At 42.4% G+C, this 144179-nt stretch overlaps 1 protein-coding gene across 2 annotated transcripts; it reads right to left on the bottom strand.

Moving 5' to 3' along the window:
* Nucleotides 1-35036: 35036 nt before the first annotated feature.
* PKDCC (protein kinase domain containing, cytoplasmic) lies at nt 35037-80298 on the bottom strand. 2 transcript variants are annotated; one of them, XM_073339045.2, is made up of 8 exons: nt 79390-80298; nt 61485-61607; nt 58232-58503; nt 53356-53435; nt 51894-52001; nt 39184-39357; nt 38632-38741; nt 35037-36208 (listed from the first exon to the last, which is right to left on the bottom strand). In XM_073339045.2, the coding sequence occupies exons 1-8, from the start codon at nt 80080-80082 to the stop codon at nt 36146-36148; spliced, it is 1623 nt and encodes a 540-aa protein (XP_073195146.1). In that variant the 5' UTR covers nt 80083-80298; the 3' UTR covers nt 35037-36145. The 2 variants fall into 2 exon arrangements, with proteins under 2 accessions (XP_073195146.1, XP_073195147.1); XM_073339046.2 differs by lacking the exon at nt 38632-38741 and having other exon boundaries at nt 79390-80292.
* Between the last annotated feature and the right edge of the window lie 63881 nt (nt 80299-144179).

Raw genomic sequence — 144179 nt, 5'->3', positions numbered from 1 at the left:
GACAACATTATCTTCTGCAGGTGTAAACAAATTTGTTTGTCTGAGCGATTGGCTGAACAAAAACTAGGACTGATTGGACTTGTAGCCTCTAAAGTTTTACATTGTTTTGTTTTTGAATGCAGGGGGATTTTTGTACATAATTCTACATTTATAAGTTCAACTTTCATGGTAAAGAGATTGCACTACAATACTTGTATTCGGTGCATTGAAAAATAAAAATATTTGTAATAAAAAATAAAGTGAGCACTGTAAACTTTGTATTCTGTGCCGTAATTGAAATAAATATATTTGAAAATGTAGGCAACATCCAAAAATATTTAAATAAACGGTATTCTATTATTCTTTAACAGCGCGACTAATTGCGATTAATTTTTTTAATCGCTTGACAGCCCTAAAATGAACATTGGAAGAGCTCCAGCAGATAGGGTATATTACAGCCATTTGCTGGTCACATGCTTCCCTCAGGGGATGAAGGCCTGATGCTGCAGAGCCACTTTGCACAGAAAACTCACATCGAGTTCAACAGTGTTGTGCAAGAAGCAGATGCAGAATCCAGCCCTTAGTGCTGAGTGTTTCCTACCAAGCAGATTTTAAAACCCGCTATACTTCCCTTGAAAGAGTCAAATATATTTTGTGTGGTGACTGATTATAATTACAGACATGTCAGTTTGTTGGGATGTTTGTATGGAATTATGGAGGTGTGGTAATGACGCGTAGTTAAAGGGTGATTCTATTGTGCACATAGGGTCTGGGACGCCTCCCACTGACGTCAGTGTCCAAACTCTCACAGAGTTGTATAGGGTAAGGTCACAGGGTGGGGCCCTTAAAGCTTATTTTGGTATGAAAAATAGTGGCGGGGGAGATTCTGTGCTCTGCCTCTGAGGCACAGCTCAGAACTTGCTGTCCGGGGGAGATGCAGTTAGCGGTGGCTTTAAATTACCTTTGTACCCTCCCAATCCTGGGCTGTTTCTCGGGGCAGTACTTTGACATTCCTGGGGGCCTGTCCAGAGTTCAGGCAGCCTCACCAGGCTGCCTGATGGGTCACAGCATTGCTTGGAATCTCTGCAGCACATGATGTGCTGATCCCAAACCCCCGGGAACATCGTCTGACAGGGTTTGCAATGTGATCCTTGGGAGGCAGCCTCCCATTTATCTTCCACAGTGCCTGTGCCAGGGGAATCCTGCCCTGCACTGATACATGGCATTTACCACCTCTTTACACCGCTTTGGCTCTTTCACATTATGTATATGAGCTGGTGAGGATCTTACCCGTGTATCGGCCCCAAATTTTGAGCACATGGTCCCTGATTAAAGCTTGGATTTAAGGATTTTCAAATAAATCTATTGACTTCTGAATCCAAGAAGTTAAAAATCAGCCTTAAAAATAGTCATATTTTGGATCTCATGATTTTCAGGCCTCTCGCATGCATTCCCCCTGCTCTTTATACTGGACGCAGTCTTGCAAAACTTATGCATGTGCGTAACTGTGCTCACTTGGGCAAGATTACTGACCTTGTATATGTTTGTATGCTCAGGTCCTTAGACCATAAGCTCTTCAGAATAGGGATTTATGTTAATATATGTGTTTAAGACATGTGGCACAGTTTGGGGAACTATAAATAAATATAAATATATTTATACAAAAATTTAGAAGTAAAATCAGTGGGTTAAACTATTTTGAAATTGGTTGGATTTCTAGCCAAATGCAACCCAGAGTTGCACTTATTCCATTCTGAAACTGTAATATAAATCACAAGTATGTAGCGTACACAGAATAATTGTTTTGCTAAGGTTAATGTTGTTTTGATAGTTTTACTGACACTTCTAAGATCACTTTTCTGTTGTGACATTAGACTAACATTTGGACATGCTTCCTTTCTATTATATGAACACTAAAAATAGATTGTTGCCCTTATTATATAAGATGCCAAAATAGTGGCTGTTTTGATTTTGCAGTTCAGATCAATTTGACAGTCTGTACCCAGATATCCGTTTTTGTTATTCTGGGATCGTTTATCAAACAAACTTCAGTTCAGAGTTTAGACCAAATTGTTCACCAGAGAGTTCTAAAAAATACATTTGGAGGGGCAAATAGAATTTGGAAATGGTCCCTTAGGAACCAACCATTGTACATTGAATACTCCCATTGGACTTTTGGCTTTTAGGCTCAAATCCAGAGCCCAACATCTCACGCAAATGGCTGGCTGTTGGAAAGATGTGTGGTGGGGTGGTCACCAGCATAGAAATGGCAGTTGAATCTTTGGGAACAGCTGAGATTACTGAGGGGTAAGGTGTAGAAGAAGAGTGGATAAAGGAAAGACCCCTATGGGACTCCCACCAACAGGGAGTGGTGAGGAGGAGGGAGATGTTGGGAAAGTGACAATTACTGCCAGTATCCAGATGCCTAAGTACAAGAGTATTAGATGGATTATGAACCAGGCTATTGGAAATGCTGAATGGGCAGTTGAAGAGTTAGGAGGAGGAGAACCAAGAGAGTGTAGGGACACAAAAGTCAAGTCAGAACATTGTGTCAAGGAGCAGGGGATAGTCAATTATACCAAAGGCTCCAAAAGGTGAGAGGATATGAGGGTGGAGTAGAGGTCCTGAGACCTAGGCCGGAAGAGGTTGTTGGAAACAGATGAGACCAGGGGTGCTGGAACTAGGGGTGCTGAGATGCGACAGCATCCCTTGGCTTGAAGTGTTTTCCGTCATATACAGGGTTTACAGTCTTGTTCAATGGCTTTCAGCACTCCACTATACAAATTGTTCCAATGCCACTGAGCGAGAGCAATTTCAGCAGAAGTAAAACCATCACATGAAGGGGCTCCAGGGCAGGAAGTCACTGTAATGGTTTTAAATAGCCTGTTCAATGAGTTTAGAAGTGAGAGAGAGACAATAGACCTGAATATTCATTTTTTTAATGAATGGGGAATACTAGAGTTTGCGTGTATGTTAAGGGGATGAAGCCAGAAGAGAGGAAAGAGGGAGACTGTGAATGAGAGAATAGATATAGTCAAGTTAGAAAATGGGGTGAAAGGGGATTTGGAAGTGGAGGAAACTCAGCACAAGTCTTTTTGTTAAGAACTACTACTATTCTATGGATGAGCACTTCAAAGCAGTGCAAAATAAAATGACTGCAAAGTTCTTAGTGTGTCATAGCAGATGGTATTATCTAGAAAAGGAGTAGCAGAAACTTTTCAACTGAATCATACATCATCCTGTTGCACACTCCCTACTGTACATATCAGTGTCACCTTATCTATCTGCCCTCTTATTTACCTCTTCTGCTTCCTATGTTTCTTCAGCCCCTTGGCTTGATACCATGTGGAGGATTACCACTTCAAAAAGCAAAAGCGCAACTATGGAATTAAGCTTTTTAAAATATTTTATTAGCATAAATTTGTTTTCCACCTTATACGTATCACTATAGAGAGACCAGGTATCGTGGTCATTATTTATTATTATTACAGTGGAACCCAAAGACCCTGTTCAGAAACAGGACTTCCTTGTTCTAGGTGCCACAAAACATATTTCACAAGACAATCTTTACCCCCAAAGAGTTTATAGTCTAAGGCTCCTGCAAGGAGCTTCGTATGGGTAGACCCCAAATTAATTCAGTGGGGAGCCACATAAGTGCAGAGATCTGCCCTTGCAGAGCTAATAACAGGATCAGTGCCTAACAAAGACTAGATGTGATGGGAAAGCATCACACCAAAGAGAGGATGGATGGTGGTTATTAATACTGGGTACAAGTGAGATTCTCTTTATAACAATACTGTGAATTCAGTTTTCTCTCACACTCAGGCTATACCCTATAGTGAGCAATAATGGGCTCGCTTGGGTGCAAATGGTAGCCAAATTTGGCGCTAAATCTCTGTCCCTTTTTCTCCATCCTGCTGCAGTCCCTCAGCCCATGCTGTAGTCCCTCAGCTGTTAGAATAAGTTACATTAATTCACAAATGTCTTGCAGAGGCACGGTGTGTTATATTAATATAAGTGAGATAATGTATTGTTGTTACTTCACAAAATCTAATACAAAGTTAATGAAAAAAACCCTCCTCGGCACTGCAGGAGCTGTGAAACTTTATATATTTAAAAGAAAATACGGTAATACAGAGCAGCTCTGAGCTGTTTAACATTTTTTAAAAATCCCCCAGCCATGTAAGGCCGCTGATGTTTTTCTGTCTACTGAAACACTCCAAAACATTATATATCACACACAAAACTAGGTTAAAATAACATAAGCCAAGAAGAACTGAGGCTGAAATTTTGCCCTTTGCTTATCCTGTTATGCCTAGGTTTTGTGTCTCCCATCTCACATTAGCTCACTCTTTGTACTCAGGCCTCCCTGATAGAGTCCTCTATCAGCAGCAAAATCTAGGTGCAAAGGGTGAAAGATGCTGTTTTCTCTCTGATTCTGAACTTTTTGGCTTTGGTCGGTCAAACCGAGACCCTCAGGGCCCGTGGCCAAAATTATTGCACCCTGGCCTACAGGATATAAAAACTTGCCATAATCCCATTTGGAGAGACTAAGATACTGGTACTGCATGCGGCAAACAGACAAAATTAAAAACAAGTCCTTGTGGCACCTTAGAGACTAACAAATGGGACCTAACCACATCAGCCACACCATCAGGGGCTTGTTCACCTGCACATCTACCAATGTGATATATGCCATCATGTGTCAGCAATGCCCCTCTGCCATGTACATTGGCCAAACCAGACAATCTCTACACAAAAGAATAAATGGACACAAATCTGACATCTAGAATTGTAACATTCAAAAACCAGTTGGAGAGTACTTCAATCTCCCTGAACACTCAATAACAAACTTTAAAATGGCTATTCTTCAGCAAAAAAAACCTTCAAAAACAGACTTCAGCTAGAAACTGCAGAACTGGAATTAATTTGCAAACTTGACACCATCAAATTAGGCCTGAATAAAGACTGGGAGTGGCTGAGTCACTACAAAAAGTAATTTTCCCTCTGATACTCACACTTTCTTGTCTTGGGAATGGGCCACATCCACCCTGATTGAATTGGCCTCGTTAGCATTGACACCCCCCCCCCCCCCGCACTTGGTAAGGCAACTCCCATCTTCCATGAGCTGTGTATTTATACCTGCCTACTGTATTTGTCATTCCATGCCTCTGATAAACTGGGTTATAGCCCATGAAAGCTTATGCCCAAATAAATTTGTTAGTCTCTAAGGTGCCATAAGGACTCCTTGTTGTTTTTGCTGCTACAGACTAAAACGGCTACCACTCTGAAACCTGTCATGGCAAAATTTAAGTATTTTACAAGAGTGCAAGGCACAAATATAGGCAGTCTCTAGCTTGCCGTAGGAGGCTGCAATATTGTGACTTCTGTTGCCCTTAGCGGGGTTATTATTATAATCAATACTTATCATTTGCATTTTAGTAGCACTCAGAAGCCTCAGCCAAGACTGGGGCTATGTTGTGCTGGTGTAACCCACTATTGTCTGTACAAATAAATATGACAGCCCCTGTTCTGAAAGGGCTTAGAATCTAAATGGACAAAAACAGATTAAGGATGTGAGAAAAGGGTCTCAATGTGTTAGCAAAATCTTCAGCGTGATGGGTGGCAAATGTCAAGTTGTTTGGGCATTTGTTCTTGGGGTAGTTCTGGTTTTGTGTATGTGTGTGAGAGATAGAAAGACAAAGGAGATAAGTTAATAGGAGCATGGAAATAGGTGAAGGAAGGGAAATTTGGAAGGTTGTGGGAGGAAAGAGGAGAAGAAAGAATGGGGAACAAGGGTAGTGAGGTGCCAGCAGAGGGATGAGGACTGGGAGGTAGAGGATTGGAGAGAAGGTGAGTCAGCAAGGAGGGGAAAATGTCCACAGTTGGCTGGCTAAGAATCCAGGGCTTGAATGGATTCTTTGCTTTGCTTCTCTGGGAGTGGAGAAAAAAAAGGTTCTGCTCTTATCCTGATTCAAGAACTAGATAACTCCCATGTGAAATAAAGCTGGACTTGCCAGAATCCAATTATTTAAAGCCTTTGGTTGACCTTTGAGACTTCATAAACTTTCTAACCCTCTTCTTCCCACTCCATAAACCATAAGGTTATTTTTTATTTTTAGAAGTTTTACAGTAATAAATTTTTAAATGGCTGGATCTCCCATACTCCTGCTTCTTGGTTGGCGCCCCTTTTGAGGAATGGATCATAAGGCTGACATTTCTCTGGTGATGGATTACTTGCTAGCATGGCACCGGCCAGGAAAAGCAGGTCAGAGAGAGTTTTAATTTAATCTTTTACAGCTATGGACGAGATGGCTTTAAAAAAATTAAAAGATTCAACAATATACCTGGTTCACGTGTGGGAGGGAGAGGATGTTGGGAGATGGAAGGCTTCTGGAGCCACTGACAACCATGTGTCAAGCCACCTATCTCATTTTGGTGCAGAGCCAATGGCAAAACAACAGTTCAGAGGGAAATGATGGAGAGATTCTATGGAATGACTGCTGGATTGTGCGCTGATTTAGAGATGCTGTGGCTTGCCTCCAACTGCCCTTTAGATTGCCCCACCCCAAAACACCTTTTAGCATTGAGGCACCAGTAGCAGTTCCATAATTAAAGCTGACCATAATGAACTTGTTTGCTTTCTGATATTTTGGTTAAGAGCATTTGAGAAAGCTATATTGTTTCTGTTGAGACATTATTCCTGGTAGTCCAGCTGCTAGATTTCTTAGGTCATTACAAAATAGCTACACTTTCAGTGTGTCCTTTGCATAGGTAGGCTTGATCCTTCACTTCTGTGCACCTAAAACTCATAATGATTTCACTGGGAGTTTGAGATCTGCAAGAAAGGCATGCCTAGGCACCAAAACAAGTTAGATCTTCAATGAGCTTATTTAGTTCACAAAGGGTAATGGGGAACTGGGTGCAAGCTTCTGCATTTCAGAGGAACCAAGTAGAACTTACAAAGATAGGTAAAGTTTGACATGTGTAATCTAATATATTAGCACATATAGGGCCAGATGTGTGGCATTGGAAGTCCCCTTTGGACTGCTCTGGTAGCACAGAGGGGTTACAAAGCTGACCTAGGCAGGCAACTGGGGAATTGCCAGCTAGTGTAGTCAGGAGACTGCCTACTTCTGTAAGGGGAGCCAGATTTGGCCCAGTATAGTATTACTGTTGTTGTTTGAGCCCCCCACTAGGTTTTCCTCCTTCAATTCTTTTCAGGGAGTCAGAGTTCTATAATCAGCTGCTTCATGGTAGTACAATACTAGATTCTCCCACTCTGATTCAGTATAGCCTATTCCAAACGTTCAAAAATCATGAGGTGGGCCAAAATCATAAGAGTGTCTTAAATTATTAATTTTAAAAAATAATAAATTTGGGGAAACTTTGGGGTTGACTTGCTTCACATTTCCAACAACCATGAGAGCTAGAAACCTACTTCGTTTTTAAATGAAAGCTGCGATTCTCATTAAATCCCCTTATTCCAGCAGCTGGGGCTCTAAGAAAGAAAACAAATATCACGAGATTTGTGATAAAATCACAAGAGTTGGCAACACTGTTTATCATGCTGAGTTATCTCCTTACTCCACAAGCAGCCCAAGTGAAATCAGGAGGATTACTTGCCCCGCTAAATACTACTCGGTTGGGTGGCAGAATCTGGTCCGATGTGATATCTTTTACATCTTCAAGTCCTTTTCCTCTTTACATAGGGTCAGAGGTGCCCACAATTCTTTGCAACTTTTTTGGGTCCATTGCACGGGTGTGTAGGTCTTGGAATTCCAGACCTTTTCTTGTCAAACTTCTCTTGACAAAGTCTTTCCATTGTATCCTTGGTCTTCCGTGTCCTTTCTTGCTGTCCTCTTCCTCCCATGCTTACTTTACTGGTGGTTCTTCTCCCATTCTTTTCACATATCCAGCCCACTTCAAACGTGAGCTCTCCTGCCTATCTATCTCTGAGAGCCCAAAGTTCATCTAACCCCTAATTTCTTTCATGCGCGCTCTGCTTGCCTGTCATTCTCCTCAGTATAGTATTTTCTACTACCTGTATCTTCTTTCCTTCGATCTCTGTAAGACCCTCCATTTCCAAGCCATAGGGCAGGCAGGGACAGACACATGCAGCATACGCTTTTCCTTTCAGTTGGTTATTTAATTGTTGGTCCCACTCTATGCCTGCAACCTTTTTCACTGCTGCCAGTGTACACTGTGTTCTTCTTTTCAACTCTCCAGAACTCTTGCCGAAGGTACTAAGTGCCATTCCAAAGCACAAAGATTGATTCAGCTTCTCTCCTGAAACTTCAATCAGCATCTCTTCTGCCACTCTTCCTACTTGCATAACTTCAGTTTTCTTTATTTACCTTCAACCACAGTCTTCAAACACAGATTCCCCCCCGACACACACACACCATAGTTACCAGTTTCTCTTTTCTGCCACTCTAAGGGACTAGATCACCAGCATACATTCATTTTCTCCATCTCCCCACAGGCTTGGTTCCCCCATTAAGTAACCCCATAAGTAGGATGAAGAGAAGTGGACTCGGCACACTGGCTTGTCTCAATCCCACTCTCTCAACTCTCACATTACCACATTAGCTTGATACAGCTAAGTATACAGTAAAGAAATAATGGGCTAAATTCGGAAGTCAAGGCAACTACTTGGATGTGTAAGGCAAGCAGGATTCAGCCCAGTATGTCTACATCTTGTAAAATATCAAGTGATTGCTATGGCTAATCTTGAACCAGGCAAACTGCATCTGTGCAAAAAGAAAGGAAAATGACCTAAGATTGCCTCTTGAGAGCATGATGCTCACCAAAAGTACAGAGTTGTTTCTTTACAACACAGACAAATCAACATATGAGTAACACTTTAGCTGGAGTAAATGACTCTTTGCATTTATCAGTCCTGTACTATGAGCAGGGGTGAAAGTAACTTAAAGGACTTACCCAGTTACGCGGGAGTCCTGAGCAGGGGGGCGGGTCTTTAAATCCCTAGGCTCTTTAAATTGAAATTTAAAGGGCCTGGGGCTCCAGCTGCAGTAATGGCGGCTGGGAGCCCCAGGGCCCTTTAAGTCACCGTCGGAGCTACCAGCTGCAGAGGCAGCTGGGAGCCCCTGGGGTCTGGGCGATTTAAAGGGCCCAGGGCTCCGGCAGCTGCTACCACAGCAGAGCCCCGGACCCTTTAAATCGTCAGCCTGGGGAAGCTGGTACGGTATGGCGTACTAGCCCCTACCGGCTTACTTTCACCTCTGACTATGAATGAAAAACATATCTGAGTAGAACATGGGTATATGTTACAAGGGGGGTGTGTGTGTTTTGAAAACAGATAAACAGCCAAGTAAGTAGAGAAATTTTAAGCAAGTAAGTAAGAAAAATTACACATACATATGCAGCTAATTGAAATAAGCCAGCACTATTTCTAGTATTGTAGCACAACCCTCACGAGAATCACTAGTTGGCATTTGTAAAATTACATCTGCTGCCTACGAACAGGTATAATCAATCTTCATGCTACTACAGCTATTTGCATAACATATAATCAGTGGCTGTGAGTGAATAGACTGAAATATGTACCATTTATTCCTGTCCATTTACAAGTACAAATACATAATCAGCAAGGCAGACAGGTAGTCATTAGCATCTTATTTCTGTGTCAAATCCAGTGTTTAATGAGGAGGTGCATTTTTTTCCTCATTAGCCGAGCCATCCCCTATACATCTTGAACCATTTTTGTTTTCAATTTCTCCCACGTCAGTCCTATGTTGAGACAACCAGCTCTGAACAAAGTACTTTTGGTCAAGATGTATCATAGTTTTCTATGAAATCGTTAATATCTGGGAAGTATTAATTATGTAAAATATTGAATGCATTCAAGTCATCTTTGCTTATTTGTTTTGGGCAGGCATTTTCATTGCGCTATCGTATCCAAAATGATCCTTATCTAGTGCCTGAGGGAACCATGCTAAATCAGAGTCCACTAGCACACAGAGAAGTTTATTATGTTTTCTAATGTGCAATTTTGCACAAGATTTGCTGTTAAGATGGATGGATGTAGATTTAGTTGGACCTTCATCTTTTTGGAGTGTGTAGCAATCATCCTTAACTTTTACTACATTTAAGCTTTGGCCAGTTTCATCATTACCATATTTGTTTCCAATTATTAATAAGTATGGATCCATACTACTTCCCATAGGTAACCCCATTACCAGTTCTTCTCTATACTAAAAATCAACTGTTTATTATGGATTACTTGTTTCCTATGGCTTTTGATTCACAACAGAACTTATTTATTTTCCTTCAAGATCTCTTATTAGGGGCCGTGTCAAAAGCCTTTTGAAAATCCCAGTAAATTGTGTCCACAAAGTTCACTCTATCCATTACTTCATTCACTCCTTCAAAGAATTCTTGCAGGTTACAGAGACACAATTTACCCTTACAGAAGCTGTCTTGGTTGGTCTTTATCATGTTATGCTAATGTGTAATCTAGTCTTGAAGTAGATTCCATTTGGAGCCTTATCTTTTTCCAACTAAAGACAGATTAAAGAGTAAAGCCTTTGTTCATTGAAGTGCTGTGATTCACGGGCTCTCAAATCCTTGGAATTCAGGAGTTCAATCAGGCAAGGTGCTGAGCATTCTGGCCCCAATCCAGCAAAGCATTTATCCACTTGCCTAACTTTAAGCACAGGGATCATCTCACTGAAGCCAATTGGACTACTTACGCTTAAAATTAAGCATGTGCTTAAATATTTTTGCTAGATCAAGTGTTCAGCAAATTGCAGAATTGAGCCCCAGCTGAGGAAAAACATCAGAATGCATCATCTTCTGGCAATTAGGACATTTTTTTTCTTTCTAGTGTATTTTCCATATAAAACATCCAGTACTCATGGCATTTGGCAAGGTTGTATTTAAATGCCCTACTTCACTGGCTCCAACTTCCTTACATTTATTTTCTGTCATACCTCAAGTGATGCTTAATGTTTCCAAAGAGGCACGATGAGAACATTTCTTGAACTGTTGAATTTTCTTGAAATGTTCTTGAAAAGAATTCACTGAAGAAAACATGAAAATAAAACGTGCCTGAATTTTCCTAAGCTTGTCATGCATGAGTCCTGCCTAAATTGCTACACTTTCTTCACATGGAGATTTTAAGAGAGATTCTACAGCTAAAGCCAAACTGACAAAATTAGCCGACTCCACATTTTCCAGTGACTGGTGGGAAAAACTCTCCCATCCACAGCCACTGTGTAGCTTGCTTGGTTTCATTGTGTTAGCACCAAGTACAACAGCAACCCTTGCTGCAGGATGGCTGTGTCTTTTAACTGTTATATCCCCTTTGAAGTTTTCCCTTCTACCAAGAGGTCACTGGAGTCTTTCATTTGCTCCTTCAAAAGGATCTTTCATTCACTTCTGTGTTTTGTCCTGTAACCATGGGTTCTGCCCTTGACTGGCATTATGACTCACCCCACACAAGCAGTCTCTGCTTTAGGTGCTGTTGTTTGCCCTTCTTACTGCTTCTTTCATTTATCTTCTCTGACACACCAAAGGGAAGAGGGAGTAGAAGGAGAGAGACTTTATTTGTAAGCTAAATTGATTGCATGTTACATTTTTGGAAGTCTGGCAGCACGTTGCATCTGAGAGGGACCGTTCTGCAATCTCAGTGTCAGGAATATTTTCATTTCTATTGTGAAAATCTGTCAAAGTAAAACTCAGCATGTCCTCCTTCCTTCCTCTCTGCTACCCATTAGTGAAGTTCCCCATACAGTCTCCACAATGATTTAGTTTCTAAATAGAACAAAAGTCTCCCAAGAAGACACCCTGTTCGCTTAATAGGGCCATGTTGTATCATCAGTTGGTTTTTTTTTTTTAAATAAAATTCCCATTGATTTTTAATGGGATGCCTGGATAGATGAATGGCAGGAAAAGAAATAAACTTAACCACAGAGAGGGTAAAATCAGAATGTCAGGCAATTCTTTAATATGTGGCAGTTGTCTTACTCTTCTGGTTGATATTAAACAGCACAGAGGCCTCTGGGATTGCTAGATATTTTTTTCAAATGAAAATATCTAACACTTCCTTATGAAAGATTCCCACCATCGTAGATTCTTTGTAGTAGGATTCTCTTAGGTGCATTTTTTCTATTAATGATTTTAACAAAGCCTTTTTGAGATTTATATTACGGCCCAGTTCTCCACAGCGCTAGTTCTGCTTTACCCACTCCTCTCTAGCACAAAGCAATCTTAAACCCAACAGATCCAGTCGCTTTAGAATGGGGATCCTCAGAGGGCATAGAGATGCAGTAGCAACCACTCTCCCCTTCCAGCTGCTGGCATAGGGGGCATGCCCATGGGAAAGTGGGTGGGACTCGGACATCCTTACAACACAGCAGTATCCTACAAGTGGAATAGCCCTTGATTGTCATTGGCAGCCCATACAGCTTAAAGCATCTTATGGCTTCTCTAAGTTATACCTTGACATTGGTCCAGTGCTTACCATACTCAGGATTGGGGAGTACAAAGATGCCTCAGAAGCCACTTTTGCTTCATCTCCTGCTGAGCTATGCCAAGAGCTCTTCAGGTACAGCCTGGTATCTGAGCTTATGTTAAGAACTAAATACAAGGTAAGGTTGTCAATGGCAAGGGAAGTACAGGGAGCTACTGGTTCTTCTGTCTTAGTGCTCTTTGTTCTACCTCGCCTAGGATGTTCAGACGGTTAGTTAATATTTGAAAAGGGCTATGATCATGTAAAGCACTATACAAGTGCTTATTACTAAGATTCAAGGAATGCTCTGAGATGTCTAGATTTTTAATAAAGCCTCAAAAATATAAAGGGAGGGGGTAGAGCGCTAGCCAGTAGGCAACACTGCCTCCCTTTACAATGTACTGTTCCCTGAAGCCAGTGCCCTGTTTTATGTTGACAGACTAAAGGAGACTATGACTGCTACTTTTTAAAAAGCACCCTTTCACTCTGGACACAATCTTTCTCTGGTTAAACCCAATTCACTGCAAAGGCCAAACTGGGCTAAACAGATGATGAGGTTCTTCCAAAGTTTGAGCCGTGGGGTACTGGCAGTTCTGCCAATCAGTCTCAGATAAGGAAGTGTTCACCTTTACCATTAGTCTTAGTTGTTTCCCAATTGCTTCTAACTTGCCCTGCTACTCTACTTCACTGACTCCAACTTCCTTAAACTTATTTTCTGTCATACCTCAAACATTGCTGAATATCTCCAAAGGGACACAATGAGAACACTTCTCGGTGAGAAAAGAATCCACTGAAGAAAAAGAAAACATGTGCCTGAATTTTCTTAAGCTTTGCAAGTCCTGCCTACACTTGTATACTTTCCTCCCAGGCAAACATTTGAAGAGAATTTTACACCTAACCCCAAACTGACAAAATTTAGCCCTTTCCACATTTTCCAGTGACAGGTGGGAAAAACTCTCTCATCTTAAATTTTGGTCTGCTATGTAACAGTTTCATTCCATCCCTGAATATAAAAAGCCAGAAATAATGACTTCGCCTAGGACCCTGCATCCACTAGGGAAGAATGCAATCTAAAGAATATAATGCTGTATGATGTGTCACCACTCAAAAATGTAGAAGGAATCCAAGGGGTTACTTTATACCTTTTCCTTCCCGTGTTATCTAACTTACTGCTGGCTTTGGGGATCTTTGGCGCGAGTGAGAACTGATGGAATGTTGAGTCTGAAGTCGTCACTCAGCTGACAGTGTAGTGCTTCCACATGATACATAGCCACTTGCTGTAGTTCCAGCACCTGATTTTGGATGTAAGCTAAAGTAGAAACAGAAAGTGTCTGAGAGAGTTGAGCAAAACCAGGGCTTCGAGAAGGTTTTAATTTTGCAAAATCTCCCCTGCCAGGTTTTAGTTTTGCAAAAGCAAAGCCAGGGGTTAGCTCAGCTTCAGGTCCCATTTATCTGAACCCACAAAGTTTGGGGGCTTGTCTAATGCTTCTGGTCTGGCCCATTTCTTGTGTATGATATAAAATATGCCATCCCTTTGGTATGATGTAGGAACAGTATATTTGTGGAGGGGGGGGGTTAGTTCCTTATTTTCTTGTTTTATGCATGTATAAATAACATGATTATGAGGGAAAGAATATGTTTGAAGAATACTATGGATGTAATTCTGTAAGTAACTGAAATATGAAGATCAGAAGAAAATTCACATGAATGAGATACATTTGAAGTATAGAAGAGGCAAGATCTGTTGTCAGGTTGTTTTGAAAGAAAGGAAGAAAGAAAGAAAGAAATTGTTCCTAATTAAATGTTCAGGGCAAAGTTTCCAAACTGGCTGCCTAAATCGTTGCACCAATCTTGCATCTGTGCACAAAACAAGCCGTTAGGGATGCACTTACCCATTCAGTATGCACAGACATGGGGCCTGTGTATAATGTAGCTAGCCAGTTCAGAGCCAGTCTCAGTTGTATAGCTTAAGCCTGGGATTTTTGAAGGGGCCTAGGGAAGTTTAGTGACTAACTCCCACCAAATATCAGTAGGAGCAGGGTGCCTAACTGCATTAGACCCAATTGAAAATTTCAGTCTAAGTGGCCAGGGGCTAGTCAGAAGTATAAGCATATGGCAGAAAGAAATGCATCTGAGTTGGACTCTTCAGAGGCAATTTGAATATCACAATTAGGAACTTTTCACCTAACCACTGTTTGGAAGTGACTATTTTGCTGAGATTGTGTTCCAAAACTTGACACACACGTGTATTGAATGCCCATTCTCAAACATAATCTTTGAACAGCATGCAGTGCAATATTATAATATCCACACTCCGAGAAAGTCATCAGATAGCCCCCTGTTTGAAGCTACCCAAATTACTTCCAAGGCCTGGCATATGTCTAAACAAAACAGACCTACCTGGCACATGTCTGCACTTAAGAATGACCCAGTTGGCTAAATGTTGTTCTTAACCGAAAGTAAATGATCTGCCTAAAACACACAGCTGTTTTCAAGATCTTGGATCAAAATCTATATGTGAAATAATTTTAATAATAAGCCTGGAGTCAATCGTTATTTCTGTTCTCTGCGTGTGCCATTGGTTATCAACTCAGACATTATTGGCTAGTAATGAATGATTTGTTATGTACTGTAGTATTGACTAAAGGGATATTTTGATAAAAAAAATGATTGATAAACTATTTAATAGAGTTTAGCATATAACATGACTCCCATTTGGGAATCTCAGTGGGAAAGATTCCCATTGACTTCAAAAGGGTTTGGATCAGGCTTTGTATTGGCTTCAATTTGATTAATTTAGCCTCTTTTCTCCTTGTGAAAGTAGATCCTGCAAGTAGATCCTGATTTGCTCCAGTTATTGTTATTCAAATTGATTTCAGAACTATCTTTTTGATTGATTTATTTTAATGTATGCACTGATCATCAGTATTCTGTGTTCAAGTTGTGCTGTTTAGATGTGATTGGCCAGAAAAGTTATATGATATTGACTCTGTGTCCTCATTGGATGAGTCATGAATGTTTAAATTTAAAATGTATTTCCTCAAACTTTGATCTTCACTTCCTGCAAACATTTGTGCCAGTAAAACTAGACCACATGAACAGTCATAGAAAGTGAACACTACAGTTTTGTGAGCTCAGGCAAAATAAATTCATGAAAAACTCTGAATATCTGCACTATTCACCCAGCTCTAGCTGCAGATCCTGATTCACAATTGGAGTAGGAGCCTAGGGTTCTATCCCTATTCTGTCACTAAGGATATGTTTATACAGCAGCTGGCAGGACTGGCTTTGCTTGAGCTAGCATATTTCAGGTATGTCTACACTCAGTGTAAACCCAGGCTTAAGCCTAACCCCCCTTGCATCTATACTGCAATTGCACTAACCCAGGGCTCAAACCCAGGGTCCAAGCCCTATTGCTTTGCAGTGTAGATGCAGCCCCGCTTGACTCTGGTCCCAGAAGCCATTCAGAAGTATTCTATGATTTCATGGGACCACTTCCTTAGTCCTCTCTGTCCCAACAATCTGTAATCCACTTGAAAACAGAAGCTGCCCTGGCCCCTTGGCGAATGGCAGTAGCTCAGGTCAGATCAGCATTCTCTTCTGATAACTGATCTGCAAGTGTAACGCTGACAGACCCCGGTCATTGGCGGGCGGGATCAAACTTGGGACCTCTGGAGCTTAGTGCCTGAGCCTCTACCTGATGAGCTAAAAGCCAAGTGACTGTTAGCTAAGGCTGTAGAGCAGACTCATTCTCTAAGTGGTCTCAGTGCCACTAGATGGGACAGAAGGTGTGTGGGTTATACAAGCTCTCTATCACAGTGGTTCTCAAAGCCGGTCCGCCGCTTGTTCTGGGAAAGCCCCTGGCTGGCCGGACCGGTTTGTTTACCTGCCACATCCGCAGGTTTGGCTGATCGCGGCTCCCACTGGCCGCGGTTCGCTGCTCCAGGCCAATGGGGGCTGCGGGAAGGGCAACCAGCATGTCCCTTGGCCTGCACCGCTTTCCGCAGTCCCCATTGGCCTGGAGCGGCGAACCGCGGCCAGTGGGAGCCACGATCGGCCGAACCTGCGGACACGGCAGGTAAACAAACCAGTCCGGCCCGCCAGGGGCTTTCCCTGAGCAAGAGGCGGACCAGCTTTGAGAACCACTGCTCTATCAGAGAGTCTCCTGTGTTTGCAATGAGTTTGGTGGTCTGTTCAAACTTCCTGTAACATACAGGGCAGGCAGTAAAATTTTCCTACAGTGTACCACGGTCCTAGGGCTAGAGGGGCCATATTTCATGGGGGTACTAGGGACTCTGGGATACAGTTACTTTGACTCAGGTCTTGCAGTGTGCATGCCAGAGCCCTAGGTTCGAGCATGGGTTAGAAAAGTCTTAATATGGGGTATAAATACAATGTAGATGCTCATGCCCAGGGTTCATTGGTCAGCTGATTCAAGTTCCACTTACCCTGTGCTTACATTGCAGTGTAGCCCTAAAAATAGCAGTGTGGCCATGGCAACATGGGTGGTGGCTGACTAAATGCCCAAGTACAATCCTGCCTAACCCCAGGATATGTACTAACTCAGCTAACCCAAGCCACCGTCTGTGCTGCCAGGGTGGCACTGTTGTTTTTAGCTTGCTAGCTTGAGCCAAGCTAGCATGTGTATACCTCCCAGCTGCTGTGTAGACATACCCCTTGTCACTTGGGCAAGCTACATGGGCCAACATTTTCAAACCTGGGTGCCTGAAGTGAGGCACCTAAATCCATAATAAGTCACCTCAATGAGTGGTTTGATTTAGGTTTGCAAATCAGATAAGGGGATTTAGCCGCACTGCTCCCATCAATTTCAGTCTTCTCTGTCTGCTTTGAAAAGCTCATCTTTTATTTTCAGAGGGGCTGAGCATCTGCAGCCACTACTGAAGTGAAAGAGCAGGTAGTGCTCAGCCCCTCTGAAAATCAGGCCACTTATTTACGGATTTAGGTGCCTAGTTTTGAGTACCCGTGTTTGAAAATTTTCCCCTAGAGCTCTTTGTACATCTGTAACGTGCATATGGACTATTTTCATCTCGCAAATCATTGCAAAGCACTTCACAATCTTTTAAGGATGTCACTATGACTCTGATCTAGCAAAGCACTTGATCACATGCTTCCTCACTTTAAGCACATGTGTAGTGCCATTGACTTCATTTAGACTACTAATGTGCTTAAAGTTAAGTATGTGGGTGGATCACTTGATGATTACCTGTTCTGTTCATTCCCTCTGGGGCACCTGGCATTGGCCACTGTCAGAAGACAGGAAACTGGGCTGGATGGACTTTGGTCTGACGCAGTATGGCCATTCTTATGTTCTTATGTGCTTGAGTGCTTTGCTGAATCAAGGCCTATATAAGTGCAAAGTGTTCTAGAATATTTTTAAATGTAGACACCTCACACCACTTCCCTCTGACTTTCATTGCTATTTTTTAACTTCGAAAAAATTGGTGGCCTTTTAACGACATTCTTGTTCAATTATTTTCCACCAGAATTCCTGCATGTAACCAGCTTGAAAAATTAGCCCACCAAACAGGAGTATTGTGAGGATTACAAGCCTGATGCAGCCCCTCCTGAGAGATTATGAATATCTTTGATACCCATTGATTTCACTGGGAGTTGATAGTGTTCAGTACCTCTTAAGAGGCACTCTGTACCCTATAGCAGTGGTCTCCAAACTTTTTGGATCGCACACCCCCAAGGCCAGCTCTAGGGAAGCAAAAAAAAAAAAAAGAAGAAGAAGAAGAAGAAGAAGAGCTGCCGCCCGCGTGCCGCCGAGGATGGGGCGGGGAGAGCCGAGCTGCCGTCCGCGTGCCAGCAGCACTCCTTTGGCAGTGCTGCTTCTGCTGCACACCCCCAGGGGTGGTCTTGCTCACCTCCTGGGGTGCGCGCACCCCACTTGGGAGACCACTGCCCTATGGGATTGGGCTCTAATAAACGAAAGTTGGTAGAACATCTTGAGATGCTTAGATTTAAAAGCAGTGGTTCTCAACCAGAGGTACATGTACCCCTGTGAGATTGCAGAGGTCTTCCATGGGTACATCAATTTATCTAGATATTTGCCTAGTTTTGCAACAGGGTACATTAAAAAAAACCTAGCAACATCAACATCAATAATAATAATAATAACATCAATACAATTTCATACAGACAATTATTTGTTTATAGTGCTCTATATACCGTACACTGAAATGTAAGTGCAATATTTCTATTCCAATTGATTTATTTTATAATTACATGGCTAAAATGAGAAAGTCAGCAATGTTTCAGTAATGGTGTGCTGTGACACTTGTATTTTCATGTCTGATTTGTAAGCAAGTAGTTTTTAAGTGAGGTGAAACTTGGGGTATGCAAGACATATCAACTCCTGAAAGGGGTACAGTAGTCTGGAAAGAGTCACTGGATTAAAGGTGACATATAAATAGAACATACTATTTTTGTGGATGACAATGATTGCAGGTAATTGGCTGTATTCTATTAGTCCAAGCAATTAATAGTCAACACTGGAGGCATATGTTATCCACACAAGTTTCATAGTTCATTCAAAATAAAGTCACTTCTGCAACTGCTTTAATTTAAAATATTTAGTTATCCGTTATTTTTTACAAAAACCCCAATCAGTACATTTACAGCAACATATTATTTGCAAATCATTGCACTGGGAAATTTGTTCAAAAGTGAGTTTGCCTATGTGTTCCTTATGAGCACTCCTCCAATGTTTATCCCTGATAAATAGCAGGAGATGCTGCCAAATAATGGACGAGCTGCCTGAAAAATTCATCACGGTGAAACACAACGTGGAAATACTTGAGCATGTTTTGTCCAATTAAAAGGAAACAAGCCCATCTTGCAGTGGGAGTAGGGGCATGAAAAGATGTTAATCGCATGAGCAGTAATCTCTTTGGCTGTTCAGTGTGCCACACTTGGGCTTTGTTTGCCTTGACTTATCTGGCTTATCCCAGTTTGTGTGATCATGTAGGTGGTAGAAAGTCCTTTTTGAGTGTGCACAAGTTCAGCTACTGGAAAAGTGCAATGAAACGTGAAGAAGGAGAGGTGGAATCATACAGAAGCAATCGCTGTGGCCACCTCTCTAGACAGAAGTGTTCAGTCAAGTAGGGGGACCAGACAGCAAATGTGAAAAATCAGGACGGGTGTGTGTGTGTGGCAGGGGGTAATAGGAGCCTATATAAGAAAGACTCAAATATCAGGACTGTCCCTATAAAATCAAGACATCTGGTCACCCTCCAGTCAAGTGATAAAAACAGAAATTAATTGAAATGATTTATTAAAATCCACAATTGAATGTAGAGGACGAATTTCCTCTTCTGTACTGCAGAAGTGCTAATTTGAAAAAGGAAGGTGGTGAATTTTCCCACTACCTTGAATTATCAAAAAGTGATCCTGGTTGATTAGGGGGGAAAAGTTGTATTGGGGTGACCATCTCAGAATCAAATTTAGATTGTGTTTTCTCAATGAACTCAAAACTGCTTGGTGTTAGTAGCTAAACTTCCAGGCTCTCAAATAATAATGGGAAATCATTAACGTTACAATAACCAATTCCAGGTACATTCATTTTTTAACTCAGATGTATTGCTTGTGGAATCTTGATTGCAGACAAAACATACCCAGCACATGACTCTAGTCACTGTTTACAAGGGACTGTGACTCGCATAAGAACAGAAAAGTATATTATGTGGTCTTAATAGTCTTTACAAAGAACCTTCTGTTTCTAACAAACGGTTTATGCAAATGTATTCTCTGACCTGCGTCAGCAGTGTACCTGTGAAATAGCAATTCACAATAGGGAAAAATGAACATTCAGTGCAATGTTTTGGTCCTCTCAGCAAGTGAGTTAATGGACAAAATGTGCCCTGTACCATTGTCATTTTCCACTTTTGAAATGTCAGTGAACAACTGGGGATGGCAAAGGCAAGCCATTGCCTTTCAGCTCTTCAGCCACAACTCCTGGGGTGGAATGTGGGATTTGAAATTGAAGACTAGACATAAATTTTCAGTTTCAGTGAGCCAGACTGAATGGCTGTTTTACAGAGGGGCAGTATAGAGGAAAAAAATGTGGCAATACCTTCTGAAGTCAGTTATATTGCTAGATGTTGGAAGGGAAAGGGGTTGAATGGTTTCATTCACAAAGCCTCCATTTATTCAAGGTGGTGATAATGCAGAGAAGAGGGTGGGCAGTTTGGTGTTTTGGGGCCTGATCCTGCAGGCTTCATTCAGACCAGCAGTCATGCTGAAATGAATGGGACTCCTTGTGTGGGTAAGAGAACGGTGAGTAAGAGATGCAGGATTGAGCTCTCATTTTACGGTCAAATTCAAAGTGATGGATAAAGTGGTGTAAGTTTGACCCCTTTCAGTTAACTTCAGTGCCTTTACATTCACCCAGGCTCCTCTCAATCTACTGAAACCTGCTCTACCAATGTGTAGGAGAATCGGAGTGTAACTTACCCAGCAAGGAATAGAAAGAAGGAGTAAGAAGGGTAAGTTGAAGTAGCCTTTAGGCCTTTCAGAGTCACTTTTTTGGCTGTCATGCACTGAGTACTGATAGCAAGACGACGTATGTGCTGAGTCCAATGAGTAGATGTAACAGTTCACGGATATTGCAAGCACTCGCTTTCTCTAGCAGGAAACATTCTGCACACCTGCATTTTGAGAGATTTCCCAAATGTTTTTCTTTGGGAATACACGAGTAGCTCTCAGTGGTAAGGGGAACGTTGGTCTTAGTCTTCGGCTTCTGTAAACTGGCTAATCCGCACTGTGCTGGGAAACTGGCTGACAGTACCTTTGACATTTGGAAAACTAAAGGATTGTGGATAAATCTTCATGTAGTTTGAAAAGAGGATCAAATCTCTTTTTGTGATGTGCCGAGGCATTCAGTATATACAGCACGATGATGCTTTTGTGGGGTTTTCAAGTAACGTTGTCACATTAAATGCACTTGGAACTATGGATCAATAACTTCATACATGCAAATGTCTACTGGTAAGTAACTTTGATTTCATTTATGACCTCGGGGATGTGCTGGTCACACTTTGAAATTTGCATCTCATCTGTCCCTTCCAAGGGACAGCTGGCTACGCACTCTACAGACTCCAGCTCTGGTCAGCCATAGGTAAGATACGCGACGGGTGATGTGCCGCCACGGGCTGGGATCTCACCACATTCTGCAGATTTAGGAGTCAGATTACAACAGGCACTAAAACAATTGCGCAGACCTGCAGTGTCTTGTGTGACCTGCAGAAGGAGCCACCACAATTTTGTACTCCCTGCACCGAGGGCAGAATGGTGCCTCAAGGGAGGCAGAGATAGGCATGGAGGAGATGAGGCTATGACCCTGTCCTGTCCCTCCCCTCTCCCCTGGCCCATAGCTCAGGCCAGCTGCTCCAGGGGAAGTGGGCTGCATGACTCCAAAGGACAGTGCAGTCTATGAAGTTGCCTGGCACACTTGGTTGCTCACGGGGAGGTTATGCCTCTTTGAGGCACTATTCCTCCATGAATTCCTAACGCAGCAGCACAGCTCGGCACCGATCCCGTATCTCAGCTAGTGGCTAAATGGCCCAATTTGGCCTAAGCAGGATTGGATCTGGTCTGTACTTGGATGGGAGACCTCCAAAGGAATTCTAGTTGCTAGGTGAAAATTAGGCAGTGTTGATGAGTGATCCCGTTTTGAACCAATGCCCCCAGCATAATGTGGAAGAAGGAACTGCACTGCTGTGGGTGCCACATTTCGAAAGAGAACTGAGGTCCTGGCCACTCACATTCCTGGTGATCAAATGATTCCCTGGCATATACCAGAATGAGAAAAGCGATAACACTTTACACTCATGTAGAGCCTTTCCTCTGAGGATGAGTAAGTGCTTTAAAATGCTGGGAACAGCAAGGGTGTTTGCCAGTATCCTGGCAAATTCCAGCTTGGTTAAGTACATTCCTGCCTATATAAAATTTCCCCTGCAGTCTCGGTTTCAAAAGTTTATAGCAAGTGAAAAATAACCTATTGTGTAGCGTTGCTGGTACAGAAGGACTGCTTAGCCCCACCAAAGAATTTCTATGGTGGACAAATGATCCTTGTATGCTGCGTACAAGCTATAAAGGGCCTTGGGAATCCTTGTAGGCGACAAATGCTGTGTACATGTAAGCTATTTGTATGTGTAGCTGTGGCAAAGGTGCGGATAGGGTTTTACAGGGATCCCCTGGGTCGGATGTACACCTAATAGCTTTACCAGGATCCAGGAGCCCACTAGTCGTCATAATCACTTCAAAAATGTATGGATGGATAATATTTAAGGAATTATATATCTATACTGAAAATTACATTCTTAATGTCTCGGAGTAAAGGAAGTTTTGAAAGTTTTTTTTTTTTTTTAAAGAGAGAACCTTCTTATAACCGTAAGGTACATACTTGTTCCACATAGCGCTGCAAACTTTACATGATACCTTATATTACAGAGCTGGAAAAATACATGAACAGGGATTAATCTTTCCCTCTCCCTTCCATGTATATTTCCATTGGCAAATGGTACAGGTTAGAATTTAAACATTGTATCATTGATTGTTCCTTACCATGTTCAGCCAACATAAACAATTGTCAGCAACTGACGCTTCATTATACCCTACAGAGCAAGAGCCATAAGACCAGTAGAAAAGAGAAACTTTTACTTCTCTACTTGCACTTTGTAGCCTACCTTAGATAATGTAGCCAGTGCTCTGTAGGGTCCTTCCCAGCTGTTTGATTGTGTAAGGCAAATGTGATCCAAAAAGCACTTACTGGTGGTTCCTGGAAAACTCCTCCTTATTTACATCAGTTAGTTCACATCAAAAGGTAGCTAAACAAACATTAAATACATTCCTAATTTAAATTTTTCATGAAAGCAATTGTTCTAATTGCCATATGAATACAATGCAATTGTGAATAAGAGGGGGAGGGTGGCCTGTGCTGTTGTGAATGAGAGGGGAGGTGATTCTCAAGGTGATCCTTACATTAATATATGGTAAACTTTCTGAAAAAGTTTGAAACCACTTGATTTGGAGCAAAGTCCCTTTCACCATTGGGATTATACACCTACACTAACCGCCTGTTTTGAAAACCTCTCCCATCTAAACTCCCTTGACTTTGGGGTTTCCTAGTTCAGAGGGAAGTGTGTTATGCACCAACATCTAAAGCACTCAACATTTGAATGGAACTGCAGCACAATTCATATTGTGAATGAAAAACCCAGCAGCAAGACCACCAGACTTGCTGCACCCCTCTAGAAGGTCCTCAGCGCCAGAGAGGCGTCTATGGTGGACACTCGGGAATGAGTACATTACCTTTTTGAGGTCACAGGGAATGGGGAAGGCAGTAGAGGAGTAGTCTCATCATTTAATCCATAATAAAGGTTTTACTCCTGTGTTTTATACAGCAAGTCAGACTAGAGGATCACAGTGGTCCTTCTGGCCTTGAAATCCATGAATCTAGGAGTATGAGAGGAAGGCTGATCCAGTGGTTAGAACTTTAACCTGAGACTTCTTGCTCTGTCCCTGACTTCCTATGCATCCTTGGGCAAGTGACTTAATATCTCTGAATCTCACTTCCTCATCTGTAAAGCAGGGATAACAGTACTGCCCTACCTCACATGGCTGTTGTGAGGATAAATATATTAAAGATTATGAGGTGCCTAGATACTACAGTAGTGGTGGGGGGCATACAAGTGCCTCAGATTTAGGGCAAGGGGCTGAAGTATGGGCCAAATTGAATTGTGGGGGCGGTGTTTACATGATAGAGATGGAGCGAGCCCCATGGAACTTGGAGGTTATTCACAAACCCGAGTACAAACGCTTGATTCCATATCTACATAATAAAAATGTATATGGAAATGAATGTACTACTCTTTTTTTTTCTGATTGGTGAGTATCGATTTAAATATTTACCTAAAGAAACTTGTCCAAATACAGATTTTCAAAGGAAGGGTGACAGACAATGCCAGCCTGCATCTATCAGTGCCAACCACTGAAAGAGGTTTGACTTATTCTCCAATGAAAAAGCCCATCTGTCCTAGAGATGCCGCTTTATTAAATGCATGTTTTTTTACCATCTTGTATTGGCTCCGTGTGCTAATATGAAAGAACTAAACTGAACAGTATTTCTAACTTCCCTTGGAATAGATTTCTGGCCAGCGAACAAACAAATATTGAAAGTACTTTGCAGGGGAAAAAAAATACTGGAAACACAAAAAGATGAGTTCCATTTGTAGATTTAATTAGGAGATCATGTCAATAGAGCATTGCACTGTCACTGGATAATGGTCTCCTGCTGCTATACAAATAGTGAGGCAAAGCTAAGGCGTTTATTTTCAAAGCAGGAGACACTGGTCCTGCGACCCCTTTCGAGTGAAGTGACTTTGATTCTCTTATACCTAGTGACTGATGTTGATTTAATAATTTCCCTGGTGCAGTAGAGCGACAAGTTCTCGCTGTGGGCATGATTCCGATACCCTTCCTTGTGTTACTCCACAAGTGGCCCCTCTAAAGCCAGGTGCTACTCAGTGGGAGAAGAGGAACCAGACTCTGGTCCTGTATCACTATTGAATAGATTCATTCTCACTGATTAGTAAAAGAGGCTTATTGTGTGCTGTAGCCAATCAGAGAACAGCTTATCTATAAACATCTGGGGGTGTGGGGTTTGAAAGTGAAATGAACAATTAACCTAGTGTCTGGCTAAAATATATTCTTTCAGATCTTATCAGAGCATAACAGTGATTCAGCTTTCTGACTGGTTGATGCATTTTTGATTGGACAAAATAAAACATACATGGAGCCAGATTCTCAACCTCTCTCCACTTCTTTTTGGGTCCCTGAGTAGCACCAAAGGACCTGAAGCTCCCTCAAGTGCCTTGCTGTGGATGCTCCCAGCATGAGGAAGTGCCCAGGAGGCCCAGCAATGGCAGAGCTGCCTGCCAGGCTCTGTGTCATAGTGGGATAGGGGTTGGGAGTCAAGGTGAGGAGAGGTGGCTGGAGCCTGATGCATTCTGGCATATGGTATGTAGGGAATCACAGAAAGCCAACACACTTCAGAGAATTCCCCTAGGCTGCTATACCCCATACCGTGGGCCAGGGTCAAGGAGAGAATCATGAGCTCCCTTTCCAGCTCTGCTGCTGCACTCAGCCTACGCTGGACACAGTGGAGGATACGACTGCATACGTTTATCTTTTAAAACAAATAAAGATTAGACCTTGGCTTAACATGCAAGAAGCTGTTTCCTTTTGAAAAAAAAGTAATATCAAAATGTTTATTAAACACCAAAAGGAAATCGCTGGCCTGGCCAAATTATAGCATGTGAATTTACCGTTTAAAGGGAGTATTTTCATTTCCTCACTGAGCTACTCTAATTATTTCAAGTAGAGCTAGATAACGCACAAACCAGAACACATTCTGGAGCAGTACCTTTCACAAAACATGCAACATTAGGTGTAAAACTTACAGTAAATCATCTTTCTGACAATGAGCATAATGTGAACAGAAAATGGGTTAAAACGCAACCAGAATCATGCAAAGGACATAACAAAAATGAGCATGCATTCAAATTCTTATTAGTACAACCTCAGAGTTCTTCTCAAGTTCCTTTTTGGATACTCTGGTTGCCCCACTTAAACAGAGACTTATATAACCGCCTAGGAGAAACATTACATTGGGACTAAACTACTAAATTGGCATTAATTACTTTACTCAAATGGTCTGCAAAATGAGATATTTTACTTCAGCCCTAATATTTAAGGTTCCATTGAATATTTTTGGCTAACATACTAGATGCTTTTGAAGTCTACTCTGGAGCATGAAGTGATAGTGTCTGCTGAATCCATCAGTTCTTATTGACAAGTCTGGTTAAATTATCAGGTTGTAGGTAATTTTATTTGAGTGTAGGAAAACGCATGTTACAGCCAGGAGCTTGGTGGGGTTTTTCTTTCCTGAGATGCTGATTTATTCCTTTTGGCTTCAATCGCTCTGGTGTCAGGCATATTTTATATTTCTCCAACTCTGACACTTCAAACATTTGATTTCCCTTTGCAACTTCCAACCTAAAACATGTTTCCCATTATAGATATTCAAGGGACTGCCATGCACATACTGAGTCATGAGGCTGTTTTTTATTTTCACAAAATATATAACCCTATTTGAATAAAATACAGATGGTGTCCAATACGTAAAAAAAAAGCAAATTTGCATTCCCTCCTCCATCCTTCCCCCCATCTTACATCCCCCAAATTTTCTGCTCTACAGTGATATGAAATCTTATCACTCTGAGTCTGAATAGATCAGAGATGTAATGGCAACAGAACTTTTTATAACGTGTTCATATTTTGTCCATTTCACTAAATATTAAGCAGAAAAAAAAATGTAAGGACCCAGTTAGGCCAGTGCATGGTCTCTGAAGCTTTGTGAGGATGATCATAAATGTTAATGTAACCAATCTTGACCATCAGTGGAGTTTGAACCAGAAATATACAGTGCAAAAAGCATGAGTTTCTACCGCTGAGCTAAACACTAAGCTTAGTGGCACACTAAGTGACCTCTTATATTGACCAGCCACCAGAGGGGGGACAAAGACTTATATTGCTCTAATAGGCTGTGATCTATTCAGAAGAAAGTTAGCTTTGCTCAGAAGGCAGTGGACCCATACTGTAATAAGAAAAGGAGGACTTGTGGCACCTTAGAGACTAACCAATTTATTTGAGCATAAGCTTTCGTGAGCTACAACTCACTTCATCGGATGCATACTGTGGAAAATACAGAAGATGTTTTTATACACACAAAGCATGAAAAAATACCTCCTCCCACCCCACTACCCAGCTGGCAATTGCCCATCTAAAGTGATCACTCTCCTTACAATGTGTATGATAATCAAGTTGGGCCTTCTCCCCCCCCCCCACCACCACAAACCCACTCTCCTGTTGGTAATAGCTTATCTAAAGTGACCACTCTCCTTACAATGTGTATGATAATCAAGGTGGGCCATTTCCGGCACAAATCCAGGGTTTAACAAGAACATCAGGGGGTGGGGGTAGGAAAAAACAAGGGGAAATAGGTTACCTTGCATAATGACTTAGCCACTCCCAGTCTGTATTCAAGCCTAAGTTAATTGTATCCAATTTGCAAATGAATTCCAATTCAGCAGTCTCTCACTGGACCCTACCAACCCTACCAAAAGAAGGATTCTAGGTGGACTCCTCCTGAAGGTCAAGACAGCAGACTGGACTTCTACATAGAGTGCTTCTGCCGACGTGCACGGGCTGAAATTGTGGAAAAGCAGTATCACTTGCTCCATAACCTCAGCCGTGCGGAACAGAATGCCATCCACAGCCTCAGAAACAACTCTGACATCATAATCAAACAGGCTGACAAAGGAGGTGCTGTTGTCGTCATGAATAGGTCGGAATATGAACAAGAGGCTGCTCGGCAGCTCTCCAACACCACTTTCTACAAGCCATTACCCTCTGATCCCACTGAGAGTTACCAAAAGAAACTACAGCATTTGCTCAAGAAACTCCCTGAAAAAGCACAAGATCAAATCCGCACAGATACACCCCTGGAATCCAACCTGGAATATTCTATCTACTACCCAAGATCCATAAACCTGGAAATCCACACAACAGAACCACTAACCCAGGAACCTATCCTTGCAACAAAGCCCGTTGGCAACTGTGCCCACATATCTATTCAGGGGACACCATCACAGGGCCTAATAACATCAGCCACACTATCAGAGGCTCGTTCATCTGCACATCCACCAACGTGATATATGCCATCATGTGCCAGCAATGCCCCTCTGCCATGTACATTGGTCAAACTGGACAGTCTCTACGTAAAAGAATAAATGGACACAAATCAGATGTCAAGAATTATAACATTCATAAACCAGTTGGAGAACACTTCAATCTCTCTGGTCACGCGATTACAGACATGAAAGTTGCGATATTACAACAAAAAAACTTCAAATCCAGACTCCAGAGAGAGACTGCTGAATTGGAATTCATTTGCAAATTGGATACAATTAACTTAGGCTTGAATAGAGACTGGAAGTGGCTAAGTCATTATGCAAGGTAACCTATTTCCCCTTGTTTTTTCCTACCCCCCCCCCCGCCCCAGACATTTTTGTTAAATCCTGGATTTGTGCTGGAAATGGCCCACCTTGATTATCATACACATTGCTTTTTTTCATAAACAGATTTGGCAAAGTCCAACTTAAAATTAAAACAAAAAGCTATCTTCATTAATGTTTTTTGTCAGTCAGTTGTTGGAATCCCACAGAATCACCAAGAACTATGATGGGGAGCGGGAGGCAGGGAGGTGAGACAATGCATTTTTTTCTCACTTACGTGGTCAAAACATTTGCAGCCAAGAAAAAGATTTTATTTGGATCTTAAAATATAGCCACTCTGAACTCTAAGAGCATGATTCTGATCTGTTACACAGGTATAAATCAGGAATCAACGGAGTTATACCAATAAACCCAGATAGATAAAATCAGATTCAGGCTCTAATATGTCAAGTGGTGAATTGAAATTTTCTTCTTCCCTGGTAGCCTCACAGTCACTTGCTGAGCAAGTCTATTTGTTTACAGGATGCAGCTTCCATTAAAGAAGTTATTTTCCCTGTGGCTTTAAATCAAGGGCAATTTCAAATTGAGGGTGACTACTTTTTAATGTAGTTACTTTCCCCTTTGGTAAAGGTGCAGCTACTGACCCAGGGCAACTGCTAACACAATGAAGGGACAATGGGTTTTTTTTCCAAAACTTTCACATGCATCTCCTAAAAGACTGAAAATCAATTAGATGAAAATAAAAATACAGGACTTGAAAATCTACAAAAGGTAGACCTGAAAATGTAGAGATTTCAAGTTCTAGGTCTGTCTGAGGGAGGGCAGAGCATATGACCACACAGTGAGAGCTGTAAGTGGCACTGGACTTATGCTGCAATTACAAAAAAGGAAATTGGCTCATGCCTACCTAATCACTATTGTTGTACCTTAGAAGATGTGGAAATCCAAAAATAATTACATTCTTGATAAATTCCAATTACCAAAAAGAGTCCACTAAATTTGAGTATACATTGGTTTTAACAGTATTTCATAATTTTCTGTTTTTTTTTTAATTAAGCCAGGGTTCTCTGGCTTTTCCATTCTGTGGGACACTTTGTAAGAGAGAGACCCTTTCATGGATCCCTCTCCCCTTCCCAATCCCCCTCTGCTTGTTTCCACAGATGTTTGACACTGGATAAAGTATTTTATCAAACTTTTATTTTAGAAAATCCTCAGTTTTTTCATTAAAATTTCAAATTTTAGCCAAAAAAAATTAGGACCATTTTCTAAGAAAATATTCATGAAGATTTTTCCCAATTTTTGACTGGCTTTACTTATTTCTTTATTGTACAAGACACAAGAAAGGGTTCTCTGGACTAAAGTTTGAGTACCTCTGTATCTATTTCCGGTTCTTGTGCTTTGTACTGCAATTTTCATTATATTTGGTGTTTTTTCTTAGTCAGCTGACTCAAGGAGCTGTGGATTTTATGTGAGAACTTCAGTGTTCATTTTTAGAAAAGCTAAGTTTCTATCCCTTCTGGTAGTGGAGAAAAGCTTGGAAATATGATCCAAGGGGTCCCTCAAAAACCAGACAGCAAAGAAAAATTAGAATTCTTTTTAATCTCATGATTTTTGTAGGATTGACTAGCGATTTTCAAATGCTTCAGGTTGGCAATACCAATCTCTGTCTCATGGCTCCCTCTAGTCTTTTTGTCACTGGATTCCGCTAGTGTATCCCCTTTGCTTTTCCTCCCTGGGTAGTAGCAGTATTCTACCACATTTTACCAACTGCTTATTCAGGTTCATTCAAATAGGCTTCTACTCCATCCCTTCTGATGGCTGTCTGCTGATCAATCAGTGTCTGGCAGGGGTAGGACTAGCTGTTAAGTAATCACTCCTAGCCTGTAGTTTCCTGTATTAACTCCTGTAGGAAAGGGACTGCAGATCTAAACAGACCCCTAAACTTTCAAGCCTTTCCAAGAGTCATCAGGCCTTCCTTACGCTTTGTCAGATTTATACAAATGATCAGAAAGAGCCTTTTGTGAACAATGCTCACTATTTTATAGATCTCACTTCCCCCAGTCTCATTCAGTACATTGTTGGCAGTTCATTTCATATGCAGTCTGTTGGTTTTGCACTGAGTAAATCTCTATTCAGCTCTCAGGATTTATTTCTTTTTTTAATACCAAGAATCAACCACGTAGAGCCTAGTTGGTGTCGTCTTTCCTTTTTCCACTTCGGAGCTGCAGGAAGCTGTTTGAAGATGCCAAGGAAATGTAAGAAACAGTCCAAGCCTTCAAGAAAAGATAAAAATACCTTTTTCCAGAAAGAAATTTATATATGATTGCTGCTCCAAGTCTAGAAAGGTCTCAGGGTTTTCCATGCCACAGGTATGCACTACATAGTAGTCTGCCCTCACGTTGCCCATTGTGGATAAGTTTAACAGGTGAGGGATTTAAGGTCGGGGACGCTTGGTAAGCTTCATGGTCCGCAGAGAAAGTAACACAATTATCTTGTCTCAGACCCTACCCAACGTCTAGCTGGGTTTGATTTACAGCAAAGCAGTCTTCTGAACCAGTTTTGTACTGGACATGAATTTGTGCTGCAGCAGAATTTTGGTGGCATTTTAGAGACAGTCAATGTCAATATGGGCAGCCACAAACCATGACACAGGGTTGAGGACTGCAAAATGACTCCACTTCCTGGAGGTCTTCATGCCTTGAACATCGTGGCTTGGCTTGACCGTATTGCATATACCAAATAAATAAATGCCACAAGAACCAGTCCGAGCATTTGCTGAATCAGATCTTAAGCTGCCAAAGACACATTGCCCTAGATAGTAAATATACTTCTGTTACCAGTGGTTATTCCAGCTTAGAACTACTAAAGTGCTTCTCTTGTTAAGATTCTATCAGCATTTCCATAGGAAACCCCTATTTTCAAAGGGTTATCAAATGGTCCATATAAAATTGATCACCACTGAAATTTGTCATCCAGTCTTTTGGCTCAAAGCTATAGGTCTTTCTTTTTGCAAATTTTGGTGAGAATTGTTTTGACAGTTTTTCAGTTTCCATGGGGCAGCATGTTTTTTGGTTTCAGATGTTTTTAGGAAAACTTGAAAGGGTAGAATGAAATTATCGTGATCATTAGCCTTTGGATCAATTTTTTTTCCTTGAAATTTAAAAACCCTGTTGGATACTTTTTATTTAGAAAATGACTAATTAGACAACCATTTATAAAATACTTTGCATTTTAAAAAAAATTAATGTATTTTATGTAATGTTTAATATGAAGGCACACAACCAGGGTTAAAGGCTTTCAAAGTATGTACTGACACCTCAATGCCAATAAGGTGGATCATGTCAGTGGTCTGTACATCTAAGTACAGTATGTGTTGGTGTAATGAATTTTAAAGGACTCCTTACTGTGTGTTTATCACCATTAAATGAATGATGGACTCCTAATTATACAATCAGTTATTGCAGCAGCTAAAATGCTAATCTGTGAATTACAGCATGTCATTTTAGTGATTTGTGAGACATTATTACAGTATAAGTGATCTCTGAGAAACTGCAATCACTAACAGGGAGTTTCGAGAGGGAGTTCTCCAGGTGAAGGAGGAGCAAATACAGGACCCTTGGGGTAAGTGGCTGTCTGTAGTGTGTGTTTGTGGGTTACTTGCTGTGTGCTGAGCTTGTTTGTCTGAAAGACTGTGTGCCGTGGCCGGCAGTTGGAAGCTGTGAGCTTCTAAACAAGGTTTGAAATCTAGAAGCCTCTGTTCATTGGCTGAGCCTTAGTCGGGGGCGGGGCTATCAAGAAGGCCAGGGCTTTATAAAGCAGTGAGCAAGCGACCAGGGACCGCTAACAGGGAGTTTCAAGAGGGAGTTTGGAAAGGGGGTGAGGTATACTTGCCATTCTTTAAAACCTTTAAACTAAACTATAATCAAAACTTCTTGATTTAAACAAAAACCCTATCATTAACCTAGGTAGCTGTAGAAGAGAATGCCCAGCAGCAGAGTGGGGGCTATCCTGTTTATTGCACTCGGTGTAGCATGTATAATTACCTGCCCTGTGGGCGGGTGGCCTTGTGTGCATTTGGTGCGAGGGGCTCCTGGCCCTCAGAGACCGTGTACGGGCTTTGGAGGCCAGGGTGGCGGAACTGAAGGAGCTAAGGGAGGCAGAGAGGTATGTTGATGAGGCTTTCCGGGACACTGTAGATTTGTCCCACCTCCGATCAGACAGCCCCTGCGCTGTTAAGGAGGATGAAAGGCCCAGAGAAGGAGAGCAGTCAACGGGATCAGAGGGAAACCTTCCCATAGTTGGGACCCTCCTTCCAGATGATGTTGGGGTATCCGCTCGCACTGAGGTTACCTCTCCGGGGGAGGGAAACTCCAGTGATTAGGAAAAGGCAGGTGTTAGTAATGGGAGATTTGATCATTAGAAACATAGATAGCTGCGTTTGTGATGACCAGGAGAACCGTATGGTGACTTGCCTCTCTGGTGCGAAGGTTGCGGATCTCCCGAGGCATCTAGATAGACTTACGTGTAGTGCTGGGGAGGAGCCGGTGGTCATGGTACATGTAGGTACCAATGACATAGGGAAGAGTAGGAGAGACATCCTGGAGGCCAAATTTAGGCTGCTAGGAAAGAGACTGAAATCCAGGACCTCAAGGGTGGCATTCTCAGAAATGTTTCCAGTTCCACGTGCAGGGCCTGGTAGGCAGGCAGAGCTTCAGAGTCGCAATGCGTGAATGAGGCAATGATATAGAGAGGAGGGGTTTATTTATTAGGAACTGGGGAAACTTTTGGGATAGGGGGAGCCTATACAGGAAGGATGGGCTCCACCTAAACCAAAGTGGATTCAGACGGCTGGCACTTAACATTAAAAAGGTTGCAGAGTAGTTTTTAAACTGAGAGATGGGGGAAAGCCGATTGCTGCAGAGGTGCATGTGGATCAGACAGACTTCTCTTAGAGGAGAGTCTATTGATAGAGATTCTTGAGTTTGTAGTCAGGAGGAGGGGATGGAAGAGGATAAAGTATGGGCCTGATCAGACGAGAAACATACACGAAAAGAATCTGACACATCAGAAAAGGACAGACAAATAAACAGTGACAAGTATTTAAAGTGCTTGTACACAAATGCTAGAAGTCTAAATAATAAGATGGGTGAACTAGAGTGCCTCGTGTTAAAGGAGGATATTGATATAATAGGCATCACAGAACCCTGGTGGAGTGAGGACAATCAATGGGACACAATCATTCTGGGATACAAAATATATCGGAAGAACAGAACAGGTCGTGGGGGAGGAAAGAAAGAAATGTGTGAAAGAAAATGTAGAATCAAATGAAATAAAAATCTTAAATGAATCCACATGTTCCATAGAATCTCTATGGATAGTAATTCCATGTTCTAATAAGCATATAACAGCAGGGATCTATTATCGACCACCTGACCAGGACAGGGATAGTGACGATGAAATGCTAAGGGAGATTAGAGAGGCTATCAAAATAAAGAAAACAAATAAAAGGAAGTTCTTCTTCACTCAGCACACAGTCAACCTGTGGAACTCCTTGCCTGAGGAGGTTGTGAAGGCTAGGACTATAACAGTGTTTAAAAGAAAACTGGATAAATTCATGGAGGTTAAGTCCATTAATGGCTATTAGCCAGGATGGGTAAGGAATGACAGCCTCTGTTTGTCAGAGGGTGGAGCTGGATGGCAGGAGAGAGATCACTAGATCATTACCTGTTAGGTTCAATCCCTCTGGGACACCTGGCATTGGCCGCGGTCGGTAGACAGGATCCTGGGCTGGATGGACCTTTGGTCTGACCCAGTATGGCCATTCTTATGCTCTTATGTTCTTATATGCAGTGAGGTAAAGACTTTTGCTGAATGTGCTGCCCCAAGAACATCCTCTCTGGCATAGTCAGAAAGCTGAGAGAACTTCTGCTTCGCAGCTGTAGCTCCCTTCCTCCCTGTCCCTCACTGCCCTGAACAGAGCCCAGAGAAGACAAACAGAATTTAGTCCTATGATTAATTACTTCAGATTCTATTCTAATCCACTGTTAATTCAAAATGTTTGAACACCAGCGAGCTATATTTACATGACTGAAGTCACAAAGAAAGAGAAGCTACTGAAACATGGTCTCTTGACCTAAAGGTCACTTATTTCAGCATAGACAAACACACATACAGGGCCAAACTTTGCTCTTGGCTATGCGCACCAGATTCCCACTGAAGTCAGTAGGGAGTCGTGTATATCCTAAGGCAGAACTGGGTTCTCTTAGATCCCAATTCTGCAAAGATTTGTGCACATGACTCACACTATTCTACGTTAAGAACTTACATACATCTTCACAGGGTTCAGGCTTTAGTCTGCAGCACAGAAAAAAAATGACAAATTTAAAATTTTATTTTTTTTTTTTACAAAAATAAACAATTTAAGGAACAAAAGTACAAAAATTTCTGAATGTACAAACTACAAAATAGTATGACATTGGTCACTTTTAGCTTTTAATTTATTGCTTTCACTGAAAGCAAATCCTCTAGACACACTATGCCTATAAAATGCATCTATTTATATAGAATTTCAGGCTAGTTTTTTCATTTTTCATTTCATTTGTTCTAAGAATTAGTAAGAAGCACCTTAGAAAACCAAGGATTTGAGGATAATACAAATGGAAAGTCTTCCATGGCAAGATTTTCATCAAAAATTGTGTTGTTCAAACTGCTAGATTGCTTTGCTGATCTGTCAGTGAAATATTTTAGGGAATATTTTGGACAGCGATTAAGGCCTTAATTCAGCAAAACACTTAAATATATACTTAAAGCTATCCCTATTCAGCAAAGCACTTAAGCATGGGCTTACATCCCCATGGCTTCAGTGGGACTACTCATGCTTAAAGTTGGCATATGCTTAAGTGCTTTGCTGGATCAGGGCCTAAACAACTGAAAATATGGCTTTATTAAATTAAAAATAAATGTTTTCATAAACTTTTAAAACAAAATGAAAATTGGCTACATTTTTGAAATTATAAATATGGCTGAGATCCATTGATGACAGGCCCATGGTATTTCTACAAATGTTTTTGGTCTTGCATATCTGATAACATTGACATAAATGTTGATTGTCTTCTATAACATTTGATATTTAAAGCTTTGTAACTGATAAGCTTCATTAACTCTGTAGTGATTGTACTTGTCTAAATAAATATCATGGCAGAGGACCCAGACTTCCTATGGAACTTATGAACTTCCAGGTCTGTGCAAATATGTACAGACCTAATTAACCTTGGTTAGAAAGGCTTGGGTTACCTACTGCTTTATAACCCAACTTATATTCCAACAGTGTATCACATTTTGTATTTTGTTCTGTTTTAAAAAAATCACATTTTGAAAATGTTGTTGTATTGCACATTCATCCTGGTCATGCAGGTCATTTCTTTAAAGTTTTGCTTAGCACTCTAGATTAGAATGAGTAATAGTGCAATTATCTCTCCCTCCCGCAGACATCTTGTACATAACAGCTGTCTATATTTATACACAAACAGCTCCTGTCATTTACAAGTCAGACTAAGCCACTTAAGCTGTCAGCCTGTCACTTTCACATATGTTATCTTGTCAGGATCAGGCACGATATGATTTGAGCCCATCTTGAAGAAGACAAGCTGCCGACCTAAACAGAACATGAAAGAAGAAAATAATTAGAAGTGATTACCAACATTTTGGTCTATTCCAAACATTGAAATCTCATATCCTGATTCTGTCTCTGCATTCTTTAAACTACACAGGAGGCCAAATTCTTCTCTCTCTTAAGCTGGTATAAATCTAGAGTCTTTCTGCTGAAGTCACAAGGGCCAAAGTGCTCTCTGTTACACCAACACTACATTGATTTCCATAGGTTTATTATGGATTCAAACCAGTATCACTCAGAGCAGAATCTGGCCTAATATAGCTACTCCAGGTAGATGCTAGGATAAGTGTGGTCAAGATTTGGCTCTGTGGGGTTGCCTAGGTGTAACTAAGGGAAGCATTTCAAGATTAAAATTGTATTAATCTGATTTATTTATGGAGTTGAAGGAGCTGCTGTAAGTCATCCCATTGACTTTAATGGGCTCTGGATAACAGCTTAAATGAAGAGCATTCACTAGATCATGCAAGAATATCTTCTTGGACTGCTTGAACCTACACAAAAAATGTATATATGCACCAAATTTGGCCTACTCTGAAACACAGATGCTAAATAAGTCATCTCCTGTTGTTCTGCAGCTCAGATTTTTAAGTCAACTGTAGCAGATTTTCCACTCTTACCAACAAACTAGTACAACAAAAACCACTGAGTGATGGGCAGCCTGTACCATTTCCATTACGTAATCAATCCTTTCATAAGCCAGAGTTCATTTAAGGCTGTCCTTCAGTAAGGTGTTGGTATTTGCTGCTGCCTCGCTAGCCCTTTCTGCTCTCATCATGCTTGTCAAACTAGGATCTTTCTTACATCCCCTCTATCTGGATATGGTCCCAGCATACTGAAATCCCTAAGGCACCCGCTGTAATTGATAAAGGAGAGTCACTGGAATGTACACTACTATGTCCTTATGCAGTTATTCAACCTTCCCCTACCTTCTGTCTCAAGGTAATACTGCCAAACGTTATTCCCACAAATCCTGCCTCTTAAGATGGATTACAACATTTCCCTAAAAATCATATCACATTCTCATTTGTATGTCAACAACTATGGTTTTAAATAATAACTCGTCAGAATGCCTGAGAATAAAGTGATAATGTAGCAGCAATTAAAGTACTATTTTAAATAATTATTTTGATGGTGATATGCAATTAAGGGAGTTGTTCCTTTCTTCCCACAAATCTCACCAGAGCTCAAGAAGGTGTTTTTAGTGGCATCTTTGATAAATCTGATGGTCATGTAATGGACAGTGTGGTATGATAAGCTAGAAAGTGTTGGCTCCTCAGGATAAGACTTGCATAAGCCTGTGATATATTCTTGGTTCCAGGTAGGCCTCTGTTCACGTCTTTGGGGTACACAATGGCTGTGACGACCCACAGCTGCATACCACACCTTACAGTGAATATCATCCTATGGACAACTTTATATATATATATAAGTGTCTATTGTGGGTGCCTCCAGTTTTGGGGTACTTGAGTGAGATAAAGAGCCAGATTCTGGCCTGGTCTAAATTAACATAGCTCCACTGAAGTCAGAGCTCCATTGATTTACACTAACTGAGAATCAGCTTTAGGGGGTCTCTAGCTGGACACCAGAAACCAAGCTACCAAACTAAGTGGCCACTTCTAGATATGTAGGCCTGCATCTTTGCTATCTACCCACAATGAGGCACAATGCACGAGCAGGTAAAGTAGCCCAATGTTATGCCCAGGTAGTGTCGTCATTTCTACATTTCTGCCTTAACTGTTTACTCCCTTTTTGTGTCACTGTTGTAGCATCATTTACATATAGATCTTAGTACACAATGACTTTTAAGATTAGAACGGACTTTCCCAGAGCAGAACACTACTGTGCGGAGAAGCTGAAGGAGATTTTTCTTGTGCAGTCATATCGTTTCTTTAAACTAGGGTTTTACAGCCTCAAGTATTTGTATGGCTCCTATTACCACAGTATCTGAGCCCTTCACAAATCACAAAACCCCTCTGAGGTAGGGAAGGGCTATCGTCCCCTTAGACGGGAACGGAGACAGGGAGGGTATAGCTAGACTGCTTTTTAAAACCTGCAGCAAATTTCAGTTACCAGGGCTACCGACAGGCTCACACCAAAAACAGCTGTGTACCCGGTGCAGCTCAGGCTCCAAAACTCACCGCACACTGAGCTTCAGAGCCCAAACTCCTGCCCAAGCCCAGACGTCTCCACAGCGGATTTTAGTGCTGTGGCACAAATCTAAAATTCACCGCAACAGGTGTTCACACACAGTGTAGACATTTCTCTGGACGTGAAGTGACTTACCCAAGCTCACCCAGGAAGTCTATGGCAGAGCAGAGATTTAACCCCAGCTCTCCCAAATCCTAGGACGGTGCCCTCGCAACTGAACCATCCTTTGTCTAGAAAGTTGTGCCAACTCTCCTTACCAACAAACTGCATCTAAACCAGAACACCGACTGCTTATTTATTACAGCTGACAACAGCACAGCATTCCCGTCAAGATCAGGACGCTCTTCTGTCTGCCAGAGGGTCACTGCTGAGTGATAGAAGGAGGGATGAGAGAACGTGTTTGGCCTAATTTCAAACCAGATCACATGCACTTGAATGTTTCTTTCAAATTCAAATGTTGGACCAAATTTTGCCTATCTTACTCATGTGAAAACTCCCAGGGAGGTCAAGTCCCTGTGATCCCTGTCCAGCTGCCCCCAACTGATCCCCTCATGCAGGGCTATTCTTAGTCAGTGCATAGACCCCCCCTATGGAGCACAAATAAAGTACAGCCTAGCCCACCTCCTCTGCTCAGCTCCAACTGAGGGTTAAGAGACATCCTCCCATCTCTAGCAACTATGCTCCCATGAGCCTACTTCAGTGTAACTCATTCACCAGATGGTTTCAAAACCATACATATTTATATGGGCCAGTAGCTTGTTTTGGATTATTAGCACCAGCTGCTGCATTTATTCAATGGCACCCGTTACCTGTCCACGTTGTCTGGTTGGTCAGGACAAAAGCTTTGCACTGGGAGTGATTCTCACAGACCTCGATGGCTTCGCCAACATCGAACACAGAGAGGAGGCAGCCCTTGTGATGGTAAGAAGGCCAGCACCTGTAGTTCTCATCAGGAATAGCAGCTTCAGGTATCGGTTGGTACTCTGCAAAAAACAGAGCTAAGTAATCAGTTGGAATCTCTTCTGAAAGAGTTTGTTAAATGCCGTGAGGGGTGGGGAAAGAAGGCGTACGAAGGGAGGTGTCTCATAATCTATCACATAAGATTTTCATCACCTCCATTCGCTAAAACCTCTTTGGTACTCTCATTTATTTATTTATAGAAAAGGGTCTGTCCATAAAACTGTCCGTACACAAGATGTTTTTGCCTCCTTCCTGAGCAGGCATGATAGATTTTATGTGGGGTTTTACTGAGAGAATGTCCCATTCAATAAACAGCATCCACTTGAATGAACTGATTCCCTGTCCTCGTTCTTAACACTGAATGGGACTGTCAGGGTGAGACCTGATCGGGCACTCCTGCCCCTCCCTCTCAGTCAGGAGAGCATGTTATTTTACTCTAGCTTCTTTAGAACATGAAGAAAAGACAGGCTTTTAATTAAGCAAACTTTTTTCCTTGCTCACATTAACACAAAAGGGGAGTTGCTTGATGGGCCTCAGGGGTGGGGGGGAAGAGGAGAGACAAAAAGAGCCCATGAAGCATGTCAGCTTTGGTTCTTGCCCAGCTCCTCTGCATTGCCCTGTGGATTACTTGGCTCCCTTGGCTGCCGTTCAGTCTCTCTCTTGCCTTTATGAGCTCCCTCTTGTTCTCTGTTCACAGCTCCTCTCAGTCTCCCGGCTGCTTTTGGGCTTCTCTGATGAATGCATCAGCAAAATTAAACTAATCATTTATAAATATTTCTACTTAGCTCCCAGGACACAGAAATAAAAAATAAGTTATTCTAATTGCATCCATTAAGGAAATTGTAGCTGTGTGCCCTACTTCTTTAGTCACTTTAGTTCAAGGATCTTTTGCTTGCAGCTGCAAAGTTCCAGCCTGCTAATATTTCCAGAGAGAGCTTTGTAAGGATGCTCCCAGTCCAACAGACAGTGTTTACTATAGACTTAACAGCCAACAGTTTGATTCATAAAACAATTATTCACCATCTACGGTACATTCCATACTATTTACATAGAAAGTGTGTGAAATATTCAATATGCTCTTATAAGGCTGGTCAAAACAAAAATAAGACATACACCAACACAGTAGGAGTCCAGTCATGTCCCATTTAAGCCAATGGCAAAACGCCCATTAACTACAGTAGATGCAGGATCAGACCCCAAAATGGATTTTAAAAAATGGGGAAAAATTACCAAAAAATGTCTCCTTAAAAAGCTGCTGCATGAATAAGAACAGTCACCGATCAGACATATGTCATTCAGTATTACATGTAATGGAATTATTTGGCCAGAGCTACAGCAGAGAGACTGATTTATGCCTTCACGCTAAGGTCAATGAGACTATCCATGTAAGACAAACAACGGGTCCAGTCTACAGCTGCCCTGCTTCTTATTTAGTCAATTATATCAGTGCCAACCGAATGCAAAGTGGAGATGAAATGCTCACCTTGCAGTGGTGTGACTACAAAAGGTGCAAGGCAAAGGTGAATCAGTACACCTAAATGGACACCTGCAAGCTGGACATAATTTTCCTCTGTTACTTAAAAGGTAACATCTACTACAGTGCTGGAATGCCGGTAGGGATCAAGCCCTGGGCCCTTACAGGGAATTCTCAGAGCTTGCCAAGCTCCTGACAACAGTGTCGAAGGCCAAGCTCTAGCAGGCTTCGGCAGGAAGTCTGAGTAGTTAGCATAGCAACCCCAACATCATGTGATAGACCTTCACTATACAAACAGAAATCTGTCTCCCAGTAACCCACCTGTCAAACTGCAATTTACTTTTCAAAAAACTCTTTCACAGGCAAATATATTTTAAAAGTCTCTCTACTACATATTACATTGTTTCATTTCTAATGTGTTACTATATATTCAATGTTTCTCTCAAGTTTTCCTCAACTCCCAACCCTACCTACCATTACAATTCTTTAACCACAGTGGGCCAGAGCCTCAGGTGGCACAACCTGAGCAGCTGAAGCCCTATTTCCTTCATACAGCTATAAAGAAAAGCAGTTCTCAATAACTTTCAGAGACCGACGGCTTGCTTTGATTGAGGGGTGTGAATTATAGAGTGAGCTAATGTGTTGTGATCTAACCGTCCCGTGTAGACCCTGCTGGCACAAATTCAAAAAGGTACCTCGTTCGTGTTCATGTAAACATTAGAGTGAAGTTAGTCTTCCTACTTGGAGTAGCTCTGAGGTGTGCAGCAGTGACCTCTTTGTCCAGTTCCTAGAGCAGGGAAGCCACAATGGTCTGCAAAAGTCTCTGAGCTCTGTACTAATGTAAATAGTGTTGCACTGTATTTAGTAAATGATCATCCAAACCACAAAAATATACACAGAGGAAGACTAATACATTCCCTGGCTGGGATGTTACTAAGCTTCCTTGCACAGTCCAGGAAGAGGTAGAAACATAGGAGGCCAATGGGGAGTGTGGACGAACAGGACCTCCCTGTGGATAGCTCTGGCAGAACCCCAAGAGTGGCACATTTTGCAGAATACTCACAAATTCTGGGGTTTTCCAGCAGGGGTGCTGGAACAATTTGTATAGTGGAGGTGCCGAGAGCCATTGAACAAAACTGTAAACCCTGGATATAAAGGACACCACTTCAAGCCAGGGGGTGCAGCAGCACCCCTAGTTCCAGCACCTATGTTTTCCAGTATGGGGAGAGTGTAGGGAGGAGGGGAAACGAGAGGGGATTGTCATGGGGTTTCCTTTCCATTGTGTGGGTTTTCCTGTGGAAAGGCTGATGTCCTGAGCATGATGCATTTCAGCAAGCACAATGTGAAGAGATGCACAGTTTACTTTTTAAAAGCATTAAAGTTTTCCCACAAAAAGCCTGATCCAATATTTACAACTGGACTTTGCATGAAATGTAGCTCATTATGGATCCTCTCCTGCTTCCCCTGAAGTCAACAGAAAATCTCCCATTGGCTTCAGGGACAGCACGCTCGGGTCCTTAACATACGAGTAACTGCCAAAGTGAGGACCATATGGCAACCCTGACAGCCACATCAAGACACTCTTCAGCTTCCTTCTCCATACATCACTTTTCCCCTTACCACTAACGTAATAACTCTTACTACATTTTCCCTTTAATCATTTTTTTATGTCTATTTTTAAAATAGATGTGAGGGGGTGAGCTGCTCCCTAAAGGCCAGCTGTGCCTCTGCCATAAGTGGCCCTGCAGGGCAGGAACAGGAAAGGAGGCTTTGCCCCTACTTGTGTGGCCTACAACAGGAAAGCCTAAATCATAGCCCTGAATGTAGGGGCTGCTGTCAAGAGGCTTTGGTCCCCTGGCAGCATCTCACCTGAAAGAGGGCACCAAGGATGACAAGTAGGCTGAAATGTAGCTCCTCTCTCTCTCTCTCTCTCTCTCTCTCTCTCTCTCTCTCCAGCCAGCAGAGCTTTCCAGCCTTGCAGTAGAACAAGTTTGCTATACCCCTTTAAACCGGTGCCACAAATTATTCCTCCTCCTCAATTAGGGAGCTCCAGGAGACATCCTTCCCCCCCAAGGGCGGTCAGGCCCATGTGGTTTTTTGGGTTATAGAAAATATCTTCGAATTGCTTGTAACCTAGAAAAAACTCTAACTCAGAACAACCACCACTGAATACTGGTCTGAAAAAGTGAATCCTTTTCCAAAGATTCACCTTGTCTCATAACATGGTGATCTAGTATCTTTGTAATTTGCACAAAGAAGAAAAAATCATGTGAATCTCACGTGTATACACTTCAAAGCAAGGGTCTGATCCATAGCCTTTACTTGTGTGAGTAATCCCATTGTGCTGTGAGTATTTGAAACCAAGACACTTTACTCACTTAAGCAGGGCTATCAGGATAAGGAGCCCTTACTTGAAGGCAACTGGACAGTTACTTAATTAACAGGAGTTCTGACAACACTAATTGGTATGCCCAATTAAAAGGAAAGCTATGTATTTTAGATATGCCCAAATGTAAACATTCAAATACATAATGAATCAAAATACTGATAAACTTGGTACTAATGCAATGGTTCAGAGACCATTCCTCTCCTATTCAAAACTTGCTCAATCTGAGATAAACCATCAAGATGAAAAATAAACCCACTAAGTGATAACTTTCCAGTCACTCACTTTCTATCCATTTGTTTTTATGTTCATGTCACTCACCTACCTCTTTGTGGTTCACTATGTAGTATATAGCAAGATAAAAATGTTACATAGCTCACTTGTACTTTGTTGTATGTATCAAAGAGAGGTTTGAATGAGATTTGTAAAAGCCACATCAGGACTCTTTACCTGCTGTGTGAAACGGCTTAAAAAAAAACTAAGTTGCATTTCTTACACAACAAATTTAAATGTTCATCCTGGTCACAATGGTTCAATGTACTTGTTCTATTTAGAAAAACCCAACTGATTTAAAGACAGCTTTAGCTCAGGTTTTTGTCTTCCCAAACCTGAAACTTACTTAAATGGAGTTCTTGGAATTTGAAGGCTCACAGCAGTAAATCACATCATAAAAAAGGTCAAAGTTCTGGTCGATTTCCAGACTAATGGTGTTTAAAACCAATAAATACTTGCCTAATACTATAAATGCAGCAATAAATTTACACTTTCACATACATATACACAATTTGACATAGCATACTTAAAGTCTATCGCTGTAAAGTCAAGGAATAGATCAAAGAATTACACTGTGTTCATAAATAACTCCTTACCAATGCCCTAACCAAAAGTATTCCTTTTCACTTGTACATATTTTTGTAAAGGTTGAAGCAAATAAACTTTTACTACACTAGGCCTGATTCTGTTATCACTTATGCCATTTTTCATACCAGTTTAATCTCTGGGACCAGATTCTCCATTCACACTAATTTAATCAGAGTCGGGCAGGAAACAATTTCCCATCCTGCAAAAATTTGAGATTTCAAAACATTTTCCCAGTCCAAATCATGATTAAGTTGAAATCTAAAAATTGTTCATGAACCAAAACTCCAAGATGTTTTCTTAAATCACTCATATTTCATTTAGGTTTTTTTAATTATCTATAAATTAACCTGAATTCTGAAGTAAAAAGTCATTTTAAATAAAAAAAAATTTCCTTTTCTTTCTTTCTAAATGGGAAATTAGTTGAAACTGACCCATTCCCATGAAGTTTGCTTTGTTTAACTGGCATTTTCCAACAAAAAATGTTTAGCTGAAAAATTCCCAGGCAGCTCTAGATGTAAGGTAAGTAGCTCCAGCAAAACTGGGGCAGTTACACTGGGAAAAAGTCAATGTAAACCAAGATCAGATTCAAGCCCATTCATTTATGTTACTTGTCAATTTACGGCAGTGTAACTTAGATCAGGCCCAAAATGTCCTAAAGGCTCTGGCCCACCCCTATATTGCAGAAAAGACATCTTGACAATGTACCATTTCACAGGATAAAGTGATACATTTAAAAACTGAAATCAGTTCATGGCAAACTAACAAATCACTGACCAAACACTATCATTACAAACAAAATAGCAAAGCTTAAAAGGTTCTAACATCCCAAAATTACCTTAGCAAAAAAATCACCTGTGTTGTCCCAGTGCTGACTCTAATATATAAACATGCCCATTTTCACAGTACCAGAGTCAATCATATAAATAACTCAGGACTACATTATAAACAGGCTGTGGTTTCCCCTTTTTAAGTTGCTTAAATCACCCTAAATCTGACTTTAATCAATCCTAATGACCATTTATTTCAGCCACAGTAGCTAGATTGCATTTTTACTACCAGCTACAGCTACCAGTTGGAAAATTGCCCAGTCGTCTTTTCCAGTTATCACCTGCCAATACACCATGGGTCAATGACACAACTGCATCCTTGACAAAGTAATCCTGTTACTCCCTATTTCACCTGCACTTCCATTGTAATGATAAAATAATGAAACCTGCTTCTGGATTTCTTTCCCCCCAACTGCCCTTGCTTGTGGTTAAACATAAAGGGCCTGATTCTATCAATCTCAGTAATACCTTGCTATACAAATAGTCCCACTGATTTCCCAATGAGTACAAACAGCAGAATCAGACTCTGACTAACAGAAGAATATACTTATTGCTTCACATCATACGTTCAGAGTAAGAAACAAAGTGTAAACTTTGATATTACTAACGTTTGCCCTCCTGATGTTATATTGGTTTGCTTGACTTTCAGCAGATCTCATTTACATTTGTCCATGTTTTCATATACTATATTAAATTCGTTCCAAAAGAATGCCCCATAAATATGGCTCTTAGGCAAAAGTTAATGTGAATCTGCATTATACAAAAGCTGTTTTGGGAGGGGGCGGGGGCGCTACATGCCCATGCCAGCAATAAAACAGTAGTATAGCAGGAAAAATTACTCATCAAGTTTATTCCATTTATCTCCACTTCCAAGCACACCTGCCCTCCTCCACTAAATCACTGCAGCCATTTGGAGAGTGCTGTAGTCAAGTGAAAAAGGCACCTGGATAGGACACTGACCTGCTTCATGATCTTGAGTAAGTAGCTTCTCTGTTTCCACTCCATCTTTTGTCTGTCCTGTCTATGTAGACTGTCTGCTCTTTGGAGCAGTGACTGTCTCTTTTTATGTACCTGTACAGTGCCTAAGCACAATGAAGCCCTTGTCTTGATTGGAGCCTATCAGGGCTGCTGCAGTACAAATATTTACATTTTGTCCTCCTGTCAACATTGCACCATGAGAGGAGAAAAAGTTGGATTTTTTTCCTGGCTCATGCATTGACTGTTAACCAGGGTCCAACTACAGGGGCAGCTTCTACCTGCAGTTACGCCTCTGCAGTGCAACCTCATTGAAGGTAGCTGTATCGGAGACTGGGGTTGCACAGATGTGACTGAGGCAGAATTTGGCCAGCAAAATCTTTATTGGTGTATGAAAAACTGTATTAAAATTGTAGAGCTATCACATTAAATGCTCAGGGGATTCCCAGGTTCTACTTGCAGGCAGTGAGCTTTGGAGGGAAGTGTGTGAGCAATACTCTCGCAGCAGACAGGCAGTCTAAAATAAAGTGAGACGACCTGTGCCTCTCTGTCTTAGGGAGCAGCCTGCTTTGTCTCTCTATTTTTGGGTTCTTCTGTATTATTCTAAATTCTAAAAAAAATCAAGTATTGTTACAATACTTTTGCTGGAAGGTAGCACTGTATTGTTTTATCTAACTTCTCTGTTCCTATGCTGAAAACGTACCAAATGGGCGTGATACCACACAAGCCAGAAAATGTATAGGGTCAGATTTTTAAATATATTTAAGCTGCTAAAGATGCAGCTGGACACCTAGTGGAATTTTCAGAAGCTCCTAGGTGCATAGCTCCCAACTGGAGTTCGGCATCTCGTAGTGAGATTTTCAACAGGACTTAACTGCCATTGGAGTTAGGTACCTCAGCACTTTTGAAAATTCCACTAGGTGCCTATCCGCATCTTTAGCGGTGTAAATAAAATCTGGCCCCTAACACATCTGAAGGTCCAGCCCAGCAATTAGAAAAAAACATTTTTACTACTAAATGTGTGTGATCAAATTTGACCTAGAGCAATGGAAAGTTAATAAATATGAAACTCCATGATGCCATTTTTAGAGCCACTTTTCAGAGCAGAAAGGAAAGGAGTACCTTGGCTGCACAAGGGTAGAGATGTATATCTTACTGTCTACACATGGGGGAAAGGTATTTTCTCAGGGCCATGTCATTATATTTATGCTACAGGCCTGTGAAAGTGAGTCAGACCTACACCCTATGGAAGACAGCTACTGTCTCTCTGGGGCTGCTGCATGCTGATGGTAGAGGTGAGCACTCTGTTCCATAACTACACACTCCCAGTGGATTGGCCCCACTCCATGGGCCAGTAAAGATGGGGGTCAGACCATGCCTCTTCCCTTCTCATTTTCAGGCTCCTGCCCCACATGTGGCTGCCAAAACAATCCTTGTGCTCCCTAAAGTGGAGAGAGCACACAGACTGCTAGCAGGGGAGGCCCTTGCATGACCAATGGGAGGCTTCCTCCATGCTCCTCTATCCCTACGTGACTCAGTAAGAAGCCTCATTCAATCTGGACCTATATGGTTGTGGAAAAGGACACCACAGGGGCACAATCCTGGCCAAAACGAATTCATTTAGAATCTGTGAGACTATTTGTAGGGAACTGTTTATAATGTAGTCCCAGCTGTAGCATATATGTCTTTAAGTATCTTCAAGAAAGTGCATATTGTCTTTTGTAGCTCAACCTAATATGGGGTATAAAAACTGCCTGAATATAATCTGTTCCCACCCTCCAATGTTTCTCTCTCTCTCTCTCACACACACACACCCCATTAAATTTTCTCGAGCATGTTGCTACAGTATTTTTTAAGAAATATTATTTCACTGTAAATATTTACATACAGCACAACCCTGTCAAAATGTCAAAGGACAAAGAAAAACAGGGAATGTCTTTTTACCTTACTCCTTGGCATTCTGTGTCTAGAGTCCTGTAAATGTACTTGGTTCAACAACTTCTTTTATTTCTGCTAATTATGCCTTTCTTTTGGCTAACCCACGCCTCAAGAATTAATAATGGGTCACCTATTTTCTTTAATGAATAACAAATCTACACGATTTACTAGCTGTAGTGCACCTCATACATTTTTGTGTAACTCCTGAATTCAATGACAGGTTGGGCTGAGGAGGTTAGACTAAAACTCCAGAGCCAGACCCTCAGCTGGTTTAAATCAGCATCACTCTTGAAGTCAATGAGAGTTTTGCTGTAGACTTCAACGAAGAAGGAATTTCACCCATAAAATCCAATGGGTTTGTACAGTATAGTATTCTTGTAGTTATAGCAATATTACTGTCATTTTAGAAATTTTTTTTACAAGGAAATAAATATATGATCCACATTGTTCAATGTTTTCAGAAGAAGAGACTAATTACAGAAAACGTACATGGCTATTGAAGGACTTCTTCCCCAACCCCTTCTCTACTTAGCTTCAGTAATTTAGAAGCAAAGCCTAGAGTATAATATAAATTTACAACACTGTAAAATGTTTTACAGCTGAAACCCAGTGAAAGCTTAAAGACCCAAGTCCTTCTGTGACATGACCGTGGTTCATGTTGTTAAATTTAATTTATGGACAGGCTCAGATTGACAAGAACTTTCCTAGTGTTGCTTTCCTACTGATGGTCAATATCACCTTTCTCACTTGAAAAGGGTTTCCTTGCAAAAACATAGGTCATATAAAGAAATCTGTTTCATGAAAGGTCAGATTTCAGCTTTTTCCTTACGTCCCTTTTCAGAGATCACCATTACTTCTTGTAAGGATTTACAACTCTCTATTAAAGACAATGGATAACTCAGTTTCTAGATCTAAATCAAATTATGAAGCACCATGAGTTGAACCTTCTAATGTTCCTTTTTTAAAAAGAGATATCACTTGCAGTTCCTGGATCTGAACCCACTATTGTGGCTTTAGTTTCAGTATAGATTCTATACCAGAATGAGCTCATTTTCTAGGTCTCTTTCAGATGCAGCAGGAATCTGTTGGTAACAGTTATTTGGTGAGATTTCAGCCCAAAATGGAGGCAACCTCACATGAGCTGTTAATTTCTTGAGATTTCCATTATTCGAGATGGTGGAAATCTTGTGAGATCTGGTCACCTGATGAGATTTCCACCATTTAGACCGAAATCTAATGAGAACAACCTTGTAAGATTTTGCCTCATTTTAACCTGAAACCAAATCATCTTTGGATTGAGAGTTTTGGTTTAACCAGAAACCAAAGCCTGGCTCCAATTCAGCCTCGAACCCAAACCACAATCCCTAGCCCAACCCTAAATCAGCTCAGCATCTGACAAACAGCCTCCTCCCCCCTCACTATATTATAGAACAAGACAGAAAAAGAACAAACAAGCCACCACTTAAAAGAATATTTTTCCCTTGCCTTGGGAGAGAGTTATACAGCGTCCTGTGACGTGCTACTGGTTTCACTGTCTTTCCACAGACAACATTTTGAGTGGTGTTTTAAGGTGAAATTTGTCTCACCCACATAAAGTGCAAGGGATTAGGGAGTTGAAATCCTCCTCTCCCCCGCCCAGGCAGGGTCAGAACCTGAGTGTGTAACTGCCTTTGTGGCTGCTTTTGCCTCTGTGGCTGCTGAACTGATGGGTTGGAACAGTATTCATGACCCCTCCCCACCACTTGCAGTTGTTACATGGCCCAGTGGCCTAAACTACTTATTCTGTGGTCCCAGCATGGCTTGGGAGTAGTGTTGCCTTGTGTGCTGGACCAGCATTCGGCTGTTCTCCTGAGCACCCAATCCTCCCCTACTACCACACCCTGCCTTGCAGCTCCACTGCACCATCAGGAGAATTTCACCGTTGGGAAAATCATCTTTGGATTGAGAGTTTTAAAAAAGTGAGTCGTCATGCTAAAAGTGAAATCTTGAAAGAGAGGAGCCTGTGTGGAGAAGGAAGGATGCGAGTGGACACATGGGGCCTCATTACACTCATTTGCCCTGAGGCCTTTTTAGACTCCTCTGGGAGGATAAAGTAGGGTGACCCAACGTCCCAATATTAGGGGCTTTGTCTTGTATATGCAACTGTACTCCCCCTACCCCCAAAAAGGTATTCCGATTTTTCATGCTTGCTATCTGATCACTATAGGATAAAGGGGCCTTAAAATATGAATACATTATATATTTACACTATAGTGGTGTACATTTACATTATATATTTACACTATAGTGGTGTAAAATGGCCTTAGTGCAAATGAGAAATAGGCCCATGCATTCTGAAGACATGGTATCGAAGTATGAAAATTTACCCATAAGTCAACAAGGTCTTGTTTCAGTGTAATTTCTGCGAGGATATTTGATTTCTCTTGATTACCATTGGCTGAATCCTCACATAAAATAATTTAAAGAACCTAAATGTTGTGTTAAATCAGAATTTTATTAGAATTGCATAAAACTGTGCTCACATACTCTATGTGCTGTTACACAGAGCAATTTCTATACCCTTTACTCATGTTGAGTAGCACTTTGCTCCCTGAGCAGTTCCTGGGACTACTTGCAAACAAAGGCACTAGCCAACATGAGTAAGGGTAGCAGAATCTGAGCCACAGTTATTCAGGATTATACATAACTAAACCACATATGAAATACAGAAACCTAATCTGAGTGCAGGTCTGCTCCATATCAGTGAAACCTTGCACTGTTACATCTAGCATTGCTGTCTTGGGTTTTCTCCTGGCAATTCTTTATAAGCAGGACAGCCTTTAAAATTCAAAACCTCATATTGTCCTGACACGGCAGCTATATCTGGAATCAGCCAGCATCATAGAAAAACCTCAACCTTCCTGGCACTTCCTCAACAAAGGATGTGTTTGTACTGTTGATTGTGCTGCTGAGAATGATTTGACTGTGTTGACAGGTATCACTCAGCAAAGACTGTGATGAAAATCTGAACATTAGAAAGTTAAATGAACACCTGAAACAATTTTCTTGCCAATTTTACAACTAAATAAATATCGAATTATTTGTGATTAGTGAGCCAAATTCATCCCTGGGGTCAGAGTCCACTAAAGTCAGCAGAGTTACACCAGGAATAAATTTGACTCATGAGTCGGTCACAAGGGAAATGCTTCACTGAACTTTTCTAATCCTTTACCCTAAATCCATCTTCATTTACCACCCATCTCTTTCTCTCTGCTATGCATATGCAGGAAAACCATCATATTTTCCTATCACCCTCCAGCAGCTCAAAGTATGACATGGATATTGCACCTACAAAAAGATAAATTCTGCACAGCATCTTTTTTAAGTGGTTTGTCTAAACAAGAACATTTACCTATTCCCCTCTTTCAAATGTTACATTCTGTAATGTGGTCCTCAAGGTAGAATACTGATCTATTCTTATGTCTGAAAAGCACTGTTTTCATTTATGGTGCTATACAAGAGATTTTTGTTAAGATGTGAAAGAAAAACCTTAGCATGTAAACTTTATGCAATTTCTTTGTCAATTTATGCAGTTTTGTTACCTTATCACTTCTGCAAGCTGAAGGCTGCAGGGATTTTCCCCTGCAGAGTAGGTAGGAGGCTTAATGCTTCTAACCTGCAGCAGCTGCAAGATCTGCAAGGAAATCCCATGAATCTTAAGATATCCATGCAGAGCTAGGGTATTATCATGGAGATAAATTGGCTCTCTCTTCATGGGCTCCCTGCTCTGGCCTGCCCCAAACTCCCACCTCAAGGAGGTTCCAAAATGCAGGTTGAGAGATAAGTGTTTTGACATGATTTACCTTTCAGCAGGAGTTTATACTGAAGATTTCCCACAGGTTTGACGTGGTTGATAGCTACTCTCCATGGCATCAGCAACCCACCTTAGTACTTTCCTTGGTACCCGTGGAAGTCTGACTATCTGGAAGCCCTGCTGTGGACTTCAATTTCCATGACTTCAGGGACCTTTTTGGTCTCTTCTCCTTATTTCTGCTTCCCTCTACACCTCACAGTCTAGATTGAACCAATAGCTTTACATTTGTCAAAGGAATACTTTACCAGCTTTCGGCATCCGTGTAGCGTTCTGTAGGTATGTGCCACTCTTGTATAAATGCAAAACTCTTTCTAGCTGAGCCACTGTTTCATCTATTCCCCAGTGGAGTTCTCCTTTAATAGTACAGAAAAACAGTGATTTAGACAAAGAATTTGGAATTAATAGGGATTATATCTGAGTAAGGTTCCAAAGGATCAAGATTCAGCTGTGCCAAACTGCGTGATGTTTTTGTAATGTGGACTTAAAGTCCATTAGGCATTACAAAGTGACTGCCAAATTGATTTTCATATGTGCGATGAGTCAAGCCCTAAACCTGTGTCTCCAAAGCTGTGCAGCTAGTGTACTGAGACAACCAGCTTCCTGTCTGAATAGGATAGGATGGGTTACCCACAAGAGATGGAAACTCCTTTCCAGTGAATTCCCTTTGAAATTATTTATAGCCTGGCACATTATACCCCCCCATAAAAATGTACTGAATACAAGGCAGGGAAAAAAAACCTCTGGCATGAAATCAAAAGTACAGTTAAGACATACTCAAGCTACTCTTGTCTGAATGTCATTTTATGGTAAAGATAATGTTATGGTCTACTCTGGATTCTGAAGCATAAAATCATCTCTAATGTCATCCAGGCGATGTATGCAATAAATTGTCTCCAAGGTTCAAATTCCTCTCAGTAGAGATGGCCCATTCAAGGCCCTCCATATCAATGAATCCCTTAACATGGGACTAACATTTTGCAGAGGGCTGTGCATGGGCCCTTTGATCAGGATGAATTTCATTCTGTGGCCTGGCTTGTTCCTCCTGAGAGCTGCATACAGAGAAGACCAAATTTGGAGTCAAATACTGCTCCGGTCAAACTGCCATCGACTCGCAGTGGGAACTGTACCTATGTAAGGGTGAAATTCACCCCTGTGCTGGGGTCCAGGACAAGGCACATACCACTTAAATACTACTTAAGACCTCAAAATAGAGAGTTAAATGGTATATAGGCCTCATCTTGGCTCCTCTGAACAGGAGTGAATTTAATTCTAAAGGCACATCTACACTGCATCTGGAGGTGTAATTCCCAGCTCAGACAGATATTCATGGGCTAGCTCTGCCCAAACTAGCACCTAAAAATAGCAGTGTAGCCAAAGTGGCATGAGCAGCGACTCAGGCTAGCCACCCAAGTACAATCCCATCGGAGATACTAGGTAGATACTCCAGTGACTAGCCCATCCACCACAGTTACACTGCAATTTTCAGCATGCTTGCTCAAAGCTAGCCTGGGTACATCTCCTCAGGCTGGAACTTACACCTCCGGCTGCAGTGTAGACGTACCCTAAGTGAGAGCAGAATCTGGCCCTAAAGCAATACATGTAAATGTAGCGCCCTTCCCACCCTCCGCCCCCAAACAAACACTCAAGTTTACAGTAATATGAAAAAGAGAGACATTTGGCAGTATCACATATTTACAGTGGGATTACCTGTAGCATTGACTATCATATCCAATAATGGTCTTAAGGAGGATGGAGCACTGTGTGGCAGAAGATATGTAAAAAAAAACCTGCAATGGAAAAGTAACCCATATTTTAAAATAAAGTTTGCATGGGTCTAGTAACCACTGAACAACATAAACTATTAGAATTTTATTTCTTAAGTCCTTGACCTATTCAGGAAATATAATCATATTCTATAATCAAATAAATATACAGCTGAGACTAGTCACACAGCTGTCTGGCATACCCAGCCTAAGCTGCGATATACAAGGCTGCCTTGTAACTACCTGTAAATGTTCCATTAACACAGAAATTTGCTGTGAAGCCCTATGGATTGTGACTATTTGCCAAGCTGTCTGTACTTGGACAAACTTTATTAAAGGGACACTGTCAAACTCTAAAGTCTTGTTTTTTCCCCAAAAATCCTTAAAAATACAGGTCAGATTTTTGCTTATTTCATTTCAACGATTATTTCCTTTGCAGTTCTGCATTATTTTTAGGCTTTAAGATGAATGCGGGGGGGCAGGGGGGATCATTCTACACCACCGAAATTCAGGACATCTTCAATATTCCCAAGAATATTGGTGTGGTCATCATTAACATGCATTCATGATGTTCCCGAATGGACTCCATGTTTGAATGCACATTCTCTGCTGAAGAAAAAAAAACAAACCAACAACAAAACCTGCTAGGGATTCAGGTAGTTTGTATTGCTTTTCCTAGGAAACAAAAAGTAAAGCAGGTTCTACAATTTCTGGCTTAATTTCTCACAAGCTTGAAACAAGCATCTGGTTATGAAGGCTCTTGCCCTGTGCTCAGTGCCTGGTGATACCGAAATGCAAACATTTAACTGGTAATGCAAGTTAAATGGTGATGACTTCACAAAAACACATCTAGGGTTTGGAAATGCAGGCACAGCAATAATTTCTTGGAATTAAAGGTATGCTGATTTCACTTCTCTGTTATTATTTAAAGGTAGAAGTAATTTCACAGTGCCCCTTTAAATTTCTATTGCTAAGCCAATATTACTAACCTCTACAAACCCTGTTTCAGAGGGAACATTAGATAAAGATGGACAGTTCAGGATCTGGTAATATAAACAAAAGTACCAGACATAAATATTAGGTAATAACCAGAATGGTAACACAAATAGGAAATTTTACTGAGAAAGTTGCCTTGTCTATCCTGTAAAGTACAGCTTCCCCATCCCCCACACGGCCATAGAAACTGCAGTGAATCATACTCACTGGAGAAAATAAAGCAGGTTTCACATAAGCATAATTTTTTTAAAGTTAAAGTTATTGATTGGAAAATGTCAGCTACAGGAGCCAGTATTGTGGCCTATTCAGCTGACATACTTCCACTTTATACAATTAATATTTTCTGAAAATGTTAACTTTTTTTATACAAGAGTAAAATTCATCCCTTCTAAAAAGGATATTTACAAAATCCCCACGTTAGATTATTATAAAAGATTTCTTAGTGTTTTATATAAAAAGCAGCACTCTAAATACATAGTGTTTTAAAGGTAAGCAGATCATTACCAATGAAGAATTCATCTGGTAAATGTTTTGTACCTGTAAAATCCATAAATGGATTGCGACTGATCACCAGAAGCATTCTGAAAGTATTTGAAGGTCACAGTTTGCTTTTCAGACTGGGTTGGATATTACAATTGGACAGAAAAGTCACATAGTATTGTTTCTGATCCTCAATTGAATGAGCGTGCAAACATTTTGATATGAACACTCACACGTGTGACTTTGAAATGCATCGACTTCAGTGCCAGTGAAACTCAAACTGGCACTGATGCATCTGATGAAGTGGGTTTTAGCCCACGAAAGCTTATGCCCAAATAAATCGGTTAGTCTCCAAGGTGCCACAAGGACTCCTCGTTGTTTTTTCAAACTGGAACATTCATGCAGAGGCACCTTGTGGCAGGGAGGGGATGCGGAGTCACGTGCGCCGACACCCCCTCCTGCCCCCCAAGATTTCTGCCAGGGTTTATATGCCCTGCCCTGAGTCCCACTGCTACCACCAGAAGAACCTTCACATTGTGCCCTCCCTCCCCCCACTACCGATAGTTACGTTACATCTCTGCATTTATGATTTGTAGATTATAAAGCCAGAAGGGACCACTGTGAGCTTCTAGTAGTCTGACCTCCTGCATTACACAGGCCAGATAACTTCTTTGAATACGATTCCTTTTTGAACTAGACCATCTCACCTACAAAAAGATCCCATATTGTTTTAAAAATGTTCAGTTATGAAGAATTCACCAAACCTATTGGTAAATTGTTCCAATGGTTCATTACCCTCACTGTTAAAAATGTGCACCTTGAGGGCACAAAAGGATGCATATGTGACTGAAGGAAATAATTTAAACATCCAAGCCAATACTTGCACAACAATTTTTTGTAATATTTTCTCAGCTCTAATAATCCACCCTGAGAAGGAACCAGGAGACTGGCCTAGTGATGTTTCTCATGGGTGACTCTAATAAATTCAGATACTACTGAAAATGTATACCATTGGTTAATGTGCTGCAGGTTTGGACTATCAAGTAGCACCAGATATGGACAAGAAACCTTTTTTCCAAGCTTCAGAAAGTAGTACTGCCATTCACCTGCCATCACAGTGTCCCAATACATGGGAATCTGGGAACTGGAAGACCTAGTCTCTACCAAGTAGATTGTAGTTTTGTCCTTGCTGAGTGAGCATATAGAGATTGTTGCAGATGCATTCATAAGGGCAGCTGCAGCCTACCATGGTGTAGGTCTGCTTTCATACCAAGACCTATTGTGTGAGCATAATAATAAGCAATAGGGGGTGCTAAAAGCATTAGGATTTTCAAAGTGTAAAAACAGATCTTTAGAAACTGATGACCAGATGGAATAGTTCAGGAGTTCTCAACCTTCATTGCACCGCGATCCCCTTCTGACAACAAAAATTGCTACACGACTCCAGGATGGGGGACTGAACTTTGAGCCTGCCCGAGCCCTGCCGCCCTGGGTGGGGAGCCAAAGCCAGAGCCCCACTGCTCTTGGGATGTGGGGGGGGGGGCAAAGCCAAATCCCAAGGGCTTTGGCCCCAGGCAGGGGGCCTGTTCCCTGAGCCCACACACACTCAGGGCTCAAGCCCTTGGGCTTCAGCCCTGGGCAATGGAGCTCGGGCTTCAGTCCTAGGCCCCAGCAAGGCAAATGCCAGCCCTTGGCAACCCCATTAAAACGGGGTTTTAGAACCTCTGGAATTGTTCAATAGCACTCTCACAAATGTTAACCACTGTGATAGAAAAAGACAGCTTTCTTCAGTGAGACCAGCAACCATTCCATGAAATCACTGTGTCATGGGCATATCCCCATTTATGATAGTGTAATGGCTGAAAAGCACACTTAAACATTAAACGTTTTTTTCTGGCCAGTCCAGCAAAATGGCCCTAATGAAAAACTAATTCACTAAGGAGGATCTTTAACCCAAGCAAATGGAAAATTTTGCAGAATACACTAAAAATTGCACTGTGCAAATGCACATGACAGTCATGTAGTGGAATGCATTTCAGTGTGGTCAGATAATGTTACACATATGCTGGTAAGTGCATTGGGACAAAAGCAGAAGACTCTCCCTGGAGAAGTCTCTTCTAGCTGTGGTCTGGCAGGGAATGAGTGGTGTGATACTTGAAAGAGAAGCCTAAAAAAGGAGCACACCTAATTATGGCATTGCCTTGAGACCTTCTACCGTCCCATCTGGATCAGTCCACAGCACTCTGTCTCTCCAGCGCACTTGCACATCAAGCCACAACACAATTAGAAGCAGTGCATTAAGAATGAATTCTTGATCCTATGAAAGCCAATAGTAAAGTTTCATTGGGATCAGTGTTTGGCCCAAAGAGTGAGTTGAGTGATCAGCGTTAGTGAAGAGCCAAGACCACAAACATAAAACCCTCACGTAAAATTCCTCAGTTGTAAATCTGAAGAAACCTTAAGAAACGAAATTCTAAGAAACACATTTGAGCTTGACACTTTCTTCAGAGTTCTGACTGGCCAGACATAATATCACCTGATTACCTATCTGCCATGTGCAGACCTCAATGAGGGGCACTGGAGGATGGGCAGTAATGCAAGAAGCAAGCAAATCATTGCCTATTCAAAGAACAGCAATTGGTTTGTTGGCGTACAGAAGCCTGGGGTCAATTGTCAGGAGAGAACTATATCACTATATTCATTATAACCCCTGGGAGATTGGTCTACACTAAAGTAGTAAAATGACGTTACAGGTTTTTGACTATCAAACAATTGAACCAGCAAGTTTTATAATCAGCAGAAAAGAGGCATGGTCTAATGAGAGAGGCATATGGTTTAGTGGTCAGAGCACAGAACTAGAAGACAGAAACGTTTGAATTCGAATCCCAGCTCTGAAGTCATTTCACTTCTCAGCCTCAGTTGACTCATACTTAAAAGGGGATGATAACACTTATTAATCGACAGCATTGATGCATTGTGTGAATCATTTCATTAATAATGCAGTAACTGTGCCCAAATCATCCTAAGATTACCCCAGTTTTTCATGGCTATAAATCTTTACTGTGTAACTGACTTTGGTGGAGTTATACCAAAATAGACTTTAGTAGTGAATCAGACCCAATGGTTGCAAAGTACTTCCAAGATATTAATGTTATGTATTATTATTAATGAAACAAATATTTACAACACAAATTATTCATTGTTATAGTTATTATAACTAATTATAAATTATAATTATAAAGGCCCGATCCAACATTTCCATTGACCTCAATGGCTATAAATGACTATACAGAATTCTTGTCAAATTTTATTCACTTTATCTACTTAGATAACTGGTCAGCTACCTGTACGCATTATAAAGATTCCTCTTCTCATTCATATTTCGACATCGGCCCTCCACAGAGCAGGGAAGAGTGAAATTTCTGGCTGGAAACTCTATAAAACAGTCCCGGTTACTGGTGCAAGAGCTTTCTTCTATGCTGGCATCATCCAAATCTGTCACTTTCAGTTCTCCATCTACAATCACAAACTGTCGAGGGCGAAAATCCAACAGAGTCACAGAGCCAAGAGGCGAGTGAGCCAAATAATGCAAAAGCCGAACTAAACTGAGACATATCTGAAAGGTAAAAGCACAGTCTGGGTTACTTGTCTAGTATGGAGCACGTAAAAATAATAATAATAATAATGCATCTGCTTTAATTAAGTTACACACATAATAATGAACCAAGATTGGCATAAATTTATCATCAGAATCAGAGAGTGAGTACATTCCAGGCATTCTTCATAAAATTTAACATTATTCCTTCAATGTAACCTTTAGAAGCTTGATACTAAAACGTGCTTCTTTACCAATTTTTCCCCTATGCAATTTTATTATTGTAGAGTTGCTCATGAGTTCTGAGCTGCTGAGGCTTTTTTGTTTTGTTTTTATTATTTTAATAGAAATAAAAGCATTTTTTTTAATAAAACATCATACGTAGACCCCGATCCTGCAATCTAAGTCTCTTATCCTCTAAAAATGGACACGTTCTTAACTTGTCACACTGAGAGTAGTTTGACTTCAGTGGAACTAGTCTCAGTGCATAAAGCTAAGTCTTTGTAGAAACAGGGCCTATCCATGTAGACAGACCCTTCTGTCCACACAGAATCCCATTCAAGTTAATGGATCTCCACACATGTGCAGATTGGGGCCATAGAGGGAAGACTTATCTGGGCTTTGCAAATAGATAGAAGAGAATAATATTTGGAACCTTCAAATTTGGACCCAACCCTATAGTTTTTATTACTGTTGGCAGTTCATTTATGTGAAGACTTGACAATATTTCTTTGTATGTATTGTATAACACACTAATCAAAAACAATATTAATATGCACGCAGCTAAATATTTGCATGCTCATTCACTGTATTCAATTAATGACATGTCTTATGCAGGCTAGAAAGCTTTTTATTGTTTAACATGTTAGCTTTGGTTTTTTGTTAAAACTGTTGTTAAGGCCATATGTATTAAAGTAGTCAAATCACAATTCAGTCTCAGGACATAAATGATATACTCAGGGAAATACTTAAATGCATACTTCAGACGAAAATAGAGGTTGAATGTGGCTTACATTATACTTCACAGACTTTACGTCTGTGAGATATTAGGACTATCCAATACTTCTGTAATCATTTCCCCTGCCTTACCAACCTGAAACATTTTTGTTCCACTTAAGCAATATCAAAAGTTTATGGAGAGATACTTGTAGGTATAAATGAATACAAGCATGGTTATGGGATGTCTGCACTGACTGCTTTTGTTCCTCTTGAAATTTATAGAAATCTTCTATACAGAGTCCCAGAGGATGCTATATATAAAAGGCGTATCGTGTTGCTGAGGAAATGAAAGTAGACCAAATTGAAGCATTTAACATTCAGAATATCAATGTGATTTTTTCCTTGGGTCAGGAGCACTGCACAGAACCTCATTATAGGAGCTGAACACTGTGCTAAAATCGTTACCATAAGCTTGAACAAAATTATAATTAACATCTAACTGCTCAAAGGTAAATATAGAAAAAAAATCACTTTTCACAGATTTCTTAAACTACTACGGAAAACTCTGCATAAAAGTATACAAATGTTGCCAAAAACTAAAGAGGGATTTTTGTTTGCAATCTGAAATCATTCCTCCTTCCTCAAACACTACCAAGGCCCTGATCCTGCAGATGGATCCACTGACACAGACCCTTGTGCCTGTACTGAGCCCTGTTGAAGTCCTTTATCTATGTACCTGCCCTCAGTGTTGATATGGGCTGTGTGTGTGTATATCCCCCACAACAAGATTAAAATACACATTTTAGGACTCAGTTCTGCACCATTGCTTTCCACTGATTTCAATAGGTTTGGGGAGATTTGGTCCCTGTCCTGTAAGCACAAAGGTACTACCTCAGTGTATAAAGTTAAACAACCATGTTAATGTTTGCTTGACTGGGGCAGATACATAAACAATTCTCATGTATTCAGCTGAGAACTTGCATCCTTCTTCCTCTCCTCTATGACAGCTGCACACTAGATAAGGTAATAGTTATGACATTGCCTAAGGCTTCATTACAGTAGTTCCAAGAATATTCTATTTATAATTACATCTCTGTGATTCAGACCAGCATTGCCAAGGTATTTCTCCTTCATCTCCCTCTAACTGCCCTGTAAGGGATACCCATTCTAAAGAGAATTTCCACCCACATCCTATGTGATATGGTCAAGCCAGTAATCTACTGCATCTTTTGCAATTTACATCACTGTGCCATAATTTGCAGTTGCATGGGTGAGGTGTGGGGGAGACAGAAGTACACTTCATTGGCCATTGCAAACTAAAAACTCAGATTGAGTCATCATTAGGAATTTATTTCTTTCAGAACAACATAATGGAAGTTTAACTCATGGGCCAAATGCAGTTCACAGAGCTCTAAAAGAAGCCTGTAACTGCCCTAATCGTTAATGGTAAGGTACATCCCACCGAGACTACAGCTCAGCATACCCTGTCATGATGAAAGTACCTCTACAATCTGGGCTCCATTCCATACAAATTAAATGTGACCTCCATGTTTCTGTTAAATTGCCAAAGTGGGCTTCACTGGGCAAACTCTGTTTTAGGATCTGTGTACATTTATAAACTTGCTTTACCCTTTACTCTCCCCTAGTAAAAGGCAACATAACAGGAAACAGTAGGAAATAATTATAAAATCAGCTTATGATAATGATCAAGATAGAGATGTCACATCCTTCTATTGTCTGAATTCCAGTTGCAGAGCACAATGTTCAAGCCAAAAATGCCAAGCTCTGAGTTTTTAACAAGTATGAAACCTTTGAAGATATAACATGAATAGCACAGTACCATCAACAGACATAATAGCGCAGTGTCTTAAAAACTGAAAAATGGGAGTGTTATGTCTTATAGACAAACCAAGACTTAACATTCCCAAGCAAAGCAGTTGTTTAATAAATGCGAACAAAGCTGTAAATTATGTAACCTCTCTTTCCCCCCCACCCACATGCTTGGAGTTGTGTGTTCACATCCTACTTAAAAGTCCTTTAGATACCATGGTTGTTGCACTTACTCGAAATCTGTCCTCCCAAGAGGTCTGTAAAAGCTGAATCATCTCCAGTGGTGAGCCTAGCTCAGTGATGGTAGTCAGCGTGTCTGGGATGTCATTGCTATCCTGATAACAGTAACCATAGAGCTGAAAAAAGTACACAAAGGGAGAGAGATTAGTGTAATACTTCTTGGCATGCTCTTCTTTTCTCCATGGATGCAGGAAACAGTCTCCTGTATCCTCCTTGGACCTTTGGATCCTATATGTTTTAGGACGCTGCCCTTAAGGCCCCATGTCGCAGTCATGTATCCTTCCATCTGAGAAGTCCTGTCGAAGCCCATCATTGAAACTCTTAAGTTGCCCAGTGCAGGCTCTGCAGGCCACACATGGGTGGCTGGGTATGCAGTATTTGCATATCCTTCTGGCTAGGCTTTTATAATCAAGGCCCTTATCAAGAAACTTATATGGAAAAATATATATATGTGTAGATATGGGAATTCATTTTAGCATATGCACTATCTGGCATAATCATAATAATTCTGTACTTAAAAATAGGCATTAGAAAATCTCATGTAAAGATCAAGGTTTTTTGCAGTACTATTGCTAGTGCACTGAGTGTCTATTTGTATTTAAATATGACAGAGGGTTCAACTATATCTTTATAATGAACTTTAAAGAGCCGTTGCAAATGTCAAGGCATATCCTTTTCAACACAGAAAATGCTTCTAATAGTACTTGTTGAAGTTACATGTGCAATTATGTTAGAGGGGTGAATACTGCAAAATATTTTAAAATGAATGCACTTCAGTCATGCTCTAGCTCCTTTTATGTTTGCTTTCCAAAAGTCACATGAGTGATCAATTTTTACTTGCACAGACACTTCCACAGTAACAACATTTGAAGCCTGTGCTTGAAGTGACTTATTTCAGATGGGATGGGGACTGTTTTACACAGCCAGGAGACAGGCTTTTAGAAACTCCTTGCCAAAGCCTTGGCAGAGAGGCAGTTAAATGAGCTGAACAAAGATCTGATTACAGACTTTGCAGCAGGGACAATTTTACACTCTACTCCCAGCCAAATAAGTCTTATGGTAGAAGAGCTGCCATGATTTAAAAGGTTAAAAATCCCCTGATCCTACTCATCTCCTCCCCATACCTAAGAGGCTCAAAAACACCACGGCTTCTTCAAACCCATTCGTCTCCTGATTATGGACATCATCCAAAGCTCATTGAAGTCAATGGGAGTCTGTATTGACATCAGTGTGCTTTGAATCAGATCCTATAAGAACTATGCTCAGCCAATGTAGTTTCAGAAACAATACCTTGTGTGTTACGTGATCAATCACAACTAAGCAACATTTGAATAGCCAGAGCAATTAAATGTTCTCAATCAACTAACAATGAAAAAAAAAAAACATTGCAAACAAATTCACTCACTACTCTGAATAGCAAGCAAATTTGTGCAATACGCTCACAAACATTTAACAAGCAGAAAAAGAGGTTAAATTCAGTAAGCAAATTATTTGTTATGAATCATCCCCTTAGCTCTATCGTTGTCCATGTTTAAAGGAAAAAAAATATTCCAAAAACATAAGTGAAGTAAGCAATTATTCCTTGCAGTGAAAGAATAGCATTGTACTTCAAAACAACTGGTAAAACATGTACATCAAACAAAATGAAAATGAAAAGCTAGAATAGTTTATTTTAAAAACATACAACAGAAATTTTGGCACGGGAGATGTACTTGTAGCAGGTATTACTACACTAGAGACACATGGAATTGAAATAGGGATACACCATAGTTTTAATAATACACATTAACCTAGGACTTCTTGGACCAGATACAGGGATTGTCCCTTAATATCTGTGACACAATTTTTTATGGAAGCATGTTTCTGATATAGGTACAGTAGTCAAAACTTAGCATGACACAAACTATCTTAGAAGAACACATCAGCACAATTACCACCATTACAAACCAAAAAGAATACAAATATAAAGAGAATATTTTATAGAATATGCATCTTTGCTAGAATGCTACTGGACTTGCCTGTGAATTTTTTTATGTTATATATAAAATATGCCTGATCACACAGTCCTCACAGTTTAGCCTTTGTATGGATGGGGACTAGCAGTGTAAGATTGAGCCCATTATATTTAAAGGTTAATTTCTGGTGTCAGAGCCTAATAAGTTCTCTATCCTTCTGAAGTCTAGTTCTACAGAATCACAGAGGGGATTTATAAAATTGTATTGTCTGGTGGAAAAAAACTAATAAAACAGAAGAAGTAAGATTTAGAAGGCAAATTTAATGAAAAATGTCAATTCTACAGTAAATGTCAATTCAGAGCAATAATGAATGACAAGAAGAAAAGGAGGACTTGTGGCACCTTAGAGACTAACCAATTTATTTGAGCATGAGCTTTCGTGAGCTACTGTAGCTCACGAAAGCTTATGCTCAAATAAATTGGTTAGTCTCTAAGGTGCCACAAGTCCTCCTTTTCTTTCTGCGAATACAGACTAACACGGCTGTTACTCTGAAATGAATGACAAGGACATCAGTCTTCATGAGCCATTCAAGCCCTCTGAAAGAGTGCAATAAAAACAAGGTAATTTTAATTACGACAAAGTATCTTTATAGCAAATGTATATGCATATTAAAAGATTATGAATTTATCTTAATTAAAATATATATTTAATAAGAATAAATTCAGAATACTTTTGTAAGTGTTAAATCTCAAAATACGGGTTCCAATTGTCATAATAATATAATAGGTTTGTTCTCGGGGGTTGGGTAGCACTGCATTTAATTATCTCAGTTTAGAATACAATTGCACTCCTGCAAAAATCATTGCTGACTGATATTTATGTTTAGTACAGATTCTGCTGCTTTGAATTGCTGTGAAAGCTTAAAGGGCCCAATCCAATTTTCCTTCCACAAGAAACTCTCTCTTCAAATCACAATGGTAAATTTTCTTGCTAAGTCCATTTAATTTAATTAAGTCCAGAGTTAAATACATTAAAAATTATTTGATATTTTTCTTCATCACACGTAATTCTAACTAAAGAAATAGATCTGGCTCTTCTTTATCACTATTATTTATGTAAAAGATTTCTAGCTATAGAATTGCTGTTTTGTTATATAGAATCATTGACGCATGGAAGTCATAGATGGAAAGGAGATATTGGGCTACATTTCAATATATTTTAAATGAAGGCTGGAGGCCTAAAGTAAAACTGCAAATGCAATACACTGCAACATTTGTAAGTACAATTGTGGTGACTGAAAATTTTAAAAGAAGCTACGTCCCGATGCAAACAAATAATTAGGTATCCACAATGGCCATTTATATGTGCACAGCCACACAGCATACAGATGTATGTGTATTTTCCTTTAAAAATTTAGCTCATTAGATCATCTAGCCCTTCTTCCTGTCAATGCAAGGTTGTTTCCCAAAGTATACTTTCTTGATTTTTGTCCAATCTAGTTTGTAAAGGTTCCAAATAGAACAATGTCATTTTCACTACCAATAATAAAGTAACTAATTTGTATACATACATATTTGGATCAACCACCTGCAATTGGAAAAATAACCACACAGACAATTTGAATGAAACTGGAGTCAAAAGATTATCCAAATGGGAAAGATATAAAAGCAGAGCAAGCAGAGTGAATCAGGAACTTCCACAAATGAAATTCTCTTTGTAGGGACAGCATTTTTTCTATCATCTAGTTACATATTATACTTTCCAAATATGTTATTATTTCATACCCCAGTATGGCATGGCTTCAGTTAAATGTATCAAAAGAAATATTATCCAATGAATATAGTTGGATATGTCAAGCCATTACACTGAAATACTACAAATACATAATTTTGTATAGAATCTGTATACAGTTACTAGCTGGGGATACTTTTCTTTTTCCTTAGGAAAATATAAGACGGATATAAAATTTTGAACTGTTGTCATATTGTGCACAATAATCCCTGTAAAGCAGGTGTATTTACTGAGTTCTTCACTAACTGTTTAGATTTTCTCAATCAAAGACTGTATTCCTTATGCACCTAAAGCTCCCACTGACTTCAGCAGGAGTTTTAGATGCCTAAAGAACACAGGGTTAGCCCCTGAGAAAGTTATATTCTTTTGTAAGATTTCACGTCTGTACTGCCAGTCAGTCCACCTCCCTTTAGAACTGCCTTTTATTACAAATTATAGAGACAGAGGTGCCCCTTTCAGACAAGAAAGGGGGTGGTGGGGAGCAGAGGTCAGACTGCACACAAAAGCCGACAAGCTTACTGAATAAAAACACAAAATAAAGGAGCTTATTAAGCTGTCATCAGAGGGTAAGTATATGCAAACAACAGGCCCTCATGCATTAGTGTAGTCACCAAAGCTGGATTTAAAAAAAAAAAAAAAAAAGGTCAAGAGAAAGCCTTAGCAAAAGTTTTACTTTTTATTTATACAGTTTGCTCAGACAGGAGTGGTACAATTGAAAATCTTACAAAATAAAGCCAGATTATGTTCTCACACTGGTGTAAATCTAAAGCAGGATTGCCAGCCTGAAACATCCAAAGATCAGGAGTCTGGCCCCCAAAAACAGAATACTGGCCTAAAAATCATGAGATGTTAAAAAAAAATGATAAAATGTATTTGCATTCTAGTTTTTGAGCCCTGAGGATTCCCCCCTTTAGCTTTCCTCTGTAACCAGGAGGGCTAGAAATTTACTTGTTTTTGTAATGAAAACTGAGATTGTTCATATAATCACATGACTCCAAGAACTCGAGCTTTCAGGGAAAAAAGGAATAATCGCCTTTGATAGAATTGTGAGAGTTGGTAACACTGCTAAAGTAACAGCATTAGTTCTGATTCTCTTCTCACTCACACCTCAGTGATTTCACTGGAGTTACTGCAGATTTAGTCCAGTGTAAGAGCAGAGTTTGGCCCTGAACTGATAAAAATTTTCTTGTTCATGTGCGCACTGGAGCTCGTGGGCACAGTGCACACAGGATGGTGTTTATTTTCAAAGATACATGTACACACCTAGCCAAACTGAAAATTAGTCCAGAATTGGACATGGCAAGGCCAGTCTAGTAGTAAGCTAGGGCCTGAATCAACGCCCATTGCACTCAGTAGAAAGACACCCATTGACATCGCTGAACACTGGATCAAGCGCCAGGTGGCTAAATTAGAGGAATCAATTTTAGAGCGCTTTGACATTCCTATGGCATCAGACCAAATGACGACAAATTGGGGATAAACTTTGGCCATGCCCTCTGTTGCCAGGGCAATGGGCCAGTCCCTCCAAAGAGGGATATACAAGAACAGCCATGATGCATAGCTGTTACTTAGCAATAAATACTCTAGGATTTTCATGTTGGCCTAAAAGCTGTTTTTTCCCCTCACATTTTAAACATGTTCTAACTTTACGGAGTATATTATAAATATTTCTGCCACCCCTCCTCAATCCAAAAGCATCTGTAAACTGTAAAACTGTAAAAGCATCTGGTGAGCACTTTTACATGGCAAATGACTAGATTATTTCATTAATTTTAATCTTCCTAGGTAAATGTAACATACAGAGGAGTCGCAGGGAGCAGAGGTCCCTCAGCACCATTCAGGATGCATTCAGCATCTTGTAGGATTGGGACCAAAGCTGGATGTCAAAGCCAAGAGGCAAAATGTCTTCCTGTTGCCTGAGGCTAGAGATGGAAATTGTAAGCAAGCAGTGGAAAATTTAAATATTAAACTAACTGCTCACAACTATCTTTAGGAGGTTTTTTATTAATAACTTTGCTATTATTAATAGTGCTGCATGCTAGAAGAGCTAAAGGTTACACAAATGTCATCAGAGCTGCCATCCATATTAATAGCTTCAAAAGAAAGCAGAACAAAAATGAAATTCACGTGTATATGTATATATTATACTCACACAAAACCTGTAAGGCACATATTTTGGCAGTAAACTTGAGGCTTACAAAAGTTCTCTCCCCTTTTCTCCCCTCATTTTATTATAAAAAATTCTTTATAGCACTGTAAATTTACACTGTATTGCACAACCCCTGGGTCCAGCCCAAGAAAACACTTATTCCTGCAAGCTCTTGCCAATAGCTCAATTAAGGTCAATGGGACTACTAATTTAACCATGATTTCAATGGGACTGGACAGGTATAACTGAGGGCAGAATTTGAAGCCAGACCTTAAATAATCGGGAACAAAATCTACCCTGACTTCCACCAGCGATGACTGCATCCCCTTCAGTGGAGTTGTGTGGAAGATTGACTCTAAATCAGTGCCGGGTTTACAATGATGCCAGTGGCACCATGGAGCCGGGCTCATGCTCAGAAGGATCCCCGGCCTGCTCTGCTTGCACTGTGCCCTGAGACCCAGCCAGCCCACTGGCTCCCCCCCATCCCGCCACCACCACTTGCTCCTCTCAGCCAGCCGATGGCTTATCTCTGCCCCCTGGCCAGACCCCAGTGCACCTCTGGCTCCAGACAGTCTCTGCTTCCCACCACCTGTCTCCCCGGAGCTGAGCTACCTGGGACTGGTGCAGAAGCCTGGCCAGTCTCAGCCAGTTGCAGGGGGAAATGGTGGGGGAGGGTGGCTTGGCTGGACCCCTCCAGTCAAGTGGGTCCCGAGGGAGCACAGCTGAGGCAGGCCCTGGCCTGGCTGTTCTCACCACTCCCGAGGGGCCAGAGCGATTCGCCATCCCAGGACCAGCCCTGGCGGCTCAGCCCGGCAGACAAAGTGGCCTCCCAGCAGGGCCATGGAGTGCAGTGGGGAGGTGCTGCTGGGATGCGAGGAAGATCTCGGCGTGTTGGGGCACAAGGGATTGGGGGTTCTGTGTGGAGGGCTTGGCAGTTGTGATGGGGCTATGGGCAGGGGGGCACTGGGCAGGGGTGGTGTTGTGCAGGGCACTGTGTGGTGCAGCATGGACCATTGTGCGTCTGGCAACTGCCGGTTTGTAAATAGTATCCTCGCACTGGGCTGGGCGGACCATGTCATGCCTCTGGCCGGCCCCTCACTCTGGGGACCAACAGCCCCCGCACCACACCATGCTCCATTGCCCCAGTCGGGGCCCACAAGTATGTTTGGTGCCGGGCTGACAAAAGGTTACTCTGGCCCTGCTCTAAATTATGCAACTATTTAAATGATTAATCTCTGTCTGTTTTCTGTTCTGAAGCAGCAAGCAAGCAGTGCTGTTGAAATGTTCATGAGATCTGGCCATATTAAAACTGACCCCTTCAGTATAGTTCTATTAAGTTAAGTGTCTCAGTCTTCTTCACTGCTGGGCTTACTTCCCTCAAGTGAGCTTTGTTTAACTCAGAGTCGGTCTGCAGTTGCAAAGTCCCAGAATAAGTAGCTCTTCCTATCATAGATCACTCTGAGTTTAGCCAGAAACAATATATGGCCGTCAAGGCCTAGGTCCACAAATACTCCACTGTCAGTTCTTTTTGCCTAGCTTGAGTGGCCAGGCTGAGACTGGGGGAAAAAAAACAAAACAAAAACAGTTTGCTCCTTTGTTATTATTGATAAATTGTATTGCCATAGTGCGTAGGACTGCCAGTCATGGAGCAGGACTCCATTGTGCTAGGCACTGTACACAGTCCTTGCCCCAAAAGCTTACAATCTCAGTAAGTAAGAGACAACAGATGGATACAGATGGACAGCTGGAGGCTGTGGTCTCAGCAGCCTAACCCCTGTATCGTTTTTTATGTTTGTTTGTTTTTTGAAGGCACCATGGAAGAGGAGAATTCCAATGAGAACTAGGCACTGAGACACTTTGCTAGAGGCCTATTTGCATCTTTAGGTACAAAAATGCCTTTAGCAATCTGGACCTAAGTGAAAAAGTATTAAAAACATCACTGGTTGGTATATATGATGTATGAACACCACCTTGTCTCCTCAAATGCTTTACATGTGTATGTCACAAGACTGGAGAATGTGGTCTTTAACTCAAGTCTGAGTGAATCAGTGCACCTTACAACAGTTTCTCCCCATTGTGGACAAGGTTGCCACATGGGTGACAGCATACTGGTTTGGCTAATCCCCATGCCCTCCCACAATGTAGTAATGCAGAAATTATTCTAAAGCCACCCTCTCCTCTCAGCAGCAGTGGGTATTATGGGCTAGGTCCTACAGGCATCTTAGAACTACAGCTGTTACAACTACAGTGTGTATGGTGTGCGTGGACACACCAAAACCATTCTGTCAAAATAGCGTTTGTGGGTGGGTTAAACCATTGCAAGGATGGTGATGCTAGAAACCATTCTGTGCAGTCAAGTGCCATTGAAGCTAGGGAACTGAATTGTTTGTTTACAACAGCTGTCAGGAAGTGATCCTTCTGAACAGGTGCAGAAGGATTTTAATAATTGCTAGTGTAGGAGGTCCAAACCCTTTACAGAACCATAACAGGAAGTATGAACGAGACAAGTTTTCCTCAGCTTAATGTAGACATACTCATTGATCAAGGGCAGGATGCAGATCTAAAGAGACAACATGGGTACATGGGACCTTGGAAGCCACGAAATCCTGTGTCTAACCCCAGCTGTGGCAGACTTGATGGGTAGCCTTGGACTAGTTATGTAACCTCGCTCAGTCTTTGCTATCTAATAAAAGAAGTAGGACAATAGTACTTACCTACCTTACAAATTAGTCCAATTGGTAAGTGATAAAGCAGGTTTGCCCTTGGAATCCTCATTATACAAAATGTTATATTTTATTGAAACATAGTGTCCTGGGCAGGATACCCACCAACTTGAACAGCTTTATATGTGCAGTGTGTCTCTGAAAAATTCAAGTAGCAAGGGTGATTTTTGCAAAAGGTGAAATGGTGCTATTGGTCTCTGTTCAGTTCTGCACAGAGAGGAGACTGCCAGGATCCTAGGCAAGGAAAGCTGATGAGATTGCAAATCATCAGCTCTCATAAAGGAGCCAGAAATTCAAAACAGAGTCTTTTGGGGTAATTTACATGGCACATAACACAGAGGAACAATCAGAGAAATCATTCGACAAATTAATGGGATTAGTTTTATGAACGATTTATTTGAAAGTGAGTAATGAGGGTGTAGCTCTTTAACTAATTCTATGGTTTTTGCCTCGTGGAAATCCCTTCCTGCCAACAGCTCTGTAAGTTAAATCCCCATCTACAATCTCATGCAATTCAATGGGAGAAAATATTATTTGGCCACTTCAGAGTTGAGGCATATGGCTTGTCTAATAATGACATGAATAGTTATGGCTGGTTTGCAATTGTATCAGCTCTGTGCTTCCAACAGCCCTGGAGTTCCTGTTAACAGATCCTTTCTTCACTCTTAAAAGTGCAGGATAACATCTGGGCCTGTTGGGAAGCACTCTTGCAATAAAGAAGTACTTTGTGTAATTCATCTTTCCTCGCCAAGCCACATCTGTCTGCTCTCCCTGGCCTTCTCCATTCCCACCCCGAGCTCCTCAGGGCTGTGGAGGCATACTGGAGCTGCAGCAAGCTGTCTCCATCAACAGGTGGCACTGTTCGCTTTTTTCCTCCTCACCCTACAAAGCGATCCAGTGCTGCCACCCCACATTACATCTATGGTTAACATTTTCAAAAGTGCTTACATCACTAAATCTCCCTGTGGATCTAGTGCTAACTCCCACTTCAGGGTCTTAAATATAAAATATAGGCACCAATGATAGCCTCAAAACCCCCACTCAGATGCCACCTCACCCTATCAGTGCCTAAATTCCCTAGACACCTCAATTTCTGCTGGTGAGCAGGTGTAAAACCACCTAGTCTAACACCACCAAGCTGCTCAGTGCCCTAGTTCATGCTTTACCCCTGGTGGGATTCTCCAACTTGGCATTCCTCCATCTATTTTGCCTGCAGGGACAAATCTGGTAGGTATTGTCAGAGCATGCCTTGCCTGCACAAAAGACAACCGGATCTAGACTTTTTTGATGCGGGTATGTTTGTCTCAGAATATCTGACAACCAAGTGGGCAGAGCTCTCATGCAGAATATTGGAGACCCCGTTTTCAAATCCCCACTCTGCCTGATTTGGAGCAGGGACTTAAACCCAGCTTTCCCAGAGACATGCCTTAACCATGAGGCTACTGGGTATTCTAGGGTGGGAGTGCTCTCAACTTGTCCTGCTGAAGCTGTTCCCCTGTGTATTAGATAAATAAATATTAACTGGGCTCAAGAGAGACTGACTTCATGGCCCAGTGGTTAGGGCATTTGCCTGTGATGTAGGTCCCTGCTCCAATAAATATTTCATTTGTTATACGAAATGGAACAGCTTGAGAGATTGAGAGAGTCCCACCTCAGCACGCCCAATAGCCTGGTGGTCAAGGCAGTGATAGGGAAGACCTGCTCCAAATCAGGCAGAGTAGGGGTTTGGAAACAGGTCTCCCAGAGCCCAGGTGAGCACCCCCTAACCACCTGGCTATAATGTAATCGGTCGGTCTCTCTCTCTCTCTCTCTTTGAGAAAGAGCTGAGGTATCTTAGGAACCTCGCTCCAGGAGAGGGTTCACAGCTTTCAATCCTGAGTAGAAATAGATAACAGGCTCAGACCCCACCCCTCTCCTCAGTGTTTCCTACTGGCTAGCATAGACAGAAGCCAGCAAACCAGAAGCCAAGTTTCCCATGCATCTAACTCCTCCCACCCTTTGCATAGGGGAACCTGGGTTCCTAACTCGGGGCTGTGAATTCCACTAGGCAGCTGGGCGCCTAGAAGTTAGGTGTTGCCATGCCTATGTCCCTTTGTAGACTAATCCTTAGGAGCCAACCTTACACAGAAAGTCACTGGGACTTAGGCTTCTATGTTCCTGCATCACTTTGGGGATTTAGGCTCCTAAGTCACTTAGATGCTTTTGAAAATGTTACCCCAAGGACCTGCCTACCCTGGGAAAAATTTCTGAGCAGTTTAAAAACTTGTTCAGCTAAACTCATTTTAAAACCATCAAAGTCCTGGTGTGCACTCGGTTTCAGGCAGTTTAAAAATGCTCCAATAAAAACAGCTTAACAGTTAGAAAATTTCACAGTGTAGATAGGTCCTTGGAGCTATATTGTGCCCTTTATCTATGGATGCAGATCAAGCACATAATAAGATCCCAAGCTCTCATTCTAGCAGATTAATTCTCTCTAATTAGGGGCTCTGTTTTGAAGGTTCAATTACAAGGGAAATTTCTACACTCCTCTCCCAATCCAAATTTCATAATGACAGTTTCCCCAAGTGATCAGCTACCGTCTTGCCTGGGCTCTTTGTTGAGGACACCTCACCACAGTCTACTCAGAAGGTTGCTCAAATTTTCAATGAAAACAAAAAGCTCTTCGGGTTCACCACCAAGTATTCTCCACCACTACCAGCACAAAAGTGTTTCATGATTTGAGCTCCTGATTCCACTGGACCCCACTTTCTTGAAACAACAAAGGATTTCCTGAGCATCTGACCCTTCCCCATAACTAGAGCTCACCCCATTCCCATGTTGTAAGCAAGTTTTGTTGATTAAAGATTAGTGTGGACTCTGAATGAAGCAACATGATATAATATGACCTGATTCACGTCAACTCATTTAAGCTAGAAATGCATTTTAATTAATTTACCCCTTGGAGAAATTATTTTCTTCTATACAGAATTACCAGATTTTAATATTAAGACTTCAACATTTTAATTCTCAAACTAAAAATAAGGGTCCTGCTTTTGACCTCACTAACTGGATTTGTCTATGCTGAGGAAAAGCACCATGTTAGAAAACATGTTAACTAACACAATGGTAACATGACTTTACATCCTATTTAAAAGAGGAACAAGTGATGTTCAAAATGTGTTAGCTGGTTGTAATAGCCCATGCCAGGACCACCTAAAACGTTTTCAAATACCACTGGATTTGTCCACGCCAAAGGCAAAAATCTTTTAATACCATGTTTTTTAACATGATACATTTTCAGAGTGTAATCAAGGCCACTTACACAAATGTAAATCCAAAATAATTCCCCTAAAGACAACAGAATTACTCCAGATTTAAAATGGGATAAAATCATAATCTGGACTGTGATTTTTAAAGTGTATTTGCTTTAACAAACCAAAAAAAGGGGGTTGGTCTTAGTCAATAAGCCTCTGGTCTGCCATCAGCTGCTGTTCAAGGCTGTTCCTCCCCACCCCACCGCCACTGTTCTGAAATGAACTCATCGCTTATTTTTTTAAATAAAATAAAGATTTATTTTAGTTGACGTGGAGACTCTTTTTCAGAGAAACACACTGAATTACGCTATAAGTGATTATAAAGATACCTAAAAACCTACAAAGATAATCTTGAGGTTTCATAAAACGTATGTCAGTTTCAAACCTACACTCCCTTTCATTCATCTTCAGCAGTGTAATAGGAGAACCAATCAAAAGATTGTTTATACCCATGAATGGCAGCACCCTTAATTCAGATCTACAGGGCTGTAATTATATTATTACAGGAAATCAAACATTGCCAGTGTCTTTCCAATCGTATTCATTGTCTGAAATTAACAGCAAATGGTGGTTGATTTTCTTTTCTTTCCGGATACAGACAGACTGGAGGGAGGAATTAGAGCAAACTCAATCACTGCACGGAAAAGCTGGATTCAAAAATAAATATTTTAACTTTCTAAGAAAAGAAACCACGGCGGAGAGGGAAAGGAAGAGGAGACCCGCCACAGCACTTGATAGAGAGCAAGTGCAAAGCAATTAGTGGGCTGCTGAATCCTGTGTTACAATAAATCAGTGACCCAAATCCCCCTCTTCCCCAATGCCCCTCATTATTAAATCAACTTTAATGAACTAGCCCCTTCTCTCTCTCCCTCCAAACCAAACACGGTTCCATTTTCATCTGCACCTGCCTATCACAATGGCTGGTGTGCGGCGGGAATGTTTATAGGAAGCGATCTAGGGCAGTGTGTGATTGACAAGTTCCCAGCCTTGCCCTTTGAATCAACGCCTCTGCCCAGATCACGATGCAATGCCCCATCAGACAAACCAAGCCTGACTCAGAGACGGTAAATACACTTTAAAGCGAAAAGCACCTCATGTTTTCTTTGCATTAACACCAGCTGACCCCTGTATCTAACACTAACCCACACTCCCTTTTCCAGGTTCTCAGCATTTCGTGTGATAGCCTGATGTGCCACATCTGGCACCTAGCCCGAACAGGCTCCATGCATGACCAACGTGTCAATATGGGATGCGAGGACAGGGCTACGAGCTGAGAAGGGTTGGGGTTTTTTTTTAATTTCAACGTATATTGTGCCCTAATCAGGTATTCTAAAAGGATGCCTGGGGGGGGTCGCAGCAAAGCTGGTTTTGACAAGAGACAGGCCAGAATGGGAACTATAGAGACAGTCAAGAGCAAGTTTGTTATCTTACAAAGTACACTTCAGGCTGTCAGCTGCGAGAGATTTACAGGAAAATCCCCTTTCCTGGGACTGAACCTCCAGGAAAGAAACGCTGGACTTCCCCCGAGCAAGACTCAAACGTATTTCACCCTAGATAGCCCCTCATAACAGGCCTGAGTGGGGACATGCGCTGCAGCGCCAGAAGGCTAAGAGTACAGTGCGGGGACAGCCACTTGGCAACAATAACACTGCACACCGCGTTGAGCCTCTCTGTGTGTGTGATCTGTGGGTGGGGGGCTATTTAACTGTCCATGTTTGACTCTATGGGAGACGGGGAGATCTCTCTTCTCCTTCTACAAACCCCACTTCCCTCCAGCACCAGCTGCAGTTAGCGGGAAGGTGGCTCCCGTTTTCATGCTCAAGTACAACTCTTTGGGAAGGCGGTTTTAGAGGGCTGCTGAGCGAGTCAACACTGAGCAGCTCCAGCCCCGAGCCGTGCTGCTAATTGGTCGCAGCTGGCTGAGGGGTGTTAAGTGTTCACTGTGGGTTGGGGAGGGGGGAGATAATTGGAAGGGGAAGTTTGAGAAACAAAAGTGCAATATTTTATGGCTGGTTTACAGTGATGTCAAACTCCGTAGTAAACACATTGCTATTGAAAACCCACTCTGTGAGACTGACTATCTGAGCTGTCAGGAGCAGCTAACCCCTGGTAGCTAACAGAATCGCCGGGCTAAGCCGTGGCTTGGCGTATTTGAATTTTTTTTTTCCAGCACATTTGATTTTTTTCCCATGTCCGAGATCGCTAAGAAGGTCCTTACCTGAGAGGGGCGGTAAACTGCTGCTGGCGGGGGTGGCTGGATAGTCATTTCAGCTGGTCTCCTTAACTCTTTCGACTCAGGGAGAGCGATGATGAAGCTGGAAATTCTTTTTAAAACTAAGCCCAGCAGTAGGCAGAAGTCTTGTATTTTGCTAAATTAAGATCCAATAAAGTAGCACTGCCCACGCAGTCATTAACTGTATGTAGCCATGTTGTTTTAGCCCTGTAGCTCCCGGGATATGAGAGAGACAAGGTGGGTGTCAGAGCGTCTCTCTCTCTCTCTCTCTCCCCAACAAAAGCTGGTCCACTAAAAGATATCGCCGCACCCACCTTGCCTCTTTAACGCAGAAACGGACTGTCCCTTTTGCTAGGGAAGTAACTCGGTGGTTGATGGATACACTGCATGCAGGGAGAAAGTGAAAAGCGTTTGAGGCCAAACTGAGTACTCTCAATGGTGTTTCTACAGTGCTGGATGAAGAAACCGGATGAAAATGAGCTAAGAAAAAGCGTTTTCTTATGAGGACATATACAGTTGTGCTGTAGTGAATTTGACATCAGTTAAACGGTTTGGGTCCTTTACACTCTTTTCCTCTACTTAAAATGGATGCTCATGTCAAAACCCAGAATAGACTGGGGAAAGTATGTTGGCTTTTGAGTTTCTTCCCTCTGTCTCCGGCAGAAATGTATCATTTCTAAAACCAGATACGCCTTAGAGGCCTAAGCCTGCGTTAATGTTGTCACTGACCTCAGCAGATGCAGGACCATGGCCCTGTGGGGGATTTTACAATAGACACAACAAAAAGGAGCAGGCTGATTTGGAAGACGCTCCCTGTTCCCCGTTGCACGCGCCCCGATGACCCCCCCCCCCCCCCCCCCAGGCCAGTATGACATTACAGGTCTACTCCTGGACCATAAGTCTGCCCAGCTGTGACCAGATAAGGCCCGCCAGGTTTTTATAGTCGCCTGGCAAGGTAAGGTCTTAACATTGGTGTTCGCCCGCGGCGGTCACCTCGCCCCGCGCTCTACGCAAGGAACGGAACGTGGTAGACAAGAAGGCAGCGATGTAGGCGGCTTCGCAGCTCTCTTTACTAGCGCATTTGCAATCTGATCAGAGCAGCCAAGTCGAAAGGAAATTCTGCTCGTGTCTGAGGAGACCAGGAGCGGCCAAAATAATAATAAAGAAAGAATCTGAGCCAAATGGAAAACATGTTTCTGATTTAAGTTTAAGCTATTTTGTAAGTAGATGGCATGTAATTTGTGAAATCATAATTAACACAAGGGATTTTTGCTCATTAGAACGTTCTCCCAGCGCAGCGGGCTGGGCGTGTATTTTCTAATTGGCGTTTTTAAAAGCGTCTATTCAGGTGTTTGTTCTAGTTCAGTTTCCACGTGACGTGACTGCTCACAAGGCAAATGTGACATGAAGAAGAGTGACTTCATTTACCTATTATAGGGTCCACCAGCCTTCAGCAAACAGGGGAATTAACTGACAGCGCTTCCTCTAGTCTTTGGTACAAAAAATAATCACTGATCGTGAGCAGCTTTTTCGATACGATGTTCCATAATGCACACCCCAGTTTAAAGGAACCCTAGTGTCTACACATGTGTAAACACTGAAGTTTGTTGTTGTTGCTCGTTGCATAGATAATGCAGGACAGAATGTTGGTTTCCATTTTGTGAAGATGACTATTTCCAAATTATTCTCTGCATACGATGAAAGTATCTATTTGAATAGCTTGTGAAAGGAATACAGCACGATCACTATAACCCACCGAGGAAGCCAGAGAAACTGCAATTCTAAAATGTTTAAATCATCATTTTTGCCAAATTGTAGAGACACTGGGTTGCTTTCTACGGAATAAGAGAAAAATCTTGAAAACCAATATTTAAAAATTGAGTTTATTTCCTGCTGTCAAGCTAGTATCGATATCCTTGTTTGCATTACAGTGATAGTAGGAATTTCTTCCTATGAGGATATATGACATCATATATAATAACTGAAAACCTCTTCACAGTGGTTGTAGCGCAGCATGCGAGATGTTGTTTTCATTATGTCTCATACCTGGCAGCATATAGGCAATAATTAGCAAACGCTGTATTTAGTTGTCGATTTTTTATTCTAAAGCTACAAAAAATGTTTTCTCCAGTTTTATCCCAAGAAAGCAAGCAAACTGACTTCCATTCCCAATTTTTGCATGTACTCATGGGGAAGAGGAGATATTAAACTTGCATCTGGCCCTTCCTAGACTTCCAGTGTATGAAAATTGACTGTTTTGTTCATTTCGACCTTTAGTTCTTATGGGGGAATTGGTAGCTTTTGCTACAGAAAAAAATCAAAAGCTGCCTATTTGATTTCTTTTTAAAAATAGCTACGGGGAATGCACGTTCTAACGTTGTTTTCTTTTTCATCAACGTTCACACACTGTGCGAAATGCAACAGGAATTTCAATCCAAATGGGCACGTTGAAATTAATGTGAAGGTGTAATAGTCGCACAATGCAACATTTCTGTCAAGTGGAGTAATGTCAGTGTACCTTAAGAATAACACTGCGCCCTGTTACAGTTAGTACTCCTTCTAATCTTCCATTTGCCAGGATTCTGTGTAATTAAGATTCACACGACAAAATACACAATAAACCTAAATAACGACTACAGTGCCAGGTGAGGAACAATCACATTTCCATTCCCACAATATTCCGGGGAAGGGGAGTTGTCGTTTGTATTGATTAGGGTTAACATTTTATTGTACGTATTCTGAGAGAGTTTATATCTTCTTACGCTTCCTTCGCTTTTCAACATCACAATTTTATTTTTTTATTTATTTTTTTCTTAGGTAAATGAACAACCAGAAAAGGCTGTTAGGCCTTCTCCCATAATGACATTACTTCTGCACCAGTTATCAGAATGACAATGTATAATATTCCTAATCTTTCCCCAGTGCTTTCCTATACAGGCCAGGGTAAATCTGGCAGAATTAATCACTTCAGAGAGGATGTCAATATCTTTAGTTGTGCATGTATGTCTACTGAGCGTTTTTGTGTATAAAGGTTTCCTATCTTCTCCGTATTATAAGTAAAGAGCTGTTAGAAGAGAGCAGAAACTATAGATCTGTATAGATGATAGATCAGAAGAGATTTTGCGTATATTACATGTAAATGGTGAACTAATAACTACAAATCTTTAGAGAACATTAACTGAAGTAACTTATTTGACTCCATAAACATTAGTCTAAAAGGATGTTAGAACTATACTTGTCCAAAGAATGTTACATCTGTATTTAAAGGGAGGCTTGTTATCACAAGATGGCATTTTTCGACCCATTGGGTTGACATTAGTGATAGTCAAATACTATTTATTCGATGTACTATAATCACTCGGTATGGAAGGCCAGGAACGGCAATGTTATAGGTATATCAAGATCAAAGCTTTCTAGTTCTTTCATACAGATCACAAATGCAATCAACTCCACCGTATATACACCCCTTTCTGCGGTTACTACATACTTTTATTCCCTTGGTATGAAGGGCGCCAACAGGTTGCCTGTGGTGAGAAATAAACCCTTGACACATTTTTCCACATCCTATCTGTACACGGCGGCTGGTTTTCACTCACTGTCTGGTACAAGCCCTGGCAATTTTTAAAGAAACCCGAAAGAAATGACCATTGCCTACCGTGTCGCGATCTGCAAAAGCTTTACCTGTAATTCCTTTCGAAGAGCCCAAACGTCCCACACGGCACCAGCGCCAGAGCGCCCCACCCCCTGGCCTTACCTGGAGGATGTTGGAGTGCTGTAGCCTTTGCAGGAGGATCATCTCCTTGACGATTTTGTAGGAGGCTAGCCGGTAGCAATCTTCTAACGCCGCGTATTGCTTCACGCAGTTCTCGATGTCGTGCCCCCCAAAATCGACCGATTTCAGCGCCACGGCCAGCGTGCGGTTCAGGACGACCTTGTAGACAGCTTTGGTGTAGCCGGAGCCCAAGTAATGCAGGCTGGTGACATTGTGGATGTCTCGGCACCCCAGCAGAGGGGGGTTCAGAGCCAGGTCTACTTTGGCTTCGGGATAGGAGCCCCCTCGGCTGCCAGCCTGCGGCGCTTTCCCCTTCTCCAGCCGAAGCGTCTGCTCCGAGGAGGTCCGCTGCTGGGCGAGGTCCATCAGCCGCCGCTCCAGGGGTCTCACCAGCCGCCGGGCAGCAGCCGCGGGCGGCTGGTGCTTCTGGTAGCGGAGCACCTCCTCGTAGCGCTCCCTGATCTGCCGGGCTAGCTCCCAGCGCCGGCTCCCGCGGTCCTCCCCTCGCCGGTACCAAGGCGAGCCCGCAAGCGCCGGGGTGACCCCGCGCCGCGGCGGCGGCGGCGGCGGCTGCTGGTGCGGATCAAAGCCCGGGATGAACAGCACGTTCAGCAAAGTGCCCAGGAAGAAGGAGAGGCAGCAGCCGGCGGCCACCGCGATCTTCCTGCGCCTCATCGCAGCGCCCCAGCCTCTCCCCCCAGGACGCGGGTTTGGGCGGAAAAAGGCTCCCCGGGACCGCAGCCCCTTCACGTGGCCCCGCCGGCCCTCGCCCCGCGCAGGCACATCAGCGTGACACTTGCCTCCCTGCTCATGAGCTTCTGGAGCGCGGATTATTAGCCAGACCCGGAGGCGAGCGGGGGCGGGGGGGGGGTGGATAATCACCCTGAGCCCTCTCCGCTCGCTGACGTCCCCTGATTGACAGCCCGGCCCGGCCCGGCCCGCGGACCGGCGGAGCAGCAGGGGGCCCTGGGAAACGTAGTCTCTTTAACGACTCTCCCCGCCGCCGTTTGATAGCCGGGAAGTCAGGACTACAACTCCCAGGCGCAGGCGCAGCTCCCGTGCGCGGCCGGGCCGTAGGCGGGACCGAAATGATAACGGTGTGCTCTGCAGAGCGGGGAGCGGGCTCCGGCTGGCCAGCCGCGCTAAACACGAGATCATACCCCCGGGGGGCCGGGGCCGGGGCCGGGATCAGTGAAGCCACTTTTCTCGCAGGAGCCTCTGAGCTAGACGCAGAGCTGCCGGCTGCGACTTGGAGGCGCCTTCATTGGGGGATTCATTTGTAAAAATCTCCCCCTCTAGTGATGAAGGCTTGTCTCTCCCCCCACGGTGCGTGTTTCTGTTTGCGCGGGACGTTTAAAACCTCACCCGTAGTTATTTGTTCAAGCGCGCTCGTTCCCCCTCTCCCCGTTTGACAGCGCGGGTTGCACGGGCATCACGCCCGTCACACCTTGGAAAGCGTTTTGCGGCTGAAAAGCCACGGCTCCGAAAGCAGCACGCACACGCCGACAGAGGTGAGGATAAGCACACCAAGGGAAGGTTTTGCCGATGAATTTTCCACATATTTTCTTGCAGTTGGTTAACTTACCAATAAAACAATCCGACTAAGATAAATAACAGCTAATTCATGATGTCTGCGTGAGGTGGTGTATATATTTTCTCTCTCAACGCAATAAGCTGGTACATTAACCAGGAAGGAGTTATGGCCTTGTGTCCTCTGGCAGGGCTAAACTGTGATTTATCATAAATTTACTGATAATATAAGAACCGAGAGCTGTGATTTCGAGATGAAAAATGAAAGCCACGGAGGAGATAGGTTAGCTGTGTCTCTCTAGACTAGATCTACAAATCATGGTCTCAACATGGGGTAGCCCCTGCCCTGCGGGAGATGTGAATTGCAGGGGTGAGTGCTAATGACATGGTTATCCATCAAGCCCACATTACGATGCTGTTAGCAACTAATTAACAAATACAATCGGCCCAAGAAACGTCACAAAGAAAAGCACATCAACAAAAGAAAAGCCATAAAGAGTCTAGGGGGGACTGCGAGCTAAAGTTCACCGGGACGCAAAAAGAGAAGCATTTCCAATAAAGGAAGGGGATCATTTAAAGCACGAGTCATTTAGGTAATACACATCGGCTACAAAAATTCCGTTTACCCTCCCAGGCGCGTGTGACCGATGCTGGAAAGCATTTATTTTTGGTGAGAGTAGACAGTAAAGCAATCTACTTTGGATGGCTCACAAAAGCTGATGCTCAAATAATTTGGTTAGTCGCTAAGGTGCCACAAGTACTCCTTTTCTTTTTGCGAATACAGACTAACACGGCTGTTACTCTGAAACCTTTGTATGGCTTGTAATTAATCAAAATCCAAAGCCTACTGTTTGTCCATTTTTGCTGCATATGTTACACGTGAAACTCTAGGACTGCATGCTGACTCATAAGGAATACTGTTTTCAAGAGACAAGATACATTAATAAGAGGCCTATATGGTCAAGATAATCGGGAGAGTTTAAAAGATTCAGTTTACTTTTACAACGTAATCTCTTCAATCACGGGTTTAACTAAGAACCGTCAGTCACTTGTAATAAAACTGTCCGGAGGGCGAATTACAAGTTTATGAGAAGCGGACAGCAGATCAAACGGTTTTTAATGAGGCCTAATTTTGACATATTTTAATAGTGGCTGTACAGTCAGGCTTGAAACATAATACCAAGAGCAAATGGAAGCGTTAAGGTCAAACATGATGAGAGCCCCCGAATGAGGACAGTAAATTACCAGTGAAGAGACCGTGTCTGAAATAGGTGTGGGGCTAACAAGCCATTAAGTAGCCTGCAGCACATTTCCCGAACGCCTCGCGGGGTTCTCATGCCATACTGTCCCGTTAGCTTTGTGGCCATTGCAGCCTTTGTATGTGAGCAGAACTGAGCTGTGTAAGGAGGCTGGGAGGAGATCGCATTCAAAAGCCAGGTAAATACTGTATCAGCTAAGCGCCACCTACTGTTCCTTGCAACTGAATGCTCAACCAGCCGCACCCCCTCAGTCCCCCGCAAGCTTATTGCAGGACACAGTAACCGGGTGAAGCTTTGCGTGGTTGGATGGCAAGTAACAATGCATAAAACACCCCAACGGTGCCTGCTGCTGCATCTCATAGTTTTTTATTCTTTCCATTCTTATCTAATTGTCACCACGGACAACATTCTCTCCTCGCTGATACCAGGGCAACCCAGCGGCAGTTATCCTGGGCCACAGCCTGCTCCCAGTCATGTAAATGAGGGCAGAATTTGGCCAGTGATATGTCTCCCAATATAAACTCTGATCATAACGACTGGCCTTATTTTCAAAGGCGCTGAACGCCTGCCGCTCCCGTTGATTTCAATGGGATGTGCGGGAGACCAGCACCTTTGAATCCACTCCTTTTTATTACATTACAATACTAGGCCTCTGAAACTCGCATACAACTAAGTAGATTGTACTTGGGTTAATGCAGGGCCTTCCCACTCTGATTTGTCAGCCACACCTGTCTCCAGTGCTCGAGCTGGAGCAATGAATAATATAAATGAGAATCGTGCGTATACCTGGACCCATGTACATTCCAGATCAGGTAACCATTAAGCGATCACCAATCAAAGATCTCCAATCACAATGTCAAGTCTCTGCCCCACTCCGCAGCAGAAATAAAAGACTCTCCCAGAGCTATATGGGGGAATAATTCCCATCCCTCCAGAAATATTTTAAATATCTATTTTTACGCGGTTTTATGATTTGTTTGATTTTAACCAATGTTTCCCATTTATTCCAAAGATGTAAGTACACGAATTAAGTTGGAGCGTTTATGAAACGGGAGAAAGGAAGAGCAGAAGGAAACCCTGTATATAGTAATGGTACCATCTCAGTTTTATTTGGGTTTATAATTTGCGCAGTAACATCCAAGGGCCTAGACAGACTCCGTCTGGTGAAAACAGTGAGGTTTAGGAGAGCAGGGCTAAATTCTTATTTTGTTTTCCCGTGGGTTTAACGTTACAGATTAATCTCTTTTAGAGAAGAAAACACTGAACTACTAAGGCAAACTTGTTGGAGCAGATCTTCCTCCCACTGAAGTGCATAGCTATTTCGACTTCAGTATAGAAAGGATCCAGCCCCATTGCTTGCTACAACTGAGGTGGTACTTTCCCCTAGGGTGGAAATGCTCTCAGACTCGGGGGACCGATTTTCGGTTGATCTTTTTTTTTAGCTCCTGTCAAGAATCACTGCTACAGTCTTAATTCACCCCCAAATGCTTGGGAATGGATTGAAGTGCTGTGATCTGAGGGAGAGAAACACCGACCCTGCCTGTTCAGTCCAATGCCTTTCCCAGGCAGTTCGCTTTGATTACAGCACATCGGCCAATCTCTTCAACGTGCACTACGGAATCAGTGGGCCAGGTTACTTCACGGTTCTCCGCCTCCCCGTTCCCCCAGCCAGCAGCCCCGAGGGTGACACCCGCGGAGCGTCTTATCAGCCCTGTCTTCTCCAGGGTTCTAATTTAGAGCTTCCCCCTGATCGCTCGCGTTCTTTGCAGACACCTAACAGCTATTTACCATCCTCACCTTTGAATCGCACAAACCATTTAGCGCGGGATTATCGAACTTCACACACAAGCAACGGAAAGCCCCTGAGAGCTCACAATCCAGCCCCCTCCCTCTGGAAGATTTCTATCAGATAATAGGCCAAACACTGCCTCATTGAAAGGGAGGGAAGGGAAGCTTGTTTAGCCAGGTACTTTGCATTACAATTTTACCTGTGGGTGGTTTGGGGGGAGGGATGTAAATCTGCCTGTATGGGAGAAAGGTTGGTCCTGCCTGGTGTTCTGCAAGGGCTTCCTGCTGGGAGCAAAAATGAACTTTTAACTGCTTTTCATTATTAAGGCTGATTTAAACAATTTCACAGGAGGATGGGGAGTATCCAGATTCTCTTCCTTCTTTGCCCCCTAAACACACACACATTTTAGACTTTGTCTCAGCACCCCACCGCTGAGTCATTTTCTCACCCCGCAGTGCTTTTGCTTTCCTCATTGTGAATTACTAGTTTGTTTCAGACCTTGTGATCAATCCTTTAAGTGGACATGACCGCTCATATTCTGCCTCAAAGGTTTAGTTATGGTGGGAGAACTTGTTTAAAGCAGGAAACATTAATACCTTTGAATAGTAAGCATAGTGAAACACTAATAACAGTGCCCCTGCAAAATGAGTTTATTGCCTTGCTTTCCTGGGTGCATCGTCGCAGACAACTTTGCAAGCACATAATTTGTTTGGATCTGACGCTAGGTTGTTGGTGCATGCATGCTAAGTGTAATATCTGACATTAGCTTGTGCCTTGTTTATGAAGTTTACAGGAAAAAATACAACTGCAAACAGATGCTTCCAAACTCATTCAAGTGGGCCAGCTGTTTTTTAAATCAGGCCTCTCTCAAAGCCGGTTTTCTTCATTATATCATTCCCGACAGACACCATGAAATACATCACTCATTTAGATATGGAAGCAGACTTTGGAAGAGGACTTGTGTGGAACACTTTGATGTTAAAAGACAGATTTCAAAAGGCAGAAAACTTATTCGATGTTTCTAATTACAACCCATTCTGGGCCTGTCACTGATTATTGCACTGGTACCTATGCCACATAAACTGGGAGTGCTGTTAAAAACACAATCTAGAAATCAAGAGTATGGTGAGCCCAGCTGTCTGTAGTCTACCTAATTAAACTATGCAGGGAGAAAAATCAACAAGGATTTATAAACAAAGCTACTGACTAAAGTCAACAATGAGCTGCAGGGGACAGCAAACATACTTCTTAACACTTCATAGCTCAATATAAGCCAAGGGGGAAGGGTTTGATTTAGGTGAAACAGAAATTCATAAATCTGCATTAAAACTAGGCAGACAAAACATTTTTTATGTTCTGAAACAGATTTTTTTCCCCACCAAGAAAATTCTGAATAGATTTTATCTGTTCTCTATAACCAAAACTTTTGCAATAGTGAATGCAGAAGGCATCACAGGCTTGGGTATTTGCTAACAGTTCTGCTCACATGCTAGCCTTTTATCTCAACAGCACAGTTGGGAAAGATTGAACATTGCAGAAAGGCTAAAAGCTGCAGTTAATTTTTTTATTTACAAAAGGCAGCTCTTTATTTGATCTTACCAGTTCCTATTTCTATCAATATTCCTAAGGCTGTGGGATCAAACACAGAAAAATTAAAACCATGCTACCATGCTAAATAAGATTAAGATTGTGGCAATGTATTGACTGCTCCTGGGGGAAATCACTTCGCTGCTCCAGGAACCCTAACAGTCTTGGAGGGCTGAGCCTAAGAAAAAAATTGTGTTCCAGTGACTGGGGATGGGAAATAAAGGTTTAGAAGCCTTCTGATCTGCTGGACCCAAATGTTTGCATAAACATTTTCTGTCCTACACTTGTGCTAACTTTTGGGCTGTGTTCACAACATAAGCTTCATAACGGACTGTATAGTGAATTAAGAATTCCTTTGCAAAGCTAACATTTCTCAGTAGCTAGCTGTTTTTAACAAAGTTTAACACGCACATACAAACACACTCACAAAAAGACATTTAGCCTCCAAAGGAACCTTTGCCATTGGACTTTAAATGAAGCTCCAGAAGACCAAATTCCAGATTTTCAAAAAAGTTCAGGGCCTGATTTTCAAGAACCCCATCAGCACCCACAAATGGGGATAGATTTTCAAAAGCGCTCAGCCCCCACTGAGGTACTTGAGTAAGAGCAGGATTTTAAAAGCCCTCAGCACCCAACAGCTCCCAAGGTGACACTTTCAGGTGTATCATTTGAATATCTAGACACATATTCCGGTGTCTGAATGGGAGTTGAAAATCCATCCTCAGTTGTGGGGGCTGCACACTTTTGAAAATCTGGTTCCGAGAGCCTGCAACCTTCTCTGTGAGAGTTCCTCAGTGTTGGAATGCTCTCCCATTCCTTTGTTTGCCAGAGCCCAGATTTGACAGCCTTCAGGCATGCAACGTCTCTTCCTTTTCTCAGGCTATTTGGAGGGAGTAAGCATAAGGTTGAGGTGGTTATATTCAGACACATTTTATATTGTCTTTCTGCATGATTTTCTGGGCTTTAAGCTATGGGACAGTCTGAAGTAAATTATACAGTGCCTTACACAGTCACTTTAGACATGATTTCATTTGGCCACTTTCTCAGTAAACCTGCTCTCATGTATATTTGAAACAAGCTCAGAAGAAGCCAATTTTATTAGTTCTGGCTAGAGTAAAAAATGCATCATGAAAGGCTGGAAATGTGCTGGTCACTAGCCGAGCCAGCAGAATCCCTCCGGCATAGAAAGTTGCAAAAAGGGAAAGCTTGGATTCTGCCTGTACTGGAGGTACCCATCAGGACTTTTCCAACAGAAAATTTAATTTTACATCAGAAGGGTTTGGAGGAAAGAGATTTGGGAGCAGTCCCTTATCATGTTAACTTTAGGAATCGTGATGATTCTTCTGTTGCTGTGCACACAGTTCTTATCTGGGAAGTGGGTTAAGTGAATGGTGGCTTACAGCATATCCATATTTCCATACAGTTCTAAGGGGAAATTCTCTGTATCTGGGTTCCCCATTTGTAAAATGGGGTAAATGCTTCCCTATCTCACAGAGCTGCTGTGAGGATAAATGCATTAGTGTTTGTGAGAGACTCAGGTATTATAGTGATAGAGGTCATATAAGTACCTAGACAGAGAAAGAATGCCTAGGTCCTCCTGGGAATTATAGATTAATAAACTTTACTTCATTACAAGAAGGTAGTTGAGAAAGTCACTAATATATTACATGAACTGTTGTTATTAGTTAAACATTGACAGTATACTTGGTATGGGTCCAAGATACAAAATACAGACAGTTGGTGCTGTGAGGTGTTTACAATCTAGAGAGAAATATAAAACGCCCAGAAAAGTAACTGATCAGGACAAAGCAACATAGTTGCTATAAGAATAAATCTCGCCTGTCTAACCTTTTACAATTCTAAGAGTTAATAAAATAGTGGGTAAAGGAGAACCAAAGGATATAATTTATTTAGACATTCAAAAGCCTTTTGATAAATTCTCTTACAAGAGGCTATTAAGGAAACTTGGTAACCACAGAGTGAGAGGTAAAGTTCTGTCATGGATTAAAATCTAGTTATAAATGGCCATGGAATAAATGGCCAATTCTAAACCTGGAAAGAGATTAATGGTGTGGTGCCCTAGAGATCAGAACTAGGACCAATATTGTTTAATACTTTATTAATAACATGGAAGACAGGGTGAACAGTGAAGTGGCAAAATTTGATGTCAATAAAAAAATTATGTGAGTCAGGTCAAGAGCAGGTTTCTGAGGTACTTCAATAGAATTTTAATAAAATGATGGGACCATATGCAAAAATATGCAGGGAGCAAAAAATGCAACGTGTCTTTGAAGAGCTGCTGTAGCACTGTATTGTTCCCCTGGCACTAGAGGATTGGCAGAGGAACACAAGAAGCAGGGCCCCAGAGAGATTTTTGGAGGTTTGGGGCAAAATCTGAAATGGGCGACTCATGTGAGGGACACAAGGGGGCACCAGCTAGAGGGAGGCACGTGACCTCCCCGCGTGACCCCCCCCCCTCACGTGTCTCCTCCTCACCCGGCCCCCAGTGCTCTCCCCGTCCCATCCCCACCCCACATTACCTGGGGGGGGCCCTATGTCCTCCCGCCGTACCCGACACTTGTCAGGTGAGAGGAGGGCGGCCCCGTGCCGGCATTTCCTCCGGCGCAGCTGTACTGCCCCCAGCCCTTCCACGAAGCCGCGTCCCCTGGGGTCTGTACAGCCCCGCCGGAGGACAGGGCTGGGGGCGCTGGCGGTACAGCCGGGCCGGAGGGGCGGCCGGTGTGGGGCTCTGGCTCCCGGGAGCGGCAGCCCCATGTTCTGCCCCTTTCGCCACTGCGGCTGAACGTGCCCCCCGCGTCTGGGGAGGGGCATGGGACCCTACGTGACCCCCGCCCCGGCACTGCCGCGGTGGTGTCTTCTGTCCCACAGAGGGAGCCCGGCTCCCCACGCCAGGCATTGCGCGATCTGGAGGACGGGATCACTACCCCACTCACTCAAATGTGGCCCAGCTGCCTCTCCGTCACGACGGGGGAGTGGCTGGGCCAAATTTGAGTGGCCCTGAGGCCCCATGCGCCAGGTCGCAACGCCACTCAGTTTGAGGGCTCTCTCAAATGCGGGGGGGGGGGTCCAGGGCAAACTTCCCTTCCCCGCCCCCCAACCTGAGCAGCCCTGATAAGAGGTACTGGGCATGTCCTGACCTATGCACAGAACTGAGGGATCTGCCAGATCCCATGGATCTCAAGCAGGCTCTCCAGACATACCTTCGCTGCCTCTAAATCATTCTTCCCAGCCCCTGCCTGCCCAGATGCAGCAGTGTTTCCTGTGCCATGTGAATAGGGCTGGACACCTACCTGGCATGCTCCTCCGACAGTTTGTGGAAACAGTCATCATTAAAAAGAAAAGGAGGACTTGTGGCACCTTAGAGACTAACCAATTTATTTGAGCGTGAGCTTTCGTGAGCTACAGCTCGCTTCATGTAGCTCACGAAAGCTTATGCTCAAATAAATTGGTTAGTCTCCAAGGTGCCACAAGTACTCCTTTTCTTTTTGCGAATACAGACTAACACGGATGTTACTCTGAAACCAGTCATCATTAAATTTCCCAGCAGTTTTCTTTATAAGCAGCAGTGTGTTTCCATGGGAGCTTCTCCCTCTCTGCCATGCCAAAGAGGAGAGGGGATAGCTCAGTGGTTTGAGCATTGGCCTGCTAAACCCACGGTTGTGAGTTCAATCCTTGAGGGGGCTGTTTAGGGATCTGGGGCAAAAAAAAAAAAAAATTGGGGATTGTGCCTGCTTTGAGCAGGGGGTTGGACTAGATGATCTCCTGAGGTCCCTTCCAACTCTGATATTCTATGATTCCCTAAGGCCCCTAAAGCATATGAATATAAGAATGGCCATACTGGGTCAGACCAATCATTCATCTAGCACAGTAGCCTGTCTTCCGATAGTGGGAGGTGCCAGATGCTTTAGGGGGAATGAACAGAACTGGGCAATTATTGAGTCATCATCTCCTGCCATCCAGTCCCATGTTTCATGAGTATCTCAAAATGCATGTATTCGGACTTTTGGGAATGACTTGGGAGCAGTCTGCAATACTGCTTAAACTAGGCTGTAAGCTCTTTGGGGCAGGGACCTTTACTCTATGGTTGTATGGCACCTGGCACAACAGAGCCCACCTGGCTGGGGCCTCCAGACGCAGCTGTATCACAAATAGTAAATACATACATCATAGTTGTAACTTATAGAAAAGAAAATATTCAACTAAATACATAGACTGCGGAGGGCTGGACTCACTGCTATTGAGATTTTGGGTTAGTTCTTTGAATATGACCTGTTTTTCCAGTGGTGATTTCTGTGGTATTTGTGTCACTGTGTGACATGGCTCTGTCTTGCTCACCCTTATAGCTGTGAGTGGTATAGTCAGAAACTTTCATATGCACTAATGCTCTTTGCATACTGTAGACTTGTGCGTGTTACAGAGAAATTGAAGTATTATTGGTTTATTGGTTTTTGGCTTGACAATCTAGGACAATAGCTTTTAAAGGAGCTGTTTAACCCAGTAATCTTATTACTGCTGGTGCTCTCCTTCCCCCACTTTCCCTCCCCCCCCACCCCCCACTCAAATGGACAAATGAAGGCAACAATATCCCTGGCCATTTGAACTGTTGTTTTCCACAGAGATTTATGATACGTTTTTAACCAATGGATCATTTCCAAGGATACTATTCTTGAAAACAAAAGCAACTCAGAAAGACAGAGGAAAAGCTGTCTTGACATGGCCTGTAAATTATTCTAAAACAACAAAAATCACTTGAAAAATTGTCCTCTTTCATCTCTATTATTATTTTTATTACTCTACATGAGCAACCAGAGGCCCCAGCCAAGATCAGGGCCCCATTGTACTGGATGCTGTGCAAACACAGTGTCTGCGACAGTCCCTGCCCCGAAGGGCTCACAGTTTAAGTAAACAAGACAGACAAGGACTGAGTGGGAAACAGAGGCAAGGTGGTGAAATGACTTGTCTCAGGTCACACAGCAGAGTCAGGAAAACAACCTAGGTCTCCTGTCTGCTATGTCACTGGTCTAGCCATTGGACCATGCTGACTCTCCTTATTCCCTCCTGTAAGCATTTGACTTTTCACCTGCTCTATGATAGATTTGTAGCTATTTCACTAGCACCTATTTTTTCACAATTTGAAATAAAAATATTCTAGGAAGTCCATGCAGACTAATAACCAGAGGTGTACTTTCAAGGCAGTGGGCCAGATCCAGCTGGTGTAAATTGACTTCATTTATGGAGCTGTGCAATTTACACCTCCTGAGGATCTGGCCCAGTATTAAAAGCCCTTTAATAGGTTTTAAACTAATGTGCCTTTGTTTTATCACATGGGCCCTGATATGCAACTATTTTTGCCTCTGACGTTCAATAAGGAAGGAACCATTGAGAAGGCGATTGAGCATCTACAGAATGTTCATGGGAGTAGCACATAGTTATTTACCACAGGCCACTGAGCCCTACTGTCAAGATATAATGGGAAATTATACAATTCAGACTACCTCAGGCCTTGTCTACACTATGAAATTAGGTCGAATTTATAGAAGTCGGTTTTGTAGAAAGCGTTTTTATACAGTCGATTGTGTGTGTCTCCACACAAATGCTCTAAGTGCATGTAGTCGGCGGAGTGTGTCCACAGTACCGAGGCAACCGTCGACTTCCGGAGCGTTGCACTGTGGGTAGCTATCCCACAGTTCCTGCAGTCTCTGCCGCCCATTTGAATTCTGGGTAGAAATCCCAATGCCTGATGGGGCTAAAACATTGTCACGGGTGGTTCTGGGTACATATCGTCAGGCCCCTCTTCCCTCCCTCCCTCTGTGAAAGCAAGGGCAGACAATCGTTTTGCACCTTTTTTCCTGAGTTACTTGTGCAGACACCATACCACGGCAAGCACGGAGCCTGCTCAGCTAACCGTCATCGTATGTCTCCTGGGTGCTGGCAGACGTGGTACTGCATTGCTACACAGCAGCAGTTTATTGCCTTTTGGCAGCAGACAGTGCAGTATGACTGGTAGCCGTCATCGACATAGTCCTGGGTGCTCTTTTAACCGACCTCTATGAGGTCAGGGGCGCCTGGGCAAACATGGGAGTGACTCAGCCAGGTCATTTCCCTTTTAAGTTTTGTCTCATGGCGATTGAGTCCTACCGGCAGTGCACTGTCTTTTAATCTGCAGCCAGCAGAAGACGAAGGCCAGCAGTCATACTGCACCATCTTCTGCCGAGCACCCAGGAGATGACGATGGCTAGCAGTCATACTGCACAGTCTGCTGCCAGCAAGATGTACAAAGATAGATGAAGTGGATCAAAACAAGAAATAGACCAGATTTGTTTTGTATTCATTTTCTCCTCCCTCCCTCCATGAAATCAACGGCCTGCTAAACCCAGTTTTGAGTTCTGTCCTTGAGGTTTTAAGCTCTATCCTTGAGGGGGCCATTCTGTTTCTCGCAAAGCCAACCTCTTTGTTGATTTTAATGCCCTGTAAGCCAACCCTGTAAGCCATGTTGTCAGTCGCCCCTCCCTCCGTCAGAGCAACGGCAAACAATCGTTTCACGCCCTTTTCCCTGGATTGCCCGAGCAGGAGCAGATACCATAGCACAGCAAGCATGGAGCCCGTTCAGCTCACCGCAGCAGTTATGACCATTGTAAACACCTCACGCATTATCGTGCAGTGTATGCAGAACCAGCACCTGAAAAACCAGGCGAGGAGGCAACGGCAGCGCAGTGATGAGGACATGAACACACTTTTCTCTAAAACCACATCCCCCCACAATTTGGAGATCATGGTGGCAATGGGGCAGGCTTATGCCGTGGAACGCCAATTCTGTGCCTGGGGAAACAAGCACAGAGTGGTGGACCGCATAGTGTTGCAGGTCTGGGATGATTCCCAGTGGCTCCGAAACTTTCGCATGCGTAAGGGCACTTTCATGGAACTTTGTGACTTGCTTTCCCCTGCCCTGAAGCACAAGAATACCAAGATGAGAGCAGCCCTCACAGTTCACAAGCGAGTGGCAATAGCTCTGTGGAAGCTTGCAACGCCAGACAGCTACCGGTCAGTCGGGAATCAATTTGGAGTGGGCAAATCTACTGTGGGGGTTGCTGTGATGCAAGTAGCCAAAGCAATCACTGAGCTGCTGCTATCAAAGGTAGTGACTCTGGGAAATATGCAGGTCATAGTGGATGGCTTTGCTACAATGGGATTCCCTACCTGTGGTGGGGCTATAGACGGAACCCATATCCCTATCTTGGGACTGGACCACCGGGGCAGCCAGTACATAAACCGAAAGGGGTACTTTTCAATGGTGCTGCAAGCACTGGTGGATCACAAGGGACGTTTCACCAACATCAGTGTGGGATGGCTGGGAAAGGTTCATGATGCTCGCATCTTCAGGAACTCTGGTCTGTTTAAATGGCTGCAGGAAGGGATTTACTTCCCAGACCAGAAAATAACTGTTGGGGATCTTGAAATGCCTATAGTTATCCTTGGGGACCCAGCCTACCCCTTAATGCCCCGGGGGTGAGAGAGCCTGGATTTGTGCTGGACATGGCCCACCTTGATTACCATGCACATTGTAGGGAGAGTGGTCACTTTGGATGAGCTATTACCAGCAGGAGAGTGAGTTTGTGTGTGTATGGGGGTGGGGGGGGGTGAGAAAACCTGGATTTGTGTTGGAAATGGCCCACCTTGATTATCATGCACATTGTAGGGAGAGTGGTCACTTTGGATGAGCTATTACCAGCAGGAGAGTGAGTTTGTGTGTGTGGTTTTTGGAGGGGGGTGAGGGGGTGAGAGAACCTGGATTTGTGCAGGAAATGGCCCACCTTGATTATCATGGACATTGTGAAGAGAGTTGTCACTTTGGATGGGCTATTACCAGCAGGAGAGTGAGTTTGTGTGTGAGGGGGTGGAGGGTGAGAAAACCTGGATTTGTGCTGGAAATGGCCCAACTTGATGATCACTTTAGATAAGCTATTACCAGCAGGACAGTGGGGTGGGAGGAGGTATTGTTTCATGATCTCTGTGTGTATATAATGTCTGCTGCAGTTTCCACAGTATGCATCCGATGAAGTGAGCTGTAGCTCACGAAAGCTCATGCTCAAATAAATTGGTTAGTCTCTAAGGTGCCACAAATACTCCTTTTCTTTTTGCGAATACAGACTAACACGGCTGTTACTGTGAAAACTATCATTTAAAAAACATGTATTCTTTATTAATTGATTATAACAATAAGGAGATAATTCACAAGGTAGCCTGGGTGGGGTGTGAGAGGAGGGTAGGAGGGAAGGAAAAGGCCACTTTAAAACTTGTTGAATGACAGCCTTCTGTTGCTTGGGCTGTCCACTCGGGTGGAGTGGTTGGGTGCCCGGAGCCTCCCACCCCGCATTCTTGGGCGTCTGGGTGAGGATGCTGTGGAACTTGGGGAGAACCCGAGGGCAGTTAAGCAGGGGCTGCAGCAGCAGTCTGTGATCCCGCTGCCGTTCATGAACCTCCACCAGATGCCGGAGCAGGTCCGTTTGATCCCGCAGTAGCCCCAGCGTTTCCTCATGCCTCCTCTGATCTTTCTGCCGCCACCTCTCCTCACGTTCATCGGCCACCGTCCTGTACTCTGCTATTGTGTCCCTTCACACAGCTCTGTCAGTGCCGGACGACTGCATGAGCTCAGAGAACATGTTATCGTGTATGTATTTTTTTCATCGCCTTATCTGAGATAGCCTTTGGGATGGAGGAGGGAGGCTTGAAACATTTGCAGCTTCTGGAGGAAAAAAGGGAGTGAAGTATTTAAAAAGATACATTTTACAGAACAATGGCTATACTCTTTCACGGTGAACAATGCTATTCACATTACATAGCACATGTGATTTTGGTACAAGGTCGCATTTTGCATCTTATATTGAGTGCCTACGGCTTTGGTGTTAGAGATCACACATGCAGGGCCAAGCAACAGAATTCAGCTTGCAGGCGGCCATGGTAAGCCTTAGTCTTTCGGCTTCTGCACCCTTCATAACAGCAGTCCCCTCCTTTCCCATACCAAGCAGAGCCCGTTGACTTGGCCATTTAGTGCTGCAGTTTTCCTGTTAACATGCAGCAGCAGACATCAAACTAACTCCCTCCCCCCATCCAATTCTTTGGGATGATCGCTTTTCCCCTCCCCCACCACCTGGCTGGTACCAGGGAAGATCCCTGCTAGCCAAACGAGAACAGCTCAGCGCCAATGGCCCTGCCCTCCCACCGCATGGCTAACTGCAGGGAGGATTTCTTTTCAGCCACAGGCAAACAGCCCAGTAGGAATGGGCACCTCTGAATGTCCCCTTAATCAAAATCCCCTATTTCAACCTGGTTACCATGAATGATATCACTCTCCTGAGGATAACACAGAGAGATAAAGAACGGATGTTGCTTGAATGCCAGCAAACACCGGGACCATACGCTGTCAGGCTTTGTCATGCAATGATACCAGATTACTTGCTACTAGCATGGCATGGTAAAGTGTCCTACCATGGAGGATGGAATAAGGCTGCTCTCCCCAGAAACTTTCTGCAAAGGCTTTTAGAGTACCTCCAGGAGAGCTTCATGGAGATGTCCCTGGAGGATTTCCACTCCATCCCCAGACACGTTAACATACTTTTCTAGTAGCAGTACTGGCCACGAATGCATCCCAAGTCCTCAGGGCTACTTAATCATTAAAAAACGCTTTTATAACATGTATTATATTAAAAAAGGTACACTAACCAGAGGTCCCTTCTCCAGCTTCGTTGGGTTGGGAGGGTATTTCAGTCAGGGTGATAAAAAGATTCTGGCTGTCGGGGAGAACGGTGTGCTGTGTGCTGTCCCCAAGCTCCTCCTCCTCATCTTCCCCATCTGCAAAATCCTCAGCCATGGCGGAGAGTACCCCATCATCGGAGTCCACGGACAGGGGTGGGGTAGTGGGGTGGCCCCCCCCTAGAATTGCATGCAGCTCAGCGTAGAAGCGGCATGTCTGGGGCTCTGTCCCGAAGCGTCTGTTTGATGCTTTGGTTTTCTGGTACGCTTGTCTGAGCTCCTTAAGCTTAATGCTGCACTGTGTTGCGTCCCTGATGTAGCCTCTGTCCCTCATGGCCTCTGAGATTTTTTGAAATATTTTGGCATTTCGTCTTTTGGAATGTAGTTCTGATAGCACGGATTCCTCTCCCCATACAGTGATCAGATCCAGTACCTCCCATTCGGTCCATACTGGAGCTGTTTTTCGATTCTGGGACTGCATGGTCACCTGTGCTGATGAGCTCTGCATGGTCACCTGTGCTGATAAGCTCGCCTGGCCAAACAGGAAATGAGATTCAAAAGTTCCTGGGGCTTTTCCTGTACACCTCTCCAGTGCATCCGAGTTCAGAGTGCTGTCCAGAGCAGTCACAATGGTGCACCGGGGGGTAGCTCCCGGAGGCCAATACCTTTGAATTGCATCCACACTAACCCTAATTCGAAATGGCGATGTCGATTTCAGCGCTAATTCCCTCGTTGTGGAGGAGTACAGAAATTGGTTTTAAGAGCCCTTCATGTCGAAAAAATGGCTTCGTTGTGTGGACGGGTGCAGGGTTAATTTGGATTTAACACTGCTAAATCCGACATAAACTCGTAGTGTAGACCAGGCCTCAGACTCATTTCCGCTTCCAAGCTGTGATGATCTAGTGCAGGGTTTCTCAAACTTTTTGGGCTCAGGAGCCATTTGTAAATGATTATGGCCTGTCACGACCCAGTAAATAGTCTGGGCGTGGAGGCCCTGGGGTGGTTTTGGTTGGGTCCTGCCCAGCACTCACCCCACAGTGGCAGTTCCTGCAGCTCCAGTGCTGTGGGGCTGGCTGGGCTTGGCTCTCTGCTCCAGGCTTTGCAACCTCTGGGATTGCAGTGTCACTCAGGGCTGGCCCTGCCTGCTCTGACTGGACCAAATTTGTGTGAGTGGAATTGAGACCTGGCTTATGGGGTTGCAGTGCCACTCACTCAAATTTGGCCTTCTCAGACTCCCGTCATCATGATGCTTGGGCCAAACCTGAGTGATGCTGGGACCCCAGAGGTTGCAGTGGCTGGAGCAGGGAGGTGAGCCCAGCTAGCCCATAGGACAGGAGCTGCCACGTGACCCTTCGAAACATTCTGATGACCCAATTTTGGGTCCCGACCCACAGATTGAGAAACCCTTGTCTAGTGTAAGCATAATGAGCACTGATGATGTGAAACACAGAGACACCAGCCAGCTTAAGATTGATGCTTTTAAATGGGTATTCTTCTACACTGTCCTAGTTTCTATTTCTGAGACACTTTCCTCTTTAGGTGCCATCAAAAGACAAACCTTTGCAAGTGGCCAGGAGGTATCAAAAGAAGGTGGTGGGTAGGGCATGTGCTGGCGTAGGGAAAATTGCAGTGTTTAGGTAAGACAGAACAAACCACTATATCTGATGGTTTATACTACAACCTCATATTCAGGTTTCATGGACACAGAGGCAGCAACTTGGCTCTTCCCTGGAAGTGGCTCCGCTTTGCCTCCCTCATCCCCCCAGTGCACCAGGAAGCAATGCTGCCTCCTCTCACGACTTGATCACTCTAGATGCCTTATTGCCCTGAACTAACACCACTAAGTGATTGTCTTTTTGTTAATTGTCACCCAGTGCTGCTTGCCTCCTCACAGCCCATGAAACCCCTCAGGTCTCCTTCTCACTTCCTGTCAGCTCTGTTCCAGGTCCCACTTTCCCTCTGACTGCAAGTTCCCTCCTAGTGCTAGCAACCTCTCATCTCCCACCCATCTGGTTCCAGACATCTTGCTTCCTGCCTGCCAAGTTTTAGGGCTACATATCCCCCGTTCTCACAGTTCGCTCTGTTCCTTGGACCTTCCTTCTCCCCAGTTCATCTGACTTTCCTTCCCCAGGGAGCCTTCCCTTATTTGGTAACACCTATCCTTCCCCCCGCCCTCCTCCCCCCCACTAGTGCCTTCTCTCCCCCAGATACGGAACTGCTCCAATCCCTTCTGCCTTAGAGGAAAAGTGCAGATCCCCATGACTTTTCTTCCCTGGCCCTAGTAGGTAGGCAACCAGATGCTCCTTCTGCTCTGCGCTACTTTCAGGGGAGGAGAATGAACATTTCTGCACCACTGGTCTGGCACTCCTTTCCCGTGTTTTGGGAGTGTGGTAACAAATTTCCTGGTTCAGCCCCAGTCAGATAATCTTAATTGACTTTCCTCCCATACCATCCAACACAATTACAAAGACTAGCAGCATGTCATCACAGAGATAGTTAATCAAGCCAAATACCAACATTTTGTTTTTCATTTTTGCATTTCTGAGCTTTTACATGTGATTTTAAAAAAATACTGAGGCTGGATTTTTCCATGCCATAAAATCTATTAAAACAATAGCAATTTTTTTTTAAAAGGACAAGATGATTTAAGGTTAAAATCAGGACAAAAATCTGAGTGTCAGATTGAAGAGATGCAAAGAGAGTAGAAACTGGCTGCTTCTCCACTGCTGAGGATTCCCAGTGGCGTAGACCATGGGGAGGGAGTGTGGCAGGAGCATTGTGCACTGGGTGGACTGCAAACTGCTACCAGCTGGCAGAGACTGGGCACAGCAGAAGACTGGGGACTTCCTGCCTTTTTGCTATCTAATTCATAGGGATGTTGTGAGGATAATTTCATTAATTGTTGTGAAGCACTCCATTGTCATGGTAATGGAAGCTATAGAAGTATCTTAGATAGACAGATACCTTCAAATACAATATAAGCTGTTTCATGGCTCCTCTCTTCTGAATAGACAATACATTTGATTTATTTCCTGGAGCCAATAAAAAAAAGCCTGTGAAAAATGTAAAAAAACCCAAACTCACATATACAAAATCAAACAAAAGCAAACACTTCTGTTACAAATGTATTAGACGACCCCCCCCCCCCAGTCTCCCAGTATGCATGCATTTCCCAGATGAATGGGTTAGAACAGTTGCTCTCAACCAGGGGTCCAAGGCCCCTTGGGGGGGGCCGTAAGCAGGTTTCAGGGGGTCCTTCAAGCAGGGCTGGCATTAGACTCATTGGGGCCCAGGGCAGAAAGCCAAAGCCATGCCACCTGGGGCTAAAGCTGAAGCCTGAGCAGCTTAGCTTTGCGGGGCCCCCTGTGGTGTGGGGCGCCGTGCACTTGCCCTGCTTGCTACCCCCTAATGCAGGCCCTGGCTTTTATATGCAGAAAAACAATTGTTGTGGCACAGGTGGGCAGTGAAGTTTTTATAGCATGTTGAGGGGGGGCTCAGAGGAAAAAGGTTGAGAACCTCTGGGTTAGAACTCACCCTACAAGAGCTTCAAAATCAGCTCCAAAATACCGACTGAATGTGCCACCCAGTCAGTAACTCTAGCAACCAACGACAATACTCAGAGAAAAACAGCGGCTTTTCATTCGCTTTGCTCCTCCAGTGTAGCACTATTGGTTCCTGGAGCTATTTCTGTCTCCCACAACCCAGTAGTGCTCCTAATTTGACCATTTTAAAGCCTGCTAGAGCGTAGACATAAATGCCCAGGATAGCTATAAAAAAATCCACATAATAACTCCCTTTGGCTTATTAAACAATAAGAACTGTTCTAATGTTGTAAGAAACCTGAAGTGGTAAAGTACACTCATGATGAGAAAATGTGGCAAGCATGGTAGAAAGTATATAAACAAACGACTGCCCTTTATAGCCAGTTATTTTTAGAAAGACTCAAGATCTGCACAGAAAAATACATTTGCATTTTCATGCCTACATTTGGATGCACACTCACCAAAATTGCACTCACAAAGCAGGTATCTGTGTGTACAAATGGCTGTTTGATGTTTAAATATTCACGTGCGTACACAGATGCCCAACTTGCACACTCCACTATAATAAATGCATGTGAAAATGTATACAGATCATACCTCAGGCCTGAGAAATAGGAAGAGTTGTTGTTATTTAATTTGGGCTTTAAAGTCTCTGGGACTGATTCTGATTTCACTTACAATGATTTTACTTGGGTATAAATCCATTGGCGTCAGTGGAGTTACTCTTGAGTCATGCCAATGTAAAGGAGGCTAGAATTAGGCCCTTTCTTTCATTCCCCTTCTCAAATTAGTTCTATTAGCCCTTTTGGATGCAGTTCAGATTACCCTTAAACTCTTGGCATTATGGCAGTACCCATATGTCATTGTCTTTTTTACTACAATTTATCTCTTATCAGCCAATATACACAACAGCAAGCATTAAGATAAAAGAGCCGACTGTCTTAACTATTGTTTAATAAAGCGCTTTATTATTCACCAAATATATTTTAATAGCTTGGCCTGATTTAGTCTGAGAGTTTAAAAAAACAACTTGGTGGAATTGAGGAAATTCTTTTTACTTCCAAAGTTCTTCAGTTCCAAAATTAGTCTCACTCTAACAGCAGTCATATTTAAATTTAGAAAAATCATGTAGGTTTCAACCAATTTTCCACAAGTGCTTGAAATTTTCTGTTCTTTGAGCACCCTGCTGAGCTGAAAACATTCCCATGAGGTTAGTAGACTGAGCTACTGCTCCAATTCATAGAAATTAAACCTTCCATCATCTGTTTTCTATATTTGGAAAATGTCAACTATACTTCCTATCAAGTATATTGTTGCTTCAACACACTGAGCCGTCTGTGAATTTCTAAATACATAACTCCACTCTCGAGCATTTCTTTTGTAAATATTGATAATGGTTTCAAGTTCTTTATTAAATAACTTTTTAATGAGGTTGAGGACAAAGAAATATTTTTTCATGGTCTCACGCAGATAAGAATCATAACATATCTTTCTGTACCACGGAACACATGGTTCTCAGTACACCACACTGTGTAGCATAGGTTTTTTCCCATTTATTAAAAGTTTACTTTGAAAAAAAATCCAGAAACAAAAACAAAACCACTGATGAGAAGAAGCAAAATCAAACCAGCTCATAGCAAAATTTCTGAAATTGCACGTAAATTCCACCTCACAGTTGTGCCCATCAGTGTGTTAGCTTAGGAGCAGCATCCGAAAAGTCTCCTTCACCACATTGATCAGCTTCAACAACAACAACAAAACCCTATGCGATCCCTTCTTAATAAAGTCCGATATGCAGGCCTGTCCTCTGTGCTATGTTATAAAAACATTATTTATTGTCTAGTCTTCACCAGAGAGCATCCCTGTATGCACTCAGGACCAGAGACAATAAAATACAGTGTATTATGGACGAATTCACCAGAGGAAGTTTCTGAGGAGAATTTTTTATCATCAGTCTAGAGGCATGGAACAGGAGCTCCTTTTCTGAGCAGGCTGTAAACAATTTACACTGGGTAGGCAATAGGAAGTCTTTAGTGTGGCTTGGAAAATATTAACTTGTAAAAATTCTGACCTCTGTGTCCTTGATCAGGCCCAGAGGGCTGATGTTTACTAAAAGGCATTTGACTCTCTAGGAAACTGCATCATGTCAATGGAAGTTATTTTCTTTTGATGCATTTCAGTTACAAGTCAGAATATGTGGCTGTACACAAAACAAATTGGCTGTGCAACTAATTTGCTCTATTAAAAATAAATGTTTGTCTTTGAACTTGAAAATGTGGCCCCCCCGGTATTAACTGTTCCAGCCAGCTGTAGTTTACAAATATGCTGCGGGTTCTATAGCTTGCTTTTTCATTCAGCACTTACAGATCATTCATATTTGCTAAACTGAATTAAAAGCCAACTGGGAGCATATTACTGATCTCCTGGTATGAGCCATTCTGCTCACACATTCACAGAAGCCTTTCAATGCTAATAATAAAGTTTCCCTAGGCTGGGCTCATTGACAGCTTGAAGCCTTAATAATGATCCATTTGAAATGAAAACAGTCAGTCTTATTTGCACATTTATTCATGGGACCATACATGGAACCAATTTACCAGTGACAGTAAAGGGAATTTAAGAAGCAAACAAGAAGTATTCTTCTAGGGCTAGATTTAGTTCCAGCCCTGAGCTAGGGATGGTGTGTAAGCTGCACTTCCCCCGGAGTAGCCCCCAGGAGACATTGTGATTGAGAGACACTTCTGAAGCACAGTTCCTCCTCCTTGCTTCAGAATAGCAGTGGGGGGGGGAGGGAGAGAAATGGGTCACTGGACTATACCTACTCAGCTGCACTTGCTAGGTATAGAAGTGCCAAGGCTTTATCCATTCCCCACCAACCTGCTTAGGATGGAGCAAAATAAACCAGCATGAAGTACCTGCGTACTCCTGTGTGCTTGAACCAAGACAACAGCCCATGGAGGTGTAAGGGGAGCTCATACTTTCTATCACTCCCTTACTCATGTGATTAGTCTTATTTAAGTGACTGGGGCTGTTTGCGTAAGTGTTGCCTTTGGGATCCAAAGTCCTCATGTAAAATTTGCCCCGAGGAGGTTTCCATTTGGAGAATTACATTTTGTAAAATGAAATTACAACAAAATACACTGGCGTTACCTTGTTTCTGCAGCCAGGAGGGCAACAAATCCAAAGGACCCATCTGTTAACCAAATGTAGAAAACGACCCCTTATTACACTGAAGGATTGGGAAGGAGTTGGGTAGCTGGGTTCCTGTTGGATTGATTATTTTGAAGCTGCTGAGATCTGACTGTAGTATTAACAGTATGTTTGGGTACCTAGAGCCATGAATAGACACCTTTTGGGGGTTTAGTTAAATCCAGTTAAATAAATATTACTTGATTGTGTGTTACAAGAAACACACATCTTCATCACTGTGTCAACATAGGGGATCCTAAAAAGTGCTGAGCACCTGCAAATCTCATTAAAGTCTCTCTAATGTTACCCACCCACTGCTTGGCAGACTTCTAAATGGCCGTGTTATGATCTACTTGCTTCCAATTTCCTAAAGATTTTTCACCACAGAACATAGATTATTGTCCTTGCTATCAGGAATTTCCTTTCTTTTAAATAGAAACATGAAAACACCAAGTATAAACTCAAATTCTGTGAAAATATTGTGTTTGACTCAAACCTATACATTTGGGTTTACGGCTAAATTTCTCACCTGAACTTGTACTTGAAGTGTGATGCTGAAGTATAGGGGCTATTAAGAGGTTAACGGAGTGACTCAGAGTATTATGGACTGGAGTCATGTTTCACCCTTTGACTTTACTGACTTCTTATTAGACGGTGGGGTTTGCAAAACTTGCCCCACCATTTTGAGTATGTAGTTCCACCAATAAAGCAACATGTTCTTTAGCCCGCAGTAACTGTAAGCAAACAGTGTGTTATCATATCATCTGGAGTTCCCTATACAAAACTGGCAATGAGGAGAAAACAGAATGGCAGCGATAGGAAAATTGATTTGTTTGTGGTATCAATGATGAAAAAATTCAAAGGCAGAAGGGAACTTGACCCGGCCCAAAGAAGTAGAATTGGCAATCACTATGAAAGTAGCAGTGAAAAATTTACAAGATTTGCATTTAGAATACAAGCACAATCAAACTGATTCTGTGTACAAAATGCAAAGCCAACAAAAACAGCTTCTGCTATGGAGGAGCTCATTTGGCCTCCATTTGTAAATATAAAATGGCCCAGTGTTATAAATGTCTTAAGGCTGGACACGTAGCCAGGAAATGCAGAGGGAACTAACAACCAGCACATCAAATCCAAGCAGTTAAACTTCATAATTACAGAGAAAAAAGAGGGAAGCAGAGGGACTTTTTCCTGAAGAGGAAGGAAGGAAGGATAGACACAGAGGAGGAGGTACACAGTATTTATTGTATTCCAGGGAAGAAAGTGGAACCTTACAAAATAACAGTAGAGTTAAACAATTAGTTTGTACACATGGAAGTAGATATAGGGGCTTCATCTACTTGGCCTAGGGGATTCAATGAACATGGAGAAACAATGTTTCCTTCACACCTAGAAATGGGCCCTCTGGATCAGGGTTGTAGTGAGGATTGACAATATCCTCATTGCTGGCAGAAGTGATCTGGAACATCTTTCAACACTGGAGAAGGCATTTAAAAGATTGGAAGTGGTGGGACTTTGCTTGAAACAAAATAACTGCTCTTTTATGAGACCAGAAGTGGTTTACCAGGGCTACAGGATAGGCCAAGAAGGAGTTTCAGCCCTTTTAGAACCTTGAAACCACTATTTGGAAAAGGAGACCCCTTGGCATTGGGAAAAGAAACAAAAGAAAGCAGTTCAAGAATCTAAAAAGCTACTCAAATCTTCAGAGCTACCCTCTTCATTTTGACTTGGGCAAAGAATTAATCCTGTCCTGCAATACTTCATCATATGGGGAGAGGGCAATTTAGTCCCATAACATGAGAGATTGGAGAAAGGCCAATTGGATATGTCTCCAGGACCCTAAATAAAGCTGAACTGGGTTACTCCCAGTTGGAGAAACAAAGCCTCACTATAAAATAATTCCTGCAGTACCTACATGGAAAGACTTTTACCGTTTTGACAGATCACAAACCACTGGTGGGACTCTTCAATGAAAATAAGGGTGTGCCAAATATGCCACCAGCCTGACTACAACATTAGCCACTTATGAGGATAAAATAGTTTATAAGGCCAGACATCAGCATGCCTATGGTGATGCCCTCAGTCAATTACCATTACTAGAACCAGTTGGTTCTATGAAACCACCAGGAGAAATTGTGTGACTCACAGAACACCTAGACCAGACCTCAATAAAGGCTTCCCAGATAAGAAAATGGACTAGAAAGTTGTCGTAGTTTTATCATGAGAGAAATATTACTAGAATTTGTGGCATTTTCAAATATACAGTGTACTGCTGCAGACCCATGAGGTTCCCATTTTTGCTTTTCAACAGAGGCAGGATGATGGGACAAAATGGAGGTGCACATCCCCAGTAAGAGCTTCTGGAAGCATTGTGCATTAGTCTTCTTCACATCCATGCAGAACCAGGCCCAAATGAGCCTGATTCTTGTCTCTTCTGAACTACTCTTACAGTCAGGTTACTCCCGATGTGCACCAGTGCATGTAAGAGATCAGGCTTATGATGTTTAAGGTTTTTCTCCAGCATGATTTGAATTAGGTTAACCATATTATTTTTGATAGATTCTGACAAGAAATAATCTCTGTACTCCCCCTTCAACAGCTGAGTCAAGTTTATACTAAAAAGAAAAAGGGAACTATTATCAGTCATGTTGAAAGGTTTTAATGTAATTCTAACTGAGAATATTTTCTCCATTACTCTCTGTTCTATTTTAATCCTATCCCAAACTGTCTCCTAAGAGAACATATGCTGCTTATCATAAAGGAGAAGAAATCTTACATGCATCAGACATTTTCTACAAGGTTCTACAATTGCTATTGAAAGGTGATTTTTGTTTCAGGGACAGCAAGACTTAAATCACATGATTAGTTACGGGCCAGAAGTTACTAGGACTTCAGAGGAAGTAAATGATTTGCAGTCTGGCCCTTACATGATGCTAGCACCCAAAGGGTGCCAATGTGTTGTACGGACACAGAAAAGAGACAGTTTCTGCCCTGAAGAGCTAGCGATCTCCATCAATTATCTTTTCATTGGAGAGGATAAGGGCCATCTTTGGCCTAATGGAGCCTATTGTCCCCTTACCAATCAGCTACAGGATGGTGGCTAGAGAAAAGAAGCATCTTTGTGTTACAGGCCCCCTCAAAATTCGGGCACCAGCTGACTGAAAGGCAATCTGCCTGAGCCTGATCGCCATACGTGAGAAGGGACAGTCATAAGCATGGAAGCAGCAGTCGATGGCCAGTTCCAAGAGGGAAGATGCCCGAAGAGCTACTTGTGGCCTGTGGGGGCTGTTTTTTCCTGCATAGTGTTCTAAAAAGACACAGATGAGCAACTAGTGCTTTATTTATTTTCCTGTCCTTGTTTTAACCAGCACTTTTGGCTAAAATGAGATTCTAGTCCACCCAGCCTGTGTTTCTTGCCTGAGGCCATCACACTGGCAATTTAATCTATCAGTTACATCAAACCACAGCACACTTTTCTGAGCTTAGTTTGTGATTGTCTTTCAGTCTGTAGCATAACCTAGGGCAATGGAACTGTTACTGGCAGTATAAATGTTTTTCAGACACTGAAGTTAGTAATACGTAACCATGTTTAAATTAAATTACCTCTTTAAGAGGGTCTTAAACGGGATGACTTCACATAATTTACTATGTTTAAGAGGGCAGTTTAGTGTGGCATGTTAAAACCCATTAAATTACAGTGTAGTTTTCTTGGCTGCCTTTGGTTTTGTAAAAAAGAACATAATTAAAAATAAATATTTACCAATATTCTAGCCTGTGAAACTCTATAGTCCATAACATGAGCAAGGAGAACTGACACATCTTTGGTTTTCTATATTGATATCCTACACTGCTTCAAATATAGGTTTGATGTGCTGGCTTTTCAGAAAATGTGGCCAGCTGACGTGGAGCTTTGATGGGGAACACAGAAGCGATGCACTTTAATTTATTTAAACATGAGGAGGAAACTGCTTCTCAAAACTGATCTTTATATACAGAATTAATGTGAAGATTGCAAGGGCACCACAGTCAAAGAGCTTTCACCACAGTGATCATGGCTGAGGGTCTAATAAAAAAACAACACTGAAATCAATGGAAAGATTCCCACTGAATTCAATAGGCTTTGGATCAGGACCTCTGTTATAGTGTGGTACATTTAAAAAAACCATGTAAGTGACTTAGTCAAGTCAATGGGCCTGAGGTTCCTAAGTCCCTTAGGCATCTTGAAAAAATTACTAGTGGACATCAGGTTTATGTAAGTAAAAGCCCACAAATGTGTGAGCTCATGAAACCACTGTCAGAACAGAAGCCTGTATATCCATCTAGGCCCAAATTCACAAAAGGGTCCAGTGGGTGCATCTGTTTTGGTAATCCAACCTTGAATCACCCAGATTTTCAGTGGTGTGCGTCAGACAGACGGGATTTAGCCCTGAAATGTTTTAAGGGTGTTTCAATATGACTGTACTCTCCCTGCTTCTGCTTTTCTCCCTTTACTTCTAATTTAAACGCACAATGGGCCAAATCCTGCTATCTTGTACACTACTGTAAATCCTGAGCTTCTCCACTAAAGGCCACAAAGTCAGAGAGTTAAGAAGTAGGATGGAAGAACTCATCCAGTTGGTAAAACTATGTACTGACGCTTCACTAAGGTAATTCAGGCACAGATTCCACTACTTTTACTCACATCGAATCTGTTTCACATTTAACTAAAGCCCCTTTATACCACTCTGACACTATGAAGGGACAGCTATGCTAAGGCCCATTTAGAATCTGCCAGAAGAATAAGGTTCTACTTAGAATGAGTAAGAGGATCAGAATCCGCCCCAATGGCACTACTTCTGGAGTAAGGCAGTATACAGTGAGAATCAGGGTGGCGCAACCTATCCTTTTAGATAATGTTCCTGATCCGGAGTGCTCTCAGTGCCCACTGACTTCCATTAAACTCTACTTGAGTTGAGGGTGCTCAGAACCTCAGAGGTCCAGGTCCACATTAGTTAACCTCTGAAGAGAATAGGATTTTTAAGTCTCTGGGACTGGATTCTGAACTCCCTTCCACCAATATAACACACAATGCATGGTGTTATTCTGGATATACAACAGTGTCCCCGAGGTCAGAACCAGTCTCAGGTCAGCAGTCCCTTAAAGATAATCTGAAGCACTCAACTAATTTCAGTTACAAGTGAGGCTTGAACATGTGTCAGGCAGGTGGAAAACTTGAATTACAGAGGGGAAAAATCTTAGCAATCTCTTTTGTTAGACTTGTATGCAGCTACTTCTGTCATTGCACATTTTTCAAAAAAGAGAGGCAGAAAGAACCCTGGGTTGTATTTACATCTGCCAGTACTTGTTCTATACAGAATGGAGCAATCAAGATTTACCACAGATTACGTACACAGGGAGTAGTCAGGGGAGGATCTTTTTTTTTTTTTTTTAAATAGCACATTTTAAAGTGAATTATTTATCCTGTAAAAGATGAGCAGTGATTCTGCCATCTTCCCCTAACACAGCCCCCAGATGTCCTGGGGGGACCATTGGGCCCACTCAGTCTTTGGTCCGTCTGCTAGAACTGCACACAAGGGTGCCAATTAATACCTATTATGCTGTTAGAACACAGCACACGCATTTCAGTAATTATTGATTCCAAAACCTTTTCCCAGCAATGCGCTTGTTAGTGTGCTGCTTTACTCAGAAAGATGAAATATGGAAGTGCCTGCCTTGACAAGACAACAGCTTATGTGAGAGCTCTGTGCGACTAAAATTCAGACATTTTTCTTTGCAAGAAAGTGGTTGGATTATTTCAGTCTTTTGGAGCTCTGCTGTATAGAGGAACTGCCAAAATGATTAAAAACTGAGTTATCCGCACGTCTGAGAAACAATCTGTGTGTTCAGCTAGACTAAATTAAGCCAAGCATGCTTCCAATTGTACCTTGATAACAAGCCAACTACTTTTCAACCATCCACCCAATCCTTCAAGCCTTCCTTCAGTTCAGATTTTTCATAATGCTTTTACTGCAATTCAACAGTGGTCCTTGATGGGTGAAGTCTAATTTAATGCTAGACTAACATTCTGCTTGGTGGCACTGCAGTGAGGGGCAAATTTCTTTGCCACTAAGTACTGGCAAAAAAGGAAGGAAGCTGACAGTTGCATAGTCCATTGGGGTTTAAGAGAAGTGCTGTGAAAGCTGCATTCATAGACTGTGTAATCCCTTATCTAATTGGTAAATTACCCCTCCAATATGGCCTGCAGTCATACTACTCTGGGCTACAAATTTGTCAGATTTTTGTCACAAGTTCAGCAGATTTGGACCTAGTCAGTACTTGGACGGAAGACCGCCAATGAAAACCTAAGAACTGATAGTGGGGATTCACATTTCTATCTGAGTTATTCCTAAACTAATGCCCACAGCCAGATTTAGAATTTTTAGGCAAGCCTCAGTGCAAAGCAACATTTCACTCCAGGAAAATATCACCAACTCCTCTCCACCATTATGAAACCACTAAGAACAGGGATGACTTTTGGATTTTGAGGATGGTTAGTGAGATGATTTTTTGGGATATATACTCAAACTCCTGTTACAAAAAATGTGTATAATGAAAATGATTTGAGTCCCTGTTCCCAGGCAGCTTATTGAGAATAAACTTGCACAGTTCCTGGTGCCATCAGCTGCAGCCTGGGGAGCACTGTTCGCACAGCCACAGACTGATCTGAGGCTCTCACATGTCAAGGGCCATGGTTTTCACAAACCCCAAAGAGGAGCCTGGATTGCTGTCAAGGAAAAGGGTGGGGACACTGAATAACCGGTGATCTTTAGGAACAATCAGAGACAAACTTTTAAATCTAGGTGGGTTTACACCATTTCATTTTGGTTTATCGAGGGTAGCTCTGCAAGGAAATGGATATCTTAATGAAAGCTGAGATTATCTTTTACATTTATAGGTCTCCAGTAGCTCTGACAATGCCCCAACATGGAGCTGCTGGTATTATGTTACTAGAGATGCCATCTTTTAGATGAGATTCAAATCACAGATCCCAACCACCTGTGGTCAACAAAGGTACTATGGCATTTCTTGAAAGAGCAAGGGTGACCTGTACAAAATTTCAATTTAGTTAATGATACCCTGCCTACTTTAACCAGACACAGTACTCTTCATGTTCAGTTGTGTTATTTGGCTGCAAACTCCAAAGCATTCTACTACAGAGGTGGCATTTCAGTGGGCGTGAAATGATTCCTCTATTGTATAGTTAGTGTGTGTTTATATGGGGGAAAGAAGTTTCTAAATTATCTTGTTCACAGTTCACAATTAAATTGTTCACAGTGGCGCAGAAACAAATAAATATGAGTGCAGGGGGAGGGGTATGTGTGCGTGCGCATGAGAGAGAGGGAGAGAGCTGGGGGAAAGGGGCACTGAGTAGAAGAGGTTGGGAATTAGGCAGGTCTACACTTAAAATGCTGCAGGGCAGCTGTGCTGCTGTGCATTCAGGGAAGATGCTAGAACTGTGGTGGGCAAGCTGTGGCCCATCAGGATAATCTGATTGTGGGCCATGAGACATTTTTCTGACATTGATCGTCCGCAGGCACGGCCCCCCGCAGCTCCCAGTGGCCACGGTTCGCTGTTCCCGGCCAATGGGAGCTGCTACAACACTGTGCTACAACAATGACTGGAGAGCTTCTCCCATCGGCATAGTTAATCCACCTCCATGAGAGGCAGTTGCTGTGTCAATGGGAGAAGCCCTTCTGTCGACATAGTGCTGTCTACTCCGGGAGTTAGGTCAGTATAATTGTGTCATTCAGGGGTGTGGATTTTTCTCACCCTTGAGTGACGTAGTTATACCAATAGAAGTTTGTAGTGTAGACCTGGCCTTAGTAAGTAAAAGGAAGGAGACAATGAAAGAAAAGGGAGGAAGAGAACAGTCACAGGAGGTGAAAGAGAGGAAGGGAAAAGTGGGTGGAGGGAGGGTTATTAGACTGAGGGAAAACAGAGACGAAAGAGGTCTGAGAAAAAAAGAGATACCGCAAACAGCAAAATAAAAATTTGAAGAAAGGAACATGAGGAAGAGGAAGGCGGAGGGCATTCATTTACTATTTTTATTTAATCATTCTTAATTCGTAAATGCATCAATAAATTTTAAAAATGCTTATTAGACATGTAGGAAGACTTCAGAGTGGCCATAAAATTCTACCTCAACCCTTTCACTGCATCAGGTTTGATATTTCCCTTTGTATTTCACGCAAACAGCTCTGAGACGCTAAGGAGACTTAAGAATTTTGTGAGCTGCACAAAAAAGATACTGTCCAGGCTGCTTCTGCCACCTATCCCTCTGGCAGTGGGAAGGAGGGAAAGGAATGTAGTTGGGGCATGAGAAGAGAGGCAGTTGCTGTGTTCAGGTGGGACCATGTGTTCTAGAGGGGCCTAACTGAGAGGAAGTTTTCCTATATTTTGTGACCTAATTAAAAATCATTGTCTAGGTCACTTTGCACAAGTCAGTTCAATTCCGAATGGAGTTCCACCCATGTACATCAGAGGTGAATTTGGCCCACAGTACAGTAATAGGGCGTGAAGTCAACAGCTATTTTCATTGCTGTTCTGGTGTCATAACGTTCAAATTACCTTTCATTAAATGTTGAATCAAATCTGCTTAGAAGATCATTTCCTTGCAAATGTTGCTACCTCTTTAGATGCTTCTGTGGATGTATCTTTTTGGTCATGTTTTAAATGTCCTTGTTGCATGATGTCAATGATTTATTTCAGTCAAGTGAATCACTGGTACTGAAAATGATAGAACTTTTGATCTCTTTGAAGGCAATTGGGAGTTTCCCCATATTTCAATAGGAGCAGGAATAGGCCCAGAGTGTTACTTCTCCAGTAATAACTTGCTTTTTTCTCCTCTTACAGCCATGATCTCACATAATTTTTTTGAACTGCTGCTCTCAGCAGCGGTCTGTTGTTTCCCGCAACTTGCTTTGCTGGGATGTTTACTTCCTGGATTTAATTCTAATTTAGCTACTAGCCTAATCCTTAAATAAATCCTTTCCAATTTAAATCCCTTCCCTTAACCCTATACGCCAACGTTTACACTAATTTAAATAGGCAGGATATTAGATTAACGTTAATTGATGGAGTCAACATACTAATCCAGTTTCTACAGGTTTCCACCTTTGAAGAAAATATTAAGTGCAGCCACACAAATTAATCTCTTTCTCACAGACACAGGGGGAGAGAATATGTTTAGAGAGAGGCCTTCTATTAAGTTTTTGAAAGCCAAGCCATTTGTATTGTATTTTTCTCAGATCAAGTGTAATACAAGACACCACACACTGTTAAGCTGAATTCTCTCGCTCACCCACTATGTGGTGAAGCATTCCACACAGTCATTTGAACTTAGTTTGAAAAATTTCCGGTTTTTACAGCTGACATTATAGACATTTAATAGTTCATATAATTTTGTATGTTTAGCCTTTCAGACAAGAATAAGAGAAATACAGTGGCATATTTTGCATGTCATATATTTTAAAGAGGAAAAAAAACAAATTTTAAGACTGGGTTTAACTGGACCTCATTTTTGTGTCTTTTTACCGGCATAAATCATTGTTGATGAAAATTTACATCATGTACCTGTCAAAATACAGGATTTGCAAGTGCAATTAGCCATCTAAAGAAATCAAATTGCATCAGAAATAACTGTGGGCACAAAATTTTAAAAATCTGTAAATAGTCCTAGTTTATTAACCTTCAGGATGTGCTGCAAGGTCTGTTTACTTTCCCTACCTCTGAGGGAAAGGGAAGGCTCTGGTGAGGGAACTTGAAAAGTTGATGGCAAGCTAATGTTCATTGGTTCCATGGTACCTTAGAGCAGCTCAGGTGGAGTACCATCAAGTCCAGCAGCACATCCATTCCATAACTTTTGGACAGGCTTTCATACTTTCTGGAGTGATGGGAGGATAAGTGTTCACCTCTGGGTCTGCAGCCAGGCGGTTTGCCAGGTCACATAGCTCTAGACAGTCATCAGCAGGTGCATGTGTAAGCACATTTCCATTATGTGTTTTCCTTCTGTCCAGGACCTCGTCCATTGATGATCAGGAAGAGTCATTTGGTTTCATGATGGGGATGTTAGAAGGCTGTTTATGGCTGCCAGCTGACTGTCTGATGGCTTTGAGGGCAGGACACAGATTGTTGTACTTAGGCCATCCTCTGCTTCATCAGCCTGGGAGTTGGTATAGCTCGCAGAGTCACATTTCACCATGTCCTTTCAGGCATTTAAGTTCTTGGACATTTTCATGCTTGTGTATTTCTGCCTTCTTCACGAATATATTAAAGACCTTCAGAAAGCCAAGATTTCTTGCACGACTGTCTGAAGCCAATGTTCCAGCAGTGGCACGTAATATGGTATTAGATATTCCACTCCAGGCAATCTCCATGTTGTCCAAGAGGGCACTGAGGTTACATACATGATCCTCAGAGCCTGTGTGTATTTCACAGCTTCAACAGGATCCTCAGATAGACACTGGACATTGTACTGCTGGTGCGCATCTGGCTTGTGAGGAGTTGAAAAGTGCAGTGAGAGCAGTGCAACAATTAATCTGTGGTCTGAGTTTGCTAGTTCTTCTGTACCACAAAAGACCTAGTGAGATTTTACTATGGAGTGATTTCTGACAAGCATGTGGTCAATTTCCTTCATGGCATTTCATTGTTTGAAATCCTGGTCCACTGATGGTTGTTTAGGCACTTAAACCAGGAGCCTATAACAGACGAGCTCTCAACAGCACATGTCAAGAGCAACTTTTGATTTGGTTGCCAAGGCAGCACTTCGGCTCACGTTGAAATGAATTGGCGTCCCAGATGTTCTGCTAAATCTGATGCACAATCTTCATGCTAGAACCAGTGCGAGAGTGCATGCTGGTTCACAGATTTTGCTGCATTTCTACACAGCCACAGGCGTGCAGCCAGGATGCCGTCTCATCTCAACACAATTCTGTTGAGCTACTGACTGGATATTAGCACTTGCCACTCTATACATCTGAATCAAAGGTCGGTCGAGATGTGTTCACCAGCCAAGACTACTCCGATGACACTGCCCTGCTTGTGGAGAAGTCAGAGAACTTCAGCCCCACTCTCCAAGGACTCCAAGATGCCACCCACACTATGGGGTTGAAAATCTCATGGCAGAAGACCAAGACCCTCAGAGTTGGACCACCAGAACCCATGGTGCAGGGGGGGTTGACTACTGTAGACAGTGTTGATGAGTACATCTACCTAGACATCGCAGCAAACCAGATGCTCTTCAATGAATAGGTCTTGCCACAGAGGTGATGGATTCTTCCTCTGGTGTGGGAGGAGTATGAGGCCCTGCCACCTCTGTGGCCCTGCCCCTGCCCCTCCTCTTCCCCGAGGCCCTGCTCCTTGGCCAAGCCAGAAGCTGGAGCCAGGCTAGGGAGCCCAGACACCTCCACCTGGCCAGGGTGGGGGACCCAAGAGAAGCCCCAAGAGAAGCCCCAGGCCCATGTCCCTGCCCCTGGGCCCTCCTGCCCAGGGCAGATGGAGGGTCTGCAGCTCCCCACAGCTGACCACTAGGCTCTTACCATGGCCCAGCATTGCCTTCTGGCTTGGCCTGCAGGTGGGGCCTCCGGGGCTGAAGAGCTGCAGCAGGACCATGGTAAGAGCCACCTGGGCAGCTGTGGGGAGCCATGGACCAACTACCAACCCTGAGCAGGAGGCCCAGAGGGTGGGGACATGGGCCAGGGTCTGCCCTCAGGCCCCCCATCCCAGCAGGGTGGAGGGTCCATGGCTCCCTACAGCTTCCCAGACTCCCCTGGCTGGGCTTCAGCTTCTGTCCTAGCTGGGGGGCAGGGCCTCGGGTGGAAGAGGAGGAGCAGAAGGCTGGCCCATGGCAAAAAGTGGGAGGGCCATGGCCCCTTGACCCCTCTCCAACCCCGTTCTGACATCCCTGTCTTACCACCTCCTGCATGAAGTCCATGTGTCACTTATGGATGCAAAATATCTTTGTGCTGAGACAAAGTTCAGGATCTATCCAAGCCTGCATACTACCTGTATTGCTGTAAAGGTCAGAAACCTGGACCCTTATAGCAGACTTGGAGCAGCTAGAAACATTCATATGCACTGTCAGAGCCAAATTCTGAGCATAAAATGGTTTGACTTTGTACTATAATAATCTTGCAGAGATTTGGCCTGTCTTCAATTGCTCATTATAATCAAAAGCGGCATAGCATGCTCTTTAGCCACATCGCCAGGATGAAGAAAAACACCCTAGTGCACTGTGCTCTCAAACTCTCCATTGACATGTGAAGGCGTGTACGCCCTGACCCTACCTAGCACTGCCTGTGGAGGGCCCTAAGCCAGAGATTCAAGGATTCACAGGATTGAACCAGATCTGGGAACTTCACTATACAATGCCTGGACACCATCAACCGTGGTCACTCTGGCTGGCACAGTGGTCCTCAGTAGATTGCATGTGTTTGATAATGCATATTTCTGTAACAACATTTTGATAATGCATATTTCTGTAACAACATCAACAGTAAAAAGAAAAGGAGTACTAGTGGCACTTTAGAGACTAACCAATTTATTTGAGCATAAGCTTTCGTGAGCTACAGCTCACTTCATCGGATGATGCAGTGAGCTGTAGCTCACGAAAGCTTATGCTCAAATAAATTGGTTAATCTCTAAGGTGCCACTAGTACTCCTTTTCTTTTTGCGAATACAGACTAACATCAACAGTCTATGTTTAAATACAGACACTATTGTACTTCATACTCAGTTGTTAGACCCAGGGCACTCTGGGGTAGAAGTTGTAGCTTTTCCCTACAAGGTAGAAGTTTATGAGTATGGTAGCACCAGAAGTGTTTCTGGAACCACAAACATAATTTAGCTGCGGTAACATGAAATTCCTGATGCTCTGTCTCTTGCCGACATGTGTATTTCCTTTTTACAATTGCTGATGGAACTGTAAAAGGGAAAATAAAAAATCTTAACAGCTTAACCACAAAGGAATGTTTATATCTGATTATACTTAACAGTTAATTTAATGGTAGTTAATCAATGGCACAGAATACAAACCAAGCTGCACTCTGGCTTTGCTGATGAATGGTACTAAAGTTGCCATTAGAATTCTTGTCTGTTTCCTTAAACATGCAGGAAGGGAGCCCTTTGAAACAGTATTGCTAAGGGCCAAATTCTGCTTTCTGTTGTGCTGGTATAAATCCTGAGTTGCTGGAGTTACTCCAAATGTTTATGGCAGTTGAAGTATAGGACAGTTACACTGATCTCACAGAACATAATTTGATCCTAGGGCCTGAATTCTGCAATGCATGCAGGCAGTTGTCAGCAACTTTGGAGCCCCTCTGACTTGATTAAGGGCTCTGCAGATGTGCAACACATAGCATGATGAGGGCCTAAAGGAGAGGAGATAAATGGAGATAAATACCAATACCAAATATTCATTTTTAGCTGCCTTCTGAAAACTTCACAACAAAGTTAAAGCAGGGAAAAGCCGTAACAAAAATAAATTGTAGAAAAAGACACTGGCTAAAATTTTCAAAAATAGGTTTGGCTCTTAAATGCGTATTTGGAGGTTTGAAGGTGAGATTTTTTAAAATGCCTAAGGGATGTGGGAGCATAGGTCACATTGTCTGCACTGGGACTTGGGCTGCTACATTACTTAGGCGATTATGAGAATCTCACACTTAGGTGTATAAATAAGGTCTTCGGAGCCCAGCTTTAGCTCCCACTTGAAAATGTCATCCAGTGTGCTCCACACATTCAAAGTTAGATAGCAAACTATTACAGAGTTTCAACTGCAGTAAACATTTATTCTTCTTCTGGATATATATTTTAAAGGGCCGTCAACTCAATCTTTAAGATGGTCCAAGCCAAACAGTGGGTGTTGAGGCCGGCATTTAGACATCTAACTATCTGATTTGTAGGCATAGTCAGGTTTGGTCCTGGAACCTTCAGATTCCACCTATTCTGCAAGGAGAGAGTGTCTTTTTCGTAATAAGAAATCAATGCTATTCCGTGGATTGCAACCTTTAGGGCAGGAAGTCCCTTGAAGGATAAGTGGAATTTTAAGTCTCCAGGTCTGAAGCTAGATGTCTTAATATTAGAATGAGACTTTTTATTCTTTCTGTTGTAGGTTCTACGATGCTCAACACAATAAGCTATATATATAAGCTATGTATATAAGCTCTGAGAAAGGTAACTTAGAACTGCATAGAGTTGTCTATAGTGGAGTCGTAATGGATTTTACACTTCATCCTTCATGTGTGTGTGTTAGTGTTATATTGCCATTGGGTTACATGTGTGCATGTTAGAAATTCCAGGCAGCAATATATTGGAATATTTTATTACATACATCCTCTGCTTTGATCATAGAATTTTAACTCATTGGAAAAACAGCACAGTACAGTATAAGTGCTGAGTGCCCATGGTTCCCAATGACTTGCAGGCATTCACCACCTACCTACAAGGATCAAGCCTAAGGCAGCTCTTGTCCTGTGTGCACAGTGATTGTCTATAAAGAAATATTAGAAATGTATTAGATTTCAAAGAGGCTCAACATGGCCCTTTTCATTTACAGAATCTTCCACTGAATGTTCACTGCCTATTGATCACCCATGAGATAGTGCAGCCACCCTGCTTTATACACCTAGGGGCCTGATCCTGTTTCTTTCGAAGTTGATGAGAGTTTTGCTGTTGACTACCACAGGAACAGGACAGTTGCTAAGAATTCAGTGGGAAGAGAATCTAAAGCAGAAAAAAAGCTAAACATTATTTAAGTTTATTAATTAACGTGTGAAAAGGTTCATTTAATGCTGCCAAAATATAAGAGTTTATTTCTATGAGAGCCTTAGTCCCTGGAAACATTTCCTTCTTGTATAATTGTCAGGAATGTGTCCTATGCTGGCTACTCCATGAATAATTTTCTTTCATCTTTCAACTGGAAGATTTCAAAGGTATAAGATACAGAGAGATTTCATAGTATGAGCTGCAGCCCCAAGAAGAATGGCCCAAAGACAGTTAGAAAAATCTCTAATTTACAGGTTGACCTGCCAAACCAGGTTCAGAACGACCCAGTTTCTTAATTATAGGGTGTAGCAGTGAGTTTCACCCAGAACTATCCAGCCCAGTTAAACTTTTAATACAACATTAAAATCATTCCTGGTATTGTTATCCCAGGGGAAATGTGGGATAATTAACCTTTCATTAATGGCATGGACTTCGTTGTTCAGTCTTAGGTATAAAGACAGACATAGTGGAGTCAATTCATTCAGTTACATGGTAGGTCACCTCTTGATCTGAGAGTGAGCCTAGGGAGCTACCTAAACAAAAGCCTGGCTTCTATTTACTGACTCAAAGAAACTCATTCCTGAGCCATGCTCAGCTGGCTACTGACCCTAATTTGGGCTTGATCCTGCACAGTACAGGTGTGGAACGTTGAATAGAAAAGCCCAAGTTTGACAAGGAGTTCAAAAGAACCGTAGCCTACATTAATGGGAACCATGCTGCACAGTTGCCAAGTTACTCCTGCCTGGTAGCAGCAACCAGGCATGAGAAGGAAATCTGCAGTGGTTGATGAGCACCCAAAAAAAGTATCATGCATCAGCTCACATGTCCTCAGAGATGCATGTTTGCCAACCAATTAAAAACAAACAAACAAACAAACAAACAAAAAACACACCCCTCTGCGCACTTGTAGGAGATGGAAGATACAGAGATTTACTGCCACTCCATGAGGACTGTGCTTGATATGTAATCATACCTCCAACCTTGCATAACCTCCATCTGCACCCCGGTTAGAGTGCAACTACCAGGAGCACTGCAATAGCAGCTGCAGCTTTAAGGCCTTAGTAAATCAGACAAATGAAAATGCTTTTTTTTTTTTTAATTTAAAAAGAGGAAATTAAGCTACAGGAGACATTACAGCCCTAGCAGCACACACCTGAAGACTTAGCAATTACAAGTGCACTTCACAGGTGAAAAGAGTGGCTTTTTACCCCTCAGGCCCTGTATTCAAGCCAAAGGCTTACGCTCCAGTACATGTGTTGGTCGCTAAGGTGCCACAGGTCCTCCTTTTCTTTTTTTGAGAGGTTTGTGTTTCTCTTGCAATTAGATGCAAAAACCCCAAACCACGGCAGGCTGCTGCGTTTCTTAGGGTATCTTTACACTATGAAATTAGGTCGAATTTATAGAAGTCGTTTTTTTAGAAATCGGTTTTATATATTCGAGTGTGTGTGTCCCCACAGAAAATGCTCTAAGTGCATTAAGTGCATTAACTCGGCGGAGTGCTTCCACAGTACCGAGGCAAGCGTCGACTTCCGGAGTGTTGCACTGTGGGTAGCTATCCCACAGTTCCCGCAGTCTCCGCTGCCCATTGGAATTCTGGGTTGAGATCCCAATGCCTGATGGGGCTAAAACATTGTCGCGGGTGGTTCTGGGTACATATCGTCAGGCCCCCGTTCCCTCCCTCCCTCCGTGAAAGCAAGGGCAGACAATCGTTTCGCGCCTTTTTTCCTGAGTTACCTGTGCAGACGCCATACCACGGCAAGCATGGAGCCCGCTCAGGTAACTGTCACCGTATGTCTCCTGGGTGCTGGCAGACACGGTACTGCATTGCTACACAGCAGCAGCAACCCATTGCCTAGTGGCAGCAGACGGTGCAATACAACTGGTAGCCGTCATCGTCATGTCCGAGGTGCTCCTGGCCGTGTCGGCCGGGAGCACCTGGACAGACATGGGCGCAGGGACTAAATTTGGAGTGACTTGATCAAGTCATTCTCTTTAGTCCTGCAGTCAGTCCTATTGAACCATCTTATGGTGAGCAGGCAGGCGATATGGATTGCCAGCAGTCGTATTGTACCATCTTCTGCCAGGCAGGCAAGAGATGAGGATGGCTAGCAGTCGTATTGTACCATCTTCTGCCGAGCAGCCCTGAGATGTGGATGGCATGCAGTCCTTCCGCACCGTCTGCTGCCAGCCAAAGATGTAAAAGATAGATGGAGTGGATCAAAACAAGAAATAGAACAGATTTGTTTTGTACTCATTTGCTTCTCATCTCCCCCGTCTAGGGGACTCATTCCTCTAGGTCACACTGCAGTCACTCACAGAGAAGATGCAGCGAGGTAAATCTAGCCATGTATCAATCAGAGGCCAGACTAATCTCCTTGTTCCAATAAGAACAATAACTTAGGTACACCGTTTCTGATTGGAACCCTCCGTAAAGTCCTGCCTGAAATACTCCTTGATGTAAAGCCACCCACTTTGTTGATTTTAGCTCCCTGAAGCCAACCCTGTAAGTCGTGTCCTCAGTCGCCCCTCCCTCCATCAGAGCAACGGCAGACAATCGTTCCGTGCCTTTTTTCTGAGCGGACGCCATACCAAGGCAAGCATGGAGGCCGCTCAGCTCACTTTGGCAATTAGGAGCACATTAAACACCACACGTATTATCCAGCAGTATATGCAGCACTAGAACCTGGCAGAGCGATACCGGGCGAGTAGGCGACGTCAGCACGGTCACGTGAGTGATCAGGACATGGACACAGATTTCTCTGAAAGCAAGGGCCCTGCCAATGCATGCATCATGGTGCTAAAGGGGCAGGTTCATGCTGTGGAACACCAATTCTGGGCTCGGGAAACAAGCACAGACTGGTGGGACCGCATAGTGTTGCAGGTCTGGGACGATTCCCAGTGGCTGCGAAACTTTTGCATGCGTAGGGGCACTTTCATGGAACTTTGTGACTTGCTTTCCCCTGCCCTGAAGCGCATAAATACCAAGATGAGAGCAGCCCTCACAGTTGAGAAGTGAGTGGCGATAGCCCTGTGGAAGCTTGCAACGCCAGACAGCTACCAATCAGTTGGGAATCAATTTGGAGTGGGCAAATCTACTGTGGGGGCTGCTGTGATAAAAGTAGCCCACACAATCAAAGATCTGCTGATATCAAGGGTCGTGACCCTGGGAAATGTGCAGGTCATAGTGGATGGCTTTTCTGCAATGGGATTCCCTAACTGTGGTGGGGCCATAGACAGAACCCATATCCCTATCTTGGCACCGGAGCACCAAGCCGGCGAGTACATAAACCGCAAGGGGTAATTTTCAATAGTGCTGCAAGCTCTGGTGGATCACAAGGGACGTTTCACCAACATCAACGTGGGATGGCCGGGAAAGGTACATGACGCTCGCATCTTCAGGAACTCTGGTCTGTTTCAAAAGCTGCAGGAAGGGACTTTATTCCCAGACCAGAAAATAGCTGTTGGGGATGTTGAAATGCCTATATGTATCCTTGGGGACCCAGCCTACCCCTTAATGCCATGGCTCATGAAGCCGTACACAGGCAGCCTGGACAGTAGTCAGGAGTTGTTCAACTACAGGCTGAGCAAGTGCAGAATGGTGGTAGAATGTGCATTTGGACGTTTAAAGGCGCGCTGGCGCAGTTTACTGACTCGCTTAGACCTCAGCGAAACCAATATTCCCACTGTTATTACTGCTTGCTGTGCACTCCACAATATCTGTGAGAGTAAGGGGGAGATGTTTATGGCGGGGTGGGAGGTTGAGGCAAATCGCCTGGCTGCTGGTTACGCGCAGCCAGACACCAGGGCAGTTAGAAGAGCACAGGAGGGCAAGGTACGCATCAGAGAAGCTTTGAAAACCAGTTTCATGACTGGCCAGGCTACGGTGTGAAAGTTCTCTTTGTTTCTCCTTGATGAAACCCCCCGCCCCTTGGTTCACTCTACTTCCCTGTAAGCTAACCACCCTCCCCTCCTCCCTTCGATCACCGCTTGCAGAGGCAATAAAGTCATTGTTGCTTCACATTCATGCATTCTTTATTCATTCATCACACAAATAGGGGGATGACTACCAAGGTAGCCCAGGAAGGGTGGTGGAGGAGGGAAGGAAAATGCCACACAGCACTTTAAGCACAGCACTTTAAAAGTTTACAACTTTAAAATTTATTGAACGCCAGCCTTCTTTTTTTGGGGCAATCCTCTGTGGTGGAGTGGCTGGTTGGCCGGTGGCCCCCCCACCGCATTCTTGGGCGTCTGGGTGTGAAGGCTATGGAACTTGGGGAGGAGGGCGGTTGGTTACACAGGGCTGTAGTGGTAGTCTGTGCTCCAGCTGCCTTTGCTGCAGCTCAACCATACACTGGAGCATACTGGTTTGATCCTCCAGCAGCCTCAGCATTGAATCCTGCCTCTTCTCATCACGCTGCTGCCACATTTGAGCTTCAGCCCTGTCTTCAGCCCGCCACTTACTCTCTTCAGCCCGCCACTTACTCTCTTCAGCCCGCCACCTCTCCTCCCGGTCATTTTGTGCTTTCCTGCACTCTGACATTATTTGCCTCCACGCATACGTCTGTGCTCTGTCAGTGTGGGAGGACAGCATGAGTTCAGAGAACATTTCATCATGAGTGTGTTTTTTTTTTCTTTCTAATCTTCACTAGCCTCTGGGAAGGAGAAGATCCTGTGATCATTGAAACACATGCAGCTGGTGGAGAAAAAAAAAGGGACAGCGGTATTTAAAAAGACACATTTTATAAAACAGTGGCCACAGTCTTTCAGGGTAAACCTTGCTGTTAACATTACATACATAGCACATGTGCTTTCGTTACAAGGTCGCATTTTGCCTCCCCCTACCACGTGGCTACCCCCTCAACCCTCTCCCCTCCCCATGGCTAACAGCGGGGAACATTTCCGTTCAGCCGCAGGCAAACAGCCCAGCAGGAACGGGCTCCTCTGAGTGTCCCCTGAAGAAAAGCACCCTATTTCAACCAGGTGACCATGAATGATATCTCGCTCTCCTGAGGATAACACAGAGAGATAAAGAACGGATGTTGTTTGAACACCAGCAAACATACACTGCAATGCTTTGTTGTACAATGATTCCCAAGTACGTGTTACTGGCCTGGAGTGGTAAAGTGTCCTACCATGAAGGATGCAATAAGGCTGCCCTCCCCAGAAACCTTTTGCAAAGGCTTTGGGAGTACATCCAGGAGAGCCGCGAATGCCAGGGCAAAGTAATCCTTTCACATACTTGCTTTTAAACCATGTATAGTATTTTAAAAGGTACACTCACCGGAGGTCCCTTCTCCGCCTGCCGGGTCCAGGAGGCAGCCTTGGGTAGGTTCAGGGGGTACTGGCTCCAGGTCCAGGGTGAGAAACAGTTCCTGGCTGTCGGGAAAACCGGTTTCTCTGCTTGCTTGCTGTGAGCTATCTACAACCTCCTCATCATCATCATCTTCTTCATCCCCAAAACCTGCTTCCGTGTTGCCTCCATCTCCATTGAAGGAGTCAAACAACACGGCTGGGGTAGTGGTGGCTGAACCCCCTAAAATGGCATGCAGCTCATCATAGAAGCGGCATGTTTGGGGCTCTGACCCGGAGCGGCCGTTCACCCCTCTGGTTTTCTGGTAGGCTTGCCTCAGCTCCTTAAGTTTCAGGCGGCACTGCTTCGGATCCCTGTTATGGCCTCTGTCCTTCATGCCCTGGGAGATTTTGACAAAGGTTTTGGCATTTCGAAAACTGGAACTGAGTTCTGATAGCACGGATTCCTCTCCCCATACAGTGATCAGATCCCGTACCTCCCGTTCAGTCCATGCTGGAGCTCTTTTGCGATTTTGGGACTCCATCATGGTCACCTCTGCTGATGAGCTCTGCATGGTCACCTGCAGCTTGCCACGCTGGCCAAACAGGAAATGAGATTCAAAAGTTCACAGTTCTTTTCCTTTCTACCTGGCCAGTGCATCTGAGTTGAGAGTGCTGTCCAGAGCGGTCAGAATGGAGCACTCTGGGATAGCTCCCAGAGGCCAATACCGTCGAATTGTGTCCACAGTACCCCAAATTCGACCCGGCAAGGCCGATTTAAGCGCTAATCCACTTGTCAGGGGTGGAGTACGGAAATCGATTTTAAGAGCCCTTTAAGTTGAAATAAAGGGCTTCATCGTGTGGACGGGTGCAGGTTTACATCGATTTAACGCTGCTAAATTTGACCTAAAGTCCTAGTGTAGACCAGGGCTTAAAGTGCTGCTGGTGTCAGTAAAATCACCAAACGTTGCAGAGGGAGCATAACACTCTGAACTCAGGTCATGGCAGGTAAATAAAGAAGAAATATATTTCCTAGGTGGTTTTCATAATCAGATGTATGCATAGGGAGGCAGCATACTGTGTGCCAACAACCCTAAATCCTAAGCCCAGCTGTGACCTCAAACTAGTCATTAAGACCCAAAATGATTTAAAAAGAGTTCACTAAACGTAGGCGTCTCCATTTTGGGGGTGCTCAACTTGAAATATCTAAGTCCTGATTTTCAGATGTGCTGCACCCACAACTCCAACTGAAAATCAGAAAGAGCTGTGAGTATTCCACACCAGTGAGTATCAGGTGCTTATTGCCCCAGGTGGCTGGAGGCAACTGCCAAGTTGAATCAATCCCATTCTCCTTCACTGTTTGAGAATATTTACCATTCGTGTGCTAATTTACATTGTTAGTACAATAGATTGTTCTGTGTAGTTTTGAAAATGACAAAGTTATGTTGCTGGAAAGTTCTTGTGCAAGAAGCAGTATCCCCCATGTAGAAAGATTTGTCGCTTATTTCTACAATTTAATTATTGTTTCTGTTCAGCTCCGCACGTAGGAAAAGAAACCCAGGCAAATTGTGTGTCAGACACAGAACATGCTGTGGAATTTGTTGCTGGTCTGGTATAAACACCCAGTCTTGTATATTGACCTAATGTAAGCAGTCAGTAGCCTGTGTAAACTGGCAGCAGTTAAACCCAGGCTAAATGAAGTCCAAAAAGTATATTTAAGCAGCAAGAAATCAAACATTAATACATATATTTTCATGTCATACACAGTTGTTTTTTTTCCCCCTTCCTTGAAGGCCTTTAATTTTTTTCCCCAAAGTTTTGAGCATTGGGCTGCAGCCAGTTTTCCAGTGAACGAGGTGGTGGGGGACATCATGAGAGTCCACATAGCAGCGTTACAGCTACTAAGCTTTTGCTCAGGGCTTGATCCAGTTCCCATTGAAGTCAGTGGCAAAACTCCCATTGACTTGAGTGGATGAAGCAGGACCAGAGTGCAGTGTTGTCACAGTTTGATGGTCGGAAGGGGGAACTTCAGGAGGTTTGCAGGTTCACACCTAATAAGTATCCATGAGGTATAGAATAGGAATTTCAAACACTTTTACTAAGAGAAAGCAAACTAAAAATCATGTGAGGACAGGTTTTCTTATACAATTGCCCATTACAATGGGCTCCCCGAAGAAAGCTGGGCTAGTTTGAGAGATTATACCATGTCTAACATAATTTCCTTTTATACAGCTAGGGAAAAGAACTGACAGTAGTAAACACTTTCACAATGGTAATGCTTTTTTCTTATTTTAAGAGCACTTAGAGGTGAAAATACCATGGGGAAAAAAAATCACCACATATTTCAGTATGACTGTTTCCTGCAGAAATGTGTAAATATCATGGTTTTCAAAAAGCCAGTTCATGGCTCCAGATTCCAACGGTGACCTTAGATCTGACCATTTCTCTTTGCCTCTGTAATGGTCCTCACTCAGGGTCTGGTTGGGGAGCATGGCCTAGTGGCAGTCAGGGGTTGCAGCCATGACCAAGGGGGTTGTGAGGAGGCGAGCCCAGGCCCTCCCATCCCATTGGGTTCTGACACAGGGCCCCTTTGGGCTACCCATAGTCTGGCAACCAAAGCTGTCCTCCTTAGGCCTCTTCCTCTCATCCCCCTGCCCACCCTGAGATCATCTTAGTCCAGGGCATAGGCGCCAACTCCATGGGTGCTCCGGGAGCTGGAGCAGCCACAGGAAAATGGAAGTGCACCAGATTAGAAACTCAGCACCTCTGGTCCAAGGCTTTCCTCTGGTGGGGAAATCCAAACCAAAATAAGTAAAAGGGAGGTACCAAAATCCACAGGATACTTCCTCTCTGATTGTCTCTGGGATGGAGCCTCCCTTCCTTCAGGGAGGGCCCCTTTGGGTAGCTGTGTCAGAGCCTTTAGGCTTCCCACTGCACTGCTGGGGCTGCAGGTCCAGTTGCCTACTCTGACTGAAACTATTCTGGGAGATTTTTTTCTCCCTGACATGACAATGTCATTTTCTTAAAATATCCTATTAAAATCTCCTGGATTGCTTTCAATAGCCACTGGGGATCAATGCCAATCCTGGAGGGTTAGCAACCCTACCTGCAGGTCTACTCACCTCCAGCTCTGCCACTCAATGAGCTAATTCCCTGTCTTTTAATTCCAGATGGAGCATTTGCTGCAGGTGTGGCAGAGCGGGGCTGGCTGAGACCAAAATAATCCCTTAACCCTTTGTTGACCAGTGTAGGGTTTGTAACCCCATCACAGCCCCATATAGATGGACACAAATGGTAAGTTTCCACTGAATGCATCCAATGAAGTGAGCTGTAGCTCACGAAAGCTTATGCTCAAATAAATTTGTTAGTCTCTAAGGTGCCACAAGTACTCCTTTTCTTTTTGCGAATACAGACTAACACGGCTGCTACTCTGAAACAAATGGTAAGATGGGTCAATCTTTTCTTCACACAGTGAGATGGAAATGGTGGAAGATTAGGGGGAAAATAGCACCAAAAGAAGGTAATGAGAGGAAAAAAAAGCCTTGAGTGAAGTGGGGGAGATCCCCACATTCAACATGTTTGGTGACACCAGGCAGATATGAAGAAGATGTTGCTTTGGGTAGACAGGTTGGCTCAGGGGGTTGCTAGTGGGAGGGAAGACCCTTTCATCTCTAGGTTGTTGCTTTGAATCCCACCCCCCTCATCAGCCACAAACCATGTAATCTGAGGGTTGTTCACTGTTTTTGTGTTGGGTAGTCTCAATCCAGTGCCTCGTGAACAAGTGTCCACATCACTAACACTACCATCATAATTAGCACTAACTGTTGGCAACTTCAGCAAAGAGGCCACAGGCTGGATGAGCTTGTAGACTCAGCTGCCCTGTCCTTAGTGCAGCTTGAGTTGGGACACATACTGGCAGACCAACATGGAGACACATTCACTTCAATTCTCCATGCTGCAACTGTTCTGCTGATATGGTAAATGGAGCACTTCAGTCACCAGTGCTGTTAATTCAGCACTTTTCAAAAGTAGTAAATTCACTTTTTAAAACAGATCATAGATGTATGTACTCTAAAGCTGAAGGGACAACCTTCTGCGCTGATTTACACCTCTTGCAACACCACTGACTTTATTGGGGCCACACAGAATGTAAGTCAGGGCAGAATTCAGCCTGACATGAACACTGCTGGGAAATAATGCATTAAGTCTCTGTACCACTGAGCCATGTAATGAATCCCAGTGTTAGTGCTAATGAAAAAGTAGTGGTGATGTGCTAACTGGTTTAGCTGCTCATAAAATGGTGGTTAACCACCTGCCCAGTTATTACTGGGCAAGGGAAACTTAGCTGCAGTAATAAAACTGCACTGTATAAAGTTACAGCTTTACTTGGAATTGAATACCTATTCTTAACAAACAAAAATAGAAAACACAGTTAAAAACCCTAAATTTAAAAAAGGGCAAACATTTTCCCATTTGTCTCCTGAAAGAAAACACAGTATTTAAAATGCCTTCATCAGAAGAAAACTTCATGGGCTATCACATTTTCAGCCAATGTTGAAGCTGGGTTTAAGCATTTGTAGACCCTGATACACTAACTAGTAAATGGAGTTAACATTAAGCATGAATTTGGCTTAATATATATTAAACACCAGATTCACAAACATAGATGAGCAGATCAGTATAGTAGCACCACTCAGCTATGGTTGGGGTTGTATTTTCATTTTTGTTATAAAACATATGATAGTAATTTGAACAATATTTTGGGAAGAAATACTCTGGGTGGCCAGCATCTAATAGTAGAAATTAGTCCTGCTTTAGTTACATTTTAACAAAGTGAAAAATAAATGCATTGTTAAAAACAAGCTTGCTTGTGTGTTAAATTGTTAACATTAAATTGTTAACATTCTTTTTCCACTGTTTGTCCTAGAAAAGGTGAATCCTACGCTTGGAAATACCCATCTGAATTTGAAACGTTAGCATCAATTTGAGTTGGAGACATGCACATCACTCCATATCTCGGAATATCCTGCATGTGCACTAGTGATAGTGCTCAGTAGTAGATTTTCCAAAATATGCAACGTAGACAAATTTCATGCCATTCCTATTAATGCTGTTAGGACCTGTGGCTGCAAGGGTCATTCTGTACTTATCACATAATCCTTATCTTGCAACAAGGGTCAATACACTGAACTGTGAGGTCATCAGTTATTAAAAGAACATGAGTGCAAATTCCACTCCCTGATCCCGTATCTTATAGGAGTAACCTATTTCTCTGTGGTTTCAGAGATGCTTTAAGTGTCCCTGTTATGAATGGATAATACTTAGTTGAGCTTTAGATAGCAGTTAGCTGTCTTAATTTTTAGGTTAATTTTAAAATAATTTAACATCAAAAGCATGTGGATGTTTGTGGTACATTAAATATCTTCGAAATAGAGTGAAGTCACATGTTATGCTTCGTGACAAAGAGAAATCTTCCTTTTTCTAACCTGTGTACCCTGAAGAACAATTAAGGAAATCAGATCAATTTATCAACTTCTCTTTTAAGAGCTACAACAAACATTTTTTCCTGCAATGTGTCTTTTACCAAAGATTCAAATTCTGGCAAACAAGGCCCTTACAAGTTTGTGTGGATCATTTGGTACTCCACGTTTTCCCCTATAAAAGGCCCCATGATATTGTCACTCAAGCTTTCAACTGAGAGTTAGCTATGGCTCCCTTCAGAGTACATCAGCTAGAGGTGAGTCACTGGAGAGACATGATAGGTAGGAATTCAGAGCACTATGCCACTATCTCCACAGATCCTTCCAGTCTGGTGAGAGATGAACTGACACAGAACTTGGAATAATTATATACAAGAACACAGACTTTTAAAAACCTTTCCCTTTGATATATTCCTGACACTGTGTCAAAGTCTGTTTTGACATAGCATCAGAAAGGGAGTCTCCTGTGGCATCTCAAATCCAGAGCAAATAGATTTTAAAGTGATAAGGCTAATTGGTGTTCTAACTATTCTTTGTTTACAGGTTGAACATAATACTGAGGTACCTTTCAATACTCTCAGGAACTGAGTTCTCTTCAGCACTCAGTCTGGCTCAGTAAATCCTCCCAAGTCTTCAAATCTACTCTTAGTAGAACTGGAGCCTAGATGTAGCAAATGAACAGAAGCATAAATATCAGAGGGGTAGCCATGTTGGTCTGTATCCACAAAAACAACAAGGAGTCCAGTGGCACCTTAAACACTAGCATATTTATTTGGGCATAAGCTTTCGTGGGTAAAAACCCCACTCCTTCAGATGCATGGAGTGAAAATACAGATACAGGCATAAATATATATTGGCACATGAAGAGAAGGGAGTTACCTTACAAGTGGAGAACCAATGTTGAAGGCCAATTTAGTCAGGGTAGATGTAGTCCACTGCCAATAATTGATGAGGCGGTGTCAATACCAAGAGAGAGAAAATTGCTTTTGTAGTGAGCCAGCCACTCCCAGTCCCTATTCAAGCCCAAATTGATGGTGTTAAGTTTGCAAATGAATTGTAGCTCAGCAGTTTCTCTTTGAAGCCTGTTTTTGAAGCTTTTTTTGTTGAAGTATGGCTACTTTTAAATCTGTTATTGAGTGTCCAGGAAGATTGAAGTGTTCTCCTACTGGCTTTTGTATGTTACCATTCCTGATGTCTGATTTGTGTCCATTTATCCTTTTACTTAGAGACTGTCCGGTTTGGCCAATGTACATGGAAGAGGGGCATTGCTGGCACATGATGGCATATATCATATTGGTAGATGTGCAAGTGAATGAGTCCCTGATGGTGTGGCTGGTGTGGTTGAGTCCTATGATGGTGTCGCTAGAGTAGATATGGACAGAGAAGGCAACGGGGTTTGTTACAGGGATTGGTTCCTGGATTAGTGTTTCTGTGGTGTGGTGTGTAGTTGCTGGTGATTATTTGCTTCAGGTTGGGGGGCTCACCTCCTCATCAATTATTGGGAGTGGACTACATCCACCCTGACTAAATTGCCCTTCAGCATTGGTTCTCCACTGTTAAGGTAACTCCCTTCTCTTCACTGTTGTTTAGACACACAAATGAATTTGTATTATATGAATATCAATTATACAGCCTGGGAAGATTTTCAGCAATCTGAAAAATCTGAAAAAATCTGACATTTTCCTCTCACAAATGACAAACCCATATTGATGGTGTCCAACTTTTTAAATTGTGGAAGCTCCTTGAGGGTCATTATATGCTGGTATAAATTATGCCTAACCAGCCACCAGCAGCCCCAGGGATCAGGGAAAACAAAGGTTGTGTATGGTGAGCTTTTCCGTCATTAAGGTCCCCCACTGAGCAAAGCACAGCCAGACCCAAGGAGCAGGGTTAAAGTGTTCCTGTTTGGATCAACATATTGGAATAAATTAGGAATTATTTTTTTCCAAAGGTAAATATTGGCCTTGGCGTCAACTAGGTTGTTTCCTACCATATGGGTTGATGAATCCTGATGTTCATTTAAAGAGAGGTCTATATCTTCATATGATCAGATGGAAGTACAGAGAGGTTAAATGACCTTCCCAAAGTCAGTCAGTGGACAAGCTGGAGATATGTTCCAAGTATGCTGACTCTTTCACCACAAATACAACCCCTCACTTATCAGTAGGCTTGGAAGGATTAGACTTTTATCAGTAAATGCTGATAAACATCAATTTCACCATAGACACACATGAGCCAACAAAAAAAATTCCTATCAATAATAACCAAAATTTACAAATAGGGAAAAATAAGAAAAAAGCTGCTTGAGAATTTATTAGATTAAATAATTTTTGTCTGATACTCCCATAATTTCCTGCCACTGTGAAAATTTAAATCAATAAAAATTGAGAAATATCCTTAAAATATACATAGGTATTATCCACCAAAATTGTGAAAACAATAACAATTGTATTCTGCCAAGCCTTATCAGGTTGGTTTTAATAAACTCAGACCTTAAATTTAAACAATATTGGGACGCCCAGGGAAAATATTTCACTTTAATTGTATAAATTCTCTCTTACTTTATGTGTTATGTTTGTATTCTACCACAATCATAATTCCTACAGGTTTGGAGTGATGCAAATAAGATAGCATATTAAAAATAACTATAATCGTCACTGAAGTAAATTTAAATCATTTCAAGGTCAGAAGTTATATATATTATGGAAAGATTTCTAAGTGGTGTAAAATCTGGAATAATCAAAGTCAATGTTCTGATCTGGCTAGAAAAAAACAAAAGAAAATATTTATAATTTAAACTATTTTTAGTCTAATAAATGTATCTGATTTGTGGAGGCAGCTCTTTGAGCTTATGCCTGGGTAATACCAAACTTCTGTGCAGAAAACATGTCAGATGCTTTAGATTATAGATTATGTTTTTAGTCTTTCCTTAGTTCCCTTGTTATACATTTCATTTTAAAGCAGATGATTTGCCAGTTGCAATAACCCCTGTTTAAATATTCTTCATGTATAACAATATCACAGGAGGAAAGCTGAGTAGTGAAAACCACCCTTGCCCAATATGACTGTTTTTCTCTGGAGAGCTACTAAATGCTGTTCTTATGGCAGTAGCACCTGGCTCTGTAGCAGATTTTACAAAACACTTGCATTTTCAGCTATTCAGTTTACTCAGATTTTGTCATGTATGGGCTGTTTCTGAGATCTGTATGGCAGATCCAAGTCTTGAAATCCTCTACAGAACATGATGTATGTAGTATAAGAAAGGAAGTGGAGACTGTTGTTTGTTATTAATAGCAGCCCGTTATGAGAATACTCTGAAGTGCAAACCAAGATAGCCCCCCGCTCCCATTTTGTGGGGTTACATTTGCCTGTTGTTTTCAGAGTTACCATTGTTCAAGGGCCCTGTGTTTCCCTCAGTTCTGAGCAATGGACCGAAGCAAGATGTGTGAGAGGGTCAGGCATAAAGAGGAGAAGAATTGCAACGATTGTTCCATGGAGGCTTCCCCTGTACCCAGAAGGCCACAGATTACACAACACATATTACACAACATTTTTACCAGAGGCAGGGAATACTTGCCCAATCTGGTATGCACTCTTGGGGACTCAGCAGATTTTCACTTGGCAAACTACCTAGGAGTTAATGTCAGTCAGACCAGCATTACCTCCTACATGCATCTTCTGCCACCAGTAAGAGGAGGCAGGGTTCAGGTGAGGTGAGGGTGAGCTAGCTATGCTGCTAGGAATGTACAAGACCCAGGGAGTGGCATGGAGGAGTCAGATCACCTCATAGAAGACCAAGGACTTCTTGAGTTCCCTATGGATCTGAGGGATCCATAAGGTTCCAAGACCAAGCCACTTACTCCTTCTACAAGGCTCCATACTTCACGTTCCTTTAGGAACTCCATGAGGTTTTCTGCACACTGTGATGGGTTTGGGACCTTTGGGGTGTCACCTGATGTCCTGGGATGCTCCTGAGTCAGCCTATTCTGCCAGCCTGGGTCCCCTTTACCTGGCCTTGCTAGGTTAGGCTCACAAGCCTCTTCCAGCCACGCACACAGGCAGGGCCACACCCAGCTGCACAGAGAGACAGAGATCTGCTCTGGAAAGATTTAGACTTAGAAGCTTGCCCCAACACTCTGGTGCCCATTCCTTTTAAGGGGTACAATCCCAAAGGTTTTATGAAATTCACCCCCTTCCTCAATGTGGAGAAAGATATGAACAATTTAGAAATTACATAAACTGGGTTATATTATAAACGAGAAATAAGTTTATTAACTACAAAAGGTGAATTTTAAGTGAATATAAGAGATAACAGACAGAACAAAGCAGATTACTCACCAAATAAAGCAAAATACGCAAGGTAAGCTCAATATATTTAAGAAACAGATTACAAAATGTAATTTCTTACCCTAAATTTTATTTTAGGCAGGTTGCAAAGTTTCTGTGGTTCAGAGTTCCAGTTATATTTCTTTTCAGACTGAACCCCTGTCTCAGTCTGGACTCCACCCCTGCCTTCACTTCAGGTGGCTTTAGCAGTTTTTCTTCTTGGGCAGACAGGCCATGGAGAGGAGAAGTCCCATTTGCCTTCCTCCCTGCCCTTAGTTAAGATTTACATAAGGCGGGAATCCTTTGTTTCCCAAACTTGACCCCCCCGCCCCCGTTCCCTTCCAGTGGAAGGTTACAAGAAGTCCCAGGTAATGTTTAGTATCAGGTGACAAGATCACCTGACTCTGTAGTATCACAGTGTTCATGAGTCAGTGGCAGTATGGAGCATCCTCAGGAAGGCCAAGCCTTTTTACAGACCATTGTCCTCGCTGATGAGCCATCTGCCCTGTCTGACTTTTCCATTGTTGTACCTGAAGTGTTAGCAGTGGGCGTCACCCAAAGTAGCGTAGTCGAAATACAGATACATAGTCAATATTCCTAACTTCAGATACAGAAATGATACAGGCATACAAATTGGATAGTAACATTCAGTAAATTATAACCTTTCCAATGATACCTTACAAGACCCATCTTGCATAAAGTACATCTCAGTTATGTCATATTCATATCATCAGCATATTTTCATAAAGAATATGGAGTGAAACATCACACACACTTTTTTCTATTTGCAGCTTTTCCTTTCAAAGGCATGCCATGTGACCATATACATTTTAAAAAAAGAACTGGTCTTAAATATTTAATGTCAGATATTCAGCTGATATAAATCAGTGTAGTACTATTGAAATAAGTGCACATAAGACCAATTTATACCAGCTCTGGTATAGAGCATCTGGCCCTAAACATTTAGCTGCATCTTTAGTGGAAAAATTCTCTTATCTTCCATTATACATTTTCATTAATCACAGTGCGTTTATGAAATATCAGAATAAATATAGGGGTCTGAGATAATAATGCTCAGCTGTTGCAGTGAGGAATGCTGTATAAATGTCTAGACAGACAGAAAAACAGAGACTGATAGAAATAGGGTTGGTGACTTTCTATGGCTCGCATGAGAAAGCAGAATACATATCACAAACTTTTAGAGTAGTTGTATAAAATTCCAGATTTTAAAGCTGATACCTTTGCGTATTTACAAGTATTCTGCAAGCCTTTCAATTGATAAAGGTTAAATCTTGTGTATTTTCATCACTTCCATCTAAGAACACTTTCAAATATCAGTGTGCTCATGTGATAATAATACAGCATGTTAAAAAAAATCCTATCAACCCACAGGAGAGCAAGATGTTGTGTCATGATGAGGTTCTTCTGGTGGGCAAACTTTTAAACAAAATATGTAAATTAGATTATTTTGAACTGGCAAGATGCATTCACAAATTGGACATTCTATAATACAGACTCATGGAAGCATTTATATACATTAAAACTCCTTTTATTTATAGCCTGTGATTTGATTACACAGCTCATTAACTTCTGGAATAACTGCAATCCAATGGCATAATTTCCCATATAACAATCCCAAGAAAAGCATGTCACTAAAGGAAACAATTTTTAAAAACGAAAACATTTCCATAAAATAAACAAAAGGAAATAAATTCAAAGCAGTGCGTGAAGTGATATATGCTTTAGATGGTGTTTAATGGTTAACTATGCAAAACCTCTCTGCATGGGCTTGATTCTCTGGAGAATGGCAAACAATGCGGGGTGGAGAAATCTTCAAAGTTAAACCCTGAAACCGCCACATCCAACAAAATGTTATGGGCCAGACTGTGATAGCTCTTCCAGAGCCAGAGGGGGTGCTGTGGGGGGTAGGGGGGCTGAACAAGTGACCGTCCTTCTACATACAGCCACTCAAGGGTTTCCCACAATAGCATTTCCTGCCTTCATATCCACAACGGGGCAGAGGAGAAATAGCCATCTCCATATCCACACCCTTTTGCTAGGTCATGAATCCAGACTAGTCCTTTGAGGGGAACAATCTGGACCAACCAAATGTACACTTTGCTCACATGCATTGATTAGCCCAAGGACAGATTATGCCTACTTGGGGTACGGTCTCTGCACAGCTCCCCCTAGGTCAGAGCAGCTCTGCACCACCCCCCTACACATGCTATACCATAAACTAGCCTCCTAAGAGTAGAAACAGGCCACTTGACATTTGTAAAGGACCCATCCCTGTAATAATGGGCATTTTTCCAACAGGATTATTTACACCAGCTAGTGGAGTGAGAAAACCTCAACCCTCTTTTCTGGATGATATATGTGAAAGGTTTTGTGCTGAAGATGCTGTTTGAAAGTAATAAACATAAAAGATATCTTTTCCTGTTCAAATGAAATAGTCTAAAATTTTCCTTAAAACAGCTCATTATTCCTATCAAGGTAACATTTTTATTTAAACCATCTGTGGATTCTTGAGTCCTGATTGAACCTGACATTCTCAACCTTTCGCAACTGTATTACGCATGGCATACATTTGTGTGTGCGTGTATGTAGGGGGAAAAGGGAGGAAGGAATGAAAATCTTCTGGTAAGATAGGACACGTCTCTAAACTGTTGATCCCAAACAATTTTTTCAGTCCTTCCATCTATGCTTAATTTTGATAAGAATACAGTCAAGAATGATAGAACTTATTCAGCAGTAAATCTGAAGAATTCATCAGCTACACCTCCAAAAGGTCTTTGTAGGGGAGAATAGTCACAACAATTGCACTACCCGGCCAAATAGAACAAGAGTCATATCTATCAACACCAAGCTTCTCTTTCATGTCATGCAGATTTTAACTGTTAGAGAAAAGAAAAAGAAAACCAACAGCCAAAAAAGAAGAGAGAGGATTTTCCATCTTAAGTAGATGTGATGTGAAGTCCTATAAAATGAAGGAATTTCTGTGTAATTTTAACTATAACCGTCTGTGGTTTGGCATAGAGGTATGCCACTGAAAGACCATTGAATAGAACTCCTTGAGGATGAAAAAAAAGTCTCAGAAATTTAAAATGTTCTCAGCTCTTTAAGCCTTAGCGGGAACAGAAATGTCAAGCTTATACCTGTTCAGCATCATTTAAATTGAAATATGGACCTTCTCCAGTCTTCAAAATAATACACTTCAGGTGATAATGATGGATTAACGCTGGGGGAAATGCCATAGCAGCCTGTTAGTTACTTTTTTCAACTGACTGGGAGCACACCAAATTTTTCATCCATCTGTCAATTGAGGACAGCTGAGAAATGACAGCTCTGACAAATGACAACTCTCTGAATGCTATAGAGTTCATAAATAAATATCCACTGACGACCATGTTAAAAAAGATGTGAAAGCAGAGAAATGTTTTGTTCCAATCCTGCTGTATTTAGACTCCTGCTCCAACTGCGATATATATTTATTTTTAAGTAGTGAAGGTTTACTACTTCAAAGAGCAGCGCCCTTCATCATCAAGTTTTTCATATCACACAAATGCATTTTGCAAGGCAACTCTGTTGCAAGATTAATGCAGTGCCCTTTAAACTGTGGGAGCCATAAACAAATCTGGTTTAGATTAAATTGATTTAACACTATTCCAACATCCAACAACTTGAATGTACGTTTTCAATGGTTGAATCTGAAATCAGGTGTTCTGCATTGTTAAACCTCTTAGAGTTTGGATTCTTAGCTGTTCAGCACCCCAAAGGGACAGATTAATCTCTGAACTCTGTGGCTGACTTCTATTTAGCTTTCTCAAGTGTCTGCTGTTCATCTGGGTAGCTCCCAGACAAAGATGACAATATACAGAAATCAATAAGAAGCAATCCTAGACAATAGTGAGTCAGAGATAACTCCAGCCCTAGGGAGATACAGAGGAGATAATTGCACCTCCTGCCTCATAAAACCATTCCCTAACATTATCATGCCTTAATGCTGCCTTATGGCACCACTCTAACCCAGCTAAACTCTGATAGAAAGTGACCTATGGAATGAACAGTTCTTATGCTAGTATAAGCATCATAAGATTATAAAAATTAATGCTTTGCCTGGTATGTGGCATATGCCATACAGCCCAAAAGTGACATGCATAAAGAGTACATTTGGTTGGGATTGGTAACTACATTTAATATACTATACCTTGTATATACATTGCAATATAATCCAGAGGGGAAAAGAACAGAAACCAAAGTCAACAGCAAAGTCTTTCATAATGTGGCTCGCCATAAGTAATAAAGTAGGAACAATGGGGTTTTTCTTTATAATTAAAGGGAACAGTTACCCAGCTTTTCCACTTCAAAGAACAGAGAGAGAAGACTTTTGTTACTCTGAGCAATGAAATGGACAGGAAATGGAACCTTGTGGATCATTCAGGCATTAAGCCTATGAACCTGAGATTTTTTTTTTTTCAGAGAGAGGAAGAGAGAATAAGAAAATAAGAAAATAAATGTAACTCAGTAACTGCTTTTCAAATAAAAAGTAAATTATTCCTGCTTCCCCTTCTCCAACATCAATGAAACACACAATAGCAGGTGCAGACAAAGAAAACCTATCAAGTTTGTAACCTTAAGCAGATAATTGTCATATAAACTTTACTGCTAAGTTTGGAACAATAAATGAGACTTCATTCATATCATGAGTCATTTCAAATTCACTTTGGATACAGACAGAGCTGTTCAAATAAGTAATAAACAGATTTACAAATAAATGTCTTGAATTCAATTTTGTTGATGTTTGTGGGGTCCTATTGTGAATTATTCTTGAATATTCAGAGGGACTTCACAGGCATTAGTGGAAATTTGTATTGAACAGTTACTCACCCGTAAGTGTAGTTCTTTGAGATGTTATAGTCATTGTGGGTTCCACTGTACCTGAGACTGGATTTTTTTTTGTACTAGCAGTGTCTGTTGCGACTGCGCATGTACCCTGAACCTCCTCATGCTCCCATATGAGCGCGTAAAGAGTGGGGCAGCTATGACCTTCCCTCAGTTCCCTTGCACATGAAAGCATGTGTTGCTGAGGACTCTGAGAAATGGGAACAGAAGGCAGGTTGTGGGATCCCACTGACGACACCATCTCCAAGAACCACACTTGCCAAAGGATAAATAACCGTTCTTTCTTCAAGTAAGTGTTGGTGGGATCACACTGTAGATGACTAAAAAGCAGTATCCTCCCTGGCCAGTAGAAGAGAAGGGTTTCCATTGTATCAGTGAAATGGAGATTCAAGTACTGCTTTCCTGAACTTGGTATCTGACCTCTCTGCCAGGTCAAGTGCATAATGTTTAACAAAGTTAGTGGGTTGCTTCAAATAGCTGCCTTGCAGATGTCAGAGACTGGCATGTTTCTAAAGCAAGCAGAAGATACTGGTTGTGTTCTGGTGGAATGTGCACTGACTTTGGGAGGGAGCATATCACCAGCCAGCTGAGAGCAGATGGAAATTCACTGCATGATTCACTTCAAAATTCTCTGAAACGACCTAGCTTAGCCTTTCAATGTGCCAGATATGGCCACCAAAAAGCAGGGAGAGAGTTTGAAAGGCTTGATCCTGTTGAGGTAACAACACAATGCTTTGGAGAGGTCCAAAGTATGCAGCAGAGTGCAGCTTTGGGAAGAAAACTGCTAAGGTAATGGATTGATTCAGCTGGAATTCAGAGACCAACTTATGGATGAATTTGGGTTATGGTTTATCAATACCTTGTCCTATGGAAGGACATGTAAGACAGCCTGACCAGAAGAGCTTGGAGCTCGCTGACTCTCTGTGCTGAGGGAATGGTCTTTCTGATGGTCATCGTGATAGTAACGTAGTATATTGAACACTCTGAATGCAGTTCAAAGAGAGGCTCCATAAACTCTAGAAGGATGATGTTGAAGTTCCATATGGCAATCTGGTCTCTAACTGGAGGGCAAGTATGAAGAAGGCCCTTGAGGAATTTTTATACCACAGGGTGTGAGAAGACAGAGTAAGACTGTACTAGAGTGTGACACACAGATATTGCAGTAAGGTGAAACTTAAGGGAGTTAAATATTAACCCCATATGTTTCAGAAACATCAGATAATCCAACATATTGGGGCCTCTGCTGGGTCAATATTATTCTGAGTTACCCATATGGAGAATCGTTTCCATTTCAAGGAGGAGTACATCTTCCTGGTGGAAGGCTTCCTGCTTTGTATAAGAATTTCCTGAAATTGCAGGAAGCAGCTTCTGTCAATGTTGCTTGGCTAGCCAACATCCAAGCCATCAAGTACAACAACTGTGGGTCTAGGTGCAGTGTGTTCTGGAGTATTACATCTGGGAAGGCTGGAAGGCACATGGAAGACTGCTTGGACATCTGTAACGGGTCCAATGGCAAACACTGTCTCAACCGATATGGAGCTATCATGACATTCAAACTCTTGTCCTCATTGATCTTTGATATTATTCCGAGAATCAGAGGAATTTGCAGGAAAACATATAGGAGTCCCCAAGGCCATCAAAGGAGGAAGGCTTCCAGTAGCAAGTCTGGGCTCATGACTCCTGTGGAGCAGAAATCCAGACATGTGGTGTTGTCCACTGTGGCAAACAAATCCTGCATTAGTGGAATACTGGATTTAGAATGGATTTCTGCTGTTACCCCTTGTGTTTGGTTACCATATTTCTGCATATAGAAAGTCTGCTAGATCATTGCTAACCTCTGGAAAGTACAGAGCCAGTGGAAGCACCCCACATGGATACCATACTCAAAACTTGATGACTTCCTGACAAAGAAAGGATGGTCAAGTGCCTCCTTGTGTTTATATAGTACATTACTGATGTTCCGTCTGCCTCCCTGATTTGCACCAGGGAGCTCTGCAGAGTAGTCAGGAATGCTACACAGGCCAGTCTGATTGCCTCCTGGATGTTCATATGTAGTCTTAAGTTGATCTTAATGGAGTGTTCCAGAAGGCGGAGTTTCAACTTCACATCTCACAACTTGTGTATCCTTGCAGAGAAGAATCTGGTTGGGATGTGTGATTCCCATAGGCAGAAGAGACATCTACTGTTCCTGTCCTTTATGGGGATTAATCCATTGCAGAAGGGACAGGTCCCGAAGCCTGCAGGTTTCAAATCCACCATTTTAGAAGTCCTGTACAGTGGTGTCTGTTCAGGGAGTGTTACGTGGGGGTGGGGCTGATCAACAAAATTCGCTACGGACAGTTGGTGATCAGCTCTTGGTGGCCAAAACGGGAGATCAGAAGTGGTTCTGAAGATTTGCAGATAATTTTGAAGTTTAGCCTGAGCTAAGAACTGGAAGGTCAGACACTTGCCAGTTTCGTGGGCAGTAAGAAGAAACTGAGGGTAGTGGCCATCCCATCCCTTATACCCTCATATAGCAGCAAAAGGAGGAACAGGGTACACAAGTGGCCCTGACAGATATTGCTAGTCAAAATAATCCAGTCTCTTGCACATGTGATGCATGCACATCTACAGTGAGATCACCTATACACATACTAAAATAAAAATCAGAACATTTCATGAATTTGGACAGGCATTATTTGCTGTTGGTTATTTATTATTCATTATTCACAGGTTAGTCATCTATTATTTGCACCTCTCCTCTTAAAAGTTTCAGTTATCTAATCAGGGAACAAAAACAATACCATGTGACCAGTTTTACACCACAGACAACAAAGAGCAGATAGCTGAAGTGAACAGTTCACAAGCAGTCCATTGTCTGACAATTCCAAACTCCAATCTGAACCCAAGCAATAATAATCCATTAATATCCCTTTTCATCCATAGGTATCAAAACTCTCCACAAAATGAGCAAGCTCTGCTATGCCCTTTTGTACAGACAGAAACCAAAACTTGCCCCATTTTCATGACAACATACTTTGATGTCATAATTGTTAAGTTCACAGGACGTATACAGATAAGTTAGATAAAAACATACAATACTCTTGCTGGAAGGATGCAACGTAACACTAGTTTATTTTTTAGAATTCAGAACAATAACACACCTAAGAATCCAGGAACAGAGAGAGACAAAACAGGTTGCTCCCTAAGACAGAGAGGCACAACTCACTCCACCTTATTCTATGCTGGCATTCTGCCAACTAACTGCTAAGGACACAGATAATACACTTCCCTACAAAGCCCCTAGACTGCATGTAGGACCAGGAAACTCCTTAAGACTTAAAGTGACAGCTTATAATTTTTACACAGTTTTCAATATCCCACAATCGCATAAATACTGAGTTTTATGATTTCACTAAAGGGCTAGACAATGACAGAAGCTGCGTTGCAAAGGAGAACACTATTATTGAAACAAACTTCTGAAACAGTAGCAATAGGAAAGAAGAATATAAATTATTTTCATGTCTCAGTGGCTTTTTCCAAATTTGATCCAGTATCTTAAACTTGATTTCATAGTGCTGCTCCCGCCATAGACACCAGAGGAGGAAGTCTGAGGGCTATTAATGTTGAATTTTCACAGTAGATCAGCCCAATACAAGTTAGCACAGATAGGTCTGTAATTTTGATACTCTGGGAAAAGTCACAGTTTTAAGTAACCCTGGAACATGCCTCTTTGGCTGGCGCTTCACTCACATTTTTATCCACTGCATGATCCCTGGTTCAGCTCAGCTGGTGGTAGCAATGGTGGCAGCATTCATGTAGACCATTTAACTGCTGACAGCTGTTGGCCTTATTACACTAGCACTCCTACCACTGGTACAGCTTGTATGTGCGTGTCGTACCCCAACTATCTTAGTACCCTGGATAGTTTTAAGAAATGTGGTTGGATTGAAACTCCCACATTTTTAACTCTGGATTTCTTTCCTTATGAATATTCCATGCTCTCATTTCCAGAAAACTTTTCCCTCAAAGTAGATGTGGTGCAGAGCTAACACAGATACTTATCCTAAAATCACCAAAAGGTCCCCATGTAGCATCTATAATCCAGCTACTCCCAGATGCTGGAATATTCCCTTGGGCCATATGCAACGAGGGAGAAGTTTAGAGCTGCCTAAAGGCTGCATCTATTCAGTAGATTTGTCCTAAGATTGGACAAATCTACTGAACAGAGGAGTTTCAAAGGTACCATAAAGTCACCTTTGCTTTGCCACCTCAGGCCATGCACCAAGCAAAGTTCATATGGAGCTGAGGAATGAGGCCAGAAACTTTAATATAGCATTAGTTAACAAGCCTCAACGATTTGGCAGTTCAGTTCCGTTCAGATAAGCACCTCAAAGTTCAGCTATTTTAGCTGAATTATCCAAAGCAACCTGCTGTTATTCTCTCTCTTTCTACAAAAATAAAATAAAGTAAATTAAAAAATTTTAGTATGCTGCTCTTGGGCCCAATTCTGCATTCCTTCGTCTGTCTTTACCCAGGCAAAATTCAAGTAATAACTTAAGATATTTAAGTCAAGTGAAGTTGTGTCTGAGTAAGGGTCTGAACCAAGGGACTGGGCACCTTATCATGATTTGGATTTCTCATACCCCACGGGAGTTTAAACAGATGTATGTTATTAATTATTAATTATTATTATTTATTATTAACCTAGTATCCAAAGTGTGCTTTACTGATATGTAGGAAGAATTTATAATCTATAAGACAGTATTCAGACAAAGGACAGACAAGGAGAAGGGGAGAGATGCAGAACAAACCCCAAAATGTAAAGAGATGCTCCAACATAGCCAATGAGAAAACACCTAGATTCATATTGTTTCCACATACTGCCATACAGTCACCTAGGTTCTCACGAAACTCAGCCCAGGGCTGACGAAAGGCTCATGAACCTGATTTTGGATTTGTAATGAAATCTGAAGCCAAGGACATTTCAGCCTGGTTTCAGGTTTCATTAAAATAATGGGGCGGAGGGAGGGGTAATGCCTGATTCTAGGTAGTTCTAAGAAGGTTATTACACTGCAGGTATGGCAGCATGGGTGAGAGTAGCACAGCGAGCACCTACCTTTTGCAGACAGAACAGTAGGGCAGGTTAAGTACTTCCACCTTCTTGGAGTATGGTACTGCTATGTCCATATGTATCCATATTATATATGCATATGTATATCAATTACACTGAAATATTTTCTTGGTCTTTACCAAAAATAGATTAGGAAACAAAATATTTCATCATACAGCCTATCAGACTGTGTAGCCAGACTCCACAGATTTTCCCACAAATATTGTCTGCTTGGCAGCCTAGTTCCAAAAACTGAAGGGATGACAAAAATATCTGCACTATAGTAAGATAAATGTACAACAGCTGGAATATGAGACCTGGCACCAAAGGGCTTTTGCCAACAGGCCAAAGAAAAGTGTATGAAGAAAGTAGGAATGAAATTACATGCCTTGTCTGTCCACACTGTGTAAGAACCTGAGGCCAACAAACCTAGAATGATAGATCAGTAATTCATCATTGTAAGGAAGGCTGTTTACAAAGAACAGTAGAAACTTTGAAAGATACGTAACACATTGATAGAATTCCCTGAATATTTTACCACTAAGAAAAACCCAACCAAGATTTAATTATATACCCCTCAAAAATCATTACACGTAAATGCTGTTTTATTTCACCCTTCCTCATAGCTGATATTTATCAGGAGATTAAAATGCTTCCAGTTGACAACCTAATTAGTTTGTTCCATGTTTTCTGTCAGTCCTGACCACAGGAAAAGTCCATAGTGCAAGTGAAGTTTTGTTATAAGTAACAGGAAGGATTACTGCCCTGCACTGTCTGATTTACAAAAATGAGGAAACTTGTTAGACCTTCGCATTTGAAAGATTTGTATCTGGCTCTACTTCTATTATGGTGTATAGCTGTAGTGGTTGTAATCTAGCTGAAAAGTCTCGCTATCTCACATGCACACATGTTCTCCTTGAAGAATTTAGATGTAAACACTGTTACAAATGGACAAGTTACAAATGGTGTGGGCTACTCAATCATTTCAGGTAAAGCTAAATTGTTCTTCCTGTTATAGTAGAGACACAATATGGATTTTGCTTCCAGGGTCCCACTTCACCCGTGAAAGTTTTTTGATCAGTTATTTTGTCTGTGTGTTCTACTCCTTACATTTTCCAAAGCTCCATGAAAATTCTAATACATGGACATCTTAGCCATCAGCACTTTATTTGTGAAATTTCCAGAACGAGCACAAAACTGCAGATTGTGAGTCTAGACATACTTAAAGACTACGTCTATATTAAGAAAACAATGCAAAACACAATAAAACAGGAGGCAATGACCCAGCATTCCCTGGCTGGGAGGTTATTGATCATTTAGGGTGAAATCCTGGGTGCACTGAAATCAAAGATACTTTTGCCAATGACTTTTAATGGGGCCAGGATTTCACCCATACAGCCTGATCCTGCACTGATGAAATCAGTAGATGCTTTGCCCATGGCTTCAGGGAGTGTGAATCAAAATCTCTTAGAGCAAAAGTTAAATCATTGTACCAGATATCTATCCTTGTAATCTCTTAGAACCACAGTGCAATGTATTACACCCGTTCACAAATCCTGAAGCCTCGTCGAGTAGACACAATAACATATACATATGTAATAACAATAACATATAAAATGTTCACAATCACTGTATATATCCTGCATGAAATTCACAAGTAGTCAATAATTTTCATTGGCTAGACTTAACAGTACAGCATATCTTTTTTTAAACAAAAAGAACCTGGTAAGTGGCATGAAGTAACATTGTGCTAGTTCATATTAGCAGCTGAACATTTGATATGGCTAATTAAGACCCTGCTCCTGGAAACACTTGTGTTTGTGGTTTAATTTATGCATGGTGAATAGTGCATTAGAGTCAGTTGGTGTGGCTGGCCCACATCAGCTGACTCAGGCCCATGGAGTTTGGGCTGAGGTCTACAAAGTTGCAGTGTAGACACAGAGGCATGAGCAAGTAGGGGGCAAGCAGGGGCATGGGCATCCCCAGTCAGTGGGAGCACAGAACTTCTCCCTGCCCCAGCCCTGGAGATCGAGCTCCTCTGGTCCCAGGCTGGGGTGAGAGATGACAGCTTCTCTGGCCCCGGGGCCATGGGGGGAGATCCAATTCCTCCAGCTGCTGGGGAAGAGTGAGCTGGGGGAGGGAGCTCCTTCGGCCACAGGCCACTGCTTTTTGTCTCTCCAAAAGCAGTCAAATTTTTATTCCTCTGCATGCCCC

The sequence above is a fragment of the Lepidochelys kempii genome, chromosome 3 (genome assembly GCF_965140285.1).
Source record: "Lepidochelys kempii isolate rLepKem1 chromosome 3, rLepKem1.hap1, whole genome shotgun sequence".
NCBI classification, from domain to species: Eukaryota; Metazoa; Chordata; order Testudines; family Cheloniidae; genus Lepidochelys; species Lepidochelys kempii.
This window is presented reverse-complemented; position numbering and strand designations above follow the sequence as displayed.

Excerpts from the sequence above, each read along its gene's own strand:
- PKDCC (XM_073339045.2), bottom strand. The coding sequence starts at position 80,082 with ATGAGGCGCAGGAAGATCGCGGTGGCCGCCGGCTGCTGCCTCTCCTTC. Across the intron at positions 38,742-39,183 it reads CAACCAGACAACGTGGACAG|CAGTGACCCTCTGGCAGACA; the intron begins GTAACGGGTGCC and ends TCTATCACTCAG. Across the intron at positions 36,209-38,631 it reads GGTTTAGATGCAGTTTGTTG|GTCGGCAGCTTGTCTTCTTC; the intron begins GTAAGGAGAGTT and ends TGTTCTGTTTAG.